This window comes from Oryctolagus cuniculus, chromosome 18 (assembly GCF_051225735.1).
Source record: "Oryctolagus cuniculus isolate XC-2025 breed Fujian yellow rabbit chromosome 18, ASM5122573v1, whole genome shotgun sequence".
Taxonomy (NCBI): Eukaryota; Metazoa; Chordata; class Mammalia; order Lagomorpha; family Leporidae; genus Oryctolagus; species Oryctolagus cuniculus.
The window spans coordinates 76,006,871-76,125,418 of NC_142884.1; the positions used below are offsets into that span (position 1 = coordinate 76,006,871).

General features: G+C 64.1%; 3 protein-coding genes across 8 annotated transcripts; 2 read left to right on the plus strand and 1 right to left on the minus strand.

Annotated features, from left to right (window-relative positions):
- Positions 1-2,117: 2,117 nt before the first annotated feature.
- WFDC1 (WAP four-disulfide core domain 1) lies at positions 2,118-18,089 on the plus strand. Its single transcript, XM_051847358.3, has 7 exons — positions 2,118-2,536; positions 10,055-10,244; positions 12,045-12,128; positions 12,576-12,716; positions 15,227-15,268; positions 16,181-16,254; positions 17,745-18,089. The coding sequence occupies exons 1-6, from the start codon at positions 2,414-2,416 to the stop codon at positions 16,237-16,239; spliced, it is 639 nt and encodes a 212-aa protein (XP_051703318.1). The 5' UTR covers positions 2,118-2,413; the 3' UTR covers positions 16,240-16,254; positions 17,745-18,089.
- A 14,506-nt stretch (positions 18,090-32,595) lies between these two features.
- On the plus strand, positions 32,596-85,572 carry ATP2C2 (ATPase secretory pathway Ca2+ transporting 2). The gene is made up of 28 exons (XM_089319093.1): positions 32,596-32,835; positions 47,139-47,243; positions 49,613-49,729; positions 53,125-53,214; positions 54,937-54,972; positions 55,054-55,115; positions 58,137-58,245; positions 62,135-62,284; positions 62,372-62,440; positions 62,704-62,779; positions 65,670-65,736; positions 72,683-72,807; positions 72,894-72,991; positions 73,981-74,082; positions 74,880-74,969; positions 78,106-78,207; positions 78,754-78,910; positions 79,739-79,909; positions 80,187-80,284; positions 80,376-80,426; positions 81,229-81,395; positions 82,126-82,194; positions 82,273-82,389; positions 82,997-83,144; positions 84,405-84,503; positions 84,592-84,966; positions 85,249-85,342; positions 85,436-85,572. The coding sequence occupies exons 1-28, from the start codon at positions 32,737-32,739 to the stop codon at positions 85,570-85,572; spliced, it is 3,180 nt and encodes a 1,059-aa protein (XP_089175219.1). The 5' UTR covers positions 32,596-32,736.
- Positions 85,573-90,012: 4,440 nt separating this feature from the next.
- On the minus strand, positions 90,013-104,401 carry MEAK7 (MTOR associated protein MEAK7). Of its 6 annotated transcripts, none has more exons than XM_089319398.1 (8): positions 104,243-104,401; positions 103,174-103,372; positions 99,116-99,346; positions 98,610-98,754; positions 95,462-95,890; positions 93,054-93,135; positions 91,745-91,924; positions 90,013-91,333 (listed from the first exon to the last, which is right to left on the minus strand). In XM_089319398.1, exons 2-8 carry the CDS (start codon positions 103,324-103,326, stop codon positions 91,135-91,137), a joined length of 1,419 nt encoding a protein of 472 aa, XP_089175524.1. In that variant the 5' UTR covers positions 103,327-103,372; positions 104,243-104,401; the 3' UTR covers positions 90,013-91,134. The 6 variants fall into 6 exon arrangements, with proteins under 6 accessions (XP_089175524.1, XP_051703306.3, XP_089175525.1 ...); XM_051847346.3 differs by having other exon boundaries at positions 93,054-93,172; XM_089319399.1 differs by having other exon boundaries at positions 104,267-104,396.
- Positions 104,402-118,548: the final 14,147 nt, after the last annotated feature.

Genomic DNA, 118,548 nt, shown 5'->3' on the forward strand with positions numbered 1-118,548 from the left:
TGGGCGTTAGCAGGAAGCTGGGATGGCGAGCGGAGCCAGGGCGCGGAGCCAGGCGCTTGGGTACAGGAGTCAGTGTCCTCGGCACCCCGGCGCTGCCCTCGGCTTGACGGGGGCTCGGCCTTGCCGTCTGCCGTGTCTCATACTCACACCTGGGCTACCTCCGGATGCTGATATGGGACGCAGGTGTTTATCTCTAGTCTTTCCTCTACTTTCCAAATCCTCTGCCAATGAGCACGGGCCACGGAGCAGGTCGCCTTGGTTAAAAGCGGAACGAGGGGCCAGGTGCGCAGGTGGGGGGGAGGGGTGGCGCTCAGGCGAGGTTCAGGTTTGGATGAGGGGGTTCCCGTGGAGGGGTGGGAGTGTTACAGGGGCTGCGTCCTAGACCAGCGCGGAGGTGACTCGAGCAGCCTGCGTGTGTGGGACTTCCGGCGGCCACGTAAAGCAGCGAGGAGAGGCGGTGCCGTCGGTGCGGTGCAGCCCCAACACAAGCGGGCCCCGGTGTGCATTCCGGCCGAGAATTCCTGGTGAAGCATGCGCCTTCCGGCTCCCCTGTAGGTGTTTGGCAGCCACGGTGGCGTTTGCCCCGGTATTCCGGGCCTGGGGGACGTGGGGAGATCTGAGCCCATCGGGCACTGGAGATTCCTGAGGGGACAGAAGCAAAAGCTGCCCTGTGGGACAGACGGGTGATAAAGGATCAGAAGCAGCAAAACAGGCCAAGGATAGGGCGGGGACTGCGGCCAGCGAGGGCCCTGGGGTCTCCTGGGGTCAGAGACGAGCACGTGCGCAAAGTGACATCTGCACGGAGGGCAGAGCGGGGCGCGGGCGAATGGCGCCATTGAGGGCAGCGGGCACGGCCGGGGTAGAAGTCGGACGACCGGCAGGGCCAGCCGGGGAGGGGAGGGGACAGCGGGGGAGGCAGCCCCCCGGGAGCCGTCCTGGGCTCAGGATGTAACAGGACAGGGATGCGTTCTGAAGGGGAGGGGCCGGGAAGTGAGCTCTGCCTCCCGGAGCCCAGGGCGGCGGGAGTTTCTGGAAGGGAGGCTGGTGGGGGAGACCTCCGTGCCCTGGGTGCTTCCTGACTTCTGAGTGCGCAGCCTTGGCCAAATGGGTTGGGGCTGGCATCAGCCCCTCAAAGCCTGAAAGAGCAGAGGGAGTGACCGGCCCGGCCTGGCCCCAGGGGCACTTGGGAGATACTTTCAGGAGGCAGGAATGTTCTAGAATCCAGGCTAAGGTAGCAACCGGAGCTGGGACTGGGTGGGGCCAGGGAGGTTCCGGGAACGACACTCTCACAGGTGGGCCCACAGCGGTACACGGCCCCCAACCCCGGAGTTCGTGTTGTTGGGGAGGATGACCGGGCAAGGCCTTCGCCTCCCTGGGCATGAGTGTCACATCCATGCTGTCCATGGGGCTGACACGAGACCCCAGTGCAGCCAAGGCACCACACACAGCCTGCATACACCCCTGTGGTCACCCACCGAGAGGCCGGGAGCCGCCCACGCACGCCCCCAGCACCCCGAGGGCAGGTGGCAGTGGGGCCCCAGGGAGGGAGGAGCCGACCTCTGCAAGCCAGCGAGGCCTGGGCAGGAAGGTGCTCTTGCGCCCATTTCCTTGGGCGCAGGGAGCCTTCCCAGCTGCGCCCTGACGCTCAGACACGGAGGTGGGCTTGAACCAGGTGCGTCTGTGTCTGGAGCTTGCGTCCTCCAGCTGCCCCTGCAGGAGCACCCCAGGGGTCAGACCCCTCCCTGCTACAGTGGTGCGACCCTGGGTCTGTGCGCTGGGCTGGGATACGGTGTCCGTGCAGAGTGGAGCAGAGCCAGTCGCATCCTGGTGCCGGATGCCTGCCCCCCACCCCCCAGCCCTCGCTCTCAGCACACTCAGGTCGGGTAGGAAGCGCAAGGTCACTTCCGTTCCACAAGAGAAACCCGCGGCGAGGACAAAAGCAGGGTGCCGGGTCAGGGGTCGCCCTGTGGCCGGCCGCACGCCCCCCACCCTGGGGGGGGGGCAGGAGCACCTGTGGCCCAGCCCCTAGCTCGTAGGAGGCAGCAGCTGAGCTCCGGGCAGGCTCGCACCTCCCGGGAAGGGGGACGGCCCAAGCGCGCCAGGAAGTGCTCACTGGAGGGGGGGGTGAGGGTGGCAGGGCCACTCCCGGCCACGTCCCCAAGCAGGCCCGGTGCCCCCTCCTCCTGCGGCCGCCGGGGGCTGCTCCGCCCTGGTCGGAGTCTCCGCCAGATGTGGTAGGGCCAGCTAAAAATAACTGCGGCGGCAGGAGGGGGCATGTGCCGGGCGCGGACACATGATCCCCGGGACCCCGCTGGGTGGAAGCTGGTTTGGCGTTGGCCAAGGCCCCGGCGCGCACTCGCTGGCCCGGGCGACAGGGGTCTGAGCTCCAGGCACACCCGTCCCCGGCCCTGCCATGAGCAGCTGCCTCGGGAGGAAGGGCCTCCGGGCTCTGTGCTTCCTGCTGCTTCTCCAAGCCGCCTTTGCCAACACCCTGTGGAAACGGGCGCTGCACGCACGCCTGGCTGAGCAATCCCGCGTGAGTGCCGGGCGGGGCGTGCGGGGCCGGCGGCTTCTGTCTGGTTGGGTCAGGGGCATGGGGAAGGCTCCCGGGCGGCAGGCAGGACCCCGCGCGCACGTGTGCAGGAGCCGGGAGCGTTTGCTGCCCGGGTCCCTGCGGGAGATGGAGCCCGGAGGCTCGGCCCCGCGGTCGCTAACCAGGCGTTCACGCGGTTGGGTTAGGGGCTCCATGAAGGAAGAGGGAGCCCGCTCTGGGGGAGGCGTCCCGGGGGTCCTGCAGGTCCCACATGAAGGGGACCCTAGCTGGGCGCCCCTCCGTGGCTGTGCCCAGCCAGGGCGAGAAGCAGGGGCCCTGGGGCCAGGTGTGTGGCCGGGAGCCCGGCTCTGCTCCTGGCCTGCTCTGTGGCTCAGGGATCTTGTTTGACGTCTCTGAGCACCAATCATCTCTTCCACAAGCAGTGATGGAGGCGTTCCTTTCTTCTTTTAAGAATAACTTTTAAGTTTTAAGCCAGATCATGTTTTTTGCTGTTCTTTTATTTCTTTTCTTTTTTAAAAAGATTTACTTAAAAAATTAACTGGCGCTGTGGCGTAGGGGGTGAAGCTGCCGCCTGCAGTGCCCCATCCCCTCTGGGCTCCACTTTGAGTCCCAGAGCCCACATCCGATCCAGCGCCCTGCTGATGGCCTGGGAAAGCAGCGGAGGACGGCCCAGGGCCTTGGGCCCCTGTGCCCACTGGGAGACCCAGAAGAAGCTCCTGCTCCTGGCTTCAGCCTGGCCCAGCTCCGGCCCAGCCATCTGGGGGGAGAACCAGTGGAGAGAAGATTTTCTCTCTTGCTCAGTAATTCTATCAAATACATAAAATGTATCTTTAAAAAGTTTTTAAAAATGTTTATTTACTTGAAAGTGTTACACAGAACAAGGAGAGGCAGGGAGAGAGTCTTCCATCCACGGGTTCACTCCCCAGTTGGCCACAACGGCTGGAGCTGAGCCGAATCAAAGCCAGGAGCCAGGAGCCTCTTCCAGGTCTTCCATGTGGGTGCCGGAGCCCAAGCGCTTGGGCCGTCTGCTGCTGCTTTCCCAGGCCACAGCAGAGAGCTGGATCGGAAGTGGAGCAGCCGGGACTCAAACTGGCGCCCACATGGGATGCCAGCACTGCAGGCAGTGGCTTCACCCGCTACACCACAGTGCCGGCCCCAAATGGAGCTTTTTTAAAAAAGGTTTATTTATTTACTTGAAAGAGTTAGAGGGAGGCAAAGAGATCTTCAATCCGCTGGTTTGCTCCCCAAATGGCCACAACAGCCGGGATTGGGCCAGGCCAAAGCCAGGAACCAGGAGCTCCATCCGGGTCTCCCATGTGGGTGGCAGGGGTCCAAGCATTGGGCCATCCCGCACGGCTTTTCCCTGGCCGTTAGCAGGGCGCTGGGCTGGAAGTGGAGCAGCCAGGATGTGAACGGGCGCCCGTACTGGACGCCGGTGTCACCAGTGGTGCCGATACCAGGCACTGCCCTGGGCCATGGGGACGCAGACGTCGGGTCCTGGCCAGGGAGTTTGTGTTCCAGAGAGGGAGGCAGAGAGTGAGCGAGAAATGAGCGAGGACAGAGCCTGTTTGTTTTTGAGTGCCACAGGGAGGAAGCAGGGCGGGGAGGAGGAGACAGGGTGGGGGGGGCGACAGGTGCCCCCTACGCAAGGAGCACAGATCCCCAGGGAGGGGGCGCCCAGAGTGGGTGTGGACACTGGGCCACAGTGTCGCGGTCCAGGGGGCGCGGAGGCCTGGCTCGGTTTGCACAGGGCGCGCTGCGCACGTGCACGGCACACGGGCACGTCTGAGCCTCCCAGTGGCTTTTACTCAGAACTGTGAGCTCCCTGGCGCTGGCCTCCCTGGGGCCTTCTGTCTGTCCTAGCGCAAATCCCGGCGGCCAGCGCGTTCCCCTGGGTGGGCGGCGGGCAGATGTGGAAGCACAGAGGGATGCGTGCAGGTGCAGCCCTGCCCCAGGAGCAGCAGCCAGCTTCTCCCAGAGTTAGGGCTTTGAAGGATGAATAGGAGTCCGCCCAGTGGCTGAAGGAGGGGGTAATGGTGAGGACTCCAGGTAGGGTGGGGGGCAAGAGCCTGCACTGAGGCAGCCTGAGCTTCCGGGATGCAGCGGCGGCTGGGCAGGTGGAGGCCACAGGGGAGTGGGAACTGCAGGAGGTGATGGAGGCAGGAATGGCATCTCACAGGAGATGGGGCAGTCACCAAAGGCTTCCTGGAGGAGGCAGAGACCCTGCCTGGAGAGCTGAGGCCCAGAGGCAGAAGCCAGCTGGTCCTGGCCACAGGGGAGGGCTTGTGTGCGAGCGGAGGGGTCTTCCTGCTCTAGGTCCTCGCTGGTCACGAGGCAGGAGGCTGCGCCTGCACTCGCTGAACGAGAACTTGCCCCGTCTGCCGTCAGCACACACAAGGGGGGTGTGCAGGCAGAGGTGCCGCGGAGGAGCCTGGCCGGGCGCTGGGGCGGGGCGGGGCGCATCACCAGAGCAGCACCTCCTGTGGGCTGTGCTGCCCTGGCTGCCCGCTGCCCCTCTCTGGGCCTCATCGGGAAGTGAAGGCGGGACGGGGATCTTCAGGGTCCCGGTCAGCAAGGCAGGACTCCCAAGGGGAGCCCGGGGAGCCTCGGCCCTGGCCGCGGAGGGGCGTGGGGCTGGCCAGGCCGAGGGGGACTGTTAGTCGTCCCAGGAACCTGCCACTTCACAATGGAGCCGGTGTCCTTGGCAGACGGCTCCCTGCCCAGAGCTGCCGCCGCCGCCGTCCTCAGGGCCCCGGCCACCTCCGTGTCGGCTAGGGCAGCGCAGCCTCGCCTGGCCCTGGCTCCTGGTCCAGCGTCTCGCGGCGAAGGCCTGGACTCAGCCACGGTGCACTGATCGAGCGAGCGGCCCCGTGGAGAGCAGCCGCGGCTGCAGGTGGAGAGCGGGGCTGCCTGCATCCGGCCGCAGGCCCCTCCCTTCCCAAGCCCCCTCGCGGGCAGGGCTTTGTTTAGGGGTCCGGCCCCTGGGTCAGAGCGCGCTGGTTCATTTCCTGAGCACTGTTTATGCTTCACTGTCCAAGCCGCTGGGGACAGTGCCAGAGAGGGACGCCCTGCGGGGACTTCCCACGAGAGACCCCGGCCTGCCGCCGCGGCTCCGTGACCTCCAGCTGCTTCCTCTCACTGGGGCACCTGGCGCAGCGTCTGCTGCTTGGCTCCACCCTGCAGACAGGGAAGACGGCAGCCCCACCCCAAGGCGGCCAAAGGCAGCAGGGCAGGGCCCTTCGCCACCTCCCCCGGGGCTGGGGCCGGGGGCCGGGGTCAGGGTCAGGGTCAGGGTCAGGCTTCTGAGTTGAGCTTACCCATGAGAACCACGACTTAGCACCCACTGAGGCCAGATGCTGGCCAGGCCCACTCTGGGGAGCCCCTGGACAAACTGTGGGACCCCTGGGAGCTTGCGTGCCGGACTGGGGTCCCGGTTCTGTCCCCCGAGCGACCGAGCAGCTTTCCCCCGACGTGAGCGGCCTCACGGGCAGCGTTGACCCCACTGCCCACTGCTCTGCGGGCGACCTTGGCACACGCTGTTTGTCATCCGGGAAGCACCACGTATTCCAGCCAGCTCAGTCCCACAGCGGGCCGGGGCCCAAGACCTCGGAGGCCCCGCACGACAAATTTGGGGATGCGGAACAAATACACAGCAAACGCCTGCTGGAACCGCGGAGGGGGGGTGGAAGTTTCCAGAAGACTTTCAGGTGCACTGACGGCAGGAGGTGGTGGGGTCCGCGTTCCTGTGAGGTTCAGGGTGCCGGGCACCCGCAGGGGGCGCCCCGAGGTGCCTGTGGGGCAGGGCTCAGGAACAGGCAGCCATCAGCGGGCCGAGCCCAGTGCAGGCTGCTCCAGGGAGAGCTGTATTCTTAGACTTTTCACGTGGACGTAAGAGCGAGCGGGGCTCCGAGGGAAGTCGGCCTTCCTCCTCCATCCGGCAAGCCGGCCCTGGGCGCGTTGTCAGCGGCTGGGCCGCGGAGTCCCAGAACATTCCAGGCAAGGGTGAAGCGGGGCTGGCGGCGAGCGCCGGGGAGGGCCGCGGGGGAGGGGGCAGCGCACTGGATTCTTCTCCCCTACATGGGAGCAGCGTCAGTTGCTGCTGGCCATGAAAATAGTGATGTTTTCGGACCACACAGTAAGTCAGAGCCGAGGGCGAAGCGTGGGCGTCTGGCAAGGGGGAGCTCGGGCGGCACGCTGCGTGTGGCGTGTTCTGTGCTGCGTGTGGGGTTCCAGACTTTTCCACGAGGCGGTTATACACGGCGCTGTCATTCCTGCTGGTTAAACTGTTTTTATTGAATGGAGGTGAAATTATCGAGATAGAAGTGAGCTGTTTTAAGCAGACAGCTGGGTGGCACTGGGTCGTGCACAGCCCCCGCCTCTGTTTGCACAGGATCAACCCGAAAAGCCCCCCAGGCTGTGAGGCAGCTGCGCCCCACTCTCCTCTCCCCGCCCCGTCCCTGGTTTGCCTGTTGCCAACATTGCGTGGAAACGGAATCATGCGATGTCACGGCGCTCTGCGTCTGGCTTCTGCACGCCTGGGGCAGCGGGGGCTTGTGTGTCATCACGTGTGACAAGATGTTTCTCCGCAGGCTGCGTGATGCACCCGCGCCCGCCGTGCCTCCATGTGCGTGTCCGGCCCCCGGTGGCTGGAGAGCCAGGCTGGTAGGCTTGGGCGAGTCGGGACTCGGACCTGCAGACGTGGCGTCCCCCTGGCCGACCCCAGAGCTGGCGGTTCCGGATCCGGCTTCCTGAGGATGGCTCGCGCGGCGTTGCCAGTCCATGGGGGCCTCCAGAGAGCTGGCCCCGGGGGCATCATTTTTTCCCGGGGGAGGTCCGTGTGAGCTGCGCCACAAGGTCAAGGTGGCGGGCGGCTGCCCCGAGGCGGCTGCCCGCAGGCTTGGGGCAGGGACGGTGCCCCGGGGTGCTGAGCGGCCGCCCCTGGGGGTGAGCTGCGGGGCAGTTTCTCAGCGGGAGCAGGGCAGAGGGTGGTCATGTGTGTTGGGGGAGGGCCTGGGGGGGCTGAGCCTGGAGGAACAGGGGAGCCCCACAGGCTCGCCCTGGAGAAGCCAGAGAGACCCGCGTTCAGATCTGGCCCTCTGCTGCCGATGAGCTCGGACAAGTGTCTTCCATATTTCTGGGCCTCAATTTCCCCATCTGTAAAGTGGGCGGGGAGGGCCACAGTGGGACAAAGTGCCAGCGGGGTGGGGGTGCTCTGGCCTTTAGGCCAAGGCCCAGGGACTGTGACCATTCACCCCCTTACCCTGCAGCGGCTGGGAAGGCCATGACAGGCGACGGTTCTAACGCCAGCCCCTTCTCAGACCCAGGCCAGCCCCTCGGTGAAGCCCCACACGAGCCTCCCCTCGCCAGACATCCGGTTTCTCCCCCACGCTGCCGTCGGGGCTGGGGGAACCTGGTCATCACCCCGGCCATCTTCGTTCGGCCGTGCGTGGGAAATAACTCGGGAGGTTCAGCTTCTAAGGTGCTTCTCTCTTTTTGAGCTCTCCAAACTCAGAGCTGTGTCCGGCTGCCTCGCGTCTGATTCTCACCCCACCCGCTCGGCCGGGGCTACCGCGGGGTGGGGGTCTCCGGGTGGGAGGCGGCGACAGCGTTCGCTTCTGATCTCCAGCGCCCATTAAATCCCATAAACGAGGCTCAGCGTGAATCAGGCTGAGCGGAAAATCGGCGGTGCCGTCTCCTGCCGCGGCGCCTCCTTAATCACCTCCCAGCCCAGCAGCTGTCGCGGCAGATTAGGGGTGCGAATGGCGGCCCCGGCCTGGGCCCAGCTTAGTTCATTCTGCAGGAAATGAGCGAAGAGCGGGTGGCGTGGGACTCGGCCCCCTGCTGCAGCTCCAAAGCTGAGGAATTTGGGGGGACTGGGGGGGGGTAACCGACATGGACCCCTGCCTCCTTGAATCCAGGGGAAACCACCCGCCTCTGCCTCCGCACCCACCTCCCGACCCGCACCCACCTCCCACACCCGCCTCCGCCTCCGCACCCGCCTCCACACCCGCACCCGCCTCCCACACCCGCCTCCACACCCGCACCCGCCTCCCACACCCGCACCCACCTCCCACTTCGGCACCCGCCTCCGCACCTGCTTCTCCTTATCCCCCCACTCGGCCTTGGTGCCTGTTTCTCCTTTCCTGGACGCCATGATTGGCATACAAGAGGGAGAGATGAGTTCGCCAGGTGTCAGGGGCATAGGACAGGGGCCCACCCGCCTCAGGCCACCCCTCGCCCCATCCTGCCCCCAGGCTCCCCGGACCGGGGCTGAGCGCTGGCGCCCCCAGTCCGGAGTTCCCTGGTCGGGATCGGTTCCCGGTGACTCGGCTCCCCCTACTGGGCATGGGCAGCAGTGCATGGAGCTCCCAGCCAAGGCCCTGGGCGTCCCCGGGAAGGCGGCCTGGGAGAGGTCACTGATTCTGAGACTGAAGAGGGGGAGGGGGCATGAGGGACAGGGTCTTCGGGCCCAGGGAGTGGCGGGGGCCGGGGCCAGGCACGTCCTGGCGGCTGCTGTCACGCTCTCTTCGGCCGCACAGAGCTCGCGGAAGGCGGTGCCGTTTGTCACCCGCATCTTAAGGACTGAGGTCCTGATGCTCGCCGGCGGCCCGCGGCGGTTCCCCCTCCACTGCGGGGTCTGAGGGTCTGAGGGAGGAAGGCAATGCCGTGAGCTGGCGGTCGGATGGTGCAGTAGGGGAGGGCCTCTCGGCGGAGGGGAGGTCTGGAGAGGGAGGGTGCTCCCCGCCAAGGCAGAGGCCTTCAGGTGGGACTCCTTGGAGGGCTTGGGGAGAGGAAGACAGGGTGCTGGCGCCCAGTGATGGGCGCTGGGGAGACGAGCGGTGAGGCGGGGCTGGCACAGACCTCGCAGGTCACGGCGGGGCTGGGGCGGGTTCTGGCCTAAGCTGCTGGAATCCACCGAGGGCTCAGCACAGAAGTGCCCGGGTCCACGGGTGCCTTCGAACACGCACACACGTGTGCACCCGGTGTGCAGACACGGATACACCCAGCATGTGTGCACACGTGTGCACACACTTGTGTACACCCAGCATGTGCACACAGATGTGCACCCAGAGTGCAGACACACACATGTAAGCCCCCTGTGCACATGCTCACGTATGCCCAGCATGCACACAAACACGTAAACCCATTGTGCATACACGTGTGCGAAGGCACACACCTGCACACCCAGTGCACACACTGTGGACACTCATCATGCGATACACTCGTAAACCCACCGTGTACACATGTGTGCACCCACTGTGTACACCCACGTGTGTACACCCAGCATGCACGGACACTCGCGTGTGCATCGAGGCAGACCCTGAGACGGACGGTGCACGCACACACGCAGAGGCGCTGGGCTCCGCTGTCTGGGACGTTCTGTGCCGCGCCATCTTTCACCCTCGGGGCGCCCCAGGGCGTCTCCCGGGTTCGGAGCGCGCAGCTCCAGCTCTGTGCAGTCCCAGAGCACTGACACTGCCCTCTGCCTCCTCTCTGCAGACCGAGGAGGGGGGTGCTGGCGGCCTCCGGCAGCCCCGTGCCGACCGCTGTCCCCCGCCGCCGCGGACACTGCCCCCTGGTGCCTGCCAGGCCGCGCGCTGCCAGGCTGACTCCGAGTGCCCACGGCACCGACGCTGTTGCTACAACGGCTGCGCCTATGCCTGCCTGGAGGCCGTGCCGCCCCCACCAGGTAGGCGCCCGGGGCCCCAGGGTGGTGGGAAGAGGGACCTGGGCGACCCCCACCAGGGCCACAGAGCGGCGTGTTGGGCGGCGCCCTGCTGGGTGCACTGAGGGGAGATGGTGGGCTGCCTGAGCTCTCTCCTGAGTCCATGTCAGCTTCCGCCCGTGGGTGCAGCCCCTTCGTCTCCCGGGTCTCCCAGGCCTCTCCACTGGTGGTGCCTGGCTCTGTACGGGGCTCTGGGTGCAAGTCCCTGTCCAGCTGGGTGTGCCCGGGTCCGCAGGGCAGGGCTGAGCGGCAGCGGCTGAGCAGTGCCAGGTGCAGAGGTCGCGGTGCGCAGCCGGGCGAGGGCGGAGCTGGCGGAAGGAGGCGCAGAGTCCTCCTGGGGAGGTCTGGCTGCGGCCAGGGCTGGGGCCGGGGACAGGCGGCTCCGCCCTGGGTGGGCACGAGGTGGGGCAGTGAGCCCCCCACCCTCAGCTGTACCCGAGACTGAGCCGGCCGCTAACACAAGCCCCTGCGGCAGGCTGCGGCCTTAACTCCCAGAGGGACCCGAGGCGGTGGCCTCCACCCCTGGAGGTGGGGGTGGCCGTGAGGTCACAGTGGTGCCAGGGCCCCAGCACCCTCCATAGGCTCCTTATGGCAGCCGGAGGACCAGCTCTGGGCAGCGCAGGGGCAGGCCGCCTCCCGCCAGCGTCCATGAGAAGGAGCGACCCTGCGTTCTGCCGGAGGAGCGGTGCAGGCACCGGCCTGGCTGGCCGATCGGAAGTGTGCCCCTTCCTCCACGGGACACAGCCTTCCCGGTGGTAGCTTTCTGTGCGTCTCCTGTTCACGCTCGCACAGTTCCATGGGGAGAGCCTGCCAGCTGCGGCACTTCACAGCTGAGACCGGGGGAGCTCAGAGAAGCCCAGTTGCTTGCCCTCGGTCGCCCAGCAGGCAGAGCTGCCGGGGGGTCCCGAGGTCTGACCATAGACAAGTGTGTGTGCGTGCTCCCAGTGTGGGGTTGGGGACCCTGCTGCCCCTGGGCCAGTGTTGGGGGGCCCTCATTGTCTGGAACACCCCCCCCACACACACACACACAGGGCTCACTTCCTGCCTCCCTCACGCCCCTGTGCCACTCTCTTGGTGGCAGCCCCTCCCCCGGCCACTCCCCGCTGTCCTCACTCTCTGGAGCCCCGTTCCCAAATGTCTGTGTCCTGGGACCATTCTCCCTGCCCTTTGTCCCTCCCAGCCCCGCACAGGAGGTGAGAGAGCGGCCAGCAGGGGGAGTGCTAGTAACACCAGGGACAGCACCGAAGACGCCCCGCGGGGGTCCCCCAGCCTTGACGCTGCCACCTGGGGGTTGGGCAGGGTGGGGGCGCGTGGGGGTCCCGTGCACTATGATGTGTTGACTGGAGGCCAGGAGGAAAACCCCACTCCCTAAGCTGGGACAGCGACACTGCCTGGAGGCTGTGCCCCGTGCTCACTCGGGGACCAATCTCCACTCCAGAGCCGCGGGTCCCGGGCGAGGCGACAGCTGGCAGTGTGCCGGGCTGCCCAGAGCTCCTGGCCGTCCTCACCGCCATCCTGCCCGAGGTCTTAGCTCCAAAGCGGGTCCCGGGCGAGGCGACAGCTGGCAGTGTGCCGGGCTGCCCAGAGCTCCTGGCCGTCCTCACCGCCATCCTGCCCGAGGTCTTAGCTCCAAAGCGGGCCCCAGAGGGCATGGGGGAGGGGCGCCCACATGGTTCCTGGGAAAGCAGGTGGGTGAGGCCCTGGGTGAGGCAGGGACAAAGAGAGGCCGGGGGCAGGGGCGGTGCTGTGACCACGCTCTGTTAGTTTTAGACTGGCTGGTGCAGCCGAAACCCCGATGGCTTGGTGGCAACGGCTGGCTCCTGGACGGCCCCGAGGAGGTGCTCCAAGGTAAAGGCCAGGCCCCACGGCACCGCCGTGCCCGCCTGTCCAGCCACGGCCGGGGGGCTGGCGGCTCTCGGGTTCTCCAGGACGGGAGACGGGCTGGACTCTGGCCAGCAGCAAGTTGGCCTCTGCTGGTGGGGATGGGAAGAAAGGGGCGTGGGGCTGGTTTGCAGAGCCCTGAGTTTGTAACTGGGTTTGCTGCTGCCTGGTGACGAGGCCACCTTCCTGGAGGAGGGGCGGAGAGAAGTTTCTGGAATGAGCACCCGTGGGGTGCGGCTGTGTCTCTGCCTTCGTGGCTGGATGTGTGGCTGCAGGTGTCAGCTTTGTGGGTGTGTATGCGTGTGACTGCAGGCCTGGGTGTGTGTTCTGGGCGGAGTTGGGGTCACACTGCTGCCTGCCTGTGCACCTGTGAGGTGGGCCGCCCCTTGAGACCCCCATGCGTCCCTCCCCCAGCTGAGGCCTGCAGTACCACGGAGGACGGCGCGGAGCCACTGCTCTGTCCCTCGGGCTACGAGTGCCACATCCTGAGCCCGGGGGACGTGGCCGAGGGGATCCCCAACCGCGGGCAGTGCGTCAAGCAGCGCAGGCCGGCAGGTGAGTGTGGGCGCCCAGAGCCCGTGCCCACCCACTCTCCCCACAGCCCCGCCCCAGGGAGCACCTCCACATACACCCTGAGCCGGGCCTGATCCTGCCCCTCTGTGTCCTGTAGATCCCGGCTCTGCGCCTCCTGGGGGGGCCACGTTTGGTTCCATTCGTTCACATCTGAGCCTCAGTTTTCTCATCCGTAAGATGGGGCTACTCCATGCTGTTCCACGGATCCACTGACGTCATACGTGTGTGGCCCGCAGTACAGGGCAGGCCACAGGGGGTCAGCAGGCAGTGGCGACCTGACCTCCATGTCACACAGCCCGAGTCCCCCAGAGAGCTTCAGTCCCAGGACGCCTGCCGGGACTGGAGTTGGCAGACCAGGGCTGACGGGTTCTGCTTTGCACAGTTGTCCCCGGGATGGAGAGGGTGCAGCAGGGATTCCCGGTAGCTTCTAAAACCCACCGCTCGTGGCTCGTGGAGCGGGAGAGGTCCGGCGGGTCGGGGCCTGAGCCTGCGTTTGGGCGCCTGCCCACATCGGGCACGTGCCAGGACTCTCGGTTCGCCTGGTCAGAGGCAGGCTTCTGCTGGTTTGGGGCTGCGCGTCTGAGGCCCCGTCCCACCTCTGCGAGTCGCAGCCCTGGCAGCTCTGGGAAGCCCCCGGTGCAGCTGGTGCCTGCAGTGACCGCGTGGGGCGAAAGGACACGGCAGGGAGCGTGGCCCGCCACCGCCCTCCCCGACCCCACCTCGGGCTGATAACTCCCTTCTCTGCGATGTTTCGGGAAAGGCACCGTGGTAGGTGATGGGGGTCCGTGGGCTGAGCCCCTGCCACCCACGTGGCAGACCTGGATTGCGGTGCTGGCTCCTGGCTTTGGCCAGCTCAGCCCCAGTGGCTGAGAGCTCTGTCTGTCTGTCCGTCCATCTGTCAGATAAGCAAAGAGTGCTTCCCCAGGTGCATTAGCAGGAAGCTGGATCAGAAGTGGAGCAGCCGGGACTGGAACAGGCACCCATGGAGGATGCTGGCACCCCAGGTTGTGGCTTAACCCGCTGCACCGCAGTGCCGGCCCCTAGACACATCTTGAATTCCAACAGCTTCCTTTAGAGTGAAAATCCCAGAGGGGAAGTGGAGCCCTCTTGTCCCAGCTTTGCCAAGGACGAGGCCTTTCTTTTATTATGATTTTATTTGTTTTAGAGGCAGAAAAAGAGGGAGAGCGCTCTCATCTGCTGCTTCCCTCCCCAAATGCCCACAACATCCAGGACTGGGCCAGGCCGCAGCTGGGAGCCAGGAGTTGCCTATGGGTCTCCCCCAAGGGTGGCCATCACCACTGCCTCCGGGCTCAGTGGTAGCAGGCAGCTGGGGTCGGGAGCTGGAGCCGGGTATTGAACCCAGGTACCCTAACATGGAACGCAAGCGTCTTAACCAGTAGGCTAAATGCCAGCCCCTACATTTTATTAGCTTTTTCTCTACATATTTGAAATAATTTCAGATTTAAGAAAAGTTGCACGAACTTGCTGTGCGTGCTTTGCTCCCTGTCTCCCCTCGTCCTGTCCCCACGCCACCGGAGCCCGCAGGTGCATCTCTGGGACTGTGAGAACCAGGTGCAGCCCCTGTGCCCACACCTAAGGTGCAGGGCTCCCCGGGAGAGGCCTCTGGGGTGCCGATGGTTGCTGGGGGTCGCTGTCCGGCAGCTGGCACAGGATGCGCGAGGATCTGCCTCTTCTCTGAGCGGGGAACAGACGCCGACTCGTGTGGCAAAGCTGGTTCTTTGGAGAGTGGGTTCAAGGGCATCAGTGCCTTTCTCTGTTGGGGTTGGGGTCTCTCCGATGTGGAAGGGAGGGAGTCTGTGCCCTTCCGGGCCGTGGCGGGATGCTGGGCAGGAAGAATCAAGTGGAATTCACGAAGCTCAGAGCCCAGGAAGTTCGTTTGCTAAAACCCCCACGAGATCACCTGGGGTAATAAATGATACTCAGCCAGGGGAGGAGGGCTCCCTTGGAAAACATCCCAGAGTCTCCCCGGGGGGCTCTCCCTTCTCGTGGTCATGGCCATGGGTGGTTACGCTGCTGGAGGTAAAGCTGAGGCAGTAAGATGCATGTGCACTTGTCACTTAAAATTAGCAGCCGGGGGCAGGCGTTCAGCCTCCTGGTGAAGACGCCGTGTCCACATGCCAGGGCCTGGGTTCGAGTCCCACTTCTGGCTCCCGAGTCCGCTTTTCTGCGATGCAGCCCCTGGGAGACAGCAGTGAGCGCTCAAGTACCTGGGTGCCTGCTGCCCGTGTGGGAGGCCTGGGCTGTTTCCAGCTCCTGGCCCCGGCACAGCCCTGGCTGTTGTGAAGGGAAACGCGTTGGCTCTCTCACTCTGTGTCTGTATCTCACGAATAAGTTTAAAAGGCATACAAACAGATATTAAACAGAAATAACATTTTTCCTAAAATAACCGTGTTTTCCCAAAGCAGGCACACAGGAGGAGGAGCGTGGTGTTGCCCCCTCCTGAGAGTTTTCCCCTCTCGCGTGTTTTTCAGATGGGCGATTCCTGCGCCACAAATCCTACAAGGAGTATCCAGGTGAGGAGGTGGCCCCCTCGCCCTGCAGAGGGCGCTGACGAGGGGAGGGCGCGTTTCTTGGGGGAGGAAGAACCGTTCTGGCCCAGCACCGAGACACGCCACGCGGCGTGGACGCTGGGAGCGAGCAGTTCACAGAGCCCTGCGGTCTGCTGCTGGGCGGGGGAGGTCCGAGCCACAGAGGGGCTCTTGGTACACACGGCCTCACACCGGCAGCCGGACACGCTTAATCTCCTGCTGTCATTCAGGGAACTGGGAAACGTGGCCGGCACCATCTTTCTACCGCCCATCCGTTCACCAATCCATGCACCCATCCACCCTCCTGCCCATCCACCTACCACCCACCAGGCACCCAGAAACCTCTCCATCCACCCACCCAGGCACCCATCCATTCACTGACCCATCTGTCCATCCACACACCCCCCCAACTCACCCATCCTTCCTCCTTCCCTCCCCCCCCCACCCCATCCGTCCTCGCCTGTCTTCACCATGGACTCACAGCACACACTGAACGAGCGTGACTCCGTACCCTCTGCCAGAGGCCACGACAGGCCCCGCCCCGTCACGGGGCTCACACCCAGCAGGAAAGCCAAGCGCTCCTAAAGTCACATGGCTGTCTCACGACACCCCGCGGTGACGTCCCGCCACGGGTGACACCGAGACCCCTTAGACACACAGACAGGATGGCTCGGACTGAGGACAAGGACGACAGGCGGGAGACCCCCACTAGGCAGTGGTGCGGGCTGTGCAGGACCAGGGCCACGTGTGGAGGAGGGGCTGAGCAGCCTGCTCTGGGGTCAGGCACAGGGCGGTCAGCAGGCCAGGCTGGCACTGGAGTGGACGTGACCATGGCCGGCGAGCGTCCATCCAAGCAGGAGTGGTCGCCTGCCCCGACAGACCCTCCTCTTTTCGCAGAGGGCGACTCAAAGAACGTGGCGGAGGCTGGCGGGCGGCTGCTGAGGCGCTTCCAGTAAGCCAGCGACAGGCAGGTGAGGGGCCGTGGACGGCAGGGCTGGGGCCCGGGGGGCCAGCTGGCCTGGGCAGCTTTTCTCAGCACGAGGCCCGGCAGAGGTGGGGTGCGCGCCCTGGAGGGATCCCCAGGGAAGCTGGGAGAGCTCGGCACATGTCCGACAGCCCTGGGAGACCCGGGTTACCACCCTCTCCAGTCCTCCACCGCAATGCCCACTTCCCCACTCTGTCGGACGCTGCTAACCAGAGCAGTGACCCAGTGGCTGGTGCCGGGCACACGGTCACCCAGCGGCAGGGACTGAACGTCTGGTGTGCCCCCCAGAGCGGCGGGCAGCCAGTCTGATGAAGCCCCTGCTGTCCTGGGCTCGTGTGCTGGGAGCGGGCCAGCAGGTGCAGGACTGTACCTGTTGTCAGAAAGAGAAGGAACAGGTGCTGTGGCTAAGAGTGGCCAGGCAGGGGGCCCGTTGCCATGATCTGAAGATCAGAAGGTTCTGCTGGGGGGTGAGGGTGGGGATGGGGGTGGAGAAGGCTCTGGTGCCAGGCAGAGGGAGCCGGAAGCACAGAGTCCCAGGTCAGGAGCTGAGGAAGCAGAGGTGGGCCACTGCGGGAAGGAGAGAGGCCACAGGAGGCTGCGCACGGAGGTGACGGGTGGCCCAGGTGCTGCCCTCGGCACTCTGGAGCGAGGACCTGGGCTCACAGCACCCAGGGGTCTCAGCCTGTGAACCCAGCCCCTGGGAAAGCCGCCATGCGGGGCAAAGGAAGCCTGGACAGCAGGTGCCGCCTGGGGTGCCCTGGACAGCTGGTGACTCTGGGGTGCCCTGGACAACGGGTGCCCCCCAGGATGTCCTGGACAATGGGTGACCCCTGGGGGTGCCCTAGACAGCAGGTGCCTCCCCCAGGGTACCCTGGACAGCAGGTGCCTCCCCCGGGGTACCCTGGACAGCAGGTGCCTCTCCCAGGGTGCCCTGGACAGCAGGTGACCCCCGGAGTGACCTGGACAGCGGGTGACCCCCGGAGAGCCCTGGAAATGCAAATGTCAGCTTTCGGATTCCAGAATCTTCAGGGCCGAGACCTCCAGGAAGATCTGGAACCTATGGGGCGTGCAGCGGTCCTTTATCCGCTGACGGCGGGGCTTGGGGCGAGTCTGCCGCAGCCCAGGACTCTGAACTCTGAGCGGGGCAGTCGGGGCCCGGGCATGAGAAAGAGAGCGCAGGTGGGGAGCCAGCAGGGCCTGGGGTCGGATTCTCGCTCGACCACCCGGTGACCCGAGCACGCGGTTCCACCCTCAAGCCTCGGTTTCCTCCTCTGTAAAGTGGGGGAGACAGCGGGGGAAGTGTGGGGAACCAAGTGGGGTGACAGCCAGGCTGACGGCACAGGGATGCGGCATCTGACCGTGGCCAAAGCTGAGCTCCTCCTGGGAATTAGGGGAGGGGTGAGCATGAGCGGGGTCGTGACCCCACGTCCTGCCCCAGAGAGGCTCCTGCTCACCCCTCCTTCGCTTCCTTTCCAGCCCGTTCCCAAGAACATTCTAGAAGCCTCGGAAGCAGCTGGGGAACGCTGACCCCCGGAGGTCCCCCTTTCTCGGCAGAGCGTGGCCGCAGGGTCCCCGAGACAGGCACTGCTCCCTCCCAGCTTGGCCCTGCCTGGCCTCGGGGCCCTGTCACCATCCCGGGCACAGGGCCTGTGGCCCAGCCAGTCTCCACCCCGGAAGAAGCCAGCCCCTGGAGTGGGGTCTACGAGCCTTCTCCGAGTTTTAAGCAGATGTCTTCCAGGCCGGGCTCTGGGAGGCCTTGCCCCCCACCCCAGATGTTCTCTGAATAAACGCGTCCATCATCAGATGGACATGGATCACCCCCTACACACAGAGGTGCATGTTGTAGCCTTGGGCCCCCCCCCACTCACAGGAGCATGTTGTAGCCATGGACCCCCCCCACACAAGTTCATGTTGTAGCCATGGACCCCCCCACACACAGGTGCATGTTGTAGCCATGGACCCCCCCCACACAGGTGCATGTTGTAGCCATGGACCCCCCCCACACACAGGTGCATGTTGTAGCCATGAACCCCCCCACAGGTGCATGTTATAGCCATGAACCCCCCCCACAGGTGCATGTTGTAGCCATGAACCCCCCCACAGATGCATGTTGTAGCCATGAGCCCCACACACACAGGTGCATGTTGTAGCCATGAGCCCCCCCCCCACAGGTGCATGTTGTAGCCATGGACCCCCCCACAGGTGCATGTTGTAGCCATGAGCCCCCCCCCACAGGTGCGTGTTGTAGCCATGAACCCCCCCACACAGGTGCATGTTGTAGCCATGAACCCCCCCACAGGTGCATGTTGTAGCCAGGGACCCCCCCACAGGTGCATGTTGTAGCCATGGACCCCCCCACACACACAGGTGCATGTTGTAGCCATGAGCCCCCCCACACACAGGTGCATGTTGTAGCCATGGACCCCCCCACAGGTGTATGTTGTAGCCATGAACCCCCCCACAGGTGCATGTTGTAGCCATGAACCCCCCCCCACAGGTGCATGTTATAGCCATGAACCCCCCCACAGGTGCATGTTGTAGCCATGGACCCCCCCCACTCACAGGTGCATGTTGTAGCCATGAACCCCCCCACACACAGGTGCATGTTATAGCCATGAACCCCCCCACAGGTGCATGTTGTAGCCAGGGACCCCCCCCACAGGTGCATGTTGTAGCCATGAACCCCCCCCCACAGGTGCATATTGTAGCCAGGGACCCCCCCCACAGGAGCATGTTGTAGCCATGGACCCCCCCCCACAGGTGCATGTTGTAGCCATGAACCCCCCCCACAGGTGCATGTTGTAGCCATGGACCCCCCCCCCCCACAGGAGCATGTTGTAGCCATGAACCCCCCCCACAGGTGCGTGTTGTAGCCATGAACCCCCCCCACAGGTGCATGTTGTAGCCATGGACCCCCCCACAGGTGCATGTTGTAGCCTTGCCCCCCCCACAGGTGCATGTTGTAGCCATGGACCCCCCCCCACACAGGTGCATGTTGTAGCCATGAACCCCCCCACACACACAGGAGCATGTTGTAGCCATGAACCCCCCCCACACAGGTACATGTTGTAGCCATGAACCCCCCCCACACAGGTGCATGTTGTAGCCATGAACCCCCCCCACACAGGTGCATGTTGTAGCCGTGGGTTATCTTCCCTTGCCGGAGATGCACCTGTCGTCGCCTGTCCTGGCCGTCACTGGTTAGCCCTGGGGTGGCTGTGGCGGGGTGAGGTGTGCGTGGCTCTGCTTCTGCATGCAGGGTTGTCTGGGGCACCTGGGTGGGGGTGGGTGAGGGGGGGTGTTTGCCGACAGTGCTTTGTTGGCAGGGCCCAGGGCGGGCTCCAGGCTGCAGCCCGTGCTGTCACTCACGAGGCTTCTCCTGGCTTCCCGACCTGCTGACCCCTTCCAGAAACCCTGTCAGCGTCATACAGGGCCCCACCGTTCACTCCGCAAACCTGCGGGTGGCCACGTTGCATGGCGGGGGCGGGAGGGGCAGGCTCCTGGGAGGTGACGCTAGCTTCCCAGAGAACTCCATGGGGATTGAGAGAATCGCTGTAGGACAGGATCCCACCACCTGTCCCGTGCGCCTGTGTGGAGACAACGCCGAGAGCCCTTACTTAAGACCCAGCGCCTCTCCTGCACCCTGTGCCCTGCCACCCCGCCCCCAGGCTTCCCGCAGAAAACACCCCAGGATGATGGCTGCCGCCCCTCGGTGGGTTCTAGCCTCGGTGCGCAGATAGTAGGAGTTGTTGTCTCGTGGTTGGGGGAGACAGAACAGCAGCCTAGTGGGGGGGGGGTGTGACCCTCACTCTGATGGCAAAGGCAACTGTGGGGCAAACACAGGTGGGGGCGGTCCCTGGTGAGGGATGCCGAGCCCAGGCAGAGGGAGGAGCAGTCAGAGGCGGCTTTCCTGGAGGTGGTGATACGGATCTGGCCATGACTAACGTCCGGACAGTCCTGGAAACCTTTTTACTTTGAGGGGATCGCAGTCCCTGTTTGGTGAAGCCAGCGTTTCTCAGCCTGGGTGTGGCTGGCATCGCAGGCAGGATGGGGGGCAGCACGCTGGCCCCCACCCCAGGACACCAGCAGCAGCTTCCTGAGCTGTGTCGCCGGAGCCCCCTGGGGTTTAGGCCGCGTGGGGGAGGCTCTGGTTTGTGTCCTCAGCAAGCTCCCCCGGGGGCAGCGCCCCGAGCTTCCAGGGCGAGAAGCTTCTCACTGCTCGGCCGTGTACTCTGGCACCCGCCCGGGACCGTCCCGCCCTCGCCAGAGGCACCTGCCTGTCTCACTGTCTGCGGCTGCCACATGGCTGCCCACGCTTGAGTGCATAGAAAGGCACAGGTCAGGTGCCGGCCGCATGGAGGAAGCTTCCAGAAAGAACAGAGGTGCCGCCCTCCGGAAGTTCTCATCGCCGGTGCTCTCGGGACCCCGGAGTGGCTGGGGTCCGGGGGCAGGGGTGTTCTTGCTGACGCCTGTCGCGTCTCTCGCCTTCTCTCCTCAGCGCATGCACGGGAGTGACTAATGGGGTCTTTGGGAAGGGCTGAAAGCGTCCCCTCGCTCCTCCGCGGCCTTTTCATCTTCTTTAGTTCAAGGCTGGACCCGGGCCCAGGCTGAGGTGCTAAGGAACAGCCCGGGGATGGCCCCAGCCCAGGGTGCTTGTGGCCTCGGAGAGGTGGGACGTGGGATGTGGGGGAGTGGGATCTGCCCTTGGCCTTGCCACGCCCCCACGCACGGCCCCTCCCCTGCCCTGGCTTCCGTTCTGGAGGGGACACACACAGAGTTGGGCGAGTGTGGTGGCAGCTGTGTGCCCGGCTGGTCTGGGAGGCGGCCCCTTCGCAGCCGGCCCGGCCCTCCCTCGGGCTCGGCTGGTTTGGAGCCAGCAGCAGCGCCTGGGGGCTGAGCAAGTGCTGGAGTCCCGGGGCTCCCGAGGGCTGAGGTCCGGGCCGAGTCCCCGGCCGCGGGCCTGCTGAGAGAAGGCGGCTGAGGCTTCCTTGCAAGCAAAGAGACGGTGTGAACGTGGCTGGGAAGCTCTGGGCTCAGGTGCAAAGGCTGACGGCTCCCTGGGGACCCCAGACCCAACCTGGAGCGGCCACAGGCCAGGGTGGCCGCTGCTGGGACACAAAGCCAGCTGGAGCCGGCTGGGCAGCAGGGCTGCGGGGGTGGGGGCAGGAGCAATGGGCCGTGCCTCCTGCAGGGCTGGGGGGCGGCAGCCCTGGCTCCCGGAACACCCCATGCCCCTCTTTGGTCTGCCTTTCGTTGTCGAAGTCAGGTTGTTTCCCACACTAAGGGCATCCACTGGGAAGTGTGTGTGTGTAATGATTTTCAAAAACTTCTGCGAGGAGGGCCCTGCTGCCTCCAGCCGTCCTGCGTGACGAACGCGCCGTGTGAGACCATCCATGGCCCGTCTCAGTCTCTGGTTCCACAGGCACGTGTGTGTGTGTGTGTGTGTATGCATTTTGCATGTGTGTGTATTTTGTGTATATGCATTTTGTGTGTGTTTTGTGTATTTGGATTTTGCATGTATGTTAGTGTTTTGTGTATATGCATTTTGCCTGTGTTAGTGTGTTTTTGTGTGTTTTGTGTGTCTATGCACTTTGTGTGTGTTTTGTGTATTTGCATGTTGCATGTATGTTGGTGAGTGTTTTGTGTATATGCATTTTGCCTGTTAGTGTGTTTTGTGTGTATATGCACTTTGCACGTGTGTGTGTGTGTGTGTGTCTCTGTGATCATGCCCATGAGTCCCAGGTCCCACCGCGAGACTCAGCCTGCACCCTCACCTCCCGGTCTTCCTGCCCTGCTCCGTGGATGAAGCGGAGGAGCTCAGGGCAGGGGTGAGGCTGGGAACCGGCCGGGCAGGATGTTGGGGCGCCTGAGCCCCGCCCCTCCCCGCTTCTCCGGGTCCTCCCTGGACTCCTCCCTCTGCCACACGAGTCTTCCCACCGAGGAGGGCACTGAAGCTGTGGCCCCTTCTCAGGCCCCGGGGCCAACAGCGGGCGCGCCCTGGGCAGCCCGGCCTGGGGGGAGCAAACTCAATGAGCTGGCATGCCGATGGCCGCATTCCTTCCTGGGGTTTTCCATCCCTACTGCCGTTTTTTTTTTTTTTTTTAAGATTTATTCATTTATTTGAAAGGCAGTTACACACAGGGAGAGACAGAGGGAAATCTGCCATCTGCCAGCTCATTCCCCATGTGGCTGATTCAAAGCCAGGAGCCAGGAGCTTCTGGGTCTCCCATGTGGGTGCAGGGGCCCAAGCACTTGGGCCATCCTCTGCTGCTTTCCCAGGCCACAGCAGAGAGCTGGATGGGAAGTGGAGCAGCCGGGACTTGAACCAACGCCCGATGCCGGCACTGCAGGCGGCGGCTTTACCTGCTACGCCACAGCTCCAGCAGTGTTCACCCCGCCCCAGTGTCCAGTGTGCCTCCTCCAAGACCACTGTCCCAGACATCACCTCAGATGACCGTGGGCGGAACAGGGCAGGTCCTTCCCTCGATTACCCCTGCCATGGGCGTGGCCCCTGGTGGCCCTCCTGCAGGAAGTCCCGCCCTGGCCGTCACTCTAGTTGACAGCCCCGAGGCCTGGCGGTGATGGTGGTCAGAGGTGAAGCTTGTGTCCCTGGCCTGGAGATCACATCCCGGAGCCCGGCTTGGGGACGTGGGAGGATGGGCCCCTGGTGAGGGGAGGTGCGATCCAGGCCTTGTGGCCGTCTTTCCGTCTGCCTCCGTGTCTGCAAATGCCCCTCCCCCCGGGCCAGGGACGCTGAATTCAGGGCCGCCCGAGTCAGTCTCATCTCAAGGGCCTTCACTCCATCACGCTCAAAGAGCCAATTTCCAATCAAGTTCATGTGCAGAGGTTCAGGGGACGCAGTCATCAGCTCCCCTGGGTGGGAGGAGCTGGGGAACCCAGGCCTGGGGACAAAACAGGCAGAGGCGTGGAGCTCCCGGCAGCTGCGCACGGCCGAGCAAGGGGCCCTGGGTGCGGCAGGGTGCAGAGCTGGCCGGCTCACGTGCTGGGTTTGAACTTGGTCCTTCAGGAATGCCTTACCAGCGTCTCACTGGACTCTCCCCACGCCCCCTGGCAGTCGGCATCGTGGCCCAAGAGCAGAGCACTGGGCAACTGGCAGGGGCGGGATTCAACTCCAGGCCTCGTCCACCCCCACTGTGGGAATCCAGATGCAGCAGGGCGTTGTGTGTCCATGGAAAGCAGGGTGGGGTTGGGATACCCAGGAGGGCGGAAGCTTGCCGGGACCAGGTGCCAGGCCTGCGGTCCACCCGAGAACTGGGCTGGGGGACACCATACTGCTCCTCTGAGACCCACCTGCTTGGCCACAGCCACTGGGCCAGCAATAGGCCACCTCGCTCGGCTGAGCCAATCCCATCTCCCTCCCCAGGGTGTTCTCTTGAGGTTTCATTCATTCATTCATTTGTATGCCAGAGCAAGCCACGCAGCCTGTCCCAGGGCAAAGCCTGCACCTGTCGGCAGGAGCAAGGCAGCCCGACCGCCAAGGCCGCCGTGGGGTGCAGCGAGGTCCTGACCGTGAAGCCCCTCCCAGGGGCCCTGGCACACAGGAAGCGTGGGGCTAACGTTCGGGCCCCGGGGAACGCATGAACAAAGCGATTGCAGCTCGCAGCTGCGGGGAGGCCCCTGCTTGCCCAGGAGAGAAGCCAGCAGGCCCCCTAAGCCGTCCCAGCCGCTCTCCCTGTGCTGGGGCTCGAGGCAGCCCCCCGTGCTCCCCAGTAGTCGGCCACCCCCAGGCTTTGGTTTGGGCTGGTGCACATTGGTTTCTGTTATTTGCAACCGAAACAATGCAAAGCACTAAGTCAAAGCAAGACAATCAAAAGTCACCTTGACCGAGCGTGTTCGGCAAGCCGGAGGCACCGTGCGATGTGTGGCAACCACCTCGGCCAAGCTGCCGGGGAATTCCTGCCCCCTCCCGGTTCCCACGCACGTCGAAACTCGGCAGGCCCAGGCCTCCTCCGGGGCCTCCCTGTGACGGCCCGGAGTGTCGGTGCCCCGGGAGCTCTCACAGCCCACCCGCCCCGTGACCCGCACCCGCCTCCTGCTCCCAGAGGGGAGGCTTCCGGCAAGTTCCACGCTCAGCCAGGGAACTCGCCGAACAGGTGCCTTGTGCCCGGGCAGGGAGGGGCAGCCCAGCCTGGAGAGGCCTGGAGGATGTGGGGCTGAGTGGAGGCGGAGCGGGCGATGGCTCCACTGGGGAGGGCCCAGCCCAGCACCACGTGAGCCGCTCGGGCTGGAAGCTGTGTCCTGACCACTGCTGGCAGAAAGAACTGACCTCCATCCCACGGGTGCCAGGCGGGGGAGCCGGGAGTTTGTTTTCTGCACGAAATACAGTTTATGGCGAACGTTTTCAAACATAGAGGGTGGAGAGTGCAACGCATCCTTGTCCTCGTCACTGTCATTCCATCTGACCCCTGCTGTCTACGGGGGGCACTGGAGATGCGACAGCAAGCCCCCGCCCCACAGTGCCACCTGCACCTGCCTCAGATCACGCCTCCCGCGGACGGGAGCCGCCCGTCCACTTGTTTATTCGACCCACAAGGGTCATGGAGGCAGGACCGCTGGTTGGCAACGCTGGGGTCGGGACCCCCACACCCAGTGTCTGGGGAGGGGGCAGCCCAGGCCTGTTCTTCCCTGGAAGTCGAAGTCGCTAGAGCAGCGGTTCCCAGAGCAGGGTCCTGGGACCAGTACGTTCCCGTCACCAGGGAACCCACACAAAATGCAGCTTCCCAGGCCATCATTGTCGCACAGCCAGTCCACCTGCCACTTAGGACGCCGGCACCCCCAGAGGACCTGGTACCCACAATGGGGTCCAGTCCCGGCTCCGCAGCTTCCCTCCGGCTTCCTGCCAATGCAGGCGGCAGATGGTGGTTCAAGTGATGGGAGTCCCGCCACCCACACGGGAGACCTGGATGGAGCTCCTGGTTCCCGGCTTCCGCCTGGCCCAGTCCTGGCTGTTGCAGGCATTTGGGGAGTGAACCGGCGGTCTCTCTCTCCCAAAGTTCTGATCCCGGCTCCACTTTGAGAGCTGCTGCTGCAGAGACAGGCGGACTGCGCAGGCCTGGCCCCTCCCAATGGTCTTCCGATTGGGAGCCGTCAGCCAGGTGGCCCCCGAGGCCTGGCCCCTCCCAATGGTCTGCCAGTTGGGAGCCGTCAGCCAGGTGCCCCCCGAGCCCAAGTCCCCTCCTGCACAAAATGTGCAGAGCACAGCGCCGGCCCTGCAGCCGGCAGCTGAGGCAGAGGTGCAGCGTGGCGGGCTCTTGGGGGCGCAGCTGGTGCTGTGCAAGGATTCGCATAGCAAACAGGGCCCGGGCACGTGGCCTAAACTATCAGGGGACCCTCGACGGGAGGTCCCAGCTGGTCCCAGGAGTCTGGTGCGCAGGAGAGGGGCTGGGAGAGACGGGGACGGTCGGTCACACAGCAGCCGCTTCTGCAGCTTCAGGGAGTGCAGGCCAGAGAGGGTCAAAGGGCGCCCTGGGCTCGGGGGTTTGGAAGGGCAGGGGGAGCCCCCTCCCGCGCAGGTGGGGAGGCTGCAGGGCTGCACTGCCCCCAAGGCAAGGAGCTCACTGTTGCCCCAGGTGATGCCCTTCAGACACCCCGGGCCGTCTCCAGGGACCTGCCCCCAGTGTCCCAGAGAGACGCTGAGAGGGGCTCTGGGCTCACTTCCAGAAGGCCCCGCCCCCCGGGCCCTGGAGCTGACAGCTGGCAGGAGCCACAGGGATGGGGGCCTGGCTCCAGCAGGCAGAGGGCCCAGCAGGCCGGGGTGGCTCTGAGCGCGCCCCAGAGCCGCAGCCACCTCCATCTGGTTGGCTCCCAGCCAGGAAGGGAGAGTCACATACGGGGATGTCACGGCGACACAGGCTCTGTATGACGGCAGCATCAGCAGTGACAGAGACCCGGGGCCTCTGAAGGGACAGGGCCTCAGCCCACGCAGTGACACCCAGAGGTGGCTGCGTCACAGACCCAGGAGGAAGTCACAGTTCCAGATGCATCCTAGTCAGCCTGCGCCCAGCACCCCACCCCGTGCCTGGCAGGAGCACACGGCTTGCTGGTGGGAGGGTGGTGGGAGGTGGTCTGTACCAGTGCAGCGTGATGGTGGGCAGCTGGGTCCTGTATCAGACGCAGGGCCACCGAGCCCGGCTTCTCCTCTCCCTCAGCTGTGGGCTGTGGGCTATGGTCAGCTTACTCAACTCTGTGCCCAGATTCTGTCCCAGGTCAGGTTCCTGGAAGCGGACTCTAGACAAAGACTCGTGTGTGCAAGTCCCGAAGGAAGTGCCCCCAGCAGAAACCGGAGAGGGCACCCAGGGGGCGGGCCGAGGAGCAGCCTGGCCCACAGGGACTTGGCAGGACCAGCTGCACCCGGGGCCGGCGCGCCTATCCCGGGGCGGGGGGGGGGGCTTTCCAGGAGCTTCGGGGCTTGCAGAGCCCAGCCTGGCTTCCGAGCGCTGTGGGTGCTGGGGACGGGAGGGGGCCTGCAGCACTTGGGGGGGGGCGGTGTCAGTTGGGAGTAAGGGTCTAAGGGCACCTGACCGGGTTGTCGGCCTCGACGTTGTCTCCCAGCGACTGTGGACACCGCGTGCACAGCAGGGGTCGGGAGGACGGAGGGCAAAAGCCAGGGTGGAGCCTGGTGCCCGCTGGTGCTGCTGCCCTGGGCGCTCCCCGTCTGCTCTCTGCCGGCTGTCACCAAATCCGTGCGCACTGCATGAGCCAGGCCCACTGGTCAGACAGGGTCCCCGTGCCACGCCCTCAGGGCCCGCTCTGTCGCTCAGAGCTCTCTGTAGGTGCAGCCTGGCCGGTGAGCATCACAGCAGGGGCCGGCGCTGTGGTGTAGCCGGTAAAGCTGCCACCTGCAACACCAGCATCCCATACGGGCACCAGTTCGAGTCCCGGCTGTTCCACTCCCGATCCGGCTCTCTGCTAATGCGCCTTCGAAAAGCAGCAGAGGATGGCCCGGTGCTTGGGTGAAGCTCCTGGCCCCTGGCGTCGCCTGGCTGCTGCAGCCACCGGGGCAGGGAACCAGTGGATGGAAGATACCCCACCCTCTGGTAAAACTTTCAAATAAATCTTAGAAAAAAAAAGTCACAGCAGACTCCACGGGGGCAGAGCGGACCCACACAGGCAGCCGTGGCGCCCGGTCCTGCCGCCCTGGTGCCTGGATGTGGCCGTTGTCCCCCTCCTGGCACGCATTCGTTTGTTCCCTTAACCGCACGTGCAGGCGCTCTCGCAGGTTCGGGAATGGAGCAGGAACCCAGCAGGTAGAGGCCCCTCCCCGCCCCCTCAGGGAGCCACAGCGGAGGTAGGGGGCAGGCAGGGAAGCTGCAGGGAGAGCGGTGCCAGGAGTGCAGCGCGACAGCGCGACAGGCGGGCACCGATTCTCTGCAGCCTTGGCTCTGGGGTAACCACAGAGTTCCAGGGACCCCCAGGGGTTAGGTCCTGGGTGCGTCGCCATCACTATAGCTGCAGGAAGTTCATGGAAAACACAGAAGTATGAATTTATTTGGGCGAAAGATTTCTGAAATTCACACAAAGCTCTTTTTTTTTTTTTTTTTTTTTTTTAAGATTCATTTATTTTGCAGCTGGCGCCGCGGCTCACTAGGCTTATCCTCCACTTTGCGGCGCCGGCACACCGGGTTCTAGTCCCGGTCGGGGCGCCGGATTCTGTCCCGGTTGCCCCTCTTCCAGGCCAGCTCTCTGCTGTGGCCAGGGAGTGCAGTGGAGGATGGCCCAAGTGCTTGGGCCCTGCACCCCATGGGAGACCAGGAGAAGCACCTGGCTCCTGCCATCCGATCAGCACGGTGCGCCGGCCACAGCAGCCATTGGAGGGTGAACCAACGGCAAAGGAAGACCTTTCTCTCTGTCTCTCTCTCTCACTGTCTACTCTGCCTGTCAAAAAAAAAAATATTTATTTTGCTTCAAAGTCAGAGTTACACAGAGAGAGGAGGAGAGAGGTCTTCCATCCCGCTGGTTCACTCCCCAGTTGGCCACAATGGCTGGAGCTGCGCCGATCTGAAGCCAGCAGCCAGGAGCTTCTTCCGGGTCTCCCAGGTGGGTGCAGGGGCCCAAGGACTTGGGCCATCTTCTTCTGCTTTCCCAGGCCATAGCAAAGAGCTGGATCAGAAGTGGAGCAGCTGGGACTCAAACCGGTGTCCTTATGGGACTGCAGGCAGCAGCTTTACCCACCACCACAGTGCCTGCCCCAACAAAGCTCTTTCTTAACGAGGGTTTTCCGTGAGCTGTTTGAGTGCCCTGGTACAAAGACTGTTTTTCCAAATCCAGTTGCCGTGTCAGTTTCTGTGGGTCAGGGCGTGGGCGCACCCTCGGCACCCCCTGCCCAACCCTGATTTGTCACAGCCTGTGTCACCCTCTGGGGGGTGAGACCACGAGGCGGGGCAGAGTTCGTGGTGTCCCCAGCTCTCTCCACTGCCACGCGGCAGGGCCTGTGAACATATCTGTGTGTGGAAGGCATCGTAGTGAGACGGATTAAGCTGGCTCTTGGGGTGCCTGTGCCCCTACTGGACAGCTGGTTCAAGTCCCAGCTACGTGGCTTCCAACCCAGCGCCTGCTAATGTGCCCGGGAGGCAGCAGTTAATGGCCCAAGGGCTCGGGTGCCTGCACCCAAGTGTGGTGACCAGATGAGGGTCCTTGGCCCCCGGGTTTGGCATGGCCTAGCTCTGGCTACTGCAGGCATCTGGGGAGTGAACTGGCCAATGGGAGATCTCTCTCTTTCTCTCCCTCCCCCTCCCTCTCTTCCTCTCTCCCTCCCTCCCTCCCTCCCTCCCGCCTTCCTCTCTCCTTCCCTCTCCCCCCTCTCTCCCTCCCTCTCTCTCACTCTCTCCCTCCCTCCACCTCCCCCTCTCTCCCTCTCCCTCTCTTCCTCTCACCCTCCCTTCCTCCCTCTCTCTCCCTCTCTCCATCTCTCCCTTCCTCTCTCCCTTCCTCTCTCCCCCCCACCTCCCTCTCTCCCCCCCACCTCCCTCTCTCCCTCTCCCTCCCTTTCTCCCTCCCTCTCTGACTCTCCCTCTCTCTCCATCACTCCACCTTTCAAATAAATAAGTAAATCTTTTAACAATGAAATGGTCTTACCTCTGCAAGTCCCAACGGCTTCATCTATAAAATGATTTTATTACTGCCGTGCGCACAGCCATCACAAAGCGGAAGACAGCCCTGAGGGCTCACGCATGGAGCCTAATTTTGAACAATTCTGCATGGAATGCACTCTGGTCCACTCTGCCCCTTCAAGAGTGGGTGCTGTCGGTGCCAACCCTGTAATGTGCGAGTGGCATTTCTCCCCAGGCCAATGTCAGGTCCCCGGAGGCTGTATCACGCTTCCCAGCAGGCTGTGCGGAGGGAGGTGGCTTATGGGTAAGGAGATGACTGCTTTCCTACAGAGAGCGAATGGGCGGGAACGGCCTGACCTCGCTACTCAGGGGTGCAGAGCAGACGTTGCAAGACGGGCGGATGCTTCAGGCTGGGACTCGCCCTGCACCCACCTCTGCCGCGTCCCAGAGACCCCGGCTCTGGAACGCTCTGGGCTGAAGGCAGAAACCACTCCTGAGGCCAGCGGGGACGGGCAGGACTCAGAGAAGAACCGAGCTGAGACAGCGTGCGGAGAGCAAACACGCGTGGCAGGTGTCAGCGCCGGGCAGGTGGACCCCACCCAGCAACAGAACCTGCTCCCCACACGAGGGCTCGAGTAGCTGAAGCGAACGACTTAGAAGGTGGAGAAAACAAAAAGGTTAGGAGAATGAAAACCACGGAGCCCCTCAGACCTGTGAGAGGAAGCCCCACGAGGGGGCTCTGCTTCAGAACGGCTTTGCATTTTCCTGTTCGAACTCTGAAGGGGATGTCTGTGCTGAAATCAAAGTTACAGGAAACGAGGAAAAGCGGACAGGAAAGCAAGGACGCCGAGGCATTCTGAGCCCTGCATCAGATCAAGGAGTCAAAAAGAAACAAGGATGTGAACTGCGTGACTCGAGAACGGACACGGAACCAGCTGACAAAGAACGCGCCTCACAGAGAATTCACCAGCTGTCCTGGCGCCGTGGCGATGGCGACACGAATCACGAAGGCTCAGTAAAGAAAGCACAGGGCCGGCCTGCTGCTCCCGCGCCCCAAAGCCAACGCTTGACCCCGCTCAGCTGCGTCCAATCACAAGCCCGCCCTCAGCTGCTTTCTCTGGGGTCCTCTCGGGTTTCCTTTCATCCCGGCAGGCCCAGAACCCACCATCCTCCAACACCTCTGTGCTGGAGCCGAGAACGGGATGGTGGACCCGAGAACGGGATGGTGGACCCCAGAGGCGGGGCCTGTGAGGAAAGGCATCTGCCCGCCCCGCCCCCCCCCCACAGCTCCTGGACGCCGCCCGCCTGGAGGAACCTCTCCCACCGCCACGTGGACGCGTGGCCTTCTCCGTGGACAAAGTTCTTCCCTGCGGCCAGCGCTATCTTCTGTCTCCCAGGACCGGGGGAGGGACCTGAGACACGGAGTTCCCAGGGATGCGTTGGTAGCAATGGGGGCTCCGCCTGACGACCTGCCAGGCCAGGCGCTGCTTCCCGGAGCTGCCACACACCGACCCACTAGCTCAGCCTGCACAAGGGGACATGAGGCTTGGTTCCGGAAGCTTCTCAGACTCTGGGCCAGGAGGCCACACCCATGGACGTGCTGTCCTCTGGCTTCTGCTCAGAGCCGTTTTGCCCACTGATGCCCTCAGCTCCCTCTCCACTTGACCACTCTCTCCCCTCGTGCCCGTCACGCTGGGACAGTGGGACTCCTGCTATTTTATTTTATTTTATTTCCTTCAGAGACTGAACTCCCATCTGCTGGTTCAGCCCCCAAATGCCCCCAGCGGCCAGAGCAAGGCTGCGGTGGGAGCAGGGACTCCCGGGCACCTGCTGTCTCCCACGGTGCCCATGAGCAGGAGGGTGGAGCCAGGGGCACGGCCGGGACTCAGCCTAGGACACGCCTGAGTGGCGGCACAGTCCCGTCTGGTTCTTCAATGCCGGTCCCCACCTATGTAAATCGTCTGTTCTCAAACTCCCCTCCAGTCGCTCCGCCGGGGGGCGCCCTTTCCCGCCGGGACTCTGACACCCCCACATCACAGTGAGCAAGCCCAGGTGGAGGAGGGCAGAGAGGTGGAAAAGACCAGGTCAGGAATCAAACCTGGACTGAGCTTTGCCCTGGGCCTGGAGAAGCCGGGGCAGCGGCCATGCAGGCTGGGGGGGGGGGTCCTCTGATCCCTTTGTTTATTTTAAAGATTTTATTTATTTATTTGAGAGGTAGAGTTATAGACAGCGAAAGGGACAGAGAGAAAGGTCTTCCATCTGCTGGTTCCCTCTGAAGCCAAGAGCCAGGAGCTTCTTCTGGGTCTCCCACGTGGATGCAGGGGCCAAGCACTTGGGTCATCTTCAGCTTTCCCAGGCCACAGCAGGCAGTTGGATCGGAAGTGGAGCAGCCGGGACTCGAACTGGCAGCTATGTGGTATGGCAGCACTGCAGGTGGAGGATTAACCTACTGGGCCACAGGGCCAGTCCCTCTAATGATGCAGGGGAGACTCGCAGGGGCCCAGGAGCTTCCCCGAGGCTTGAGTGGGGCTAGGGGGCCCTGCTGGGGCAGCTCAGGCGCCCATGGAGCCACAGCCTCTCCGGGATTCCGGCAAACTGCCCCTGCAGAGGGGGAAGCCACGGCCTCTCCCACAGCGCCCTGCGTCGGGGCCTGGGTTCTAACCCCGCCCCTCTCCAGCAAAGCCCTCAGCCTCCCCTACACGCCCACGCGGGGCCGGATCCAGCCCACCTGCAGTCACTCAGGCACTCTGGGAGCCCTCAGCCGAGACCCCGCCGCGCTCCACGCCCTGCCAGACACTGGACCGCTCCCATTTTCACAGCAAGGTGGCCTCCCGCGGAGGAGACCACGCCCAGGTCAAGGCCGCCCCTCCCTGGAGGTGGGGGCTTAGCCTTCTCCCTGAGGGGAGGGGGCTGCCCGGGGTGCAAAGCACCAGGCAAGGCTCTGACCCGCTCACACCGGGCGCACTGCGCTCACAGAGCCGGGAGAGCTTGTAAAACCCCGGGGCCCAGGGGCTCGAGGCAGGGAGGGCCCAGGGGTCGCAGTTCAAACCCGCGTTTGGAGGCCCTGCCCCACCCAGGTGAGTCCTGCGATCTGGCGACTCCAGCCCACAGCCCAAGCTCTGAGCCCACGCAGCCGCCCCAGGGCCTCCTTCCTCGGCCGCCGCCGCCCGCAGGACCTGGGGTCCTCGGAGAGGGGGCGTGGCGTGGCGGGGCCAGGTGCGCGGCGCCCCGCCTCGGGGGCGGGGTCTCACCTGCGGCGGGCAGGTAGGTGGCTGCCTGGTAACCCGGCCTGGCCCGGGAGGCGCGCGCAGGCAGCCCCGCCGCGCTAGCGACCGAGGGACGCAGCAGGGCGGCCGCGAGCCCGAAGGAGGCCGTGGAGGTGCCCCCGGCCGCTCGCCATGGCCGACAGACGCTTCTCCAAGTTCCTGCAGAAACTCCCGTTCTTGGGCGCCGACCGCAAGTACCAGGTGCTGGAGAGGAGCGAGGAGGAGGCTTTGGTGAGTCCGGGCGCCCCCTGCCCCCCACCGTAATCCCCCAGGACCCCACCTGAGCGGCCTGGGCGCGCCCCCCTGCCCGCAGAGCTGCAGGAGCTCGGATGTCCGCTGGCGCCGCGTTTAACCCTCGCTTACAGACGGGAAACTGAGGCCGGAAGCGGCGCTGGCTGGACGCTCCTTGGGCGGCCGGTAAGTGCCTGGCTGGGGATTTAGCCTGTTTCCCTGGCTGCAGCGGAGGTGAGAAAAACAGGGTTGCTCCAGCCTCTTGGGGTAGTAGCAGGAATCAAGGCTGGAGTCGAGGGGCCGCCAGCTTGGCTGCCCGCATCACCAGTGCGTGTTGAAAACCCATGCCGAGTAGTGGCCTGGGACGGCCGGGCAGGGCCCTCGGGAGTAAACCAGCAGGATTCCAGAGCCAGGAGTCTATCAGGGACAAGGAGAGGACGCCGACAGAACAGCCGCCCTGTTGCTCTGGGGAGCAGCCCGGGCAGGGGTGACCCCACCGCGTCCTCCCGCGCTTATTAACTCCGTCAGCACACAAGGGCAGGACGCCCCTCCTGCAGGGGCTCCGGCCCGAAGGGGGATCGCAGATAAATCAGTGGTTCACAAATGCACTGGTTGAGGTTGGGTCCTGGGGTTGCTCTGGGGACATGGCGCCCTGCCGTGGCCCCTTGAGCAGCGAGGGCAAACTTTTTAGACTTGGGTTTTGTTTTTTTTTTAATGCAAAACAAAAAGCCATTCAGAAAGACTTAGATTCTTGTTCTCACGGAGAACAGCAACAGTTGCCACACTTGAGTTGCATGGTTGGTAAATACTTGTCCCTGGAAGCAAGAGTGTTTTCTAAGTCGAGAGTTGGAGGTCGGCGCATGAGGCGGCGGGCGCGTGGCGCTCGCAGGTCCCAGGCCCTGTCTGTGTCGGCAGCGCCGTGTGTGACCACGCAGGGGCTGCAGCCGGCGTGGGTCGGGGGAGACCGGGGCACTGCCGCCGCTCTGCCCGCTGCCCAGTGTTTGAAGTGACTTGGCCACCACCGGTCACCCTTCCTGCTTTGCCTGTTTTTTTTTTTTTTTTTTTTTTTCCTCTTTCCATCTCTGGAGTTGTGCATCAGGCTGGATACTTTATAGTCGCTCCAGATGTGTCGTTGGTACAGCCAGGTTGTAGGCAGGTGCGCCGCTCAGGTGTGAGGGTGGCGGAACCGGTGTTCTGCCGTCGGCACAGGTGGAGCTCATTCCTGCAGCCTTCCCGGAGCGCTCTGAAGGTCTGAGATCTCCACCTGTCTGCAGGTACGCTCTTCCACCTGGCTGAGACATTCCCAGCAGCCCCCTGGAGGGCCAAGCAAGCCTTGGGCTGTGTGATGACTTAGTGTGGGAGGACGGCAGAATCAAGGTGTGCAGTCCTCAAGCCCAGGTGAATGGGGGGAGGGGGCAGCCCAGAGGGGCACCTGCTCCTGCCCGGTCAGCCCTCAGCCCAAACCCCTCCTTTGCATCCTCTGATTTGAGTCCTTTTAAAAACTGTTTCTGGAAAGTTCTAAAGAGAGGCAGTGTTGGAGGAGGGAGCTTCCCACCCACTCGCCCGGGGGGGAGGGGGCCAGGCATGGCAGGCGGTATTCTGGAGAACTCTGGCTTATCTCACAGGGGAGCGTCGTTGGCCTTGTCTGAGAAGTGCGGGGCGGGGGCTCGCAGGTGGGGCTGCTTCCGTTAGCTCAGTGAGGGTTGGCGGCCAGGTGCTGAGGATACAGGAGTGTGTACCAAACAAAGTTCACTGGCAGCTAACAGTCATCAACAGGACACAGGTAGTTTTTTTTAAGGTTTATTTAATTTGAAAGGCAGAGTTATTTATAGAAGGGGAGAGACTGAAAGATCCGACTGCTGGTTCACTCCCCAAATGGCTGCGATGGTTGGAGCTGGGCCAGGCTGAAGCCGGGAGCCAGGAGCTCCATCTGGTTCTCTCACGTGGGTGGCAGAGGTCCAAGTGCTTGGGCCGTCCTCTGCTGCCTCTCCAGGGGCGGTGACACAGAGCGGGGTCAGAGCAGAATGAGCAGGACCTGAGCCAGCGCTCTGCTACTGGGCGCCAGAGTCACAGGTGGCAGCTTAGCCCGATGGGCCACGTCACTGGCCCGGAGACATTTAATATGTGACATGGTGGTCTTCAGTGTGACACAGAATGAAGACCAGAGTGACCAGGCAGGAGACAGGCGGCCGGGGTGCAGATGGGCTGGCCCCCGAGGGCTCAGTGGGCATGCAGAGCTGGGGTACAGCAAGGATGCTGTCAGAGTGGCAGATGAGGCAACAGGCAGGGGTTGGCAGAGAGCTCTAGGCAGACAGAGTGAGGTATGGGGGCTGCGGAGGTGGCCACAGCAGCTACTTCCCGAGTGTGGCTTAGCCGGGTGCTCCGAGCTCAGGGTCTCGGGAGGTTGCAGCCAGGTGATGCACTGGGGCTGTGGTCTCACCTGAAGGCTCGGGGGTGGGAGGGGACAGGTGCACCTGCAGCTTCACTCTGGGGGGTGCCCGCAGGCCTGGGTCTCCGGCTGCGTGGGGGGTCTCTGCAGGGTGAACCATCCCAGAGAGACCCCGAGAGAGCTTGCCAGGGAAGACGGGGCGCCACGGGGTTTGAGTCCCCATCCCACGCAGTTGTCCATCAAAGCGGGGAGGCAGCCGACGCAAAGCCCACTCAGGGACCTCGGAGATCGGGCAGCATGCTCCGAGCCACCTGCTGGGGTCAGGCATGGAAAAGTGCAGCATTGGATGGTGGTCTGAGGGCTAGACACAGACGTGACCAAAAGGACGTGTCCAGTGTCGGGAGAGTCAGAGCGCTGCTTTACTTCCCAGGTGCCTGCGACAGCCAGGGCTGGGCCAGGCTGAAGTCACAGAAGTCGGAGCCTGGGTCCCCGGTGTGGGTAGCAGGAACCTGGCCGCCCGAGCTGCACCACTGCTCCCTGGGTCCTGCATCGGCATAGACGGAGCCCAGGCAGCAGGGTATGGGACGTGGGCACGCAGCTGGCATCTCAACAGCCTACACGCTGGCTTCCTGAAGCAAGGATTTTCAAACTGGGAGTGGGCGTTGGAAGAAGAACCGCCAGCAAGTGCCTGTCGCTAGCGAAGGCGTCTCCACACCACTGGCTCCTGTGTGGGTCCTGTTCGCGTCCTACGCGTTTGTGGTCACCCGGTCGCGGCCCCCGGCGCGTTCCCGGAGGGTGTGGTTTATGAGAGTCCAGTGGACGGCCCGGGCTGCCCAGGTGCGAATTCTGGTTCTGCCACCTGCCAGCTGGGAGGCTGCGGGCGCTTCCTTGGTTTTCCCACACCTCTGTGTGCTCATCTGTACAATGGGCAGTGTGTGTGTGCCCAGGAGGCGGAGGTGGTGGGATGGACAGGTCGCGGGTGTGTGGAGCACGCGGCGCCTGGTCTCGGCCGTCCGTGCCCCTGGGAGGTCAGTGAGGAGCCTGTGCGCAGCATGGAGGTGGTGACACTGTGGACATGCACGCGAGGACCCAGCCTGTGGCTTGGACTCCAATGCTTTCCTGCCGGAAGCCATCGCACACATGGCAGAGTCGAGGGGCTGTCCGGATTCCGCCGTTACCTTGCCCCCGCTGGCTTTGTGAGCCGCAGCGTGAAGCAGGAGCTGGGGCTAGGAGTCTTCACAGCGTGCGAGGGAAAATTCCAGAAAGACGTCCTTTGTCAGCCACGCTTTTATTCTGGGAATACGTATTCCCACAGCGCCCGGTGCAGGAGGAGCCCTCGGCTGGCTCACTCCACAGACGCCCGCCAGGGCCGGGGCTGGGCCAGGCCGAAGATGGGCCCAGGAACTCCGAGCGGGTCTCCCAGTGGGTGACAGGGACCCAACCACTTGGGCCTAGCAGAGAACTGGATCGGAAGAGGAGCAGCTGGGACTTGAACCGGCGCCCACGTGGGATGCCGGCACCACAGCCAGTGGCTTTATTCACTACACCACAGCTCTGGCCCCATACGTGTGATTTTTTTTTTTTTAATTAAGAATCCAGCCCTGGCTAGTTTTCTGACCTTGGGTCATGTGCTGGGCTCTGTGGCCGCAGCCAGTGTTCAAGTGGTGGCTGCAGGGCTCGGGAGCAAGGCGGCCCCTTCTCGAAGCTCACCGAGAGCTCGGCAGTGCCAGCAGGCGCTGGCTGAGGCCCGGGCCCATTTAAGCCGGCCCGGGAGGAGTCACTGCGGGGCAGTCTGTGGCTGGGGGGACGCCAAGGTCTTCCTGCTCGGGTTCTCCTGTGCCCCTCCCTGTGGGCCAGGCCTCTGACCTTCAGGGACTTGGGCTGGTTCTTGGTTTAGAGCAGCCGCCTGCAGGGGCTCTGGGGACGTGTGACAGGGTTGCAGCAAGCTCCCAGGTGCACCTGCTGCTCTGCCAGACCCTCCTGTAGGCACAGGAGAGTGTGCTGAGCACCCGTCCCGCAGGGTGGAGCTTGCTGTCTTGGGGGGAGGCACACGTCCACCATGTAATTAGCCCTGTGAGTTACAGTCACACACTGACGTAAGCCCCGTGTCAGAGAGGAGCTGCGCTCAACCTGGGTTGGGGGACTGCTGGGTGATGGCCAGGTGCAGTCCGGGAAGCCTCCCTGGACGAGGTGGCAGGGCCTCGGAGAAGCGAGAGCCACTCAGCTGCAGCAGTTCCTGTGTTCGTTTTTGTGTTCTCCCTCGGTCACGTTTCACACATGCCCCGGAGCCCGCGGCAGGTTTCGGCAAGGATGAGCTGGCCGCCTCCCCTTGGCTCTGGGCGGCGCCCGTCTCCTGGGGGAATCTGTCGTCCCTTGGCAGTGCCCTGTCTGCACAGTTGCAGCCCCTCCCCCGGGCCCAGCAGAGCAGGCGTGGTGCCTCCCGCCACCGCCGGACCCTGCATCGCGCGAGGATTCCGTGCTGTTGGCGCGCTCAATTTGCTTCCGCTTCTGTCCTCGGCGTGTGTCGACTTTCCCAGAAACAGCCAGTAATAAGTGCGCAGTACAGCGTTCCTCCTCCCCCCAGCCTTGGACCCCGTTTTTTGTTTTGTTTTTCTTTTCCTGCTTGGCTGAGGTCCTGTTTGCGTCCTACGCGCTTGTGGTCACCCGGTTGTGGCCCCCGGCGCGTTCCCAGCCCCCTTCCTCTGCACCTTCCCGGAGGGTGTGGTTTATGAGAGCCCAGTGGACGGCCCGGGCTGCCCAGGTGCGAATTCTGGTTCTGCCACCTGCCAGCTGGGAGGCCGCGGGCGCTTCCTTGGTTTTCCCACACCTCTGTGTGCTCATCTGTACAATGGGCAGTGTGTGTGTGCCCAGGAGGCGGAGGCGGTGGGATGGACAGGTCGCGGGTGTGTGGAGCACGCGGCGCCTGGTCTCGGCCGTCCATGCCCCTGGGTGGTCAGCGAGGAGCCTGTGCACAGCTGGCCCCTGTGGGCCGTGTGGATCCAGCGCGTTCTTGAGTGGCTTGACGCTCCGTGTGTGTTCACCGCGGACAGGTTCAGGTGGCTCCTGTGTGAATCCTAGAGCTGTGTCCCAGCGGCCCTCTAGGGTGGACGGCGTCCTCGTGGATCCGTGAGATCCCTGGGAGGGCCGCGGCCCGGGGCGTTCAGGCCCTCGTGCACAGCTCCGCCGGGGCTCGGCCGGTCTGCTGAGTGCGCTCCCCCCTCGCTGCTGTTCGCTCGCTGTTGAAGTTGCAGTCAGCGCTGTGCCACGTGCGTCTCCTACAGATAACTGCCTCCGCCTTGCTTATGGTTCATTTGCGTCTCTGTGGAAGGCAGGGGTGCGGAGAGGCGCAGAGAGCGCGTCCATCCACGGTGCGCTCCCCAGATACCCGAGCAGCCGGGGCTGGGCCAGGCCGGCACCAGGAGCGGGCCTGAGTCTGGGTCTCCGGTGTGGGTGGCAGGGACCCGCGTACTTGAGCCGTCGCCTGCTGTCCCCCCATGATGCACCTTTAAGAGAGCCAGGATTTGACCCAGGCACTGCCGCGGGCTGCGTGGCCGTCCCAGGAAGCAGCCTCCACGCAGTCCCCAGGCTCCTCCCTCCTGGCCTCGGGAGGGGCAGCCGGGAGCCTGCAGCCGGCACAGCACAAGGGCCCGACTCCAGGAGCACAGGGGTGGTGCTCCCTGGAGCTGCTGTCCCTGTCACCCTGAGCTTGGCTCAGGGACCCTCTGCTCCCCGCCCCCAGACCAAGCCCCGCTGCTGCCCAGCTCCATCTGAGAGGCGGCAAGGTGGACCAGGGAGATAGCACCGCCCCACCTTGGAATCCTAAAGCTCTCAGCTCTCGGGCCTCAGTTTGTGCATCCAAGGAAATGGGCACAGCACCTGTCGAGTCGGGTTTTGGGTCAGATCGAGGAGCCGACGTCCACGGGAGGAGGAGCAGCGTGCCTGGGCCGTGTCTGGCGCTCAGCGAATGCGGATGGAGCCTGCACGTAGCCGCGACCCTGAGAAAGGGTGCAGTGGAACCGCCTGGGAGAGCCTCACTCCACGCCGCCCCCAGCTGCTCGCGCTGCGCCGTCGGCGTGTTGGCGGCACCTGCTCTGTCACCCCGGGTGCTTCTGCATCTGGCTGGAGCTCAGGACAGCCCTTCCCAGCCGCAGCAGGGACCCCCACATCGAGAAAACAGTGCCCCCACCAATGTCACCATCACCCACGGCCTCCACTCAGAAGTCGCCCTCTGCCGGCTGCGGCCGCAATCAGGACACCCCGGCCTCTGGCACTCACGTGCCCCTTCTCCCTGTCTGTGGAGCCCCCAGCATTTTGGGGAACCCAGGCTCACAATTTACAGATGGTCCCTCTGCTTGTTTTGGGCCCAGGCTTCCTTCGGCTGCCAGGAACCTGGCGAAGTGACACCGTGTCCCCCCTGGGTGTCCTGGCGGGGCCCGGGGGCTGTCCTTGACCATGGAGCGTTGCTGCTGTGCTGGGAGGGGGAGCTTTCTTCTCCCTCCTATCACTGATTCGTTCTTCAGTGAACACGCGGCGTCCTGCTGCGGAGGTGTGTGGAGCTCCATGGCACCTGTGCTGACGCTGCTGCTCCGGTCGTCCCCTGCCACACGGGCAGCCTCTGAGCTGGCGCCGGCGTCCTGTTGGGTCCCGGCACCTGGGAGCACCCCCCAGCCTCGTCCCGTACTTTCCCTGCGGCCTCCCCAGGCAGGATCACCGGCAGAGCCGCATTCCCAAGCCAGGCGCTGGCGCTGGGTGTACTCCTGGCTCCTGGGGTGCCATGGCTCCAGGCCCCTCGGGCCGGGGTGTGCACGCTGCGAGGTCTCCCCTGGGCCTGGTATCCGCCCCCCTCTGTGTGGGGATCTCTGGATTCCAGCACAGTGACCCCCAGTGTCCCTAGCGTCCCATGTGGCTCCCTACACCGGCTGTGTGGCTCCAGGGTGTTTCCTTCTCGCCCAGCCCCCGTGAGCACCCAGGCTCCTGACTGCCAGCTGCCTCGGCCCCCACCCCGCCCAGCTGTCTGCTCTTGGCCCTGCCTGCCCGGGCCGCCCTGAGTCACGCCCACACCCCGTGGACGGCTCTGTGCCCAGCCGTGCTTCTTTGTTCTGTGGTCGCACAGCTGCACAGCTGCACACACGGGGTCTTCGGAAAGTCCGTGGACTAAGTGGGCTCTGCGGAAATGTCCGTGGGTTTTAAAAAAGTCACACCCAAATAAACTTACCTCGTTTTTCCATTTTCCTGTGAACTTTTTAAAGTGCCCTTGTACACACACACAGACATACATGCATACACACATACTTAAACACAGACACACACAAAGACACACATGTACACACAGACACCCACTGACACATACGCACACACATGCACACAAATGCAGACACAGGAACACATGCGCACAGAGACACACACACAGACACAGACCTGCACACGCAGACACCCCCAGGTGTGATTTCAGGGACTGTCCGGACAATGGCTTTGAAGCCCCCAGGCCTGAGGCTGGAGCCGTAGGTGGTCCTCCCAGCGCCCCTAGGGCCCAGACACAGGACCGCCCAAGGGCACACGGCTGGGATGGGGGCGTGGAGCAGAACCAGGGCCCAGCACCAGCGGACTGGGCCCGTGACGCCCTCTGTCTCCCAACACCTGCCTTTCGGATTTTCCTTTCGCATTTCAGAAACGCTGGGCGGGAATAGCACTGTGGTGCGGCAGGGTTAGCCGCTGCGCGGGGCGTCCGTGCCCTGGATCGGAAGTGCTGGTTCCGTTAGCTGGGAAGGTTTCATCGCCTGATGTTGTCGGGCGGGGTGACCTGTGTGGCGCTGAGCAGAGAGGATTCCCCCGCGAGCGCTCCCTGGGGAGGCTGAGGCCGCCTGAAGTCCCAGGTGCGGGCGGGGCTGCGTCCGAGGTGGGCGGGTCGTCCCCTGGCCCCCGGACACACACGGGCCGATTTCTGACTTCCTGCCTGGCAGCCCACGAGCCAGCTGCCCCTCCCAGTGCAGCTTCCTGCCAGTGCACATCCTGGGAGGCCCTGCGTGGCCGCCCGGGCTCTTGGGTCTCTGCCACCCACACGGAGACCTGGACGGAGTTCCCGGCTGCTGGCTTGGCTGGCCCAGTGTTGGGCCATCTGGGGAGTGAACCAGTGGATGGAAGATTCTCTCTCCCTCTCTCTCTCTCTGTCTCTCTCTAACTCTTTCCAATCAATCAATCAGTCTTCAGAAAACCAAGCCCCACCGGGGGAGCCCCCTGACCACGTGCCCGTTCTTCCCTCTGCCTGCCCGTGGGGTCTTCAGCTGTCGGTGGGTGTGAATCCCCCAGGCCCCCACTGTGCTCGGAGCCGCAGTCCCCCCCACGGTGCCCTCCCAGCTCCCTGAACCCCGCTGCATTCTGGGCCTTTGGGGCTCCCTCCCTGGAGGATTGTCCTCCTCCGGACCAGTCCGCCGTGGTCCCCTTGGTCGGGACGCCGCTCCCCTTCCACGCTGGCCCGGCCCCAGCCTCGGCCAGGGCGGGGTCTCCCTGTGGCTCGGCAGCTCAGGCTCAGGATCCAGGCAGGCATCGCGTGGCTTCTCCCGTGGTCTCTGTCCTCAGCCACGCGGCTGCCGGCTGCCCAGTTTCTGGTGGGTGCTGCTAGAAGTGCACCTTGCCCCGGCGAGCCCGGCCACTGCCCTTCCTGTCATGTTGCTTGTCCATTTGCTGGTCACAGTGGTCTCTTGTTTGTGATCCTGCCAGTGGGCTAACGGCCACACAGTGTCCACTGTCCCAGAACACGCGTGTGCCCCACGAGCCGGTGGGTCCACTCTGGGTAGGTATTGGCCTCACGTCTGCCACAGGGCTGCACGGCACTGGCCATGGCCAAGGCCAACTGGCCACAGCCTCGGGCCGGCTGTGTGCGGACAGCTCACAGCACGTCGTGCAGCAGGTGCGGGATGCTAGGTGGCGAGGACGAATGAAGTGCGGTCGCTCGTGTTTGAGACGTGAGTCTCCCTGAGGTGACACTGATCAGGTGGAACCAGACCCGAGCGTACGCACGCGCAACTTCACTCGTGCCGGCTCCTGTGCCAGGCAGACGGATCCGTGAGGGCAGAGTGGCAGTGACAGGGAGAGGCCACGCCGGAGTCAAAAGTCCTCTGGTTGGTGGCCACGCAGTGTCCACGGATGTCGCCGGGGACACACTCGGACATGTGCGCGTGTGTAGGTGGTTCCACGTATGAACGTGTTCCACGCAGGTGCAGAGAAAGCTTTCCCGCTCGCTCAGGGCAGCACGGCGCCCCGTGAATCCACACCCCCTTTCACAGTGGGCGTGAGTGTTCCCCGGTGACTGCAACGGACGGCCTCAACAGATGGCTGCTGCAGCCAGCTCAGCTAGAACCGAGCGTTTGCAACTTGGGTGGCGGCAGATGGCCCACAGCTGGGGTGGGGGTTACGGAGCAGGGGAGCCGCCCCGGGAGGAAGGTGGAGTGGGGGCCTGAGGCCTCGGAAGAGCTCGTCTCCTGTTTCAGGTGCGTGTTCCTGCCTTCCGGCAGGTCCGAGTTACCAGCCGTTCCCTTTCCAGGAACTCCTGGTCCAAAGCCTTGCTGACGATGTAGTTATTTAGAAAGACAGAGATCTCGCGCCTGCTGGTTCAGTCCCCCGATGCCGGCGGCCGCCGGGAACCAGGAATTCCATCCAGGTCTTCCGTGTGGGCGGCGGGGACCCAGGTACTTCTGTCACCGCCGCCTCCTGGCGTGCGCATGACCAGGAAGCTGGGTCAGAGGTAGAGTCGGGACTTGAACCCGGGGACTCCGCTATGGGCTGCAGCCTGTGTCTTAACTGCTGCGCCCAACACCCAGCTCTGCCCGTTTCTTAAAAAGATGAGCTGGTAGCATTCATCCTTCGTTGCGTGAAAGCCCTCGTTTATTTGGGACGTCCCCCGGGCACCCCCTATGGGGCTGCAGGGGTCCTCCCGCTGTGGCTTTATCTGTGGACCCCACAGCCGGGGCCTCCCGCCCCGCCCCAGACGACCCCGTGCCGTTTCAGGCTGTTGTCACCCTGTCTTGCCCTCCACGGCGTCTGGCTTCTGTCTTGCATTCAAAGTCCCTTCTCGCTCTAGACTTTGTTCAAACGTAGTCCGTGGTTCTAGAACCTCTGGTTTCTAGCGCGCTCTGTTCTTGGCAGAGACCTGCTGGTGGGATTTGCTGACGTGGGCGGGGCTGTGTCTGCTCCCCCAGGCAGCAGGCGCAGTTCTTGGCACAGGGGGAGGGGTTGTTTGGGGTGTGGGGGGATGGAGTGAACCAACATGGGGTTCGCTTCTGTGCAAGGGGGGCCCTGCAGGCTTGGTCTGCATGTCTCTCCCAGGCCAGGCACCCTCAGCTCAGCTCTGGGTGAGCCTAACACACACTCGCAGCTTCTTCAACTCCTGATGGCCGGGCCTAGCTCCTGGGCTTGTCTGGGAAGAGGCCGTAGCAGGTGCGTTTTTCCAAGAGGCCAGCAGTGGTGTTGGCTGCACGGGAACCCTTGGAGAACAGGCTAGAACAGGTCCCAGCCCCCTCGGGGCCTCTGACGTGTGGGGACCATTTGTGGCCCGAGGATCTGCATTTCCGGACTCTTCTGGGCAGTGCTGGTCCGAGGACCACACTCTGAGACCCACCGGGCTGGGGTGACAGCAGACAGCTGGGAGGCCGTCTGTGGGGGGAGGGAGGGAGCAGGTGCACTGGTGGCCCTGGTCACCTGCGTTCTCAAATCTTCCCTCCTACGTGAAGGACACCAGGTTGCGCTTGTGTCGCTTTGAGTCTGGCATTGACCTGACCATGGCGCCTGCCGTTCCTAGAAAGTTCTAGGGAGGTCGGCGCTGCGTGGTCCACGTGGCCCCTGGCTTCCTCGCCGCCTCATGTGCCCTGAAACCCGGGGCGTGCGGAGTTCGCAGGCGGGCGTGGTGGTGCTGCCTGCATCTCTCCTTGGTCTCGCCGGCAGGCCTGGCCTGCGCCCCTCCGGGTGCCCGCCCAGTGCTGCCCTCAGCTGCTGGCTCCCTGCTCCTGGGGCCCCTGTGCTCTGAGCCGGGCCCCCCTCCCCTGGGGTTTGCTGCACCTGCTGGGGGTTCTGTTGCTTCAGATCACAAGGAGCAGCTTCCCAGAACACGCGAGTCGCACGCCACCTTGCACACTCCCGTGCCCCAGGAAACCGGTCGTTACCTGGAGTGCAGGGCACCTGTGTGTTTGCTCTTCAGGCCCCCAGGGGTCTCTGTGCTGGAGGACGAGGACCCCTCCCCTTAGCCACCCAAGCCTCTCAGCTCCTTGGCGCATGTCTGGGGCTGGAGCGCCCCGGGCCCCCTCACCCCCGGGGTGTCTGTTGATCCTGGGAATGCCCCCTCCCCACCGTGGTCTGGACTCCCAGAGGCAGGGGAGTGGCCCCATTGATGCTTTCTTCTTGCATTTTTTTAGTTGTGGTAAAACACGCATAATAAAACCGAGCACTTGAGCCACTTCTAAGAGTTTCCAGGCACCGAGGACTTGCACCGCCGGCCTCTCGGGGGCGTCCACCTTCCCCGGCTGAAGCCTGCCTCCTGCAATGCTGATGCCTCCCCTCCGCCAGCCCCTGGGGTCCCCCAGCCCCCTTGGTTTCTGGGGGCCTGGCCCTCGCAGCACCTCCCGTAAGGGGTATCCCGGAGGCCTGGGCTCGTGCTGAGGTGGTCACTTCACTTGGCCTGAGGTCACCTTCAGGTCCATCCATGCGGCGGCCTCTTCCCGTTCAGGGCTGTGTAGTATTCCGCCGCGCGTGCACTACGCGTGTTGCCTATCCATTCATCCGTGCACGGCTTTCTCTACAAAGCTGAAACGTAGAGAAGTTATTTGCAAATGCAGATCAAGGGAGGTTTTTAGAAAGGGCGTGCACACTTTCCCGCAGGCGCGTGGAGGTTTGGCGACACACCAAGGATACAAAGACCTGGTGTCTTTGGGACTCGGTGGGAGGCCCACCCTCGGGGAACAGCCGGGGGGGGGGGCATGGGTCCCCAGCATGACCAGGCTGGAGGGTGGCTGGTGCTGCCTGGGTCTGCCTCCTTGTGGCTGCTGGTACTTTCTGGAACGTTTCCTGAACGCGCCTGCCATGTGCAAGCTACAGGCACGCAGCCGCTTTTCTCTTAATCCCGAAACGCCTGGGAGGCTGGGCTGCCGTGCCTGGCCCCAGCAGGATGGAGCCCAGGTCTGTGGCCCTGGCCCCTGGGCTCCTGGGCTCGCGCACTGCACCTTCCTGCTCTGGAGTCTAAGCACGGCTCTCCCTCTCCCGTGACGGCACCCTCTCCCCGTGACGGCAGCCGAGGCTGGAGGCCTGGCCCAGCCGGTGCTGACTCCCCCTGGGTCTGCACCTCAACACGCACCAGGTCTCTCGGTCTGAGGTGGGCGTCGCTGTCGCCACACGGGCATGCAGGTGGTGTGGCTGGGCTGGCTCTGGGCGGCGCTGGGGAGGGTGGGCTGAGGCCTGTGTGCGGAGTTTGTGGGGTGGCCGTGCTGAGAGCAACGGCGGGCCCTCCAGGGGGTTTCAGGCATGTGTGTACGCATGTGCACACACGCATGTGTGTGGTCATGTGTACACATGTGACACATGTGTGTGTGCATGCAAGTGTGCACACATGTGCCTGTGTGTGTGTGTGCTTGGGGGGGGGGCTGGCCCTACCTGTCTCAGACTTGGGTGTAGTCGTGCCCAGATGGAAGGCCCCGACCGTGAACCCCTCCGGGCTGGGCTGTCCCGGTGCCGTTTGTGGCCTTGGTCTGTGGTGTGAGCCACCGTCCAGTGCCGTATTGGAACAAGGGAGCCGGATCGTGGAAATGGGAAAAGGAGATCTGACTGTGTCCTGTGCTTCCTCCTTAAGTTGACAAAGCGCGTGGTGGCGTTGATTGAGGGAGCGCCCAGCAGACGGGATGGGCGAGCCTGGGGAGTGACCTGGGAGGGCGTGGGCACAGGGGGACCCAGCCCCGGGGGCAGCGGTGAGCAGAGCCTTGCTCAGCGCGGCGGAGGCGGCTGGCAGCTCCTCTGGGCCGGGGGCGTGGCTGGCGAGAGCAGGAGGGGGATTCGCTTTCCGCCTTCCAGCTAAAGGAAACCACTGAGCAACACCCGTGTCTCCTCGCGCTGCCCAGCAAGCTGCCGGAAACGAAGATGGTTATCAGTCCTGGTATCTGAGTACTGGGAAAAAGCACCTGGAGTTCTCCTGGTGCCGAGGTCTCTGTGTTAGCTCAGCCTCTCGGAGCGTCCAGGTGTTTCGTGTGGCTTCCCTCCAGGTGTGTGGGGCTCGGCGAGGACGCCCTGCCTCGCACACAGGGCCGTGCCCTCTGCCCATGGGGCTCCTCCCTGCACCCACCTTGGTTATTTGAGATCTCCTAGAACGGGGGTGTGATACCACCTGTCGACAGCAGGAGGCGCTCTCCAAAGGTCAAGCCTCTTTCCCTAAGAATCCCTGAAGTGCAAGGTTCTGACTCCGTACAGCGCCGCCTGCTCCGTCCGCCTGGCAGGTTCCGGGTCTGTTCAGTGAGTTTGCTGCACAGCGAAGCGTCCACAGTAGCCCAGACTGGAAGCCGCCCGAGTGCCCTCCCGCAGGAGGACAGAGAAATTAGTTGCGAGGTGCTCGTGCAGGGGGCACTGGCAGCGCCCGTGGCAATTAGGGAGCCTTGCGCCTGCACCTCAGGCGTGGACCTCCCAGCAGTGAGCGGGACAAGAGGGAGATGCACAATCATCACCATCTTGGTCCCATTTAAACCTGACAGCAGTGGTGGGAACCACGCCCCTCAGAGCGCGGTGGCGCGGGGAGCTTGCCGGCAGTGTGAGGTCTCTCGGGCTACAGCGGCACGTCAGCTGCGACCGTGGGAGCTGTGCACCTCCCACGTGGCGCTTCCTGCGTGTCTTACGTCCCCAAGGTGCACCTGTTCCAAGCTCTGACTCGCCCCTCCCCTTTCCGCAGATCGATGGACACTCTGAGCTGCAAGCCGTTGAGAAGGCCGTGGTCGCCCTGCCACCCGGGGAGGCGTGCAAGTACCACCGAGAGGAGCTGGCCCGGGCGTTTGACGTGAGAATGCACACCTGCTGCCAGCGTGGCCGGGGTTGTAGGATCCGGAGGAAGCAATGCCCCGCCCCGAGGCTGCTTCACGCGTGTGCTGTGGCTTTGCTGTTGTCACCGGGAAACAGCGCTGACAGCGAAGTTTCTGATTCCCGGGGGGAATCTCCCTGCGCCGTTGTGCCTGCAGCCCCCCTCACGCCGCAGGAACCCCGCATCCACACGCGTGTGCCGTTCCTCGTGGCGAGGGCGTCGGAGCGCAGGCGCCCGCCGAGTTGGATCTGATTTCTGCATCCCACACTGGGCCATCCGCTGCCAGCGACTTCGCTTTTATGACTCCCAGCGTGGCAGTTACTGAAAATCAAATCCCCACCAATTTTTAACAATGTTTATTTTGTTTGTTTGAAAGGCAGAGTGGTGAGGCGGGGGCGGGGCCGGGGCCAGGAAGAGGGAGAGGGAGAGGGAGATCTTCCATCTGCTGGTTCACTCCGATGGCCGCAACAGCCAGGGCTGGGCCAGGCTGAAGCCTGAAGCCTGGAGCTCCATCCGGGTCTCCCACGTGGGTGGCGTGGCCTTGCACTTGGGCCATCTTCCCTGCTTCCCAGGTGCGTTAGCGGGGAGCTGGGTCAGGATCGGAGCGGCTGGGACTGGAACTACTGGTGCCCCAGTGTGGCGCGCCAGCTCACAGGTGGCTGCTTAACCCGCTGCACCGCAACACTGGCCCTTCCAAAAAGGTTTGCAGGGAGTTTGAGTTCCCGGCAATGCAAGGGAAAAACCCCATCCCACGAAGCACCCGTGGACGGTGCCTGCTTTGATTTTAATTTACTTAGCAAGCTGGACAGATCGACCTGTGTGTGTGTGTGCCAGCACATGTGTGCACACGCGTGTGGGCACTCAGAACCCTCCAGGCTTAGGAGGAGCACCAGGATCTCGGGGAAGCTGGAGTCGGTGCCTCAGGCTGGTCTTGCCTGGAGAGTCCACGGAGTTGCTGTCCGACTTGTGGGCATTCAGAGACGGGGAGGGAACGCTTTTTCCCTGCCTGGGCGATGACTTGGTCTTGCTTCCCTGTTTGAAAGAGTCCAGAAGTCAGGTCGGCGTTCCCCGGCGCCTGCCGCTGACTTGGGGAAAGCCAGAGCCGCCGGTTCCAGATGGCGGCGCTTGTCTGGGGCGCCTGGCCCCGCGCCGGCCCCGGTCACAGTGGCAGCCGCTGCGGTTTCTCAGCCCAGGCCTGCTCCGCCCTGCGACAGCCGGCTCTGACGGGCGCCTCCACATCTTCCCCTCCTGTAAAACCCAGCCCCCCGCCTCATCCGGCCCTGAATGCCCTGGAAGTGGACTTGGACACACGCGGCCTCCTGTGGCTGTGCACGTGACGTCCTGTGCTCCCGCTTCGCCTGTGCCTAGCACGGCTGGGAATCTGCCTCCTCCTCGGGGCCGAGGGCCGTCCACGGCACCGATGCCCCCTGTGCACTCCCTGCCCGGGGCTTGCCTGGCGAGGTCTCAGAGCCCCACTTTCAGTCCCTAATGGTGCAGCCCCAGCGTTGTTCTCTGTTTAATTTCTTGAGGAGCTGCTGGACTGTTTTACATCCTCAAGGCCTAAGTAAATTCGAAAGAAAGGGGCTGACATTGTGGCGTAGCGGGTGAAGCCACCGCCTGCAGTGCCGCCATCCGTATGGGCGCTGGCTTGAGTCCCGGCTGCTCCACTTCCAGTCCAGCTCCCTGCTAACGCTCCTGGGAAAGCAGCAGGAGATGGCCCGTGCCTGGGCCCTGCCACTCACAAGGGAGACCCGGATAGAGCTCCAGGCTCCTGGCTTCAGCCTGGTCCAGCCCCAGCCAATCTGGCCACTGGGGAGTGACCCAGCGGATGGAAGATCTCTGACTGCCCTCCCTCCCTGCCTCCCTCTCCCTCCCACCCTCCCTGCCTCTCCCTCCCTCCCCCTCCCTCCCTCCCTCCCTCCCCCTCCCTCCTCCTCCCTCCCTCCCTCCCTCCCTCTCTCTCCCTCTCCCCCTCCCTCCCTCCCTCCCTCTCTCTCTCTCTCTCTCTCTCTCTCTCTCTCTAACTCTGCCTTTCCAATAAGGTAATCTGGGGAGGGTGGGAAATGTGTGGTCCTGCATTCCCAGAATTCCGTACTATAGGTCCACATGGTGCGCCTCAGGCCAAGGCCGCCTTAGCGGCTGTGACTGTGGGGTGGCCCTGGGGTCCAAGTCAGAGCTGGCTGCTCCTTTCCCTCCCCACTGCCGCCATCTGCCCCCGGGATGTGACCCTGCCACACCGCGGTGGACGCGCCCTGTCCCCTGCAGTGGCTGCCTGAGTGGAATCGGCGACTCGGGTGCCTGCTCCTGGCAGGTGCACCCTGAGCTCACGCCTGCCCGTGTCCCTCCAGGTGGACTTACGCACCGGGCTGTCCGAGTCCTCAGTGACGCAGCGCAGGCTGGTCCACGGCTGGAACGAGTTTGTCGCCGACAACACCGAACCTGTGTGGAAGAAATACCTGGAGCAGGTAGGACCGCAGGTGTCGTCGTTGGCATTACCCAGCGGCCGCCAGGAAGGGCAGGGCGGCACTCGCTCTTTCAATATTGACCGAGGGTGTCCCCCGGCAGGTCCCGCCCGTGTGGGACAGGTGCACTAGGGACAAAGAGGCTGCCTCCCGCTTCCTGCCAGAGAGAGGAGCCAGGCGCCGGCCGCGCAGCACCCAGGCAATCATGGTGACTCAGGGCGCTCGCCATGCGCCCGGCACATTGCCGGGTGGTCAGTCAGTGGGGAGGCATTAACCTTGGCCGGCTCCTACTCCGCGTCTGCCCGTGAAGAGGAAGCAGGGCATGGGAACGCCTCCCGGGTATCCCAGTGCTGCCTGGGCTCCTGATGCCAGCTGCCCTGCTCGCCTGGGTTCAGGCGAACGAGAAGTGGGTTGTGAGGATGAGTATGGCCCGGTGCTGCCCTGGCGTCCAGACTGAGCACGTCCTGGGTGTTGGCTGCAGCCCACGCCCCAGGTCAGGCAGCAGCAGGTGACAGCGCCGGGCGGCTGACTGCAAGGCCCCCGCCTCCCTCGCACTGCCTGGGGCGCGGCGTGCTGCGGAGTGGGCAGCGGACACATCCACTGCCTGGAAGCCGTGGGGAGGAGGAGGGACGGGGCAAGTCCCGCCCACACTCAGCACCCCGCCCCCGCCCAGGCCAGTTCACATGGAGGAGTCGCTGGGCAGAATCTCCCGCACGTAGAGTGCCGCGGTTTCCTGACCTGGCCGCCATCCCTCTGTGCCTCTGGCCTGCTCCGGTCTCCAGCTGCCTTCCTGTCGACTCCTGGGGTGAACTTTGCTGATTGGCCTGTCAGGGACCCATCACCACCCTCCTGAAGCACCCTCTCTGTCCAGTCTCCCTGGTCTCCCTGTCGTCCCTACCCCCTCCCCTCGGAGCCAGCGCCCTGGGGCCTTATAGAAGCAGCATAGGCATCCCGGTGCACAGGGGGCCCTGGCTGGCCCTGCGGCTTCCTGAAACCCAGTGTTGGGCACAGCCAGTGGAGGCTCAGCCCTGAGGCCCAGCCCCGCCCCTCCCCCTGGATGTCCCCTCCCCCCTGCCACCCTTGGTCCTGTTGGAGCTGTTCTGGGCCTCCCTGTGTGCCGAGGGCTCTTGTCCAGCCCCCAGCCACAGCCTCCCCAGAGCGCGTTCTCTCCAGTTTCTTGTGCGCGGGGACGAGTTGGTTTGCCTGACGCCTTGTGGGTTCAGCAGGATCGGAAGGGTGCCCCTGGTGGCTGGATCTCCTGGTGCAGGTGTGGACAGGGCTCTGGTCTGTGCTGCTCGGCTGCTTCCTGGCACTCGGGCCCCTGCAGGGGCCCTGACTCTGTGGCTGGCTTGTCCCGTGATGGCTTGCCACACACCCGCGGCGGCCTCACCATCTGCTTCCTGGGGTACCTTTAGGAATGCCACCTCACTCGGGGCCTCAGTCTCACTCTCCACCACCCCACCCCTGCCCCACATACTGCCCCGGTTAGGGTCCCGTGGCCTGGCTGTGTGACCCCGGCGAGGAGCCGACACCCTGGGGCTCTGAGTTTCCTGACCGGCACATGAGACCAGCAGGTGGCGCTGCTGGAAGCTGGCCCTGTGGAGGACGCTTGGCACACGGCGGTGCTTAGCCAGCGCCGGCCCCTCCCGCCATCACCCCCAGTGCCTGCCCTGGGTCCTTGGTGGCGTGCAGCCGGCAGGAGCTCAGCTCTGGGCCCTGCTGACCCGAATGAGGATCTGTGGGCAAACCTGCCGGCGCCTCGCTCAGCCTTCACGCGGGAGGAGTCGGCGTCCCCGCGGCTGCAGTCGCTTCTCCCGCCTGACTCCGTGGCTGCTGTGCAGTTTGCACAGCGCCGGCCCCTGCTTAGGATCAGGGTGCGAGCACACGCACACACACGCACACGCACGCACGCATGCACACACATGCACGCACGCATGCACACACACACGCACGCATGCACACACCCACGCTGCAGCGGAGACTCTGAGACATTGTATCCTAAGCGCTTTCACACAGCAGCTCACAGACAACGCCAGGGTTGGCTGGTGGTCTCCTTGCCCGTGGGAGCCCCTGCCCTCGCCAAGAAGCCCCTGGCGTCCCTGGGCCAGCTCTGTCCTGGGGGCTCGGGTGCAGGTTTCAGGGCGGGGCTCTCCTGCAGGCCCCTGGGGTTGACTCCCCCCCCCCCCCCCCCGTGTCTCAGACCCCCCGGGCCTGGCTTTGAGCTACGCTCCTTCTGCAGGTGTGACAGCTCCCATCCCACCGCCTCTGGCTCCAGAAGGGCGCGGGTGGGAAAAGGCCCCAGGGGACGGGCTGCTGTGCCTCGAACCCTGACCTGGCTGCCATCCTCTTCTGACGGTGTTCACTAGTGCCTTCCGTGTGCTCGTGGCACCCACCGACCAAGCACCTGCTGTGTGCCGGCCCCCGCGCGAGCTGCTTCCCCGTCGTTAGGGCACTGAGTGCTCACAAAGGCTTGGAGAAGCTGGGGTCTCCGAGAGCTTTCAGGATGGTGGAGACGGAACTGGAACCCCGGTTCATGAGCTCCTGCCCGTGTGCCCCACGGTGAGGCCAGGACCCCGGGACAGCCACGGTCCATGTCTTGGGAAGGTTTAGTTCCAGCCATCAGTGGAGAGAAGTTGACAGAATCGTGGCAGATGCGTAGCTCAGAGTAGAGCTGTCTCTGGGCTGCTGGGTCTTAGAGAGCTGGAGCGATGGCTGTGGCAGAATCGGGGCCAGCGGATGAGTGCCACAGAGTGCGCCATCCGTCATTTGGAGGAGTCAAACCTGGTGGTGCGGGGGATGGGGAGGGTAAGCCCCTCCATGCGTGGCACCAGCACGCCGCTCGTGTACTGAGTTTCCTGAGCGGCGTGCGTCACGCATCTGACCACATTTCCCTCTTTGCCTTGGTTGCTGGGAAGCTCAGAGCCCCACACACAGCCCTGCTTGAACAGCTGTGACTCGTCTGTTGATACTTTGATTCCGTCCCTCATCCCGATCGGGGGTGGGCGCTCCCTGATCCTCCCTCCTCCTGTGTGCACCTCCCTTCAGTTCCCTGTCACTTGAGCCGCCAGCAGGTGTGTGTGTGAAATGAACAGGCAGATGGAGAAAACAAGGCCGTAGACCTCGTTTGTGGGAAATCGTCCTAAGGGGGAAACCCGGAGGCCCCGGGCTGCTGCGGGAGCAGGGGGTGTCCACGTTTGTGTGGTTGCAGGGGACGTGGTTTGAGGGGCTGGCGTGGCGAGAGTGAGCCCCGCCCGTGTGGGGCCAGGGCCGCCTCCCCGGCTGACCTGAGCCGGAGCGCGTGGAGGTGTGGCCTGGTGGAGGGTCAGCGTCCTGGTGGGAACGGTGCCAGGATGACCGTGGGAGGCGCGAGGACCCACGCCCTGCCCGTCGCCTTGCAGTTTAAGAACCCCCTGCTCCTGCTCCTGCTGGGCTCCGCCTTGGTGAGCGTCGTCACCGGGGAGTACGAGGACGCCGTGAGCATCGCCCTGGTGAGTGCCGGGGCTGCCCGCGCCTCTGCTCGCTGCTGCTGTGCCGGGAACAGAGTTCGCTGTAGGGGGAGAAAATGTAGCACAGTGGGGCCGGCGCGGTGGCTCACTTGGTTAATCCTCCACCTGCGGTGCCAGCATCCCATATAGGTGCCGGCTTCTAGTCCCAGTTGCTCCTCTTCCAGTCCAGCTCCCTGCTGTGTCCCAGGAAGGCAGTGGAGGATGGACCAAGGGCTGGGACCCTGCACCCCATGGGAGACCAGGAGGAAGCACCTGGCTCCTGGCTTTGGATCTGCGCAGCTCGCCAGCCATAGTGGCCATCTGGGGGGGGGGTGGCCCAACGGAAGGAAGACCTTTCTCTCTGTCTCTCTCTCTCACTGTCCACTCTGCCTGTCAAAAGAAAGAAAGAAAGAAAAGAAAATGTAGTGCTGAGACAGAAAGTCAGAAAGTGCGTCCTTGGTGATGACTGACTGCACCGGAGAGGTGGGTGGGACTGAGAGATCCTGCGTCCACCGCCTCACTCCCCAGATGCCCACAATAGCCAGGACTGGGCCAGGCCGAACCCAGGAGCTGGCAGCCCACTCTGGTCTCCCACGTGGGTGGCAGGCAGCATCTCAGGCACGGGAGCCACCGTGAGCAGCAGCAGCCGGAAGCCGGGGTGGCGCTCGGAGCGGCGCTGCTCCAGCGTCCACCGCACACGCTTTGTGTGCCGGCCGGAGGCAGAGCGCGGCTGCCGCTCTCGGGGACGCCGCTGGCTTCTGCTTGGCTGCCACACGCGGCGTTGCAGGCAGTTCCTTTCCCGCTCCCGGGACGCGGGCTCTGTGGTGCGCTGTGCACATGCACGTACAAGCAAGCCCCTCAGCTGGACTGCCCCCATAAGACGGTGACGGTCTTTGGGCCGGCGTTTGGCCTCGCGGTGAAGCCACCGAGTCCCCTGGGTTTGAGTCCAGCTCCGCTGGCCGCTCCAGCTTCCTGCTATGAGCAGGCTGGGCGGCAGCGGCCATGGCTCACGCTGTGGGTGACTTGGGTGGAGTTTCCTGCTCTGAGCCGGCCCAGCCCTGGCTGCTGGAAGCACCTGGGGTGTGAACCCGCAGGGGAGCGCGCTCGGTCCTGGCTGGCTCGCGCTCTGCCTCGCAAATGAGCTCGCTGATGTGCACGATGCAGCGGAATCTCCCACACGCGTGCAAGGGTCTGACAGCCGCTTCTAAAGTCCCATCACCCCAGAAGGGAACCCCGTGCCTGTGCAACAGCAGGCGCCCCTCCCGGCAGCCCCCGGCACCCCCATGCCGCCCTCTGCCTGGGATCTGCCTGCTCTGGGAGGTACAGCACGGGGCTCCCAGGGCCCGGCTTCCTCTGAGCACCTGCCGGCGCTGTGTGCCCTCCTGTCTCGCTGAGCCCCGTGCACAGTCCACACAGCAGGGCTCGCAGCTTCTGCTCCGCGGGGGGGGTGGGGTTCCGGGGCTGCCTCTGCTGAAGCCGGGTGACACTGCCTGCGAGGGGTTGAGGGCACGCGGCTGATACAGGGCCGTGTGTGCACCACACAACGCCACGTGTGCCTGCACGGAAACTGCTCAGCCGGCGCCCACACGCGCGACACTGGGGAGGGGAACCTGGGCTGGATTTCCTGCTCCGGCCTTGGCTGCTTCCAGAGTGTCTGTGCTGTGCGCTGCTTTTGCGTGGAGAAGGGAGACAGACCCTCTCACAGGTGCACCCGCCCCTCCCCAGGCCGTGCTCATCGTGGTCACTGTGGGCTTCATCCAGGTGTGTATTCCCAGGGGTCCCGGGCTCGGGGGCTTCGGGGAGCGCCCGCCCGGAACCGAGTGTCTGCTGTGCTCCCGCCAGGAGTACCGGTCGGAGAAGTCCCTGGAGGAGCTGAGCAAGCTGGTCCCTCCCGAGTGCAACTGGTAAGGCGGAGCCCCGGCTCCCGTGTCCTCCAGACTTGGGCCAGGGTCTGGCTGGAGGGGTGTCCTGGGCGGTGCATGTACTGGAGGGGTGTCCTGGGCGGTGTGTGCACTGGAGGGGTGTCCTGGGTGGTGTGTGTACTGGAGGGGTGTCCTGGGCGGTGCGTGTACTGGAGGGGTGTCCTGGGCAGTGAGCGCACTGGAGGGGTGTCCTGGGCAGTGTGTGTACTGGAGGGGTGTCCTGGGCGGTGCGTGTACTGGAGGGGTGTCCTGGGTGGTATGTGCACTGGAGGGGTGTCCTGGGCGGTGTGTGCACTGGAGAGGTGTCCTGGGCGGTGCGTGCACTGGAGGGGTGTCCTGGGCGGTGTGTGCACTGGAGAGGTGTCCTGGGCGGTGTGTGCGCTGGAGGGGTGTCCCTGGGCGGTGTGTGCACTGGAGGGGTGTCCTGGGTGGTGTGCGTACTGGAGGGGTGTCCTGGGCGGTGCGCGCACTGGAGGGGTATCCTGGGCGGTGTGCACACAGGAGTCCCGATTCCTCCTGGTCTCTGAGGGGTCGCACGGTGCTGTGAGTCCTCGGGCCACCGCTCACCCTCTCTGGGCCCCCATTCTGTCAGCAGGGTCTACGTCAGGGCATGGGGTCAGGGGGAGCCAGAGCTTCCCGTGGGTCCTCAGAGGGTGTGCTCGGAAGAGGGGCGGAGCCAGGGGTGGCAGGGGCACAGCCCAGATCACCAGCAGGTGCCAAGAGAAAGCCGCCAGCAACGGCTGCCCGCCCCGCCCCGCCCCAGCACCGGCTGAGGTGGTCTCCGGCCAGGCTTCCTTTCCCGAGGACGCGCTGCTTCAGATAAAGCGACGGGCCGACCCCGCGGCCGTGGCCCTCTGAGGGGCGGAGGGCCGCCGACTCCCCGCAGTCTGCCTGAGGCGCCCCCGAGCCCGTGCTGGGCAGGGGCAGGGGCGCAGGGACAGGAAGTGCTGTCCTCACGGAATCTCAGCCTGGAGGGGCTTGTGCATGTGTGTATCTGTGTGTGACTTGGTGTGCATGTGTGTGTCTCTGTGCTTGTGTGTGCATGTGTGTGTCTACATCTGTGTGTGTGTATCTATATCTGTGTGTGCATGTGTGTCTCTGTGTGTTATATATCTGTGTATCTCTGTGTTCCACACAGAGGGAGGGGTCTTTGCTCCCGTGTGGCTCCAGCCTTCGCCCCCTCATGTGGCTGCACAGGTGCCCGCGCTTGGCGGCAGCCCGGGACTGGTGCAGGACTGCGCGTGCATGCACAGGTCCTGGTGCTGCTTTCTCCTTGCACACGCTGAGCCTTCGGCTGTCCTGCAGGGTCGGCACGACCGCCGCGCGCAGGCAGACAGGGAGCATGGCCGAGGCGTTCGTAGGCAGGCGGGGACAACCGCATCCCATCTCCAGGGCCGGCGGCTGGGTCCCGTGTGACCTGGGGACGCCTCCACCACAGCCTGTCTTGTCTGCTAGAAGCCCCGCTGGGGAGGGAGCGGCCCCACGCTGAGCTCCCTGCTTGGGTGGGAGGCCACAGCACGATTGACATGGCCTGAGGAGCCCACCTGCGGCTGCAGTACCGCTCCGGGCCTCATGGGGATGCTGTCTGCATCGGTCGTGTCCCCCGGAGCCGCTGCGAAGGGTTTGCAGAACTGGGGCGGGCAGCACGCAGAGCCCGGCCCCGCCGCTCCCTGCCGCCCCCACCCTCTACGGGGTCGTCAGATTCTCGGCGGGAACCGGGGAGGTTGGATCCCTGGACCAGTGGGGAAGCTTCGGCTACCTGCAGACTGGAGGTGGCTTTGGAATGCGGCAGGTGCATGAAATCCAAAACTTAAAGCCACACAAAACTCAGAACGAACAAACCTGACCCCAGCCGGCGGCCAGTGCCGCGACACGGGGGGGCTCCTACCTGACATTTCGGCAGGAGCTGAACGCGGAGTGTGTTTGTGACAGGAGCGCTAAGAAAGGGCTAAGATAACGCAAGATGGCGCCCAGGGCCCGCTCCCGTCGCCCTGTACCCTGCTGTCCTCAGCTCGGCTGTTTAGTTCTCTGGTGGCTCCCCTCCTGGTCCCCCGATGGCTGCCACAGCCGCAGGCATCCCAGCCAAACCTGCAGAGAGCCTGCAGAAGACAGTGTGCGTGTGCACGGGCAGCGTGAGGAGACCTTTGTCACACGCCCCCATCTCATAGGCTCGTGCTTAGGCCCATCACAGGAAGAGGGCGGGACCATGCTGGTGGTCTTCTCTGGACACAACCACTGCCTGCAGCCCGCGGCTGTGGGTTCAAGGGGGACGCCCGACCGAGGCTGTGTTCCATGGAGGAGGAAGGGAGTGGGAGTGTCCACGCCAGCACTACAGAGACCCTGAGGCTGGAAGGGGCGGCGTGTGGCGTGGGGCAGTGGCAGGAGGCCGGCCCCGCCCTGCAGCGGAGCCTTGGGGTTTGGCTCCAAAGTCACAGAAATCCACCAGGGTTTGCAGTGGCTGAGGCTTGATGTGCTCTGGGTCCTGGCCGCCCGGGCAAGGTGAATCCAAGGAGCCGGCAGGGTCGCAGAAGTCAGCGGGCATGGACAGGCTGACACTGAGCCCGTGCCGCTGGGCAGGGTTGAAGGCAGAGGGGTCACCTTCAGAAAGGGTGTCCTGGCCTTCCTGGGCGTTCCAGGCCTGGCAGGCTCTGTCCCCCGGCTTCCGCGGTGGCTCTGCACCCCAGGGCCGCTCACTGCCAACTCCCTTAGGGCCGTCAGAGCCACTGACCGAGGCCTGCAGAAACTTCCAGAAGGCGTACGGCCCAGCCTTGTGTGCCCAGGCCGGGGACGCAGCCTAGCCCTGCTTGTCAGATGAGGCCCAGGTCGCACGCTTACCCCCAAAGTCTTGTAGAATGTGTGAGTTTACAAGTAACCCCCCCGTGACGGCACAGGGGCTTGTCGGTGATTGCGAGGAAGCAGCGTGTTTCATCTGCCCGAGTTTATCGCAGTGCGTAAAGTGGATGTCCGCAGGGCTGCTTTTGCCTTCCATGCCTTCCGGTGCAGCCTGAGAGAGGGGAGGCTCCAGCACCTGCTGGCACGAGACCTGGTTCCTGGGGACATCGTGTCTCTCTCCGTCGGAGACCGGATCCCTGCGGACATCCGACTCACAGAGGTGAGCAGCCGGGCGGGGCGGGGGCAGGACGTGCACGTGGTGCTGGGCTCACTGCAGGTATGCGTGCGCACACACGCGTGCACACACGCATGCAAGCTTGCACACAGGTACACATGTATGTGCACACACATGCATGCACACGCACACATGTGTACACACAGCAGCCAGGAAGCTGGCCAGAGCGCTGGATTCACGCGTGCGGCCCTCAATCAGCATTTCGCACGTTCGTTCTCACGTTCACCGGAAGCCCAGCAGATCTGATTGTGTGGTTGTGTAGAGTGGGTCACGGCAGCCCCCCCGCCGGAGGTTCCGTGGCCCAGTTAGCCAGGTCCAGCGGGGCCATGCGTGACAGCGATCTGCTCCGTGCGCCCTTCCAAGAACGCGGCAGTGTTGCTCGGATGCTTAGCGCCGGCCGGCTGAGCCCGGTTCTCCTGCCGGATCGGTACAGAGGTGAGCCAGGCCCGCAGGTCTCTGCTGTGGTGCTCAGGTGATGGCGCGACAGGTGGAGGCGCAGAGAGACCTGGGTGTGAGGCAGAGGCGGGGGCCCGAGGGCCGGCGGCGTGCAAACCTGACATCCAAGCCCCAGTCCCGGCTGGCACGTGTCTGCCCGGCCCCCGCCTCCCAGTGTGGGGCGCGTGGACGCAGCTGTGGAGAGCCGGCTCTGGAGGACGGCTGGGCAGCCGGCCTGAGGGTCCCCAGGCCTCTGGGAGCTGGGCTCCGCCTGGTCGGGGAGGGGTGGTTCTGCAGGCCCAGGCTGCGCTCCAGGTGCCGGGCGGGTGGCTGGAGGGATGCAGGCTATGGAGGAACAGGCGGCAGTGCCCGGGCCGAGCCTCAGCCTGGGTTTGAGCCCTGGGTCCATCGCTCACTCTGTGGCCTGGAGTGGGCCACTTATCCCCTGAGTGCCGCAGTTGTCATCTGTAAAGTGGAGGTGACAGTGCCCACGGGGAGCTGGTAAGATTAAACGGCTGCTTGTGTGCCGAGTGCTCAGAGCAGCTCCCGGCCTGGCGGGGACGGTGAGTGCCCAGTGTCACGGCCGTGGCGTGTGCAGGGCTCTGAGGATCCCCGGCTGGGTGTCCTGGCCCTGCGTCTCCGAGGGCGCGGCTGGGGCAGGGGCTCGCCTGGCGGGAGAGCAGCAGTGGCTCCGGGTGGCTCCCTTGCAGCCTGCACAGGCTTCCCGCGCCCTCAGCCTCGGTGACGCTGGTGGTGCCCCGGGTGCTGGTTGCACGCGTGTGTGGCTTCCCTCCTGTGTTCTGCAAATGCCGCTGAGTGGCTGCACCTTTGTTTGCGCCCGGGAACCCTGGTCCCGGTGAGGCTCTGGGACCAGGAGCTCCCTGTGTCCCTTCTAAAACCTCTCAGGTCCAGGAAGCAGCAGATCCGCAGGAACTCTTAAAATCATCGCCCGATGTTCCTCGTGGGGAGGTGGGCAAGCCAGGAAACATTGTTTTATCTTTCCCGGGTTCAAACAAGAACAGAAGTTCTCAGCCAGACGCCAGCCTGGCACTGCCGTCCTGGGATACCACTCCCTACCGTTCCCGAAGTCAAAGGGGAACTGAACTGGGGCTGTCCGGGCTGCAGGGATGCTTTGTCTTGGAGCTGGGTGGTGCCGGGTGTACACCCTGCCCAGGAGCACAGGAGGTGGCCTTGGGCCGTCTTCAGCCGGCCGCCTCCTTGGCACCCCGAGAGCGTGGGTTCTGTGTCCCCCTCCTGGCCCCCCTGGCCCCTCCTCATCCTTATGTCAGGAGCCCCACTTGCCCTCTTTGCTGTTCCTCGGCCCAGGAGCACCTGTGTGGAGCCTCCGTCTCCAGCCCTTACAACCCCAGCAGGGGGCGCCGTCACTTCTCCCACGCAGCCCCTGGGGTCCCAGGGCAGTGGTGGAGGGGCCTGAACCGCGCCACCTGGCTCCGCCCTCAGCGCGGGGTTTCCCACGGCTGCCCCTTTGAGGGGCTGGACGACAAACAGTTCCAGAGGTCAAGGCCAAACCCCAGCTGAGACAGAGCCCTGCTCCCCCCAGGGACTCCAGGGAGAGCCCCTTCCTGGAAGCCGCCAAGTGCACGGCTCACGGGCCAGCTTGCTGCGGCTGCCTCCGGCTGACACCTCTCTGAGCTCCTCCTCACCCGATGAGGACCCTCGGGATTCCCCTGGGCCCCAGGAGCGTGCAGGTCACCTCCCGTCTCCCCACCCTTGTTCGCACAGAGACCTGCCAGCGAGTTCTGAGGACCAGGACACGGGCGTCCCGGGGTTGGGGGCAGGCAGGGTGTTTCCAGGTGTGTGGACAGACAGGCACAGAGCCCAGCCCCACGTGCAGCCCTGCGGGGCCCTCCCCGCTTCTCCGCCTGCCAGCTGCCCCCTGGCCACTCGCCTGTCCCCACTCTCCCTGCTCGCTCATTCAAACACGAGCTTTTAGGCTTTAGACTCACCCAGGGCTCCAGCTGCCCCACCCCGGCCCCTCCGTGGTTAACGCCCTGCCCTCCTGCATCCGTTAGGATGCCTGGACCGGGGGTGCGTGGACCAGCAGGGATCACGCACGCGGGTCAGACAGCCATGGTTTTCCCTGCTCCAGGACTCCCCGGGATGGGAGCAGTCTCCCTCGGCACCTCCCACTGGGACAGCCTCTGACCCCCTCATCTCGATGACCTAGATGGTGTTGGGGTGCCCTGGCTGGGGACTTTGTAGAATGTCCCCCAAGCCCCCTCCTGTGGTCTCCCCCAGTGGCTTCTCTTGGCCCCTCCTTGTCCCCAGAGGGAGCCACGTGGGCCTCGGGGGCGGCCTGGAATGCAGGTTTGCAGGGGACGCGGCCCCTCCCCACCCCCACCCCCAGGGGGACTGCCCGGGAGGACGGGTGAGCTGGCAGCTGAGCACGTGTTGGAAGCTTGTGACTGAGTTTAGAAAGCTTCGTGCTCTAGAGCACCCCCAGGCCCAGTGGGAGAAACGCTGGCCCTCTCCAGATGGGCCTGGACCCCGTGTCCTCCGTGGTTCTCGGCACGGTCCTGGCCACAGGCGGCTCTGGCGCCGGCGTGTTCCCCAGGCCAGGTCTCTGCTCGGCCGCCAAGCTGTGGCACTTTTTTATAAGAAAGTTCCGTGCCTCCGTCTCCCTCTTTGCACGGTGAAGAAAATGCTGGCAGCTCCCACGGGGTGGGGAGCGAGGACCACGGAATGAGCCGGGGGTGAGCCCAGCCCGGGCCTGATGCTCCCGGCGCCCCCTTCTCCTCCTGCCTGGTGGCGGCTCTGGTGCCGCACGGCCCCACATGGCCGCTCGGTGACCACACCCCGGAGGCCCAGGCGGGGCCAGCCGGCATCCCCGAGCCGGTCCACGGTGGTGAAGGGGAAGGCGTGGGTGCCGAGAGGCAGACTCCAGAGCGGCCCTGGCTGTAGTGGGGTGAATTGGGTGTAGACTGATGAGGATGCGGGAGGAAGGTGTGCGAGTCCGTGCTTCTCGAGAAGGCCCACACATCGGAAGGTGTGTTTTTTAAAAAAAGATTTGTTTATTTATTTATTTGAAAGGCAGGGTGACAGAGGGAGACAGGGAGACAGGCAGGGATATATAGAGACACCCTCCATCTCCTGGCTCACTCCCCAGATGGCCACAATGGCTCCATCCGGGTCTCCCTCGTGGGTAGCAGGGGCCATCTCCTCGGCCTTCCCGGGAGCACTAGCAGGGAGCTGGATGGGAAGTGGTGCAGCCGGGACTCGAACCGGCCCTGCGATCTGGGTCCAGTGTGGAAAGCAGCCGCTTAGCCAGCTGCACCACGGCGCTGGCCCCAGAAACCACAGTCCTGACACTCATTCCATGATGGCAACGCGGTCCTTGTTTGGTGCCCACGAAAGCTGCCGAAGCCCAAGTTCTGTGGCTGAGAGCCCACGCCCGCGGTCTTCCCCCTCGCTGAGCTAGGTCACCGACCTCCTGGTGGACGAGTCCAGCTTCACTGGCGAAGCCGAGCCCTGCAGTAAGACGGACGGCCCCTTGGTGGGCGGGGGCGACCTTAGCTCCCTCAGGAACATTGTCTTCATGGGGACCCTGGTGCAGCACGGGAAGGGCCAGGTGAGCGGGGAGGGGGCTCCCGGGGTCCAGGCTGCCACCGCCTGCGGGCTCCCAGCCTCAGACCTCACGCCTGTCTGTGCCGAGCAGGGCGTGGTGATCGGCACGGGCGAGAAGTCTCAGTTCGGAGAAGTGTTCAAGATGATGCAGGCTGAGGAGGTGAGAGCCCGGGTTTGAGACTCCTAGGCCGCGGTCCCAGCCCCACCGGCCCACCCCCGTGTTTGCACGCGTGTGCGCCGTAAGCCCAGGTTGTTACTGTCAGCGTTTCTCAGCGTTTCCTCGAGGTACAGCCCGGGACAGCAGCACACGTGCACCTCGGGTGCGGCAGTCGGCACTCGGCCTGCTGGTGGCCCCTCGCACTGAGCCGGGGGCGGGGGGGCACGGCTGGGCTCTTGTCTCTCAGACCCCCCCTTCCCTTGCAGACGCCCAAGACCCCGCTTCAGAAAAGCATGGACAGGCTGGGCAAGCAGCTCACCCTCTTCTCGTTCGCCATCATTGGTGAGTGCCTGGCTTCCTGCCGGGCTGTGCGGACGGCGGGGAGCCCTGTGCTGGGGCTGCTGCTCGGCCTCATGAGGAGCCGGCTTGGGACCAGGAGACTCCGACAGCCACCGGGGGGCTCTGAGTGAACCCAGCTGCAGTGAGCGGCAGGCAGCCCCCACCCTGCGGAGGCTTCCCACGGGACCACATGCGCCTTGCTCCCCCCATATCCCATATGGGATGGCGGCATTGCAGGTGGCGGCTTTGCCCACTGGGCCACCACGCCGGCCCCAGCACAGAAGACCTCGGATTGACCTGGGAGAGCTGGCGTCGGCCTTGCTGCCCTGGCCCGACCTGGCCGCCACTTCCCACAGTTCCCGCCTCCTCTCGTCTCCTTCCTGGATTTATTGCCCAGTGTTTGCTGAAACATGAGGCTGAAGCTCTCTGTCCTACCCGGTCCTGGGACAGCGCGGGAAGCGGGCTCCTCGGAACCCACCCTGCTGGACACAGCTGGTGCACTCAGTCCAACAAGAGGAGCCATGCTCGCTCGCTCTCTCTGTGATGGATTGCTCATGTCTGCCGTGGACACAAGGAGGGCAGTGGCCATGCCTGGCTGTTCGTTCGCTGTGGTTGGGGCAACACTGGCGGTGCAGAGAGCCCTGCCTGCCGCGGCCTCCTCTGTGCCATGTCTGGTCCCCGGCCTGGCTTGTACGGCCGACAAGCCAAGAACACTTCTTACTTTTTTTTAATGGCTTTTTTAAAAACCAAAGAAGGTAGTATTCACGTGAAACTTACCTGAAATTCAGGTACCAGCGTGGGTGAGCCACGTGTCCCTGTGACACGGGCCTGCCGGTAGCCATGTCGGCTACGGCTGCCTTTGAGCTCCAAGGCTGAGCGGCACCAGGGAGCATGGGCCCCAGGGCTGGCACTGGACATCCACCGCGTGGGCTGGCACACAGTGGGCTGCTCACCTCTGCCGCGGGCCGCTGGGGTTGCTGGAAGGAGGCGGCGCTGTCCTAACTCTGAAACGAGAGCCTGCAGCCCAGGGTGAGAGCAGGGAGCGCCAGGCCCGTCCGCAGGCCACTTCCCTTTTACAGCCGGGGCCCTCAGGACGCCCGCGGTGTGAGCCCTGCGGCCTCAGGCTGACCAGGAGCATGGCCGAGGCAAGGCCCAGCCGCACCCCGAAGTTCCCGTGGCGACATTTCAGCACCTGCTCTGCAGGGCGCATCCCAGCCCGATCCGTCCTGGGGAGGCGCAGAGCGCTGGCCCCACTCAGCCTGGCCCCTCACAGGCGCCAGTGTGGACGGACAGGTCGTGGACTTAGGCGGACCTGTGAGCGGGCCCAGTGTCCCGCAGGGGTGAGGCCGTGGCGGGTATGGGCCCACTGCCCCGCCCCCAGTTCTCCTGGGGCCCCTCCTCTAACCTGTGTTGTCTGCATTTACGAGGTTTTCAGCCAAGATTTCATTTGACGGCTGAGTTCTGCGTTGATCACAGTATGCCAGAAAGTGAACTAACGATCAGATATTGTGGCGCCCCCTGGCTGCATACGCCTACACACGCACCCACACCCACAGGTGCCCCGCATGGCTGAGTTGCTCTTTTCTGTGTTTGTTTTTAAAGATTTATTTATCTGAGTTACAGAGAGAGGGAGAGACAGAGAGGTCTTCTATCTGTTGGTTCACTCCCCAGGTGGCTGCAGTAGCCAGGACTGGGCCAAGTCGAAGCCAGAAATCTAAGTCCATACGGGTCTCCCACATGGGCACAGGGCCCAGGCACTTGGGCATCTTCCGCTGCTTTCCCAAGCACATTAGCAGGGAGCTGGATCAGAAGTGGAGCAGGTGGGACTGGACCCAGTGCCCACGTGGGATGCTGGTGTGGCCGCTGGCGGCTTTACCCCCTGTGCCACGGCAGTGGCCCCAGAGCAGATGTGCAGCCTCAGCCCCCTGCCCTCACTCTCGCTGCTTCCGACAGCATCGGCAGCCCTGGTTAAGGACTGGGAGTTACAGTTAGGACTGTGGCACTTTAAACCACGGGACAGCCCCAGGAGGGCTGCATGGTCGTGATGCCCATTTCACAGGTGAGAACACAGAGGCCACCGGGTGGCCCCGGCACGTGTCCACAGTGCTGGGTCATCTCGTGATGACCCAACACCCAGCACATCTAGGACCACCGTTGCCTTGAGGGTCCATGTGCAACAGCTCCTGGGTGCCTGGTGTTTGGTAGACATTTGGTAAATGATTGGTGACGGAGAAAATGCAACACTTAGGAGCACACCAGGCTAAAAGGATTTGAGTGGCAGCTGTCATTGGCCTCATCAGATATCGCAGGGGGGTCCTGGTTCCACGGCAGATGGCTACAGTTTGGGAATAATACATAAACCCCAGCTGTGAACTGAACTTGGGGCCAGCGCTGTGGCGTAGTGGGCTAAGCCTCTGCCTGCAGGCTCAGAATCCCCACGGGTGCTGGTTCGTGTCCCAGCTGCTCCCTGCTGTGGCCTGGGAAAGCAGAGGAAGATGGCCTAAGTGCTTGGGCCCCTGAACCTGTGTGGGAGACCCAGAGGAAGCTCCTGGCTTTGGATCAGCCAAGCTCTGGCCATTGCAGCCATTTGGGGAGTGACCCAGCGGATGGAAGACCTTTCTGTCTCTCCCTCTCTCTGTCACTCTGCCTCTCATATAAATGAAATCTTTAAAATATGTGTAAAGAAATAAGCTGAATTTGGACAAGCTTTAACCTTGCCTGGAAAGCAAGGCCAGGGTTTTTCTTACGGCTGTAGAAGCGTCTTTCCTAAGAAGGAAGGAGCAGTGGGGGGCGCCCGAGGTCGGCCATAGGCCGGTCATCCTTTCCTGCAGGGGCGTCGCCTGTCGGGGCCACGACACTGCCAGGGCCCGGCTGAGCCTCGCGTCTCCCCCAGGTCTCATCGTGCTCGTGGGCTGGTTGCAGGGGAAGCAGCTGCTCAGCGTGTTCACCATCGGGGTCAGGTAAGGGTGCGTGGCCGGGCCTCGCCCGTCACCGTCACCTCCTGCAGGGGGCGGGCGGGGGGATGGCAGAAGGCACCCGGACCACCCCCCCACAGCCGGGGGTCTGAGCGGTCAGTTACTGAATGAACAAAGGCCAGCGGCTGGGAGTCCCCTCTGCCCTGTTGGCCTGCGGGTTTGGCTCTTTCTGGCTTAGAGCCTGGACCCCCGGCGCACCTGTCCCTGCCGCCTGCTAGCTAAGTGCCACTTGCGTTAGGCCCAGCTGCACACCCTGCCGCCCGGGTCGTCACCTGATTGTCACTGCCGAGAGCTGCTCTCCAAACCAGGTCCCATCTGCACGAGCCAGCGCCTGGGACAGGGCTGTGTCTTGGGGGGCAGAGGGGTACAGTGCAACCCCGAAGCTGCCGTGGGAGGTGGGGGCTGGAGGATGGGCAGAGTTGAGGTCCGGGAGGTGTGAACCGGTTCTCTGTGCCGAGAGAGATGCAGGTAGAATTCAGGGCTGGCATCTGTGGGAAGTGGGGGGCAGGGCACTGGGACGAGGGTGGGACGGGAGACCCCAGTTCAGCCGGCCTGGCTCGTGGGGGCAGGCTGGCCTCCCCGTCACAGATCAGGGAGCAGAGGTGTGGGCTGACATGGCCCCCAGGCCACAGAAGGAGGGCGCTGAGGGACAGGCCCCAGGCTGCTGCAGCCGTGGGCCACGAGCGCATCTGCTGGCCGTGCACCTGTGGACTGAGCGCCCTTGACCGTCCACGTACGTCATCCCAGCACTGGCCGGCTGGCACCGGTCGCTGCTCTCGTGGGGTTCTCAGGCCAGTGAGGAAAACCCGAGAGTGCCCGCTGATGGAAGTCACTGTGCTGGGCAGGCTGACGGGCAGGAGGGGCTGTGCCCCGCAGGGGCGGCCGGGGGGCGGGTTCTCTGAGCAGTAGGAGGCGGGGTGAAGGGAGACAGCAAAGGCATCCCAGGCGTGGGGGTGGGGACAGGAAGGTGTGGGGTGGGGACAGGAAGGTGTGGGGTGGGGACAGGAAGGCGCCGGGGTGGGACCGGAAGGCATGGGGGTGGTGCAGGAAAGGCTGGGGTGGGGACAGGAAGGCGTGGGGGTGGGGACTGGAAGGTGTGGGGTGGGGACAGGAAGGTGTGGGGTGGGGACTGGAAGGTGTGGGGTGGGGACAGGAAAGGCTGGGGTGGGGACTGGAAGGCGTGGGGGTGGGGACTGGAAGATGTGGGGTGGTGCAGGAAAGGCTGGGGTGGGGACAGGAAGGTGTGGGGTGGGGACAGGAAGGCATGGGGGTGGGGACAGGAAAGGCTGGGGTGGGGACTGGAAGGCGTGGGGGTGGGGACTGGAAGATGTGGGGTGGGGACTGGAAGATGTGGGGTGGGGACAGGAAGGTGTGGGGTGGGGACTGGAAGGTGTGGGGTGGGGACAGGAAGGTGTGGGGTGGGGACAGGAAGGTGTGGGGTGGGGACAGGAAGGCGCCGGGGTGGGACTGGAAGGCGTGGGGGTGGGGACTGGAAGATGTGGGGTGGGGACAGGAAGGTGTGGGGTGGGGACAGGAAGGCGTGGGGGTGGGGACAGGAAGGCGTGGGGGTGGGGACAGGAAAGGCTGGGGTGGGGACTGGAAGGCGTGGGGGTGGGGACTGGAAGATGTGGGGACAGGAAGGCGTGAGGGTGGGGACAGGAAGGTGTGGGGTGGGGACAGGAAGGCGTGGGGGTGGGGACATGAAAGGCTGGGGTGGGGACAGGAAGGCGTGGGGTGGGGACAGGAAGGCGTGGGGGTGGGGACTGGAAGATGTGGGGTGGTGCAGGAAAGGCTGGGGTGGGGACAGGAAAGGCGTGGGGGTGGGGGCAGGAAGGTGTGGAGTGGGGACAGGAAGGCGTGGGTGTGGGGAGCAACCCGGACTATACTGTTACTGGAATTAAGACTTATTCTATGCATCTGCTCTCCCACAATATGGCGCTGGGAGAGAAGAAAACAGCTTCTACACAGCTGCCTCCAGTTCAGCCAATAAGCTGTAGGACTTGCTCCTGATTGGAGGAGAGCAGCGTACTCGGCGTGTGGGCAGCTGAGTTGGGATTGGTAGAGGAGGACTATAAAGGAGGAGAGAGATGGCATGCACCAGGAACATCTAAGGGGAACACCTGTGCAGCCCCCGAGAGAGCCGGCCGGTGGTGTGCCGCTCCCCTGCGGAAGTGGGGAATGTGGCAGGGGGAACCGCCCTTCCACGGAGGTGGAAGGGACGGCAGCCAACCCGGGAAGAACCAGCAGCAAACCCGGGAAGGGCCGAGCAGACGAAAGAACAGTGCAGGGTCCTGTGTCGTTCCTCCACGAAGACGGGGAGCGACAATGGGGATGGGGACAGGAAAGGCTGGGGTGGGGACATGAAAGGCTGGGGTGGGGACAGGAAGGTGTGGGGGTGGGGACAGGAATATGTAGGGGTGGGGACAGGAAGGCGTGGGGTGGGTACAGGAAAGGCTGGGGTGGGGACAGGAAGGTGTGGGGTGGGGACTGGAAGATGTGGGGTGGTACGGGAAAGGCTGGGGTGGGGACAGGAAGGCGTGGGGGCCACGCCTGGGGTCAGGGAGCAGGAGACTCCTCCTGGGGTAGGCGGTTGGAGTCGGTTGGGTTGGGCCGTTCATTCTTTCTCTCTGCCCTGGCCGTGTCATTGGCACCCTCATCTCAGCATGGTGAGCCTTCCCCGAAGTCTTCAGGCTGTCCTGCCTTTTTTATTTGTTTTTTTGATTGATTGATTTGAAAGGTAGAGTCACAGAGAAAGAATTTTCCATCCAATGGTTCACTCCCCAAATGGCTACAATGGTCAGAGCTGGGCCAGGCCAAAGCCAAGAGCCTGGAACTCCACGCAGGTCTCTCAAGTGGGTGCAGGGGCCCAAGCTCTTGGGCCATTTTCCACTGCTATCCCTGATGCATTAGCACAGAGCTGGATCGGGAGTGGTGCAGCCGGGATTCGAACTGGCACCCAAATGGGATGCCAGCATTGTCAGAGGTAGCTTAACTCACTGCACTGCAGCACCAGCCCAGGGCTGTCCCACTTCTAAGACGGGCAGTGCGGGCTGGCCATTGCATCGAGGCAGAAGCAGGAGAGATGGGAGCCCTGGAAGGAAGAAGCTGGCGGACAGGCGTGGGCATTGCAGCAGGAGAGGTCAGCAGCGGCAGAGTGACCTGCACGAGGAGACCACCAGCGAGCCAGCTCTCAGCCGTGAGGGTCCCCGGGGGGAGGGCGTTAAACACACATGGCCAGCCCCTGCCTCAGGGACTCGGGGGGTGGGGTGGGTGGGCTGAGTGTGTTTCTAAGATGCTCCCAGGGCCGCTGATGGGAGCAGTGCCAGGAGCAAGCACAGCCTGAGCCCTGAGGCTGCCACAGCACAAGGTGGGCAGGAACAGAACCAGGGAGGACCCAAGGCAGGCGGACGGCCCGCTCAGGTGGGGAGAGACCCGAGAGAGGTGGACAGCTTGCTTGGGTGGGGAGGGACCTGAGACAGACCTGAGACAGACAGATGGCTCGCTCGGGTTGGGGGTGGGGGTGGAGACCCGAGACAGGTGGACGGTTTGCTCAGTTGGGGGGAGACCTGAGACAGGCGGACGGCTCACTTGGGTGGGGAGGGGCCTGAGACAGGCGGATGGCTTGCTCAGGTGGGAGGGGGGAAGAAATAGGCAGATGGCTCGCTTGGATGGGGAAGGACCTGAGACAGGTGGAAGGTTTGCTCAGGTTGGGAGGGAGCTGAGCCAGGCAGATGGCTTACTTGAGTGGGGGGGTGGGGGTGGCGGTAGGACCCAAGGCAGGTGTGGCAGTGCGGAGTGAACCTAGAACCTCGGGGAGGCACCCAGAGAAAGCCGAGCTCTCGGAAGCCAGAATGTGGAAAACCTCCCTGAAGTAGCGCCTGTGTTCCGCCTTGCAGCACGTGACAAGTTCCACAGGCAAGAGAGGGTTGACTGTGTGCAGAATAAAGAGTGAGACCTCTCTGCCTCCCGCCCTCCCCCATGCTAGCTGTCTCCTGTCCTGACTTTCCTTTTCATCCACTCTCCCCACTTGACCCGTGTGGCACACTTGCCCTTGAAAGAAAATATGTGCTCCGTTGAGTTGTTCCAGTTTTTGTCAGGTTAAAGTCACCCCGAAATCATGGAATCAGAAGGTGGGAATGGCAGAATGGCCAGGAAGGAGATTTTATAAAATAACTAAAATGAGGAGACTTTTCTTTTTGAAGATCTGTTTATTTGAAAGGTAGAGTTGCAAAGAGAGGGAGAGACAAAGAGGTCTTCCGTCCGCTGTTTGCTTCCCAAATGACTGCAATGGCTGAAGCCAGGAGCCAGGAGCTTCTTCCGGGTCTCCCACGAGGGTGCAGGGGCGCAAAGACTTGGCCGTCTTCCACTGCTTTCCCAGGCGCATTAGCAAGGAGCAGATCAGAAGTGGAGCAGCCGGGATTTGAACCAGGGCCCATACGGGATGCCAGTGCCGCAGGCGGCAGCTTAACACACTCTGCCACAGTGCCGGCCCCGAGAGGATTGTTCTTTTAGAAACTTTGTCCTAATTCCCTGTGACGCTGACGATGATCCGAGGGACGTTTCCTGGTCACTGGGGATCAGTTTTTACTGCTGTGAGCATAAGGAGGTGCCTGCCGGGAGGGGGCGCGTGCCCGCCTCACACCCTGAGTGTTTGCCAAGCGCATCTGGCCAGCCTGTGCCGTGAAGCCGCGCAGAGGGCCTGAAGCCGGGCACAGCCCCTTGGCCAAACTCTGTAATCTCGGCTTCTGGAGCTTGTCTCTGCGTGTCCGTGGTCCCGGAGCCAAGGCTCAGCATCTGGGCACAGGGTTTCTTCCGATTCCGAGACGCGCGATCCTCTTGACTCCTCTGGGATCAGGCTGTGCTCGTGAGCGACGTGGCAGGCAAGCACGGCACTGCGGGCTACGTGGCCGTGGTTGTTGGTTGTGTTCTTTCTCAGAGCTGTGCTAAGCGGTGGCGGCTTCCCTGGCCTGCACCCCTGTCTGGGTTCATCCCGGGGGGACAGTTACTGCATACCTACAGTGCCTGGCTGGGTGTCTGAGTGCCCAGGGGCCCCACGGGGAGCTGTGGCCAGGAAGCAGTTGTCTGAGCTGTGCCTCTACTAAAATAATCGGAGTTCGCGTGTGAGAGGTGCTGGGTTTCTGGTTCCTCTGGGTCTCCAAGGAGTGGAGCTCTCCTCTGTGCTGTGGGCGGGGCCTGGGCACAGCCCCGCCCCAGAGCCTTGTGCCGGGCAGGCTTGGTTCTCTGGGACACATCTCATGGGGCTGCCAGGGTCCCCGTCCACAGCTGGGAGTGGCCCCAGGAGCGGGGGCGGCGTGAGGCCCCTCCTCCCGGGACTTTCCTGATTGTTCTTGGACAGCGGAAGTGCCCGGTCACTTCCAGCCTCCCAAACAGGTGATCTGTAGAGTTCTGCGCAGTGAAAACACTGGAGGTTTGGCACCCCCAGACCTGGGTGTGGCCACCGGTCAGAGGCTCGCTGGGGAGCGGGGTCCAGCGACCTCCCCCCGACCTGCCCACACCTCTCTTCCGGTCCCTGTGGCACCGGCCAAGGTTTAGGTTCCTTTGGTTTGAGAGAGAATTCGCACGGCTCCGACTTGAAGCCCGCACGACCGTCGGCTTCGACGCCTTTTCTCCCTCCCTCAAGGAGAAGCCCCACCCTCTCCCGCGGCAACCCCGTCTCCGTGGCTGAGGTCGGGGTCCCACACCGGCGCTCCGGCCCCTGCTTTGTCTCACTCGGCATCGCGTCTCCAAGGCTCCTCCGTGCCGTGGCGGGTGTCCACGCTTCTGTCCTTTCCACGGCCACGTGACGCGCTGCTGGCTGCGTGGCCGCATGTGGCTCAGCCGTGCGCGCACTGATGGACGTTTGGGTGCCAGGGGTTTCTTTCCAGAATGTTGAAAGGCGATGTTGAGGCACAGAGATGAGCAGAGTGCAGCCCAGTGATCGCCCACATGGTGGACAGTGGTGCTACCAGCCCCACAGGTCAGCTCACGGCCACTCTGTGACGTCATGGGGTCACGGCCACTCTGTGTCATCACAGGGACCACGGCCACTCTTGTGACATCACAGGGGTCAGCTCGCACCCCCACCCCCGATCACTGCAGAGCGGACCCTGGGCCCCGCCACACCACGTCAGCCACGGCGAGGTCTCAGCCGGAGCTGAGAGGCAGGAGGCCCCTGCTCGCCCCACCTCGTGGGATTCCTTCACCCCAGTTCCCAGCCTCGAGAGAATCTCCCTGGCTCGGCCTGGGTCACGTGTTCTCCAGGCCTGGTCACGTGTGTGTGCGGGGAGGGGCGTCCCGAGGTACAGGAGGAGCTGGAGGGCTGTCGCCCAGGACAGAGTGACCACGGGCAGCTGCGCCGGTTCCCTCCCTCCCTCATTTGCGTCTGCGTCTGCTTCTCACGGGAGCGTCTGAGCCGGGGACCCCCTCCCGCTGACGTCCCTCTTTCTGGAAGTTGCTTTCGTGGGGCACAGGCCTTGTCTAACAAATGGGAACAATGGAGAGTCCACTTCCAGCAGCAAAACACGGGCGCTGGTTCCCACTGGGATGTGAATGCCTGGGGGAGGGTCTGCGGGGGGGGGGCAGGTGCACCCCTGGTGGGTGCTCACCAGGGAGGCAGGTGCACCGCAGGTGGGTGCTGATGGGGGGGGCAGGTGCACCCCAGGTGGGTGCTGACGGGGAGGCAGGTGCACCACAGGCGGGTGCTGACGGGGAGACAGGTGCACCCCAGGTGGGTGCTCACCAGGGAGGCAGGTGCACCGCAGGTAGGTGCTCACCAGGGGGGCCGGTGTGCCGCAGGCGGGTGCTCACCGGGCAGGCAGGTGTGCCACAGGTGGGCTGTGCCGCCTGGGAGGGGGATTCTGGGGGTGCAGCAACGTGCTTCACCCCATCATCCCCGAGTCCATGGTCACAAGGCCTCTCTGACCTCCCCCAGCCTGGCCGTGGCAGCCATTCCTGAGGGTCTGCCCATCGTCGTGACGGTCACCCTGGTCCTGGGAGTGCTGCGGATGGCCAAGCAGAGGGTCATCGTGAAGAAGCTGCCCGTCGTGGAGACTTTGGGTAGGGCCCTGCCGAGGGGGCTGGATGGGGGTCCGGGGCCGGCAGTGGGGGTCAGCAGTGACGGCCCCCTCCCCCTCCCCCGCCAGGTTGCTGCAGCGTCATCTGCTCTGACAAGACGGGGACCCTGACAGCCAATGAGATGACCGTGACCCAGCTGGTCACCTCCGACGGGCTCCACGCCAAGGCCAGTAGCAAGCGTGTTTGTGAGGGTCAGCCCGGGGGCACCTGCAGAGCCTCTGCTTGCTGGGTGATGAGGAATTAGCTGGGTGGTTGCCCCCCCCCCGTTACCTGCACAGGGCACAGGGTCCCGCTGGCTTCTGCCCCCCCCCCCGTTATCTGCACAGGGTCCCCTGGCTTCTGCCCCCCCTTTTACCTGCACAGGGCACAGGGTCCCGCTGGCTTCTGCCCCCCACCTCCCCCCCGTTACCTGCACAGGGCACAGGGTCCCGCTGGCTTCTGGCCCCCCCCCCCCGTTATCTGCACAGGGCACAGGGTCCTGCTGGCTTCTGCCCCCCCCCTTTTACCTGCACAGAGCACAGGGTCCCGCTGGCTTCTGCCCCCACCCCACCCCCGTTACCTGCTGGAGCTGAGCGCATGGCACAGTTGGAGTGCTCACAGCGCCCCCTCTGCTCCTGGGGTGACTTGACCGTGACCTCCCTCTGCATCCATGAGTCCTGAGTGTGGTTTTCTGTCCTGGTTGGGTTTTTTCCCCACAAAACTTTGCAGAGTGAGGGGCCAACAAGCGATGGCCGCAGGCCGGTGCTTATTTGTGGAAACTGCATCTTGTGGGCGCCCTGTGTGGACACATAGCCCGGGGCTGCTTCACTCTGCTGCTGCGGGGTTGAGTGTCACCGCCCGCAGGGGCTGCACCTGTCTGCCTGCCTTCTGGCTCTGTGAGCAAACGCTGGCCCCACCCTGCTCTGGGACTCGGCGCTCTCCTAGGCCAGGTCCCTGTGCTGCCCACGGCCGCCTGTGCTACCTGCGGTGTCCAGCTGAGTGACCTTGTTGCCGCTCACCAGCGGCCCCTGCTGGCCAGTGAGGAACCCTCTCTGGGCGACGCCTCTGATCCTCAGAGGGTGTCCCCGGGCCGCATCCCCAGGCCGGAGGTTGTGGGCCCCACGGGAAACACGGTGCTGGCTGCTGGTGACCCCGCTTCCCCCGTGTGCTCTGCAGGTCAGCGGTGTTGGGTACAGTGGCAAAGGGACCGTCTGTCTAGTACCGACCAATGAAGTACTCAAGGAATTTTCCAACATCTCCGTGGGAAGACTGGTGGAGGTAAGCGTGCAGTGCACCATGGGAGGAGATGGGGCTTCCGCCAGGGTCGCAGGGAGACTCAGTCAGTCCCCCTGGACCACCCCCAGAGTTAGGGTGTCAGCGCTGGCTCATGGCCCCTAAACAGGTGGGAGGGTGGGGGTAGGAGGGGAGCCAGGGCCCTCTGTCCTCGTCACCACCTGCTGGGGGTGCTGCCGAGTCACCTGCTCAGGAGCTGGGGGACCGTGATGGACACTTTTTGTGTGAGCTCCGCCCCCTCCACCCCATCCTGGCAGCTCACCAGGGCCCTCCCCGCTGGGCCCCGCCTCTCAGGGCCACTGCACCCTGCCCAGTGCTGTAGGTGGAGACGTGGGGGCTGGGAGAAGGGGTGTGAGTACCCGCAGCCAGGGTAGGAGGAAGCCGGGAGCCCCTGTTCTCTCACTGCCACTGCTTTTCATTTTCTGAATGTTGATGGTTAGTTGAGATGCACTCCATCCCCAGACCGCCCTTTTTGAAGTCTGCGGTTGGGAGGGGAGGTTAGCACAGTCGTCACACAGTGCAGTCAGCACTACTCTCCGACTCTGGGGGGCTCCGTCCCAGGTGGAGACCCCGCGACCCCCGCCCACACCCAGAACCCCGGCGCAGCTGCCTGCAGCCCAAGTGGGAAGTAACTCCCCGCTTCCCGCGGGCACCACGGCTGTCCCCGGTCCCTGGGCCCAGCTCGACAAGCAGGCCCAGCCTGCAGATCTGACCTTCCCCGCGCCCGGAGGGCTGCCAGCTCCCCGCGCTAACTGCACGCACTTGGAACTTCCCTCCTGCAGGCCGGCTGTGTCGCCAACAACGCCATCATCAGGGAAAACTGTGTCCTCGGGCAGCCCACGGAGGGCGCCTTGCTGGCCCTGGCCGTGAAGGTAGGGGAGCCGGGGCCTGTGCGGGGCGTGGGGAGTAGGCCGGAAGCTCCCAGCTGAGCCCGGAGGAGGGCACCCTGGGTGCTGTTCTCTGCAGGGCTCTGCCCCCTGGACCTGGGTTCCAGAGAATCCCTGGCAGGTGTGGGGGAGACAGACGAGGGCACCTGTCCTCACCTGTCCCGAGGGCCTAGCTCCTTTGGCACATCGGACGCCTTCCAGCTCTGTGGCCCTGCACCCAGGGCTGGCACCAGCAGGTGGGCGCCCCGTGGTGGGCCAGCTACGCTTACAGGAAGAAGGGGTGGGCAGACGCCAGGGCGGGGAAACGCAGGGGAGAAGGGGAGAGAGGAGGCGGGGAGGCACCTTAGGAAGCTCGGTGCCTGTCCACACTGCACCTGTTTCCGTGGCCGGCCTGACACAGACCCTCCTTCGGCCAGGCCTGTGGGCTCCAGAACGCTGGGCTGGGTCGGGGGGCGGCTCAGCTCCCCCTGCCCGGCTCCGCCCCACCCGTCATCCCCGCTGCCCGGTGACTTGTCTCTGGCACAGCTCCCACCCCTGCCCATTCTCAAGGTCGACCGAAGCCTGGCTCGGGTGCTCGTGCTGAGTTACCTGAGCGCTGGCTAGCCCAGGGCCCGCCTCCCGCTGTGCTGTGAGCCCTGTGTCCTCTGCCCGGCCACCTCCAGCTCCCTTCACGTTCACTTCACTGTCCCCTGCCCCTGTTTGAATCAAGCCCTTGATTGAGGCCTGGATGCCACACAGCTGCACGCAGCTGGCGTTCACCTCTGGGCAGTCCTGGGGACCCTCAGGCGGAGCCATCGCCGCCAGCCAGGCCACACACAGGTTGTCACCCTGCCTGGAACCCCTGTGTGTGTGTGTGTGTGTGTGTGTGTGTGTGTGTGTGTGTGTGTGTGTGTGTGTATGTGTAACACGTGAGCGTGAGCCAGGCTCGTGTGCACTGCGCTGTCTGGCTACCTGTGGGCACCACGTGGAACAGCAGGTCTCAGGCACGGTGTGTCACTGTGACCTCAGCCCATTGGACACAGCCCCTGCCCGTCAGCCCACCCCCCGCCCCCAGACCCCAGCGTCTACCTTGTGCGTCACCTCTGCTTGCTCTGCCACTCTGCCGTCCTGGGGCCCTCACCAGACCCCGCCTCCTTCAGCCCCGCCTCCCAGAAGCAGGTGCCGGGTGGGTGGGCGGGGACAGTGGGGTCGCCCCCTCCCAAGTCCCCACAGGGCACACAGGGCGGGTGCCCCAGTGCGAGGACACAGGAGCAGTCCTTAGGGCGGCTTCCTTTGCCTCTGCTGCCTGGACCTGGGGCAGTGTGAGTGGAGCCGGCAGCCCCTGTGTGAGCGCCCCAGGCAAGCCCACTCAGCGCCCTCCCACGCCCGTGGGGCACTGCTGGCCCTGCCTCAGTCGGCACGCGGCCTGAGAGCACACTCGGAGCCCCGAGCCCTGTGTGCTGTGTGCGTCCCGGGTGTCCGTCCTGAGGGTGCTGGGCTGTACCTGTTGGGATCAGATCGGTGATGGCCGCCGTGACCGACGGGCACTGCAGTGTCTGCTTCTCGCCCATCCTCCATGGCAGAGCCAGGGCTCAGCCTGTCCCACCTCTGCCCCCCATGCTGCTGCTCCAGGGTGGCTGAGCCAGCATGCCACACACGGGGGCTTTGGGGTGACAGCACTCAATGAACCAAGGTGCTGTGGCCAGAGTCACCGTCCAGGCGTGGGCGGGGCCAAGCTCCTGTACACTCCTGGTTCTCAGGGGTGTGGCCCCAATACCCACCTCCTGCTGCAGGGCCAGGCTCAGTCTCCATGTGATGTCTCCCCCTTCCGATGCCTAGGCATTATGTTAGGGCCCCTGGCGACCCCATCGTGACCCCAGGGTGACCCCATGACCTCTGTGAAGACCAGGGCTGGGGTTGGGACTTCAGCATGCAAATGTCTACGTGGGGGCACAGCTCAGCTCCCGGCACCCCTGCAGGGCTCTGCTGGACGTGTTGTCCTACCCGCCCCCGGGAACCTCTCGTGGCAAGGTGCATGCTGTGTGCGTGCTGTGTGCATAGCACAGGTACATGTGTGTGTGTGCGTGTGCATTCCAGATACATTCTGTGTGTGTGTGCATGCTGTGTGCATAGCACAGGTACATGTGTGTGTGTGCGTGTGCATTCCACAGATACATTCTGTGTGTATGTGCGTGCTGTGTGCATAGCACAGGTATAGTTTCTGTGTGAGTGTGTGTGTGTGTATAGACTTGTTCTTGACATGCAAAGTTCTCAAAGTTCATGGAAAATTCATAGTATGAAAAAACTGCACAGATTTCAAACCATTTTTGCACTAAACAAATGCATCTCTTAAATTTTTATTTTTAAAGAATTTATTTGGAAGGCAGAGAGACAGAGATCTCCCATCCACTCGTTTACTTCCCGAATGCCTGCAGCAGCCCAGCCCAGGCCAGGTTGAGGCCGTGAGCCGGGAACTCAATCCAGGGCCCCAAATACTTGAGCCGTCACCTGCCGCCTCTTAGGGCGTGTGTTCGCAGGAAGCTGCATCGGAGGTGGAGCTGGGACTTGAACCAGGTGCTCTTGTGGGGTACAAGCATCAGCTGCTGTGCCCAGCACCTGCACCCAGCACCCTCACCCGACACCTGCACCCAGCCTCCTCACTGAGTCTTCCCTGGGCACCCTTGTCTGTATAGGAATGGTTTCTCGCTCCCTGGAGGCCGTGGACTGGGTTCGGGCCGGCGACAGTCATGGAAATGGAAGGTCTGAGCCGCTGGGCAGGTGGCCCAGGAGCTGAGAAGGAGCAGAGGCCGGGCCTGGCCAGGTGCCCGGGCTGTGGCCAGCGGGAGCCCCTCGCTGCCCCAGGGTTTCTGTAGACACCTGCCGTCTCCCCCTGCAGACAGCGCACCGCTGTGTGTCACCACGCGACTGTCAGGTTGCAGCCATGGCAGAGACCGTCACTCCGCCCCTTGCTCTTTCTGGGCGGGGCATTGAAAAACGGACGGCCTTCTGCTCCAGTGAGCCGAGTGCTTGGGTGACACCCAAGTGGGGCGCCACTGGAGACGGTGTCCGCCGTGGGAGATGTGCGTGGCCACAGACGGAGAGTGGCTTCCAGTGGCTCACGAGCGCCCGTTTCCTGACCCAGATGGACCTGGGCGACAGCAGAGACGCGTACGTGAGGAAGCAGGAGATCCCGTTCAGCTCCGAGCAGAAGTGGATGGCGGTGAGGTGCAGCGCCAAGAGCGGGGTGAGCCTGCCCCACCCCCAGGGCACGGGACCCCCCACCCCAAAACCACAGATGGCGGCCATGAGGTCTTTGACCCAGCTGGACCTGTTCTGGGCGGTTCTCAAGTTGGGATCCCTGGAACCAGACCCACAGAGTCAGAAAAGGGTGCGACCCGGCCACCTGGGTTCCTGGTGCCTGCGCTGTGGGCCCAGGTGTGGCCGGTCTGTGGCCGAGCATTCGGCTGGGTGGCTCGTGTCCCCACCATCGACCTGCCCCAGCCCGAGCTGACCTGGGGGCGCTTCCTGTGCCGCCCATGCTAAGTTCCGTCCTTGTCCTATTGGCTCAGTTACCAGTCGCATTGGGGCAGGCTCCTCCCTGCCGACAGGCGCCCGCAAGTGCTGTGAACCCTGAGCCCATGTGTGCCCCCTCACACGGGCACAGACACGCGTGTGCGTGTGGGCAGTGACTGCCGGCTGCTGTGTCCTCTCCCTGCCCTGGCCGGCTGTGGTCTCGCATCATCGGGAGCGGCCGTCGGCAGCCGCGAGACCCTGCCCCCGTGCCTCCTAGGACCAGGACGACGTGTACTTCATGAAGGGGGCCTTGGAGGAGGTGCTGGGCTCCTGCGCCGGCTACAACCACGGGGGCATCGCCCTGCCCCTGACGCCGCAGCAGCGGGCCTTCTTCCTGCAGGAGGAGACGAAGATGGCGTCGCTGGGCCTGCGCGGTCAGTGCGGCCGCGGGCAGCGGGCAGCCCACGGGGTGGGAGGGGGTGCTCAGGCAGAGCAGAGCAAGCTCGGGAGCCCCGGTCAGACAGAGCCCCTCCCCCTACGCACGCACACGCATGAGTGCTCCGCAACACCTGTTCGTCCCCTCACCTCCCCCTGCCCCACCAGGGGACCCCCAAGTCCCCAGAAACCAAGGAAGACGATGCCACTCCTGGACCCACGCTTCCCAGGGTGTCACCGTCCTCCCATTGGCACCGCGGTGACACTCACACCTCCAGGGGAGACGCAGCCACTGGGCTTCCAGATCGGCCAGCCTGCCGCAGGCTGGGCAGGGCAGCTCCCAACAGCAGCCGGCAGGCAGTGGTCCCTTCCCCAGGGTGGGGTCTCCCTGAGGCAGGGGCCCTGATTCGGTCAGTGCAGCGCCAGGTCTCTGCTAGCCTCAAGCCCCTTGGGCAGGCCCAATGGCCGCTGTGTGCCACAGAGGCAAAGTCAGGGTCAAGGTCGGAACTACAGCCGGAGTCCTCTCAGCCACCTCGCTGTCCTGGGCGATTTCTTCAGGCTCCGAGCGGCGGGCGCACGTCTGTGAGAGGTGGCGCCATGAGCGAGCCCTGGCAGTAGTAGGCGCTGTCCGCAGTCTCTCTCGGCTGCCCTGCCCGTGGGGCCCGGCTCCCGTACCCGGAGTGGGCGGTGCTGGGTTCTCCCCTGCTCAGCAGCCCGCAGGAGGGATCTCCACGACCCCTCGTGGCCCAGGAAGGTGGCGCCCAGGAGGACGTGGGCTCCCCCCAGCTGGCCCACTGACCCCTGCTTGGGTCCCGGTCTCTCCGCAGTGCTGGCCCTGGCCTCTGGGCCCGAGCTGGGGGCTCTGACGTTCCTGGGTCTCGTGGGCATCATCGACCCCCCGAGAGCCGGCGTGAAGGAGGCGGTGCAGGCGCTGTCCGCCTCGGGCGTGGCGGTGACCATGATCACGGGGGACGCGCTGGAGACAGCCCTGGCAGTAGGTAGGCAGGGCGTGGGCGGGGCTGAGCCCAACACACACACACCAGGGAGCTGCTACAGCCTTCGGGGCCGGGTGAGCCGGGCCGGAGCGCTGACACAGGATTCTGAGATTCAAACCCAGACCGCATCCCACCTCCCGGGGGGCTTTGTTCCCCACAGGGGCGGTGTTCTCTGCAGCCAGTGTCAGGGGTGATGCTGGCACGTGGCGGGGTGGGTGGGGCAGGCCTGGGGACCACCATCTCCACCCAGGGGTGGCCTCAGACCTGCTTCTCCCCAAAGGCAGGAACATCGGGCTGTGCGGTGAGAAGCCACAAGCCATGTCCGGTGAGGAGGTGGCTGGCACGGAGCTGGGCGAGCTGGCCGAGCGCATCCGGCAGGTGCGGCTCCCGGGGCGGGGCTGGGGTGGGGCGGGGCGGGGGCTCCGGCGCCGACCCTCTGACCCTGCCCCTCCTGTGTCCCTGTGTCCAGGTGTCTGTGTTCTTCAGGACCGGCCCGAAGCACAAACTCAAGATCATCAAGGTGCGTGGGGGAGGCAGGCGCGCCCTGGACGCCGTGGCCGGCAGCTCCATCCTGGTCTAGGTCACGGGCGTGGCTCCCAGGGTCCCCTTCCACCACGTTGGCAGGAGGCTGAGCAGGGCGGGGCGGGAGCTGCACGGGCCTCTTGGCCCGTACCCCGCTGGCCGGAACATTGGCCACGGCCCTCTGTAGCTGTGGGGGGTGCCGGTAAGGCGACCGGGGCCCTGTGAAGAGGGGGAGACTGTGACTGCGGCCCCTGCCCATTGAAAACGAGGGACAGGAACGGAGAATGGCACACAGCAGCCGAGCCGCCAGCCGAGTGCTCCCAGTGTTGTTATTGAACTCCCTGCCTCAGCTTCCCCATCTGTGAAATGGGGGTCCTCCTAACGACAGCCGCTCACCCACAAGGCTGGAGGGAGGACCCCAGGCTTGCATGGCACCTGGTACACGGCTGGGGCCAAGAGCCCCTGTGGGGGTGCGTGCCCACGTGCCGGCTGTGCCAGAGTCGGCATCTACACACACTACCTTTTATAAACTGTTGGTGTTTGTTGGGCACTGCCCTGTTCCGGGACGCTCACGGAGGGCAGCGGCCACCACTCGGCCGCTCCTGTGCGCAGGGCCTCAGTGGCCCAGTACTGTAGGCACTGCTCTCCCACTTCTCAGATGAGGAGACTGAGGAGAGCGGCTCGAGGGCTTGCCGGTCCCGCTCGTGCGGCTGGAACTGGGGTTCTGCCGGGAGTGGCTGAGTCTGGCGTCCTCTGGATGGAGTCCTCCACGCTCGGCCACTCCGCCTCTCCCCGCACAGGCCCTGCAGGAGTCGGGGGCCGTCGTGGCCATGACGGGCGACGGCGTGAACGACGCGGTGGCCCTGAAGTCGGCCGACATCGGGATCGCCATGGGGAGGACGGGGACAGACGTGAGCAAGGAGGCCGCCAGCATGGTCCTGGTGGACGACGACTTCTCGGCCATCCTGTGAGTGCCCCCGCGGGCCACGCGGGCTCCTGCCGGGACAGTCCCGCGTCGTCCCCGGCCAGCTGCAGGCCGAGACGCGTCTCAGGACAGGGCCGTCCAACCCCAGGACGAGCCGCTCTTGACAGGCGCTTGCCGCTCCGCGGTGGGACCTTTAGTTTTATGTACATGAAGGAGGAACGGGGAGGAGGAGCGAGCGAGCGCTTCCGTCCCCTGGGTCACTCCTCAGTCGGCCGCCACGGCCAGGCTGAATGCAGGACCCCCCCCCAGCTCTCGGTGTGGGTGCAGCGGCCCAAGCGCTTGAGCACTGCCTCCCAGGTGCACTAGCAGGGAGCTGGACAGGAGGCGGAGCAGCGGGGACTCGAACCGGCGCCGATACAGACGCCCACATCACCAGGAGGGGCTTAACCTGCCGGCTGCCTCCGTCCTACCACAGGGGTTTTTGACGCATTTTTAGTGCAAGTCGGGGGCAGGGCCGAGAAGGTTCTGCACGGGGCCCCCAGGGCAGGGATGCTAACTGGGGAGGGGGATCTGCAGAAATCCTGGAGACCCCGGCAGGCGAGGTTTCTCAGCCCCGCTGCGCTGCCCGCTGCTGGCCACGGGGCTGTTCTGAGCTCACAGGAGTGGCGGCCAGGGTCCGGTCGCAGGCAGGACCAGGGCCCGGCCCCAGCCGCCGACAGCGTGGGGACAGCAGCGGCGTCCAGGCCCAGCCCGCGTGTCCCCTCTCGCGCAGGAACGCGGTGGAAGAAGGCAAGGGCATCTTCCATAACGTCAAGAACTTCGTGCGGTTCCAGCTGAGCACGTGAGTCCACCACGCGCCTGCTGTCCCCGGGCCCCGGCCGGCCGGCGGCGCTGACCGGTCCCCGTGTCCGCCCGGCAGGAGCATCTCCGCCCTCAGCCTCATCACCCTGTCCACGGTCTTCAACCTGCCCAGCCCCCTCAACGCCATGCAGATCCTGTGGGTCAACATCATCATGGACGGGCCGCCGGCCCAGAGGTGAGGCCCACCCAGGTCCCCAGGGGCAGTGAAGGGGGGCCAGCACCCTGGGCTCCGGCAAGGCTCATTCCTGCTCTGTACTCACGTCTCTGCTTCCGAGAAGTCCTCCCTGATCACCCCCAGAGCAGCCTGCTCACGCCCCTGCTTTGTTTCTCTGGAGGGAAACTGATCCTAACCCTTAGTCTGCCCTCGGCTGCACAGAGTTAGGCACTGGTTTGTTCTCTGCTGTCCCCTGGCTCCTAGGATGGTCCTGCAGGGGACCAGGCTGCGTGGATGTCACAGCAGGGGGCTTCAGGCGAGCCCAGGGGTGCAGGACCAAGCACAGGCTTCGGGGGCAGCAGCGAGACCGAGGGAGGCACGCGCTGAGCTCAGTGCGGGGCGTGTGCAGTGGGGCTGGCCAGGCACACGTCACCCCCTCTTACAGGCACCTGTGGGAGGGGTCTCGGCTGTACCGTGCACAGGGGTGGGCAGAGCCCAGTCCTGATTCTCTGGGCCACCAGGGTGAGGCCAGCCCCAGCCAGGGCCCCCCTGTGGCAGGTGCCTGAGGAGGACCCAGGGTGGCAGCCGCAGGGGTGGCCTCTCCCACCACCCGCCTTGGTCTGAGCAGCCTGGGGGTGGAGCCCGTGGACAAGGACGCGCTCAGGCAGCCTCCACGCCGCGTGCAGGACACCATCCTGGGCCGCGCCCTGCTCCTGCGGATCCTGCTGTCGGCCGCCGTCATCATCAGCGGGACTCTCTTCGTCTTCTGGAAGGAGGTGAACGCCGGGCACTCGGGGAACGGTGTCCGGGCTCCGCGGGCGGAGGGGGTGCAGCAGCAGATGCCGGGGCCAGGGTGTCCCTGCCCACCCCCGGGGCTGACCCTGCGGGGAGCTGGGAAAGGAGGCACCTGCCCCCCACCCCCAGCACCAGCAGAGACGCTCCCTCGGGGCCAATGCCCCGCTTGGCCCAGTCTGTGTACTCAGCCGCAGACCAGCCTCGTCCCACCCACTGTCCCCCGTGGTCGCCCACCAGCTTGTGAGAAGTGCAGCTGCTTAGGCCCCTCCCCTGCCCCGAGTCAGACTGCGTGAGCCCACACGTGGGGCACTTGGGCCCCGCAGCTGGGCTCAATGTGGGGGACAACAGCCCAGACCCCTCCCTGTGAGCCCCTCGCCCCTGCCTCTGCGGCAGCAACCCCGCCGGGGCTGCTCTCTGTGTGCCCACCAAAGCCACGGCCGCTGCCCCAGCCTCCGTCTTCCCTGCAGGAGGTGGCACCAGGTCACCTCCCAGGGGCTGCTTTCTGCCGGAGGAGGGGCCTCTCCTGGACTGTGCGCCCACAGCGCTGGGGCTGCCTTGTCCCAGGCGCCAGGGCCTCGGGGACAGCCAAGCAGCACGTGGCCAGGAAGCGCTTCCAGCTGGCCTGTGTGCTTTGAAGGCTGCGAGAGGGAGAGAGCCGAGAGCCTTCTTCCATCTGGATAACCCCAGGCAGAAGCCAGAACGGGGACCTCCACGCAGGGCTCCCCCACGGGCGGCAGGGACCAGTCCTGCAGTGCCCACTTCCTCTCCGGGGCGGCCTGAGCAGGAAGCTCAGGACCGGAACCCAGACATTGGACAGGGGACACAGGGGTCGACAGCGGCAGCAGCCACTGTGCCGCACACTCACCCGGAAGGAAGCCTTTAAAAAAAAAAGTATTTATTTGAAAACCACAATTGGAGAGGGCTTCCATCCACTGAACGACTCCCTGATGGTCGCAACCAGCCAGGCTGGGCCAGGCAGGAGCCAGGAGCTGCATCTGGGTCTCCCACGTGGGTGCAGGCGCCCAAGCACTGGGGGCATCTGCTGCTGCTGTCCCCGGCGCATTAGCAGGGAGCTGGATCAGAAGGGGAGCAGCTGGGACCTGAACCAGTGCCCCTCTGGGATGCCGGCACTGAAGGCGGCAGCTTTACCTGCTTATGCCACAGCCCTGGCCCCGGAAGGAAGCTTTTATCAGTTCCTCTTGCCGCGGTGCGCCCTCACCTGGCCGTGCGCTGTGTTGCAGGTCCCTGCGGACGGAGCCAGCACCCCCCGCACCACGACCATGACTTTCACCTGCTTCGTGTTCTTCGACCTCTTCAACGCCTTGACTTGCCGCTCCCAGGTGAGACGGCTGCCCTGGCCTGGCCCACCCCTTGCGCTGGGTCAGACGCAGACTGGCGGCAGCTCCCACCCCCCGCTTCTCCCCGCAGACCAAGCTGGTCCTTGAGCTCGGCTTCCTCCGGAACCGCATGTTCCTCTACTCGGTGCTCGGCTCCACCCTGGGGCAGCTGGCCGTCATCTATGTCCCGCCGCTGCAGCAGGTCTTCCAGACCGAGAACCTGGGGGCGCTCGGTGAGCAGAGGGGGGCAGAGTCTGACCCGCGGGGAGCTCAGGGCGAGCCCCAGCCCCAGCCCCGCTCCTGGTCAGGGAGCTCTGAGGCTGCAGACACAGTGTGCTTGCCCTCCTGGCCAGAGCAGGCACGGTCAGCTCTCCGTGCGCCGAGGTGGACACTGGTGAATAGCTCCCACCAGCCCTGCGTTCAGCAGTGCCCCCGGCGGGCGGGCGGGCAGGCGGCAGCTTCCCAAGTCTCAAGCGCCTGAGCTTGATGGACCCGTCCAGGGAGCAGTGGTGCCGCCACAGGAGGGACAGGGCGGACCCCAGGAATGAACCCTGGGCACTGGCCAGGCAGGGCTGGGAGCCTGAAGCCGTGGAGGGTGGGGTGCACGGTGCTGGGCCCTGGGACGACCCCCGGAGACAGGCGCTCAGCGGGGGCACAGCTCCCCTCTGTGGCCAGTGCGGGCCCTGAGCCACCCGAGTTTGCTTCTGAAGCCGTGGGCTCCCGGCTGGACGGCCCTCTGCCCCATCAGGGGAGGCAGCAGGGCTGGTCCTCCGCTCCCGGGAGCCCCGTGCCCCGCCGCCTGTGGCTTCCTTGGGACAAGGCGGAGGGAAACGAGCGTCACGGTGCGTGCGGGCTCCAGGGCGCTGCAGGCTGGCCCGGGGCGGGGCGGGGCGGGGCGTGGCGCGCTGACCCGCCTCTCTGCCCCCTTCCGGCAGATCTGCTGCTTTTAGCGGGCTTGGCCTCGTCCGTGTTCATTGTCTCGGAGCTCCTCAAACTGTGCGAAAGGTACTTCTCGGCGGCCAGGAAGGGCCCCAGGGACGCCGAGGACGGCAGCCCGCAGCCGGGCCCCTAGCTCGTCACGCCCCCTGCCGGCTCCGGGACCGACCGGGGGCAGAGCCGCCCTCCCACGCTGCGCCGCTTGTTAAGTCACTGGGAGTTCTGAGAACTGCGTCCACCCCCCTCTCGCGTACACTGCCCACTCGTGCCCAGGCAGGAAGCGGCCACCACATCCCATGGTGGAACAGGGCTGCCCTGACAGGAAGACCCCGCGGGGCACGTCTGAACCGTTCCACCCAGAGGAAAAGCCAGAAGCAATCGATCAACCCAGAAACAGAGGCAGATGGAAACCCATCAAGAGCGAGAGAGGAGCCGGAACATCGTCACCTGGGGCGGGGCTCAGTCCAGGAAAAGCCAGGAGAGAGGAAGGACCTGCTCGGAATGACGGGAGACACTGTCCCCTTCCCCGCCCCCAGGGCAGCCGCCATCACAACACCCACCTGCCTTGCACAGCTGGTTCTCGGAAAACCACACCCACCAGGTGCACTGTGGCCCTGCCAAGCCGAGGCCGGAAAGGGGGTCGCCCAAGGCAGGCAGCCCCACCCAGCCTTCCTACAAACGTCTGAGCCAAGAACCAAGGGGAGGGGATGCGTTCAGACCAAGCTGGACAAAAACAGCCCCCGGCCCGGGACCCCTGGTGACCGTCAGTATGAAACCCTGAGTGTCGGATCTGGCCCTGGTCACGCGGGGAAGCCAGCCGGGGCTGGGACCGGGCGCCGCTCGCTGTCTGGAGAAGGGAAACCATGGGCTGCAGGGAAGGCGCTGGGGAACCCGCCTCCCTCCCGCCGCAGGCCCGGGAGGCACAGCTGCGGCCTCTGCCTGAGAGACTCCTGCCCTCCCTGCTGGAGGCGGCCCCCACCCGAGACCCCCGTTCCGCGTCGGCCGGGGTGCCCTCAGTAGAGCCATTCGGCAGCGGACGCGCCTGCCTCCACAGCGAGTCCCACAGCTCCTCCAGCGGAACAGAACAGGCGAGGGCAGACGGCCACGGAGCCCACGGGTGACAGGCCACGGCAGCACTTCCCCACCCCGCAAGGAACTCCCACGGTCAGGTGGAAAACTGGAGCCATCTCCTAAGAACCAAAAAATATTCAAACACGGAGGTAGAAACCATGCAGGGTTCGTGGGCTGAAAACCACCCGCTGCTGGTTTGAAACCTGGAAGACAGAGGGCAGCCGGGGTCAGGAACTGGAGGACGTGACCTCCCCGCGCTGGCCCACGGGCGGGACACAGCCAGCATCAACGTCCCGCACAGCTCTGTGCAGCCTCGGATGAGCTTGTTCTGAAACGCGGCTGGTTGCACGGAGAAACCGAGATAGCTCGAACAGTCGTGCCCGGAGGAATGGAACCCAGCGTCACAGCGTTCTCACAAGCAGGGTGACGGGGGCGCAGGCAACACGAGGAGCCGTGGCAGAGGACGGAGTCCAGCAGAGGCTCCCGCACACGCCCGCAGACGGCCGACAAACACCCAGAAGTGACTCAGGCAAAGACAGATGCTCAGCCAACAGAGCGGAAGCAAGAGGACACCCGCAGAAACCAGAATGCCCCGAGCCAAACCTCACGTCTGCAAAAATTAATCCGGCACAGGCTGTGGCACACAACAGAAGCAAACCCAGAGAGTCCATGGGACTCCGGAAGCGGCGCCCACCAGAGGAACTGCTGACCCGAACTGCCTCAAAATCAAGAGACTGAGCCCCGCATTTCTGACTTCGAGAGGTTGTTCAGAAATGAGCCGCAGCCTTGGACTGCCTCCACCCAGAGGGACGTGCAGACAGATGGCAGGCGCAGGCCAACAGTCTGGCCATCAGCCCGGAGGGAAAGGCGCCACCCGCAGCCGCAGTGAGCTGCCTCTCCCCCGTCGGCACGGCTGCGGAAGATACGCCGACGATAGCACCAGGGCAGGGCCACTGGCGGGAGCCGGCACGCACTGGGCACGTGGGATTCAGAGGCGGCGCTGGGACAAGCAGCTCAGATGCCCGCACCCCCTGGGTCAGGGGCCAGCCCCTGCCCCCGGCTTCCCACCAACACAGACGCGGGAGGCAGCAGCAGTCGCTCAGGTACTGGATTCCCGTCCATGGACCGAGTCCCCAGCCCCGGGCTTCTGGGGCATAGAACAGTACCTGGGAGCTCGCTCGCTCGCTCGCTCGCTCTCTCTTTCTCTCTGCCTCTCACGTAGATAAATAATTTTAAAATAAAAAGTTTATTTTGATGCAAAAAAATTTGGAAGTCGCATGTGTTTTTAATGATGCGTATTTCCCATGAATCTCTGATAACGTCTTCCACGGGTGAGAGCTAACTGCTAGCAACAGCCCGACGTCCTCAGGTGGACGAATGGATTAGACAGCCACGTGAGGGCTGGCCCTGTGGCGCAGAGGGTGAAGCCACCACCCGCAGTGCCAGCGTCTCGTGTGGCCTAACAAGAGGATTAAAGAGCCCTCTAACTCTGCCTTTCAGATAACTAAATGAACGCAGAGGCTGCCAGTCAGCCCCATACAACAGAGCGGGTGACACGGAGTGACGAGAGGCGGCCCTGAGAGGTGGCACGCCGTGCTGTCCACCGCCACTCTGCGGGAGCCGGGGTCAGGAGGGTGTGCAGATGGAGGGGTGACCCGGGCCGCATCTGGGAAGTGATGGGACCATCCTGAGTGCTGCCCATGGGGGTCAGTACCCAGACCACCACGTCCCTGCACTTCCTCCTGGACTCTGGGCTGCGCCGTGGGGCTCCCGCACTCAGTCCCGGTGCTGGGTCGGCGCCCTCCCCAGCCTCGGCACCATGCACTCCAGGGGTTCTGCGGGGCTGACAGGTCAGTGGGCAGTGCCAGCAACACACCAGCAACGCTGCCCACGCTGACGAGATGGAGCCCGAGGCCAGGCAGGCTTCAGGGAGACGGAGAAGGGAACGGAACGGGGACCAGTCACAGCCCGGCTGTGTCCCAGCGCAGCGTCCAAAACGCAAGCATAAACTGCAGGCGAATCCACGGCAGGCTCCTTGGGAGGCACGGCTCAGGCAGGGCAGGCAGGAACACCAGCCCCGGGGGAGCAGGCTCCTGCCACTACCAAGCGCCCCAAGTCGCCGGGAATTGGACAATCAGTGTGCCGCCGGCGAGGCACAGCGGCGCTCAGAGAGAAGCTGTCACTAACCGTGTGCCTCCACCCTCCTCTATTTAACAACCAACTCCGGCGTTAGAACACACCTAAGACCATGCCGGGCAACCCGATCCGGGGGACGGACCCTCAGAAGACGTGAAGCAGCCACACCAATCCTGCCCAGGCGCACAGAGGACGAAGCTGGACACGGTCCGGAGAAACAGACTCAACAGGCAAGGCAGACGCTTCGGCCCTTGCCCTCCACGCCCCGAAGTCCCAGTGCGTTCTAGTGAATTCCAGGCCTTCCGCTCGTCTCTCCTGGGACGTGCAACAAGGGAAGGCCCAGTGTTCATTTTTGAGGCCAGAAAAATGAAACCGAAGCACGATTTACAAACTCGGACAAAAGCAGAGGCTGCAGACCGTCCCTGGCTCCAACAATGCCGCGCGGGCGGAGGTGACCAAATCCCGCTGCGCCAGGACGGCGGTCAGAGCGCAGAGCCCAGCGCTTAGAAACCGCACTTCCTGTTCCTCATATGACTCCGAGGAAGGAAAATGCAGGTGCTAAAAACACCCAGCGCGATCTGCAGGAATTTCTGCGTCTAGCCCGGCACAGACTCCCTCTGGCATGGAGACGAGCAGGCACTTAGCACGGCGAACCCACACGCACCGCCCCAAAGCAAGCGCCAGCACGTGCCCCCCGACCACGCTCCCGGCTCCCGGCTCCAGCCCCGCCCAGCCCTGGCCGTTGCAGGCCGCTGGGGAGAGGAGCAGCAAATGGGACTTCTCCGTCTCTCTGCCTTTCAAGTAAAAATTGATGGAGCTATTTCGGAGTTGGCCAGTCGACGCCGTCACAGCCGCTGCAAATCCGCTGTGGCCTGGCCAGCGCGTCGCCGTGCAGTCAGACCGGACCTGGCCTCACCCTGCAGGGCTGACCTGTCTCACCACGCGCTTGTGCTCCTTCTTAACTGCTTAACTGCTGGGGGGAAAACAGCAGCCCCGCTGGCACCATGGGCCATTTGTCTAACCTCTTCCTTCCAGCACTTTCTGGGGGCCCCGTCGGTCTGGCGGGGAGACCTCTTGTCCTTACCCTGCCTTCTTCCGGATCACGGAAGACCCAGAGTTCCCATCTTCAGCAGAGCACTGCCGGTCCCTCAGGCCCAGGCCTGGCACCATTTGCCAGGGCCGACGGCCCCAGCCAGGTGTGTGTGCTCCCGCGAGAGAAGTGCCCCGCAGGGCAGCCTCCTTCCCGGGGTAAGCACCGTCCCGGGTGGCAGTGGGGGGCTCTCTGCAGCCTGCACTCCCGTTAGAACGAGGCGGGGAAGGCACGCTGCTGCCACAGCAGCCGTCAACAGAGGCGGCCGCCAGCGGTGGTCAGGTTCACACGCCGCGGCCTGCGGTGAGGTATTTAATCACAGATACACACACACATGTATATGTAACTCCAAACCAGCCTGACGCAGGGCTCTGGTCCTCTGGGTGTAGAATCCTCATTCTCCCTGTGATCGGGCAGACGACACGACGTACCCAGGCACTTAGAAAACCCGGCTTCAGGAGCGCAGTCCATGCTGACGGGTCCCTGCCGTCACCTGCAGCCCACGCACCGAGCGCACGCTTCCCTTCTACACCGGCAGGCGGGAGCTCTGATGAGCCTCCGGCCCGGTTTCCTGGGCTCTGCCCCGGTAAGTCCATGAGAAAAGGCCCCGCTCATCGCCCAAGACCAGAGCGAGAGGCGTGCGGGCGGCTTAGAGCTGACCCAGTGCGCGTGTGACTCGCGGGGCCTGCAGAGGTGGGGGGAGGCCCAGCACACACCCCGCCCCTTAGCGCCTCGGGAACAGTGGAGCTTGTTCACACGCGGTCTGCACGGTCCACTTCCCCACGACTCCCACAAGTGGTGAGACGGTGCGCCAGGGCTGGGGGCCCGGCTCTGTGCGTGCGCATCAGCCGCAGCACCGGGGACACAGCACCGCAGCAGCAGACACAGAACCGCGCTCTGCGGCGCCGCAGGTCGACCTCCTTTGGCTTTTGGCCGCAGCACAGGTTCTGTAACCACAGCTGACTGCAGGACCACGGTGACACGGCCCTGCCGAGGGCCCGGGTTACGGAGACCGTGGCCCTCTCGCCCTCTCTGTCACACGCTGTCCCCACTGGGTGTGTACAAGCACACGTCCTGCAGGGATCTCAGGCTGCCGGAGCTGTCTGCAAAGCTGTCCAGGGTCCCGTCCAGTCGAGAAGAACCATCGAGGCACGCTTCCACCAGAACGGCTCCGGGCGCAGGAACCGTCAGCAGGTGCAGCCCCGCCGACAGGCCCCTCCCAGCCGCTGCGTCCTGGCCTTCACTGATAGGAAGCGCAGCGGAAGGTCCAGCTGCTACAGGGACACTGGGACCTCTTGGGGACACTCGAGTGGCTCCCGCGGGGTCTTTCTTGACGCCAGGTGTGCGCTGATGGAGCGTGTTCAGGACGGCCCAGACGTGACCCTGGGGGCCACGTTCAAGTTAAAGCAGTGCGGGAGGAGGAGAGGGTCCGCGGACAGGTGCACGGTCCCCGGAGTCCACGCGCAGCTCCACGCAGGCCCCCTCACTGGTCATCCTCGGGGACTTGGCGGAGCCCCTCGCTGTGGCGGGCTCGCCCAGTGATCTCCAGCAGCGCCTGGGCCTCGGGGTCCACGTCCAGGATGCTCTTCTTGCTCTGGGCCTTGGGAGGAAGAGGGGAAGGGGTGACGGGGCCGGGCCAGGCACACAGAGAGGAGCAGCTCCCCGAGGACCCGGGACAAGCAGTGACTCCTGTGAGCCCTCCAGCTTCGCTGTCTGGCATCACCGCCTAGGCCCTGCCCACGGTCAGATGCCATCATGGGGAGGGGTCCAGCGAGAACTCAGCTGCAGGACCAGAGAGGCCCTGGACCCCGGCACGGAGAGCCTACGCCTTGCCTACTCTGCCCGGCCATTCTAAGTACCCAGCATGCCATGCAACCGCAGCCATCCCCACCGCCAGCAACAGCTGCCAGAAACCAACCCAGCACAAAGCTGTTCCAGATGGAGGAACCAAAGGGGTGAAGCCCGCAGAGCTGACAAAGCCCCCCCCACCCAGGGTCCCTGCGCCACTCACCAGCTGCAACTCCTCGGGGTCCCCGACTGCCCACACCTCCATCTTATCAAACCGGAAGTCCTCCTGGGCCGACAGCTGCGGGCTGCTGTACGTGGTGCACGTGGGCTTGGCTTTGCTGTGTCCCTTCCCAAAATCGGTGTCCACCCAAAGCCCAAAGTAGTGGTGCTGCCCGCCCATGCCCTGCAGAGGAAGTCGGGACAGCACCGGGTCAGCCGCTGCGCCAGGCTGCACGCGGCAGGCGCCCGGGCCCGCGTCTCGCCTTCACACGTTCCTCTCTGCCTTACCATGAAGGGGCCAGCCGGCTGCAGCGTGGTGACCACAGCAGCCACGGCTGGCGGCCCACGCCCACCTGGGACTGTTTCCCGGGGCCTGTGCTGGCTTGAGGCACAGTGAGAGCCAAGAATACGAACGCACGGGAGTGTCAGGGCCCATACGTAGGCCCAGACCACGAAACCAAGAGAAAAGACGGACACGGCCCTGATGTGGGCCAGCCGCCCCCTGCCCCCAGCAGGTCCTCTCATCCTCACACAGGCCGAAGTGAGCTCAGGGCGTGCAGGTCCCACACCCGGAGCTCCTGGCTGCAAGCACAGAAAACGAAGTGGACCTGGAGGGGTGACCCCCACACCGCTCAGCTCAGCTCCGGCCGCTGGGGACACGTGAGCAGCTTTGACTCTCCCTCCCCAAGCGTGCACGTGGGCACCTTCAAGCCCTCTGTCGCTTGGCCCGTGACCGGGCACCTCAGGGCTCTGCTCGGAGGCCAGAGCCCCCACCCTCTCTGGGAGGTGGCCTCAGGTAGCCTGGCCACATCCTCCTCGCTCCCGTGGCAGCAGCCTGGGAACCCTGGTGTCCACAGGGGCCCGGCGTCCCCTGCTGTGGCTCTGCAAGGCTGGGGTGCCACGTTCCCTAGAAGCACTTTGTGGGCAGAAGCAGAGAAGAGGGGTCGCGGGCGTCAGCGGCCTGTGCCCCAGCCCCTGCCTGTCCCCTCTCCCTGCAGAGGCCCAGCCGAGCCCTGGGAGCCCCCTCTGCAGCCTCAAGAGCTACCCAGAGACCACCCCAGCAGTCTAGGGACCCCCGCCCAGGACAGCCCCACCACGGTTCATTCCCCAGGGCGGGACAGGGCAGTGGTGTCTGGTGACAGTCTGCCGCTGGCCACAAACCAATTCTATGAGACAGGAGAGGGCCATGTCTGCCACCTGCACACAAAGCCCTGAGGGGCCCAGCAGAGACCACGCCCCTCCCCGCGGGATGCCCGGCCCTGGCCACCACGCTCCCGGCACTGCGTGCCACACACCCGGCACCCAGCCCTTACCAGTCCGTTGGGGATGGTCTGCTGGCCATGGTTGAGGTACATGTAGTGGTCGTTGTAGCCCGTGTGCGTGTACACGGCCATGCTGGGGCAGACAGAGAACAGGAAGCACCTGCTGTCCCCTGAAAGTGACCAGAGAGCGGCACACATGGGGTCTGCGCGGGGCCCATGAAGAGCTCTGACCTGCAGCCCAGGGGCCAAGACCCAGAGACCCCGTCGCCCCTCCCCCAGGCCCACCCTGAACCCGCCGCACACCCTCCCTCAGCCCCACGGATGGGGGGAGGTGGAGGTGGGGGCAGGGGTTGGAGTGGCGCCAGTAGGGACGGCGGCGTCTCTTACGCGGATAGCATTGAGCTCTGGCTAGGGAAATGGAGATCAGAACTCCGCCCTCTGTGTTCAGGCCAACCAAGGCCATGATGGTGGGGAAAGCACATCTCTACCTCCCCAGGGGGCAGCAGGCTCAGGCAGGCCATGGCGCTGCCTCGGGCTGTCCCCAACCCCCCACCCAGAAGGAGAGAACCTCCAGGCGCAGAGCTGCCCCGAGGCCCCCACCTGTGGGAAGGGGGTGGGGGAGGGGCCGCCCGCCTTCCTCCGAGGCACAGGTGTGGGCACACAGGCTGTGGAGGAAAAGGTGCCAGCCGAAGCCGGGCCGTGCCCAGGGTCTGCAGTCTCGGGATCCCCCCCTGTCCTGAGCTCACTCAGCACCAGGGACCCCACGAGGGCTGCCTTCCAGAGTGAGCCGAGCTCCTGGCCTGGGGACCGCCTGCCCAGTGCTGCTGGGTACTACGCACCAGGGCAGGGCAGGGCAGGGCAGGCTGTGCAGCCCCGCGGGGGAGGCCGTGCCCAGGGAGGGAAGGAAGTCACGGGCCGCAGACAGGGCACGGGTGCGGGCAGCACAGAGCAAACAGGCACTGAGGACAGAGTGGCCTGCATGCCCGTGACCCCGAATCCACCAAGATCCACTGGGGGGCAGCCAGCGCTCCGTGGCCAGGGGCAGGAGTCCTGGAGGCAGCCGTCAGCCAGCACCCGGGTCAGGAAGGCGTCCTGAGACACAGCCACCGGGCAAGAGCCACTCCACCGCGGGAGGACCCACCCAGGGCCCGGCCTGGAGCGCGGCAGGAACACGGGGGCCCTTCTGTCCTACACGGGGTTGGAGTATGGGGCTGGGGTGCGGACAGCAAACACCAGGGGCTCAACCAGGGCCCAGCAAGAGCAGGGCCTCCCCCCACGAGGCACAGGACGAGGACAGCCCCACCCCGGGCACTGGCATCCCTGCCGTCCCAGAGCTGTTGTCTGACCCAAAGCCGCTGGGGCCCTGGGCTGGGTGAGGTCAGGGCAGACTGTGGGCCCCACGTCCAGGCCTCCCCCACCAGGGTCTGCTCGCCACGGGCAAGGCCACGTGCAGGGCCGACGCTGCCCACGCAGCCGGCGGCTCCTCCCACCACACGGTTTACTGTCCTGCAGGGCTAGCAACCCGCGCCCCGGGAGTTCGGCACCGCGCCAGGGCCACGGCAGGGCTCCAGCTCCCACCGGCTCAACCCGACCTCGGGTCTGCACCACAGAGAACACGACCGAAAAGGAAGCAGCGGCTGGCGGATGCCGGATACCAGAGGCGATTTCCAGGACGAGCGGAGAGGACCCCAAGGCCAGGGACTGGCAGCCCCTGTGGTGCGAGGCTGCCCTCTACTGGAGTCCCCAGCCCACGCCTCAGAAGAGAACTCCAGGGAACACTTGTTAAGAAAACTTCAAGACCCAGCAGTGGAATCTCAAGTTACAGGAAGATGCTAACGAACCCGGATCCCTGATCCCTGATCCCTGATCCCTGATCCCTGGGGGTTCTCACAGCCTGCGGGGGGTGGGGGGGCAGCTGCACTCGGCCCTAAGCCTGGGTGCTGGGTGGCCACGCTGGAGGGGAGGGGCCGTGGCAGGCCTGGGAATGCTGTTAAGGACCCTCAGCTGGCATCTGAGAACCTGCATCTGGGGAGAGTCCCTGCCATCCCTGGAACTGAACAGCCCAGAGATAATTCAAGCCCTGAAATAATGGGCCCCAGGGGACCAAGCACCCACCCCTCCTGCACCAGCTGCTTCCAGCCAGCCCTGCAGGCGCTCCAGAGTGGGGGCCCCCAGACAAGGAGCAAAGAGCTTCCACATCCCCACGCGGCCACACAGCCAGAAAGGCCACAGCGGCAAAGCACTCGCACACAGCTCCCAGGGAAGGACGCCTGCCGGCAGCACCGGTCCATTTACCACCATCGGGCTTCCGCGTCCTCACCTGAGCACTGCCAGGGTCCAGCCCGCGACCCCAGACGTGAGAGACGCCGGGAAAGCAACATCCGCGTCCGGAAGCGGCCGGCGAGGCTGGAGCCCCCGCCCGCTGTCAGCGCAGCTCCCTGCCGGCCCCCAGGTCTTACCTTGGAACTGAGGCTTGACCTCCCACGAGCACGAGGCGAAGCCCCCGAACACGTGGCCGTCGTGGTCCTCGAGGACAGCCACGCAGGGCCCACGCTGGGTGACGCGCCCGCAGAGCTGGGAGAAGCTGTGCCCGTGAATCTCGGCCGAGAAGAGCAGCCGCCAGCGGCGCTGCCACTCGCGGGGCAGGTGGGAGTTGACGTAGATGACCGACAGGACGTCCAGCAAGCTCTCGACCTCGCGCCCCTGCTCCACGAGGCGCTCGGGGACCAGCGTGGCCTGATGGAGCGAGGAGCAGAGGACGAGAAGGCCTTTATGCACGACCACGCTCAGGAACGTGGCCACGTGGGGGACCCTGGACACCCAGTCCTGGATCGCGGCTTGGTCACACTCGCAGTCCAGCCACTGAGGGCTCAGAAATGCCTCGCCACCTGTCGGGGGGGGGGTCAGTGTTAGCTGGGCTGCCGGGCACTGCTACCCGCACCTGTGCTGGCCACAGGTCAGGAACCACAGGGCCCTGGTGACGGAGTCCCGGCACAGTGGCCGGCCTGCAGTGAGATGCACTCCAAATGTGAAATGCACACCCGAATGCAAAGACTCGCGTTGGAAATGGGGATGGATGGACAGCAGCTCTGTGTTTTTTTTTTTTTTTTTTTAATATCAATTACATGTTAACAGTTTGGAGGGAGACGCATTAAAGTTAATCTCACTCATTTCCACTATTTTCACGTGGCTACTGGCAGACGCAAAGCCCTCCCGGGGAGCCCATCCAGAGCTCCCTCAGCGGTCGCCACGTGCGATGCCGCACCAGGAGCGGCGGCTGCTGGGGGGGGGGCCTCGAAGTGCACGGCTCCTCACACGCGGCGGGCTGTGGGCCGCCCACTCACGGGGCCCCCAGCTCGCCTGGGAAAGTGAGTTTCATTAGCTACAAACTGCGCGTGCTTTTCACACCCACCTGCCACCCCCTTGGCCGTGTCTCAGCCCAGCGAGAACAGGGCGACATCAGCACTCCAACAGCCCCGGCCGCCCCCGTGGGAGTGGGGGCGACACGAGGACCCAGCCCGTGTGGCTGCCGCTTGGATCTCGGGCTCTCGCAGACACGGGACGGCTCAGGGACGGCTCCTGCTGCCCTCAGCCCACGGGGACTCTGGCTCTCGGCGCTGACGCCCCTCGAACCCAGGCCCAGGCACTAAGCGGACAGGGACCTGGCCACCGAGTCTCGCCTCCCAGCCGCCGAGCTGTCTCACACCTGCCAGCCCAGCCCCGTCTCCCAGATGCCTCCCGTCTCTGGCTGGGCCATCCCGTGGCCGAGTTCTTTCCGTCTTTGTGATTTGTTTTAAGCACCGACCTACACTAATGAGAGTAGCCACCCACGGTGCAAACCCCGGATACTCATCTAGTTTTATTCTGTCCAAGTTCCAAATTCCTCACCTAAATGTTTGAAATATAACTTACTTTCACATGGTGCTTTAAAAATCTGGCTTTATATTAAAATACATTTATAAAATAAGTTAACTGTGCAGAGACCTGCCAAAATGTATTTTTAGAATTCCAAATATATTTAAATATACACTTGTCCTCCTCTGAGAGCAAACGGATTCTTCCTCCACTGCATGCTGAATAAGACGCCATATTTTAGGCCTCAGCAAATTTTAAAAGACTGAAAACCGACAAAGCTTGTTCTAATGCAAGAAAGTTATAAATCGATAACAGAGGCAATTTGAGAAAAATCTCAGGCATGAAAAATTGAGCAGCACACTTCTAAACAGCCAGAAGCCCCAGTAACACCGTGAGGGCATCAGTTACACAGTGACGGAGAACGGGAACACGGCTGAGACGCGCGCGATGCGGCTCACGCAGGGCTCAGAGGAAATTTACAGCCGTAAAGTGAAAAAGAAAGGCGACCTCGGGCTGATGACCTCAACTTGCACTTTAAGAACTAGGGGGACAACAACTAGAACAAGGGCCGGTGCTGCGGTACAGCAGGTAAAGCCGCCGCTGCCAGCATCCCCTATGGACACCGGTTTGAGTCCCGGCTGCTCCACTTGCAGTCCAGCTCCCTGCTAATGCACCTGGGAAAGCAGAGGAAGATGGCCCAAGTGTTTGGGCCCCTGCGCCCCTGTGGAAGACCCCGAAGAAGCTCCTGGCTCCTGGCTTTAGTGTGACCCAGCTCCGCCCACTGGGGCCATTTGGGGAGTGAACCAACAAATGGTAGATAGACCTCTCTTTCTCTCTCTCTACCTCCCTCCCTCCCCTCCACCTCCTCCCTCAGTAACTCTGCCTTTCAAAAAAAAAAAAGGTAAAACACAAACATTAAAAAAAAAAAAAAAAACAGACAACCAAATCAAATCAAATTGAAAGCAAGCAGAAGGCAGGAAATAAAAGGCCAAAAGAGGAGAAATCAAGAGAAAAACCAGTAAGAGCCAAAACTCCTTCTTTGAAAAGACAAGAACACACTGAGGAACCTTTTGTTCCACCAACCAAGGCGGAAACGGAGGTGGAGACACTGCTACTGCTCCTGTGGAGACGGGGAGATGGAGATGGGGGGACGGAGACGGGGAGAAGACGGGGGGATGGAGACAGGGAGACGGGGAGACGGAGACGGGGAGACGGGGAGATGGGGGGACGGAGACGGGGAGAAGACGGGGGGATGGAGACAGGGAGACGGGGAGACGACAGGGAGATGGAGATGGGGAGACGGAGACGGGGAGATGGGGGGACGGAGACGGGGAGACGGGGAGACGGGGAGATGGAGAGACGATGGGGAGATGGGGAGACGGAGATGGGGGGACGGAGACGGGGAGATGGGGGGACGGAGACGGGGAGATGGGGAGATGGAGAGACGATGGGGAGACGGGGAGACGGAGATGGGGGGACGGAGACGGGGAGATGGGGGGACGGAGACGGGGAGATGGGGAGATGGAGAGACGATGGGGAGACGGGGAGACGGAGATGGGGGGACGGAGACGGGGAGATGGGGGGACGGGGAGACGGGGAGACGGAGATGGGGGGATGGAGATGGGGAGACGACAGGGAGACGGAGACTGGGAGACAGAGATGGGGACACACCAGAACAGGGGCCGAGCAGGGCGGGGGGGCTGACACCTGCCCGCGGGAGCGGTGGCCGGGGCCAGGCCGGGGCCCACTTGCCTGGAAGCTTCAGCTCAGAGAGCAGCCGTGCAGCCAGCGCCCGGACCCTGGGCGAGGCCCCCGAGGCCTCCTTCGCCGACCAGCCTCTCAGCTCCTGCCTGTGCGCCAGCACGTGCGCCACAGAGCCCACCAGGTCCTCTGTGAACTTCAAGAGCAACACTCGGTGTCAGCCAGCCAGCGGCGGCAGGAGTCCCGGCACCGCAGCACAGCCCGGCAGTCTCTCAGACAGAGCCATGGGAAACACGCTGCCCAGCGCACAAGGCCATTGGTTCCAACCAGGCACCCTGCGGGCTTCCAGGCCCATCAGCCGTGCAGTGTGGGGTTCCCCACGGTGGGTGTCCCCGCCACTCCACCATCAGCCGCGCAGCAGTCCCAGGTCCCCCCGCTCCACCCCAACCCGGGGTCTGCTCAGGAGGGGGGGGTCCAGCAGTCCCAGGTCCCCCCCACCTCCACCCCCCCCCCCGGGGTCTGCTCAGGAAACCTGCCCGGGGCTGCAGCCTGCCCACCTTGAGGATGTCTCGGGCCCTCACGGGACCGCCTGCCTCAGACACCATCTTCAGGATCATGGCGCTCTTTTCCTCGGAGTCTCCCTTCAACAGGTGCGACAGGGACACGGTGAACTGCTCCTGGGAGACGTGCTGGCCGGGCGCCTGCGCCTTCCCGGCCAGGTCAACCCTGCGCATGCCCTCGTACAGCCTGGTCACCATCCCTGCGGGCAGCGCTTCCCCGACGTGGCTCTGTCGGAGACAAGGCCGGACAGGAAGGCAGGGTCAAGTCAGCAGGGCCGAGAAACAAGCCTGTCTCACACCCCCGAGGGCCTCCCCGCCCCCACTGCAGGGCCGCACACTCTCCAAGGACCTCCCAGAAGCAGCCTGGTCAGGCCCACCTGGGCCACGGGAGCCTTCCCGCTGCTGCCGTCCTGCCCTGCGCACTGTCCACTCTCCCCGCGTGGCCGTGGCCGTGTCCCTCCGGCCTCTGCCATCACCTACGCATCACACCTTCGTTCCGGGTCCCGACAGCCGCCGTGCGCGGGTCTGCATGTGTCGGCAGCCGCGCCACGCGTCCCTGTACAGCTGTGGGGTCCCCCAGGCGTTCCCAAATGCTTGCCCGTGCTTCTGCTGCTTACCCGAGTGCTCTAGGCTCCGCGCGCATCTTCATGAATTTGTATGTTTCCAGCTGTTTGTACAGAAAGGCGGGCTTCCTTACTTACTCATTAGAAAGGCAGAGAGGTAGAGACAGGTCTTCACCTGCCAGGTCGCTCCCCTCCAAACCCTGCAAGCGCCCGGCCTGGGCCAAGCTGGCGCCAGGAGCGAGGAGCTCCACCCAGGTCTCCAGTGTGAGTGCAGGGACCCAGTGCGGGAGGCATCCCTGCGGACCCCACCCCAGGGTGCACCAGCAGGGAGCTGGACCGGAGGCAAAGGCGGGACTCGATCCAGGCGCTCGAGTGCGGGGTGCGTCTCCCTCTTCCCAAGTCTGACCCTCCTAACGCCTTGTCCGTGACCTTCTGTGAATACTGTTTTCCTTTTTGACTCCAGCATGAAATCTGATTTGAGGTGGGATTACAAGCAATGGAGGGAGGGGCCGGCGCCGTGGCTCACTTGGTTAATCCTCCACCTGCGGCGCCGGCATCCCATATGGGCGCTGGGTTCTAGGCCCGGTTGCTCCTCTTCCAGTCCAGCTCTCTGCTGTGGCCCAGGAGGGCAGTGGAGGATGGCCCAAGTGCTTGGGCCCTGCACCTGCATAGGAGACCAGGAGGAAACACCTGGCTCCTGGCTTTGGATCGGCGCAGCGCTAGCCATGACGGCCATTTTGGGGGGGGTGAACCAATGGAAGGAAGACCTTTCTCTCTGTCTCTCTCTCTCACTGTCTGTAACTCTATTTGTCAAAAAATAAATTGAAAAAAAAAAAAAGTCACGGGAGCCAGACAGGCTCTATTAAAAAAAAAAAACAAGTAACGGGGGGAGAGTGCACACTGTGAACCCATCACAGACTGCCAGGGCGAGGGCCGAGAGCCGGATTCTGACGCAGCGCCATGCAGGCCGCCTGACGTCAACGCCGCAGTCCCTGTAAGGCAGCGCCGCTCGGTGCCTCTGAGCTTCCCCCAGAGCACAGCCTCCAGTCCCTCCCAGGGGGGCCCGAATCCGGCGCTCAGGTCCCTGACCAATGTTTAACCACCTTTATCTGATGATGCCGGAACAACGCGGCCTCCCATTCCACACTGCAGTCACCTGTCTGCTTCCGCTGGCTCCAGCCCAGCCCAGCCCCGGCCAACTGGGGCAGACACACAGGCACGCACCACGCATGTATCACCCCACCCCCACCCCAGGGCTGTGACCGCCGCCACACACAGCCCCTCCCGAGAGTTCCAGAGGAGGCTGGCAGGAAGTCCTCACGGCTGGGGCCCTCCCCACTTCCCAGCCAAGGCGGTCACTCTACCCGGGTCCCACCTCATGCCCTAAGAGCCCCCAAGGGACAGGGCAAAGGGCGAGGCAATGGCTGGTTTTAACTCCTCCAGTGACGCCGAGCTCGGAGCTCCACTGTTCTGCTTGGAGCTCCGTGACGCCCCTCAGCCATCAACACCACCGGCACAGGCGAAGGTGCCCTTGAGGCGTCCTGGGCAGCGGACCCGAGTGACGCAGGCTGCCCCCTCCTGCACGCGGGGCCCAGAGGTGGGGCACAGCCTGGCCCCTGGTGTCAGCCTCAAGATGGCAGCGTTCCCAGCACAGCGTGCGAGTCACTCACGGTCCAGTCCCAGCCCCCTCTTAATACAGATGAGGCCCTCCAGGGATTCTTCTCAGAGTCATGGGTTTCATCTGAAAGGCGGGGGGGGGGGGGGGGGGGAGGGAGGGGGAAGGGGGGAGGGAGAGAGGGAAAGGGGAAGAGGGGGAGAGGGGGAGAGGGGGAGAGGGGGAGAGGGAGGCAGGGAGGGAAGGAGGGAGAGAGGGAGAGAGGGAGAGGGAGGGAGAGAGAGAGGGAAGGAGAAAGAGAGAGGGAGGGAGGGAGGGAGAGAGAGGGAGAGGGAGGGAGGGAGGGGGAGAGGGAGAGAGAGGGAGAGGGAGGGAGGGAGGGAGAGAGGGAGAGAGGGGGGGAGGGAGGAAGAGAGGGAGAGAGAAGGGAGGGAGGAGGGAGGGAGGGAGGGAGGAAGAGAGGGAGAGAGAGAGAGAGAGAGAGGGAAGGAGGGAGGGAAGGAGGAAGAGAGGGAGAGAGGGAGAGGGAGGGAAGGAGGGAGGGAGGGGGGAGAGGAAGGGAGAGAGGGAGGGAGGGAGGGAGAGAGGGAGAGAGAGAGAGAGGGAGGGAGGGAGGGAGCTCTGTCTTCCATCCACTGGGTCACTCCCCACATGGCCGCAATGGCTGGAGCTGGGCTGATCCAAAGTCAGGAGCCAGGAGCTTCTTCCCGGTCTCTCACGCAGATGCGCAGGGGCGCAAGGACCTGGACGATCTCCACTGCCCTCCCAGGCCACTGCAGAGAGCCAGATTGGAAGAGAGGCAGCCAGGACTCAATCCAGTGCCCCTGTGTGATGCCGGCACTGCAGGCAGTAGCCTTACCCACTATGTCACAGCACTGGACCCACTACTGATTTTAAAAAGGAAGGTTGGGGCCAGTGCTGTAGTACAGGAAGTTAAGCCACAGCCGGCAGTGCCAGCACCCCAAATGGGCACTGGTTTGTGTCCCGGCTGCTCCACTTCTGCTCCAGCTCTCTGCTGTAGCCTGGGAAAGCAGCAGATGATGGCCCAAGTCCCTGGACCCCTGGACCCATGTGGGAGACCTGGAAGAAGCTCCTGGCTTCAACCTGGAGCAGGCCTGGCTATTGCTGCCACTTGGGGAGTGAACCAGTGGATGGAGGATCTGTGTGTGTGTGTGTGTGTGTGTGTGTGTGTGTGTGACTCCTTCTCTCTCTGTAAATCTAATTTTCAAATAAAAAAATAAATTTTTTAAAATAAATCTTTTTGTAAAAAAGGAGGGAGGAGGGTTGGGGCTGGCGCTGTGGCGCAGTGGGTTAACACCCTGGCCTGAAGCTTCAGCATCCCATATGGGGGCCGGTTTGTGACCCGGCTGCTCCACTTCCGATCCAGCTCTCTGCTGTGGCCTGGGAAAGCAGCAGAAGATGGTCCAAGTGCTTGGGCCCCTGCACCTGCGTGGGAGACCCAGAAGAAGCTCCTGGCTTCAGATCAGTGCAGCTCCGGCCGTTGCAGCCAACTGGGGAGTGAACCAGCGGATGGAAGACCTCTCTCTCTCTCTCTCTCTCTCTCTCTTTCTCTTTCTCTCTCTCTTTCTGCCTCTCCTCTATGTAACTGTGACTTTCAAATAAAAATAAATGAATCTTTTAAAAAAAAAAAGAGCAGTAGCTCTGTCTAAAAAAAAGGGGGGGGCTGTTTAGCTTTGGCTTTGTCTCCTGCTACTTTTCCCACCAGAACCTCAGGCAGAGCAGCCGCCTCAAGGCCACCGCATGTACTCCCCGGCCCTTTGCAGGCAGCAAACCTGCCCGCAGCCCAGTCTCAGCCCTTGGGCCACCATCTCCAGGCCCCATTCCCACTGTGCAGAAGCCGCGGCTGCCACACTTGCCTGCAGCGCCTGCAAAGAGAAGGCTCGGGCTGAGCCACCCGGGCCACTCGCCCCTGACACCAGAGCATCGAACAGCTGGTCGACCTCAGCCTGCTCCTCGGGAAGAAGCTGTGAGCGGCCCCTCGGCCCAGAGCGGCTCCTGCTGTTGCCCATCCCGTCTCCTGCCTGGTCGGACTCTGCAGAGGGAGGAGGAGCGGGGCTGGGGAGAGAAGCCAGGGTGTGATCAGCACGGAGAATAAACATGACAACCCCAAGGGCAGCTCTCGTCAACGCCACTTTACTGGGAGAGGCGGCTACACCGCATCGGAACCGTGTGCGGAACGGTGTTCCAGCGTGGTGGGTCCCACGTCCACGCAAATCCAGTGCCAAAGCCCCATCTGTCCCCCAGGACCTGCCCAGGTGCCTCACAATGGCCAAGCGACCGTTCGGGTCTATCTGAAAATCTAGCTCCCAAGCGAATGGTAACTAGGTGTTGGAGAAATCTCTCATGCGTTTAAATAAAGCGCACTGCTGGAGACACTTCTCCTTTGTGATCCTGGTCCCAGCTGCCAGCTGTGTAACCTCGGGCCAGCGACGCACACTCTCCGTGCCTCAGTCTGCTCGTCTGTAAAATGGAACAACCACGGCTCTGCCGCAGGGGGCTGTTGTGATAAATGAACACAGAGCCCAGCAGCACGCTGGGCGCTGCGGGTGCCGGCCCTGCCCTGTCTGCCTGAGCAGCGGGAGGGGCAGTGGCACTTTCTCCAGGAGGCAGCAGCGCCAGGGCCCAGGAACAAGCCTGGGGCTGTGGCCGGAATTCAGGAGGGGACCCCACCTCGTCTGGACGGCAGGGCGACCCTGGGAAGGCACCTGCGGGGCACAGACCGAGTGACAGGAAGGGGCGACTCTGAGTGACTCCTCCCTTCCCCCCTCCCCTGTCGGGTGCCACTCCTGCCCCGAGTCGCCCCCTATCCTGGGGCACAGATGGGCGGGGAGGGGCAGAGCCGGGGCCACTGGGACACAGTCGGCTCCGGTCCCCACCCGAGCCGGGCCTGCTCCCCGCCCAGCCGCCGCGTCCCGTCCAGCTCACCGCAGCCCTGGCCCCAGCACCGACCCGGTGCCGCCTTCCGGTCGGCAGCGTCAAGGATTTTCCCCCGGGAGCCGCCTCTGTCCAGGTCCCAGGCGACGGCGCTGACGGATGGTCCCTTGGCCCAATTGCGGAAGCAGAACCCTGGGGCGGAGCCCTAGCGAGAAGTCAGCCAATGGCGATGCCCTCACGGAGAGTGGGCAGGGCCCGGCAGGAGGGGGCGGAGCTGGGGACCCGCAGGGAGGAGGTGCTGGGGCCGGGTCCTGGCAGCTGCCAGAAGGGACCAGCTGGGGGCGTGGGGGAGTGCCTGGGGGCGGGGCCGTCTGGGCTGGGGACGACCGCGGAGTAGCTGGGCTACAGGAGAAGCTGGGAGAGGCTGGGGGTGTGGGGGAGGCAGGGCCTGGGCCTGCGGGAGAAGCTGGGAGAGGCTGGGGGTGGGCTTGAAGCCCACCAGGGGAGGAAGTGAGTGGGAGACCATGCTCTGGGCACCCGGCCCTGCTCTGTGATGCCCCTAACCTGGGGCCTCAGAACGCCCCCTACACACCCACAGCCTGTGCCCCACCCTCAGCTTCCCGGGGCGACCGTGGCTCACCCCTCCAGGAGCCCACACCCCCTTCGCCTTCTGATCACCCTTCAACCCCTCAAAAACCTGGTCTGGGCCCCCCGGGGAAAAAGGCCAGCGGCACTGTCAGCCCCGGCACATGCGGCTGACCAGGCCTCCGCCTCCTCCTAGCCCTCTTTCCTGGGCTTCTGGGGGTGCCCCTCGGGGTTCCGTCTCCCAGGCCTGCCCTGGAGTTCCTTCCCTCTCCCTCAGATGACACCCCTTCTCTCTTCCACCTTGGATCCCCACCATCGGCTGAGCCGACCCCGAGCACCCTAGCCTGGACCATCACGACCTGCGCTGTCCTCTAGCCTGGACCATCGTGACCTGCGCTGTCCTCTAGCCTGGACCATCGTGACCTGTGTTGTCCTCTGGCTCCTCAGGGGTGTCCAGCAGCACCTCAGCCCCCCCCCTTCCCTGCAAACCCGCCTCCCCGTGCACCCTCCCTCCGCACCCCTCAGCGCCTCCTGTGGCCGTGGCCGGGAACGGTTGCTCTAGAAGCCTCCCCAGGCTTGGACCCTGGGTCTGCTTTGCCCCTCGGATGTGCTGCAGGTCCTCGGGTGCCTGTGTCCCAGCCGGGTGGAAGTGAGGGCCCCCAACCCCCTGAACCATCTCCCACCCAGGGCCGACAGGCTACTGGGCACACCAAATCGGAGACCCCTTTCCTGTCCCCCAGAGCACAGTAGCACCAGCCAGGACCGTCAGAGTCTGCCTGGCCACTCGCCAAACTGAGATGACGGACAGACAGAAGCAGCCACTCAGCCACTGACTTCCTAGGAGCCGCACCCCCAGGACTCGCGGCCGCAGACCCAGCGAGCGCAGCAGAAACTCCCTCAGCGAGGAGGACGCCGCTCGCTCCCAGGTAGGCCTGCCGTGGCTAGTGCAGCAGCCGGGGTCTCCCACCCAGGTGTGGGGTGGCACAGGTGCACTCGGCAGGCCCGCCCTGCTCCCGCGACCCCAAGGAAGCACGGCCAGGCCCATGCTCAGTCCAGGCCAGAGGCTGGGCCTCGCACCCAGGCCCTGCTGGGAGCCCAGGAGAGCCCCGCCTCCTCGTACCACCGCCACGCCCCCCCCCCCCCCGGGTCCCCCAAGACTCTGTTCCTGCGCCAGGTGAGCCTTGCAGGGTGAGACTGCAGGATCGGTCTGGGGGCGCCCTGTCGGCTGGGTCTGAGCCTGTGGGCTGCACCCTGTTCAGTGCCAGGCGCGGTGCGGGGCACATGAACCAGCAGGGAGCCAGGGGTCCCTGCCCCCAGCACACGCATCACCGAGTCCCTGCCGGGTCAGAGACTGAGGGAGCGCGTGGCTGGGGATCGGTGGAGGTTGGCAGGGCGAGAGGCTCCGAGGCTAAGGCAGATGGGACACAGACGCCGGCGGCCACCGCCGGGCACGGAAAGAACGCCGAGGCCATCTGCGCATCTTCTGTTCTCGTGTCAAGGTTGCCTCTCCAAACCCGCTCACACCACTAACCCCACCCCACCCCCATCAGGGAGGCCACACCCCATCTCAGAGCCCGCGGTTCAGAGAAGCGACTGTCCTGGGGCACCCCGTGGACACTGGGACTCCTGAGCCCCAGTCAAGGGCTCTGTCCGGCGGCGGGTGCACCTGCCCCGGGGGAGGAGCCTGTGTGCACTTCACAGCAGGCACCTGGTGGGGGTGGATGCCCAGCCCACAGCGGGCTCCGCCCCTGCAGGAAAGAGCTGGACCCCGCAGGACAGACTCGTTTCTGAGCAAGTCTGGAGCCTGGCGAGGCCCGATGCTCACTCCGCACAGAAAGGCTGTGACTGCGCACGCCGTCCTCCTGCCGGCATGCCCTGGAGAGAGGGACTCTGTAGGCGACCACGGCACAGCGCTGAGGAACTGGGTCCTTGTCCTCACACCCCTCCTCTGCCCTGCCTGGACCACCCACCACGGCCCGGCCCTGGCTGCCATCTGCACTGGACCTGCAGCTCAGCACCCAGAGCCATGTCCCCGGCACCAGTCAGTCACCCCTTCTGACAACTCACAGCCCCTGGGAGCCCCCACACTGGCCTGCAGGATCCGGGGAAGGGGCGCAGCCAGAGAGCTGTGCTCCGTTGTGGCTCCCCCGGGCCTGATTTCTCAGCAAGACAGGCGCCCACCAGCAGAGCTTTGCAGCCAGTGGGGCCACACTTAGGCACAGAAAGCCAGCCGGTGACAGACCAGGGGCACAGGCCAGCTGCCTCTGCTGGCTGCCCACCCTCCAGCCCACCTCAGGACACCTACATGCCCTGCCAAACAGGCGCTCCCTGGCTACTTTTTCAGTTGAAACGAAGAGAGAAGCCATTCAGGCCGAGCGTAAGAGAAGCTGACCTGTTAGTGATGGGTCCCTAGTACGCCCGCGTCTCAGAGCAAAAACCACTGGACGGCTATGCTGCCGGAAAGCGCAGGTGTTGGCGAGGTGACAGACAAACCGGGACCATCTAACTGCTGCCGATGCAGGGGGGCGCATGGTGCAGGCACTGTGGGACACAGTCCTCAACTTCCCCAAGCCTCAGCCACACAGCCCCTGGACACGGCGCAGCCCCTGGACTCTGCGCACCCTCCATTTGAGCCAAGGCTGGCTTGATCACGCAGCGCCGTTCACAAACACGGTCCGACCCTCTGGTGACGGGAGGGTTGGGAAGTACCAGAACACTCCTTGAGACCACGATGCCTGGACCGACGTCCACGTGAACCACAGGCAGAGGGCAGACCGGGCGGATGTTCGTCACACCATAGCAGGTGCTTGTCTTCCCGGACATGAGCCAGAGCGGTCAGCGAGGCTTCACGGGGCAGGACCCCGCAGAATGACGGGCACCCGTGCAGCCAGATGTGGGAGAGCACCCAGCCACCGAGCGGGACAGCAAGGTTTCAGGGAGCGCACCGCTGATGGGCAGGTGGGCGGTCAGCGGGGCGGGCGCTGTCTGCCTTCAGCCCGGGGCGTCTAAGTGGGGTCCAGTCTTTCCTCTGCGTCTCCTTCTCCCACCCTCTCCCGGACAAAGGGCTTGCCGGGTGGGCAGCAGGTCAGAATCCTACCAGGAAGCCGCTCCCCAGTGCCATCCGCCAGGGTAGCCCAGGCGCGGGGCAGGAGGGCTCTCCTGGGAGCCCTCCCTGGGTGGGGGAAGGCTCTGGGAGTGGGCGGGACTTTGTAGCGTGAAACCCCAGGACGGCTTCCAGGCCGCGCCCCAAGGGCTCTACCTTTCTCCTCCACCTGTTCTTTTTGTTAGGCCACACACACACACAGGCTAACTTCTATCTTCCCACCTAACAGTAGCAGGGACAGGGCCTCCTGGATAGGGGATGGGAGTGTTTCAGAACCAGACATGACGGGAAGATGACATGATGGCGAAGATTAAGCCTCCGGCTGCAGTGCCGGCATCCCCTGTGGGTGCCAGTCTGAGTCCAGCTGCTCCTCTCCTGAGCAGCTCCCTGCTCATCCCTTGGTATAGCAGTGGGAAATGGCCCGAGCGCTTGGGCCCCTGCACCTGCGTAGGAGACCTGGAGGAGGCTCCTGACCGGATCAGCCCAGCTCCGACCACTGCAGCCATTTGGGGAATGAACCAGCTGATGGGGGATCTCTTTCTCTACCTCTGCTTTTCAAATAGACAAATCTTAAAAAACTAGACATTTCAGGTGCAGAAGTGGTGAACATCACTGAATGGCATACTTTAAATTGCTTAATTTTAATTGATTTTACCCAAAAAAAATTTTTAAAGAGTACATAGCCCTTGGAACCCTCATCCAGACAGTGGTGTAGGAAGGTCAAAGTCATGGGGCTGCGTGGAGCCTTGCTGGAGGGCCAAGTCCCATCTCCCCTGAGGGCAGGTGGGTGTCTGTCTCTCAGCTCAGGCCAGGCAGGTGCCTGGTGGCCCCTGTCGGAGCCTCAGTCGATGTTCATGTCCCAGGGAAGGCAGCGGAGGGGCAGGGCCTGCTCCTGGGAAGTCCCCCACCCCGCGCCCCAGCAGCAGGGATGAGGGGTGGAGCTGGGGCAGGTGGGCAGAGGGGACACTCTGCAGGGCCCAGCAGGGAGCAGTGGCACTGCCCGGCCAGGCAGCTGCACGGGCCAGGCCCACCAGGGCGGTCTCCACAGATGCACAAATGTGCCCACGAGACCAAAGTCAGCTGGGAACACGGGTCCAGTCACACAAGCCAAAGCCACACTGCCACCCATGGCAGATGTCCACGTCCTACTCCTCAGAACCTGTGACTCCGTGACCCACCTGGCCAGACTTGGGCAGCATGATTGAATGAAGGACCCTGAAGTGGGAGAGGACCCCGGCTCCTCCAGGTGGCCAGGGGAATCCCAGGGGTCTTGCAGGAGGGAGGAAGAAAGGGAAGCAAGGGGCTGGCATCGAGACCCCGTGAGCCAAGCCACCACCTGCCGCGAAGCAGACCACGCAGACAGTGCTCCCAGGCCACCTCAGGCCCAGCTCCCTGCTAACGTGCCTGGGAAGGCGGCGGGTGACGGCCTACGCCACCCACGTGGGAGACCCAGGTAGAGCTCCAGGCTCGTGGCTTTGCCTGGCCCAGCCCAGACCATTGCAGCCATTTGGAGAAGATCTGTCTCCCCTTCTCTGTCACTCTGCCTTTCAAAAGGGGGGCGGGGACTGAAGGAAGCAACATAAGACGGAGCGGGAAGGGATGAGAGGAGCTCGGTGGGGCCGGCGCTGTGGCGCTGCGGGTTAACGCCCTGGCCTGAAGCTCCAGCATCCCGTATGGATGCTGGTTCGAGACCCGGCTGCTCCACTTCTGACCCGGCTCTCTGCTGTGGCCTGGGAAAGCAGCAGAAGGTGTCCTTGGGCGCCTGCACCTGCATGGGAGACCTGGAGGAAGCTCCTGGCTTCAGATCAGCTCTGCTCTGGCTGTTGTGGCCATTTAGGGAATGAACCAGTGGATGAAAGATCTCTCTTTCCATCTGCCTCTCTGTAACTCCCCCTTTCAAATAAAATAAATAAGGAGGAGGAGGAGGAGGGAGAAGAAGGGAGAAGGGAGAAGGGGGGGAGGGGAGGAGAAGTGGTAGCAGCAGCAGCAGCCCGGCCACCTGCCCGGCGCGGTGGGAAGGAGCCCCAGAACCCAGTAAAGAGGAGGGCTCTCTCTACAGGCTCCCGAGAACTCAGCCCTGCTGACCCTCCGACTCTAGACTTCTAGCACACAGCGCTCTAAGAGAACTGTGTAACATGTCTTGTTTTTATTTTTAAAATTTAACTTGTAAATTAATATGAAATACAGGCCGGCGCCGCGGCTCACTAGGCTAATCCTCCGCCTGTGGCGCCGGCACACCGGGTTCTAGTCCTGGTCGGGGTGCCGGATTCTGTCCCGGTTGCCCCTCTTCCAGGCCAGCTCTCTGCTGTGACCCGGGAGTGCAGTGGAGGATGGCCCAAGTGCTTGGGCCCTGCACCCCATGGGAGACCAGGAGAAGTGCCTGACTCCTGCCATTGGATCAGCGCGGTGCACCGGCCGCAGTGTGCCGGCCGCGGCGGCCATTGGAGGGTGAACCAATGGCAAAAGGAAGACCTTTCTCTCTGTCTCTGTCTCTCTCTGTCTGTCTCTCTCTCTCTCTCTCACTGTCCACTATGCCTGTCAAAAAAAAAATATATGAAATACAGAGAGATCTTGCATCTGCTGGTTGGCTCCCCACATGTCTGCCACAGCCAAGGACGGGCCAGGTCAAAGCCAGGAAGTTCAACCTGGGCTCCCCCGGGGTGGCAGGGACCCAAGTGTCTGAGTCAGCCCCTGCTCTCTCCCAGGATGCACATCGGCAGAGCTGGGCGTGGAACCCGGTTCCCTCCTAGGGGTGCACACATGCCCAGCGCGGCTCAGCGGCTGTGCCCGCCACCTGCCCGCTAACGCGCCTGCAGCCACTCCGGCGGAAGCTGCAGCAGTGGCAACCTCCCACACCACGGACCGGGCGAGGGCAAGGGCTCTGCCTCCACCTCCTCCCTCCTGAGCCCACAGCGCCAGAAATCGGGCGTCAGACACAGGCAGCGCAGAGACAGGATGCCCAATGAGGTGTGATGTTAACATAAAAACCCCCAAATCCTGCACGTGGGAAATGAGCCCGCCTGAGAGCCCTGCCCCCGAAGGACGGACTCGAACGTGAAGGAGGCAGAAGCCAGGCTTTCATCAATACCCAGCTCGAGCGCCGGGACAGCTGGGGGGTCAGAACCCCGCCTTTGTGTGAGCGAGGGCCTGGAGCCACGTCTCCTCCAGCAGGGCGGCGGCAGCCTGGCAGCAGCCCGGGGTTTGCCTCTGCAGTCCCGCCCGAGCCCCGGGAGCTCCGCGGGAGGTCCCCGGCCTCCCCTCCCCCACCAAGGGGATCACTGCTGCCCCCAGTTGCTTGAGGAATTCCACCCAATTCACACTCAGCAAATCCTTCGTCCAGGAGGGGGGAGGAGAAACAGCGGGAAGAACGGGCCCCCATTCTCTCAGAAACCCTGGGCCCCCCCGCTCTCAAACCCTGACCCGCTAGACCTCACCTTGCACAAAGACAAGCTCCCGTCTCACTCATCGCTTCATCAGCTTGGGGTTTGGGGGTTCCCCCCACTCAGCCCCCCTGCAGCTGGGGACCAGGCCCGGCACACGGCTGTGCTCTCGCTAAGTTCTTGGGAAAACATTCGGGTCACTTCTAACGCTGCATTAAGCATAAAAGGGCTTTAAAATTACTGTTCCTCCGAAATTCAAACCCAGCTGGGCATCCAGGCCTTGCCAGGACAGCAGCTGCCGGGGAGGCCAGGGGCAGTGCAGACCGCGGTCCCCAGCGCCACCCCCACGCCTGTCCACAGCAGGCTCCGAGGGACGGGGGGTTCCCGGGAAACTGAGGCCCACGTGTGGTCAGCCGGGTTTCTGTCCCAGCAGCCCAGGGGCCTCTCCCCCTAAGAACGGGCAGGAAGAAGCCGGGAGCAGGTCTGGGCTCTCTCTCCTCAGCCAACAACCAGGGCGCCTCCCTGCCCGTCACCCAGACAGCAGGGCCAACACCGCCCACTCCCCGCCCCGCGTTCCCCAGCCCAGGGACAGGAGAGGACAAGGCTCGGATCAGGAACCCTAACTGGGATACCCCACCCCCACCCACAGGGCAGGAAGCCCGCTGCTTCCTTGGCCTAAGCCCGGAACTTCCACAGCTCCGGGGTCAGAGGTCACTGGTGAGCAAGTTCCTCCCGGGAGAGGCCACACAGCAGTGTAGCCAGCTGCCCACAAGGTGGCGCTCACCGTCGCCACAGCCAGTTACTACAGTCTTGTTTTACGCAAACACTTAGTTTCAGAATAGCTTTCGATCTGCATGACTGCTGAGGGCATGGCACAGATGCACCTGTGTGACCACGCCCCTTTCACCTCTCCGTGTCCATCACTCAGGGGCACTGGTCAGCCAGCACTGGCATGCCGTCGCTAAGTTTTCCCAATTTCCTGTTTCCGTTCCTGGTCCTTTGCCTTCTAGAACACCAGGCGACATCCGGTCACATCACCTCAGGCTCCTCCGGGCTCTGGCGGTTGGTCAGAACTTCCATCTGAAAGGCAGAGTGAGAAAGAGAATCCCCCATCTGCTGGTTCCTCCGCACACGCCCACGGTGGCCGGGGCAGGGCCAGGACAGGAGCTGGGAGCCCCATCTGGGTCTCCCCTGTGGGTGGCAGGCTAAAGCTCTGGGCCATCGCCCACTGCCTTCCCCGGCATCCTCGCAGGACGAGGGACAGGAAGCAGTGTCGCGAGGGCAGCGCAGCACGCTGGGCCACGCCGCGGGCACCTAGCTGCCTCATTCCTGCCGACCTGCACGGCTCTGGGACGCACTGACCAGGGGCTTTGCAAAGGGATCCCTGAGATGCTTCTCTCACAGTCAGACCAGGCTCTGGGGTCGTCAGGGGACCAAGGTCACTGAGACTGAGAGCCTTGGGTTGGTCCCTGCCACGGGAGCCGCCGCACTGCCGCCTGCCAGCTTCCCCACGCTGGGGCGGCTCCCTCGTCCCTCCCTTCTGTGCCACGGCCTTTGCCTGTGGTTTTGGAGGTTTGTTTTACATTTGCTCCAGTCCCCGTCCTGCCCCCTTGGCCAGCAGAGCCCCCTGGGTTCAGCAACAGCAGCACAGGGAGGAGGAGGGGAAGCTCTCGACCCAGGGAGGGCCCCTGGGTCTGACCCTCGCAGGTCACCAGGCGCAGCCTACCCAGCATGCCTCTCATGGCCTGGGAGCAAAGGCAGGGGGAGGCAGGGCCGAGGGCAAGGTCACGGCATCCCGCGGGCACCCCAGCTGCAAAGCCCGGGGAGCGCCCTCTGCCTGTGCCGGCCCCAGCAGACGCTCCAGACGCTGTCCACACCTGCTCAGCTCCGCCAAGCCTTCAGATCCCACCTGGCGCGGGCCTGCCCACCCTCTGGTCGCTGCCCAGTGTCCGGGGCACAGCCCTTCCTTGGGTCCCGGAGATCCGGGCCTGACTCCTCTCCCCTCCCTCCGCCCCCCCCCCACACTTCCCTCACCCTTTCCACCGTGCCTGGAACAAGCTTCCCCCTCTGTCCCACTCGCCCGCCCTCGGTCAGCTCCAACTCCACCTCCCAGGAGGCCCCCCAGCCCACGCTCCATCCTCAGCTCAGATTCAGGGCCCCTGACCCAGCCTGAGAGGAAGAGACGGGGCAGGGAGACTGGCAAGGCACAGGGTTCAAGGACAGTGTGGGACCCTCACCGCGGGAAGTAGGGGAGGCCCTGCAGCCAAGCCCCGAGGCTGGGGAGGGCGTGGCGAGGGCCCCCTCCCAAAAGCAGCACCATCTGCCTTTCCCACGGTGACCCCTGCACACACAGCTGACCTCCCCGCGCCAGGTGCCCCGACCTCCCCATGCCAGGTGCCCCGGGTGTCGCCACACCTGGGCTCCTGGGGCGGAGGTGGGTTTTGTGGTTAGTGTCACTGCGCATCCAACCTGCCAGCGGGGCCCCCCTCCAGAACGCGGCTCTGCGTCTCTGCTTTCTTCTCCTCCTACCACCACGAAGGCGCCAGCATCTCCCAGTTGCTCAAGGCCCCGGTGCAGGGCTAGGCTGGAGGAGCCCCTGTGGTTTCCCTGCGGGCAGCCGCCTGCTCACCTGCCCCTGCCTGTGCAGGGATCGCCTTATACGGTCAAAAGCAGCCACCAGCCGCAAGGCGTAACCGGGCCTCGGGAGGAAGTCCCCTTTCACAAGAGGCTGTGCAAGGCCCTGCAGGAGGCCTGTGCCCTGGCACGCAGCCAGCAGGGGTCAGGGCACCAGGAGGGGCGCCCACGCCGCTTCCCACGCAGCAGTGAAAACGAGAAGCGAAGCCTGTGACCTTGGTGTTGGGAGAGTAACAGGGCAAGGCAGAGGGGCCATAGCATCTGCGCGGCCAGACGAAGCCATGGCCTTTGAGTTCAAGCACAGTGAATTCTAGCCAGAGCCAGCCACCAGGCCCACGCCAGGACGCAGGATCCCACGGAACGCCCCGGCTCGGTGTGGTGGGGACACTGTTGTCCCCACCTAGCAGAGAGGAGAGCCGAAGCTTGGAGCAGTGACTGCCCTAAGCCCAGTGACTGACCATGGCCCCCAGCAGGTGAGGAAGGCCGTGCTGGAGGCACAGAGACCGGCCCCGCGTGGTGCCGGGTCCTGCAGGTGTGGGTGACCATGACACCAGGAGTCCAGACGCGGTGGGCTTGCTTTCTTCTGAATGTAAAATGTGTCAACTTCTCCAGCTATTCTGCAGCAAGTGCAGGTTCACAAAAGTCAAAAAGACAGCACCCAGAGGTCTCACCCAGCCCTCATCCGGCTCTCCCACAGCCCACCGGCAGTGACACGGCACCGTGCACGTGTCCAGTTCCGTGTCCGTCCTCCACGCAAGATCAGGTGTGTCACCACCACCGCCCCACAGCCCTTCCACCCGTGCCCGCCACACAGCCCGGCCCCTCGCTCTAAGATCTCAGACGCGGGTCCCACGTCCAGATACGGCCCCGGCTGCATTGAAAGCACACAATATGATGCTAACGGTGACGTCACTCACTTCTTTTTCCTTTAGACAATCTGAGTCCCGGCAAGTCTGGGTTCCACGTGGGGTTTCTCTACCAGGCAGCACCAGCTTCCAAGTGCACACCCCAGCTTGGCTCCCTGAGAGCGGCCGGGGCCTTGGCAGTCACCACACAACTGATCGGTGCCCCACTGAGCGCTGGGCACAGGGGGTCGTGAGGGCACAGGCAGCCGAGATGCCCCCGGGGAGTCACACACAGGCTGGCACCACGCAGGGACCCTGGGAGGGAGAGTGCCCGGGGGCCGAGCCCTGCACAGGTTCACCCAGAGCGAGAACAGAGACACAAGGAGACGCACCCTTAGCACGTACCGAGTGGAGACAACCAGCACTGTGGGAAACCTCGGGCGTCCTCGTGGCCCCAGAGCAGGCGACCCAGGCGGGGGAGCCCCGCGGGACCCCAGAACCCCCCCTTGATCCCTCCCAGTACTCACTCGGGCCAGCAGAACAAAGTGACTGGGAGAGAAAAGAGTAAGCGCCCATGGGCAAGCGTATGGCCTCGCAGGTAACACGCCCACGCCCCACATCAGCGCCTGGATTCCCTAAGTGCCTGCAGCTCCTACCGCAGCTTCCTGCTGATGCAGGCCCAGAACACAGCAGCGGGGCTCAGGTAGCCGGGCTCCGGCCACCCACGCAGGAAACCTGGACTGAGTTCCCAGCGGCAGGGACCCTGGGAGGGACCCTGGCCCTGGCCCAGCCCCAGCCATGGCAAGCATTCGCTACGAGAACCAGCAGACAGGGGCTCCCTGTTTTTCAAATAACAATAAAAAATAAGATAAAGTGCCCGACACACAGCCGCTATCGCCGGTCTAGACCTGCAACCTGGAGGCTCTGCAACCCTGCACCCACCCCTGAGCAACGCTGTCCGGGGTGCCCAGCCGTGTCCGCACCCAGGCTCACTGCAGAGCTGTGCTTCAGCTTCTGTTGATTGGGGAAATCCACATGTGACACTCACGTCCCCGCCCTGGGGTGCCCTCTGCATTTTGCCAGGAAGGGGGATCTTCGGGACACTTTAGCCGTCAGTGGGCTCCCTGCATGTCTTTTTAAAACCAACACTTCCTGGGGCTGGCGTTGTGCAGTCGTAGGTCAAGCCTCAGCCTGCAGCACCAGCAGCCCGTGTGGGCGCGTTTGAGTCCCGGCTGCCCCACTGCGGATCCAGCTCCCTGCTGATGCGCCTGGGGAGTAATGAAGATGGCCCGAGTGCTTGGCCCCTGCACCCTTGCGGGAGACCTGGAAGGAGCTCCTGGCTTTGATCTGGCCCAGCCCCGGCCGTTGCGGCCATCTGGAGAGTGAAAGGCAGATGGAAGATAGGTCTCTGCCTCTCCTCCTAACTCTGCCTTTCAAATAAATAAAAATGAATCATTACCAAAAACAAACAAACAAACAAACCTGGGGCTGGCACTGTGGCACAGTGGGTTAAAGCCCTGGTCTGAAGCACTGGCATCCCATATGGGTGCCAGTTCTAGTCCCGGCTGCTCCTCTTCCGATCCAGCTCTCTGCTATGGCCTGGGAAAGCAGTAGAAGATGGCCCAAGTCCTTGGGCCCCTGCACCCACGTGGGAGACCTGGAAGAAGCTCCTGGCTCCTGGCTTCGGATCAGCTCAGCTCCGGCCATTGTGGCCATCTGGGGAGTGAACCAGCAGATGGAAGACCTCTCTGTCTCTACCTCTCTCTGTAACTTTTTCAAATAAATAAAATAAATTAAAAAAAAAAACACCTAACACCTCTTTCCCAATCACAAACCACCCCCACCACCACCCCCAGTGACTCAACCGTGGCTCTCCCTAGTGACGCAGAGTCCCGGGCCCTGGCCTCCGGAATGGGGAGCCCGCATCTTCACGAGGTCCCTGAACAGCCCCCGTGCTCAGCAGAGCTGCAGACCAGCAGAGGTGGCTGGCTGCGGAACGCCAGCTGCAGTCTGCCCCCGGCACCTCGGGGTGCCTCCTGGGACCCGGCCCCAGCGGCTGTGACTGCACTGGGGGCTCTGAGCCTGCGGGACTGGGGTCCTCATCAGAAAGTCGGCTGGGGAGGGGGGGTCCCCGGGAGGTGACACCAAGGACAGGCGCCTCGGGAGCCCACCTGGCTCCAGATGCTGGTCTCCAGGGCTGAGAACATGAACTTCCGTGGCTTCAGTGGCCCAGCTGGTGGGGCCCATTATGGCCGCCCCAGGACGCCAATGGACTCAGAGTCGCCTGCCGCGCTCTCAAGAGCGTAACGCCTTGGCCGAGCCCACGCTGGGAGGCCCTGACGCGAGCATCTGGGCAGGGCTCAGGGGTGGCAGCTTTTAGGGCCCCTCTCCCCCTAAGTGACCCTAAACCACAGCCAGAGCGGGAATTTGCACTCGGCTTCCTGGTCAGGCGTGAGACACCAGGGCCGCTGCATCTCCCAGCTGCCACCTGCTGGTTGGCGGGCAAGGGCTAGTGATGGGGACAAATACCCAAGCCCAGGGCCCTCAGCGTGGGATCCTGGACCAACAGCACCTGGGAGTGTGTTAGAAACGCAGGTCCTGCGCCCCACCCCCACCCTCCTGGGTCAGAGATGCTGGGAGGAAACCTCCTGGGCCCCCGGACCCCCAAGGGTCCCCTGAACTAGGTCGGCAGTTCCTTCCTAAAACACGCAACACTAGCATTTTCCAGACGGCTGGAAGGATGTAGGAAACGGAAGGAGCTCTGCACGGCGGGCCCCAGCCCTGCACGGCGGGCCCCAGCCCTGCCCGGCTTCCGGGCGCTGCTCCTGCGAGACGCCCAACAATGCTGTCCCAGGGAGGTGGCTGCACACACGTTTCTGGGGTCTGGCCCCCCAGTCCCTGATGCTGGAGATCGGGAATTTATTCCTGGGTTTCCCAGTTTTCCCACCGACATCCCAGGTGGCCTGCTGCTCCTGGTCCAGAGAACCACCACCCCCAGGCCCCACAATGCAGCGGGGGTCCACGGCCCAGCTACGCTGCCTACCCAGGAGCCCGTACCACAGCTCCCAGGCCAGCCTGGCATGGGGCTAAGTCACTGCTTAGGACGCCTGGGTTCAAGTCCTGGCTTCCCCACTGCCACTCCAGCTTCCTGCTGACACACGGCTGTGAGGCAGCAGGTGACAGCTCAGGCACTCGGCCCCTGCCATCCCCATGGGAGACCCGGATGGAGCTGCTGGCTCCTGGCTTCAGCCTGGCCCAAGCCTTGCTGTGGTGGGCATTTGTGGAGTCAACCGGGGGATGGGCAACCTCTGTCTCCATCTCTCTCTCTGCCCTGCAAATAAATAAGTAAATAAAAATAAAAAGTGAAAAAGGATAAAAACAGGTACTGATGAAAAATAAAAGACGGAAAAGTGGGCTTGGGTCCTCCCCGACCCTGACTGACTCGGGATGGGCGTTTTAACAAAATCTCGGCTGTAAAGTTTGCAGGACAGCGCCCCAGGGTGGCCCGCAGGCTGGGGCGATGTGAGATGTGCCCAGGCTCTGGGGGCCACCGCTGAACCCAGGGCAGAGCTGCTCTGGAAGCCCACCCTGCGGGGAGCCAGGCCACGGCTCACACGGGGTTCACGCCCCCCTCGCCTCTGCACTGGCAACCAGGGATTTCCTCCCCCTGAGCCCTTCCCACAGGGGTGCCTCCATCACAGCGCCACGCAGGCTGTTCACTCACCAGGAAGCCAAGGGCTGGAGAGGGGCAGCCAGGTGGCTGCCGGGCCCAGCATCCCCCACGGTGGGGACGCCACGTGGGGTGCCACA

Bases quoted from the DNA above. Each gene is read 5' to 3' on its own strand.
- WFDC1 (XM_051847358.3), top strand. From the start codon at position 2,414: ATGAGCAGCTGCCTCGGGAGGAAGGGCCTCCGGGCTCTGTGCTTCCTG. The intron at 12,717-15,226 runs GTGAGTGTGGGC...CGTGTTTTTCAG, and splicing joins CAAGCAGCGCAGGCCGGCAG to ATGGGCGATTCCTGCGCCAC. The intron at 15,269-16,180 runs GTGAGGAGGTGG...CTCTTTTCGCAG, and splicing joins ATCCTACAAGGAGTATCCAG to AGGGCGACTCAAAGAACGTG.
- ATP2C2 (XM_089319093.1), top strand. From the start codon at position 32,737: ATGGCCGACAGACGCTTCTCCAAGTTCCTGCAGAAACTCCCGTTCTTG. The intron at 58,246-62,134 runs GTGAGCAGCCGG...TCGCTGAGCTAG, and splicing joins CGGACATCCGACTCACAGAG to GTCACCGACCTCCTGGTGGA. The intron at 82,390-82,996 runs GTGAGGCCCACC...TGGTCTGAGCAG, and splicing joins GACGGGCCGCCGGCCCAGAG to CCTGGGGGTGGAGCCCGTGG.
- MEAK7 (XM_089319398.1), bottom strand. From the start codon at position 103,326: ATGGGCAACAGCAGGAGCCGCTCTGGGCCGAGGGGCCGCTCACAGCTT. The intron at 95,891-98,609 runs GCAAGTGGGCCC...CCCCCCCGACAG, and splicing joins CTCTGAGCTGAAGCTTCCAG to GTGGCGAGGCATTTCTGAGC. The intron at 91,925-93,053 runs GTAAGGGCTGGG...CTTCCTCTGCAG, and splicing joins AGACCATCCCCAACGGACTG to GGCATGGGCGGGCAGCACCA.